Below are 131,632 nucleotides of genomic sequence, written 5' to 3'. Positions count from 1 at the left end.
AACCCGTGAATACTTAGAATCGAAAGATCTTCTGGAATTCCCTCCTGATCGCATCTTTAATCTAGACGAAACTGGTGTTATGCTTTCTCCCAAATGCGAAAATGATGGAGACAGATTGAAACCAAGAAATCTTGCAAGGGTATTATCAAATGCATTGCCACTCTTAAATCTCGAAAATATAGCAAAAAGTGGATTTAGAGGATGCGGCTTTTTACCATTTGATCGTAACGGTATTGACAATGCAAATTTTCTTAAACGGTTCAAAAGATGATCAAAAAGTAAAAGAGCAAAAAGGCGAGAATGAGGATACTAAAAATGTCATCCAAAAAAAATGATTAAATAAACTATTTTCTTAATCACTTAGTGTTTGTCTCCAATTGGAAAATTTCCCTTGTCTCCATTTGGATTAATTTGTTTCCAATAGAAGCATTTTGCACTTGTGTATTTTTCTTGTATTAAAGTAGTTTTCAAACTCAATTTAAAGAATTTGCACTAAACAGAAACGTTCTAGAAGAGTCAAGGAGCAAATTTATGTAATTCTCTTCAGAAAAAATATTAACTTAATGTGTTGAATCTTCTGTCAAAGTTAAAGCGTCTGGAAATGGTTTTGAATTAGCACAGTTACCCTATATTGATTGAAAATTATATGCGTTACATACCAGAAAAATAACTTATCTAAAAATTGTATAGAAAATATCAGTTATTTTCTATTAATATGAATAACACATTTTATTTGTTAAATTTCGGTTAATATATTGGTATTTTCCCTTAAAATTATGACTAAATTTTTTTTTAGATCCATAAACAAGTTATAATATAATCTATTTTTGAGTGAAAATGTATAAATCTGTGTCAAAAATATCGAAAGTATATTTATCTTACATATTCTTGCTGTTATGTTGACATAATGTCGTGAAACTGTATTAACATCACGTTTTAATATTTTATAGTTACATTTGTTCCGTAAAGGAGACAAGTTATATAGGGGGAACTGGGGCAGTAGTAAACTGGGGTAGTTGTAAACACTGTGATTTTTTTCATTAATTTTAAGACTCCAGAGGATAAAACCCATAAGCATTCATAGATACCATGGGGATGTATGTCCACAGATGAATTGGTCAATAAAATCCTAATACTTAAAAAATAAAAATCATTTTTCCCGAAAATGTTGATATTTCGATTATTTTGGTCATTTGGATTTCCACCTGGAAATTAAAAACTTTGTAAAATAATCGAAATGTAGCAATACCAGTTCTTTCCTACATCTTTTAGGATTATATTTATGGATTTACTAGAGAAATTGAGATTCACATTATTTCAAAAGAATTAATAATTGGTCAGAAAACAGCATTTGGGGTAGATGTAAACAGGCAATTTCAATTTCACAAAATGAGTAGGTAAAAGAGCGGGAAATTGACCTTCATGTGAAATATCTATAATTCATAGATTACGAAAAAATTGGTGGTGCTGTGTTCAATAAAAAGTCACATGATGTCAAAATATGGGGAAACTCCATTGAAAAATGTCTTTGATATGCATGCTTTTAGTTTTTTTGCTATTTTAATTATTCTTTGTAAAAAGTGTCATGATTTTTTGAAAAATATACAGTCTTTATATATCTCTTAAGTCATTAAAATAATTGAAAGTGGTGCAAAGTTAATTTGAAGGGTGGAAAAAAAGGTGTTTACATCCTCCCCAGAAAGTGGTTACTTCTACCCCAGGTATTTTGTGAAAAGAGAAAAATGCACGGTGACACAAATTTTATTTTTATGGAAAACTCAATTGTTTTCCAGCATCTGCATTACCTTCGACGTATTGCCTATACCCAAGGGTAAAACATTAGCTAAGAGAGATTTTCCAAAAAATTACCGTGTCCTTGGAAAATCACCTCAAATTCGCATGTATCGAAAATGATTACATGTGCCCCAGTTTCCCCTACAACTTGTGTTCTTTTTGTATGGCGCTACCAGATTGTCAAATTCCGCTTTGTTTACTAAGCAGAGATTCATATTCCAATGAAAATTCGTGAAAAAGGTGATGTTAAACATGAATTAAAGCCTCGAAGTGCACCAACGTTTGCATTGGATTCGAGCACATAGAAAAAAGGGATCAAATTTGAAAAAGTGAGTGTAATTGATGGAAATATTATGAATTAATACTTGGTTCGTGAGAGTTAACATTTTCTTTCTTTAATTGCAGTGTAGCCAAATTGTAAACATTAGGACAGCTTCCTGATCTTCTAACATGAAACTAAAATTGCAGAAACAGTGCTCAGGATGCAAAAAATTTTCATAAAAAGCATAAAATTGAAGTGTTTATTGTGCATTAACATTATTGTTATAAGGAATCTGTAATGTGAATATAATGTACGACATAATGTAAATATAATCACAAAAATATGTCAAGATGTGTTTTCTTCTATATTTTTTTAATTATTCAGGTTATTAGCATCTCAATTTTATTTTATCGGAACAAAAAGAAGATTATGGCGTGGAATATTACAGAAAATTGGTGGCGCTAACCAAATTTAATGTAAAATTATGCACAAAACATTGATGAGCCTCGATATTTGTCCAGAATGGTGCTTAAAATGATGTATTCCACCAATACATGCAGTAAAAATCTAATATCAATAAGTTTTTCAATGATATGATAGAAAGGGCAATAGGCTTATTCAATTTTATTTTCTTTAATTCCCCAGCTTTCCCTTGGGAATTTCAGGTCGGGAATAAAATACTATTCACTAATATTGTATCCTCTAACGGAAAACAGTCATTGCAATAAAGTTCCATACGCGATAAAAGTGCACGAGGCACAGAATATCTGACGGAATCGTTGGGGATAAATAATTATTAATTTAAGGAAAATATTTGAGCAAGTTTTAAATGAAAATGCAAAAGAAATGACAATTCTGCGATCAGTAGTTATAAAATTGATATTGTATAGTGATTATTTAGTCATAATGTATACATTTTACCGTACAAGATGACGAGCTTACGTCAAATATGAAAAATTGTTATATTTCGTATGTAAAAATTTCCCATTCACCCGAATATGAACCTCTTTTAAACGATTTTCTAGATGAAATTTGTAAAGTCTTCGCCATAATTTTCGTATAGATATCAGACATTTCTACTTATTTATGGCGATAAATGCCGCTTGGGTATGGCCTATAGCGGGACTCTACTGTATTCTTTAATTTTTTATTCTTATCTATATACTTATTATTATTTGATTAGCATTAGTAACGATATTGCAAATTATTTAAAAATATACCTATAAAATAAAAATTACTAATTTATTTATTTATTTAATTTACATTTTTTAATTTTCTTATTCATTATTTATTTATTATTTTGTTAAAATGTCTACGGGATTTTTCGTTTCCCTTAGATTTTTTTATATTACCCTTCGAAATTTTTTTAAATATCTTTTAAAGCTTATTAACAGAAAGAAGAATATATATATTTTTTTAATTTTTACTTGACAAAATGCAATTATTAATTTAAGGATAATAAGGAATAAATATGTAAGTAATTAAATTAATAATTAAAATATTTGTTTAATTATTGAATTTATCATTTGTTATCAAAATAATAACAATCAATGAGAGTGTTAATTTTAGAATTACAAAAATTGTAAATAATTTTCATATTACCAAGATTTAAATTTATAGCAAACTCACCATATTTTATCATTCCTGGAAGAATTTTCTATCAATGAACAATTTTCCGGTTAAAAAATAAAAATGTTCGGAGCAACAGGAGCTTTCGGAACGAAAAATGGTAATTCCTCAATAATGACCAAAAAAAAATGGTTATAGCCGAGACACAAAGTGTAAAAAAATGGTTATCGCTCAGTTGTCGCTATCTCGGCTAATTTACACCTAACCCAGCTTTGTGGCGCTCTGCTCTGTTTTCTGTGAGGCAATTTTCACCATTCCGTTAAAAGGTGCATTTCCTCACTAAAAATGAAGGGTGTACAAGGTTTTTGGAGCATTGTACCTGCTGAAATTTCGCGATGTAAAAAGTCCCTCCAAAATCTTTCATTATTTTATTTAAGTAAAAATACCGAGGCACAAAAATAGTTAAAAAAAACAATACTTATAACAATAATAACAAGTGAATCAATTTCAATATCAAGAATTTTTTGAGAAAATTTAGAAAATATAGATTAATTGCTATTTAGGATTTTGAAAAACCTTCATAAATTGGACTAATCCTCTAGTCTGAAGACCGACTAAGGAAAATATTCCTAGAACAAATACTGCAGAACTTCCTCTCTTTTGTGAAGAAATTTGTGGAAATTACTTTAGGTTTCTTCCTTGTGGAAAATTCCGGGAGAATATCATTAAAAATCCTCCTTTAGAGGTATGTTCACTAACCTGGAGCATTACTGAACTTCCGGTACTGCTACTCAATCTCCCAAACATCGATTTCCATGAATTTCATTAGAAGAAGTTACTGAAAAGCTCCTTTAAAGTTTCCTTTGTGAAAGTTCTTAGTTCTCCATCTGCAAACTTTCAGTTAAAATTCTACCAAAAATCAACTTTTGAAGCGATTTTGATGATCTCAACGGTTTTGGAAAGCCGAGAAAATTCTATATTAGGTGTTTTAAAAATAAAAGTGGGTTTCCTTCGGAGAAATTAGTGAAAAACTCATTTAAACTTTCCTTGTGAACATTCTTAGTTCTCGACCTGCAAGCTTTCGGTTAAAATTCCATCAAAAATCAAATTTCAAACCGATTTTGATGATTTCAACGGTTTTTGAAAGCTGAGAAAAATCTCTAATAGGAGACTTAAAAAGAAAAGTGGGTTTCCTTAGAAGAAGCTACTGAAAAGCACCTTTAAACTTTCTCTAATGAACATTCTTAGTTCTCCATCTGCAAACTTTCAGTTAAAATTCTAACAAAAATCCAATTTCCAACCGATTTTGATAATTTCGACGGTTTTCGAAAGCTGATGAAATTATCTATTTACAGTCTTAAAGATAAAAGTAGGTTTCCTCATAAGAAATTAATGAAAAGCTCCTTTAAAGTTTTCCTTGTGAACATTTTCTGTTCTCCATCTGCAAGCTTTCCGTTAAAATTCTACCAAAAATCCAATTTCCAACCGATTTTGATAATTTCTACAGTTTTGGAAAGCTGAGAAAATTCTCTTTTTACAGTCTTAAAAAAGAAAAGTAGGTTTCCTCATAAGAAATTAATGAAAAGCTCCTTTAAAGTTTTCCTTGTGAACATTTTCTGTTCTCCATCTGCAAGCTTTCGGTTAAAATTCTACCAAAAATCCAATTTCCAACCGATTTTGATGATCTCAACGATTATGCAAACCTCACAAAATTCTCCATCGATTCCTCTGCGGAAAAACAACTGCTTTTCTTCAAGAAAACGTGAGAAAAGTGGCTTGAAATATTCCCATATGGAACCTGCTTCAGGCGAAGGTTTTCCATTTATACTTCACAATTAATCCAATTTTAATCCGATTTTGATGATTTTGACAGATTTGGAAAGCCAAAGAGATTCCCTGGAAAATTTACCAAGAAGGAAAAATAGGTTTCCTTGGGGGAAATTACCTTGCGGCCACTTTAATCTTTCGCTTTGTGCAATGTGTCTCCAAAAAATCCAATTAAAATCCGATTTTGACAATTTTAAGGTTGTTGGAAAATTGAAAAAAATCCACATGAGACGGTTAAAGGGAAAGCTATGATCCATGGAGAGTTTTCCCCGTTTTTCTTGTCCCGAAGCGAGGGGGAAAAGGTTTAAAAAGAATAATTCAGATGACTTTTCACTGGGACATACCTTGAGAACATACCTTCATCCTTCATTTGAATTGAATGGCTCGAAAATGTACCTTTTTTAAAAATTGCAACGGGAAAATTGATTTTCAGACAAATTTAAATGGCACTTTTCCCCGGGAAATACCTTTAAAAATCATATAACGGGGCATGGACACATGGAACCTCGCTGTGATCGCTGTACTTTCGGTCCTGAAGCTGTAGTCCGCTGTAGTCCGGCTCTAGTCCGGTGTAGTCCGGCTCGATGTCTGACACAGGAAGAAAATCCAGTTGAAAACTCAGGAAAATTCACCGAAGGACCAATAATTCTTGCTCTGACCAAGTGAATTTTGAATTTTTCATGGAAAAAACTGGAAAAATGATGGGGAAAATCACAAAGGGGCATCTGGGGATCCTTGCTGGAGCTGATTCCGTTGCCCCTGCGTTCCCCAGATGCCAGAATCTCCTTCCCGGACAATTGTTTCGCCGACTGAGACATTTTTTCTCTTTCCGGAAGCACTTTTAGCAGTCACTTGGGGCGCTGTAAGTGCACTGAACGCCCCAAGAACACTTCACTTATCACCAGGTATTCTCTGGAGGCTCCTCCTGGCCCCCAGTCCCCTTTCCGGAAGGGTGAATCCTCAAATATTTGCTTCCGAGCGTCCGGAATGCACTTTTCCATTGAATTTGGGGCACCAGGAGGACATCGGATGCCCCAATAGCACTCAACACAGCCCTATCTGTCTACTTTGAGCATTTTCCCGGAAGAAAATGCTCAGTTTTCCCAGAAAAATCGCTGGAAAACCTCAATAACTTTGGGGTGGACTTTACTACCCTAAAATTGCACTATTTTCACCAATTTCCACTTTATTTTCTATCCTCGATGGCTTTGGGCTCCCCCAGGCGCCCGCTTCAAGTCAATTGACCCGGAAAAACCCGGGAAAATTGCCCTAAGTCCACTATTTTTCACAATAAAATTCAAATTCAACCGTTATGAAAATTTTGGGGGAAGATATTCATTTTCAGACAAACCGTCATCGTAGATTTATCACCAGAATTTCCTTCACTGAAGCTCAGTAATATTTTCCGTGGAAAAAGTTAATTTTCCAAGGGAAAATGCAACTTTCCTTGAATATTTTTGCCAACGAAAAACTGTTGCATTTGAAATTGTTATACAATTCCTGTATACAAAGTGTCAACTGTCATTATGACTGAGAGCAAAGATTTTTTTGACATTTCGTGACGCCACTTTGAAAGAGACGAGGCTTTTGTCTCTCTCTTTAGCGTTGTCAACGACATTTTTTTTTTGCTATCTTGAGGAAATTCACCGCAATTTACTGAAGAAAACCGCATGGAAACTGTGGAAAATGGTAGAAAATCGCAAGTGCGAACTTTCAGGAGTCCCACTGAAGCGGAGGAAAAGTGGAAAGTGCATGGGAAGGGCTGCAATTGGACATATTTGAACTAGCAAAGGAGTGAGAGAGAAAGACAGTGCTGTGAAAAATAGTTTCTACAGGCAATTTTCCCAGTTTCTCCGAGTCAATTGCCTTGTTTCCTGACTTTTCAACTGGATTTTCTTCTTGTGTCAGACATCGAGCCGGACTACACCGGACTACAGCTTCAGGACCGAAAGTACAGCGATCACAGCGAGGCTCCATATGTCCATGCCTCTTTATTTGATTTTTAAAGGTATTTTCCCGGGAAAAGTGCCATTTAAATTTGTCTGAAAATCAATTTTCCCGTTGCAATTTAAAAAAGAAAAGGTACATTTTCGAGCCGTTGAATTCAAATGAAGGATGAAGGTATGTTCTCAAGGTATGTCCCAGTGAAAAGTCATCTTAATTATTCCTTTTAAACCTTTTCCCCCTCGCTTCTGGACAAGGAAAACGGGGAAAACTCTCCAGGGATCATAGCTTTCCCTTTAACCGTCTCATGTGGAATTTTTTCAATTTTCCAACAACCTTAAAATTGTCAAAATCGGATTTTAATTGGATTTTTTGGAGACACATTGCACAAAGCGAAAGATTAAAGCGACCTTAGGGTAATTTCCCCCAAGAAAACCCATTTTTCCTTCTTGGTAAATTTTCCAGGGAATCTCTTTGGCTTTCCAAATCTGTCAAAATCATCAAAATCGGATTAAAATTGGATTAATTGTGAAGTATAAATGGAAAACCTTCGCCTGAAGCAGGTTCCATACGGGAATATTTCAAGCCACTTTTCTCACGTTTTCTTGAAGAAAAGCAGTTGTTTTTCCGCAGAGGAATCGATGGAGAATTTCGTGATGTTTGCATAATCGTTGAGATCATCAAAATCGGTTGGAAATTGGATTTCTGGTGGAATTTTAACCGAAAGCTTGCAGATGGAGAACAGAAAATGTTCACATGGAAAACTTTAAAGGAGCTTTTCATTAATTTCTTATGAGGAAACCTACTTTTCTTTTTTAAGACTGTAAAAAGAGAATTTTCTCAGCTTTCGAAAACCGTCGAAATTATCAAAATCGGTTGGAAATTGGATTTTTGGTAGAATTTTACCTGAAAGCTTGCAGATGGAGAACTAAGAATGTTCACAACGGAAATTTTGAAGCAACTTTTCTCAATTTTCTTCTAAGGAAACCTACTTTTCTTTTTAAGACTCCTGATAAAGAATTTCATTCGCTTTCCAAAACCGTCGAGACCATCAAAATCGGTTGGAAATTAGATTTTTGGTGGAATTTTAACGAAAAGCTTGCAGAACGAGAACTGAGAATATTCACAAAGAAACTTTAAATAAGCTTTTCAGTAATTTCTTTTAAGGAAACCTACTTTTGTCTTTTAGACATTAAATAGAGAATTTTCTCAGCTATCCAAAACCGTCGAAATCATCAAAATCGGTTGGAAATTAGATTTTTGGTGGAATTTTAACCAAAAGCTTTACAGAAGGTTCTTTTGATAAATATCCAAAGGGAAATTTTAAATAAGCTTTTCAGTAATTTCTTGTAATGAAACATACTTTTCTTTTTTAAGATTCCTGATAGAAAATCTCCTCGGCTTTCCATAGCCGTCTAAATTATCAAAATCGGTTGGAAATTGGATTTTTGGTAGAATTTTAACCGAGAGCTTGCACATTTAGAACTAAGAGTATTCACAAGGAAATTTTAAAGAAGCTTTTCACTAATTTCTTCTACGGAAACCCACTTTTCTTTTAAGGATTCCTGTTAGAGAATTTCCTCAGCTATCTAAAACCGCCGAAATCATCAAAATCGGTTGGAAATTGGATTTTTGGTAGATTTTTTACCAAAGCCTTGCAGAAGGTTCATTTGATAAATATCCAAAGGGAAACTCTAAAGGAGCTTTTCAGTAAGTTCTTCTAAGGAAACCCACTTTTCTTTTTACGTCTGTAAATAGAGAATTTTCTCAGCTTTCAAAAACCGTTGAAATCATCAAAATCGGTTTGAAATTTGATTTTTGGTAGAATTTTAACGTAAAGCTTGCAGATGGAGAACTAAGAATGTTCACAAGGGTAACTTTGAAGCAACTTTTCACTAATTTCTTCTAAGGAAACCTAATTTTCTTTTTACGACTCGTAGTATAGAATTTCCTCAGCTTTCCAAAACCATTGTGATCTTCAAAATCGGTTGGAAATTGGGTTTTTGGTAGATTTTTTACCAAAGCCTTGCAGAAGGTTCATTTGATAAATATCCAAAGGGAAACTTTAAAGGAGCTTTTCAGTAGCTTCTTCTAAAGAAACCTACTTTTCTTTTTAAAACTGTTAATAGGGAATCTCTTCGGCTTTCCATAGCCGTCTAAATCATCAAAATCGGTGGGAAATTGGATTTTTGGTAGAGTTTTAACCAAAAACCTTGCAGAAGATTCTCTTTGAAAATTTGCAAAGGGAAAATTTGAAATAATTTTTTTTACTAATTTCTTCTACGGAAACCTACTTTTATCTTTAAGACTGTAAATAGATAATTTCATCAGGTTTCGAAAACCGTCAAAATAATCAAAATCGGTTGGAAATTGGATTTTTGGTAGAATTTTACCTGAAAGCTTGCAGATGGAGAACTAAGAATGTTCATTAGAGAAAGTTTAAAGGAGCTTTTCAGTAGCTTCTTCTAAGGAAACCCCCTTTTCTTTTTAAGTCTCCTATTAGAGAATTTTCTCAGCTGTCCAAAAACCGTCGAGATCATCAAAATCGGTTGGAAATTTGATTTTTAGTAGAATTTTAACTGAAACCTTGCAGATATGGCGAACTCTTCAAAATGGCGACAAAAAAAAAAAAGAAAAAGACTCTCCCAGTTGTGCTATTACATTAACTTTTTCTTTTTAATAAGTAATTGTATGTATATAAATATTGCGTTCGAACTATTACAAGTTAGAAATGAGTGTTGAGAGAGTGGGAATATGAGGATACTGTTCCAGAAGATGTACCACATCTTGTGGAACTTCCTACTGCGATCCGTGTCCCATTGGCTCAGTTGCTGTGTGACTGAGGACGTTGGTACAGGGGTGCCTGGGGTGGACGCTGTGGTGCCCCATTGTTCCTTGGTGCCGGTGTCCGTTTTATCGTACGATCCTCATATCGTGTACCACTCTGTGACGCCATTGGCCGATTTAGGGTACTATTGGCGTTATTTGGGGAATTTGGTGTGGCATTTCGGGCTGCCACGGTCTTCGTCACGAAATCCTGCTCTCGCCATCCGTGCTTCTTGTACACATCACGCAATTCCTGATGTTGCCACATGGTAAACAGCACCTGACCAGTGAATTTTGTAACACGTGGCGTATACTTCTGACGTTGCCTCGTGATATTCATCAGACGTTCAACTCCACCTGCATCCAGCAGAGATCGACTAAATTCTGCATTTTTCTTTATCACCTGGCAAGATGGACACAAGAAAAAAGAACCATTTTAGTTTTTTTTTTTTGTTTTTCTGAGAGAACAGAAACTGAATTTTTGGCAAAGAGTTAAATATCTGTAATAGCATAGCTCCAAGGGGGTAAATCACGAGCCTGAGGCTAACGAATAAGGAATCTGGTCGATCTGGTTCTTCTAGAAACGGTTAGGAAGGATCATCGTAGAAGAAAAACTTTCTTGTCTCATCAAATACAGCACCGTGAGAATAGTGCCAAAAAAATTTTTTTTCTAGTTGAAACGCCCTACTATACAACCAAGAAAATACGCCTCAATAGGCTCTAGTGAGCTGATCATCTAGTTCGCAAGGATGAAGGAGTAGCGACGGGTTCTTAGTACAAGCAAGATTGTTACGAAAAAAAACCCCTTGGAACACCTTGAGATCGATCCCAAAGTGGATAAACAGTTGCAAAAAAGAAAAATGATAATGATGAAAGATTTAATACCTCATTGAGTGTTGCCAGAACAGCTGCAATGGTATCATCTGATGTACCCTGATCATGTTGTGGATTTCCCGATGGTAATTTCTGTACTAAATCTCGCATTGCATACTTCCCAATGAGTTCCTTATTGCGTTGATCAATGGCCAAATTTCTAAGTGCCGTTGCCACAGCACATACCACCCGATCAACTTCCATTCTCAACAATTCCACCAAAATCGGCAGACCCTTCTCCTTCCTAACGGCCGCCCTTATCTCAATACTTGGTTGCCAGTAGCATGCTGCTAGATTCTGAAGGGCACCAGCAGCTGCTTCGAGTGTTTCGGGATTTGAACAACTCTGCAGGAGGGTGAGGTAACTCTGTACAACATCCGGTTGCCACAGGAGTTCATAGCCCTTTGTTGATTCGGGTCTGGGTCTTGATGTCAATGTTGATGCTGATGCTGATGCCTTATCTCCTGCCCCACCACCACCAGAAACATCCTTCTTCTTGCGACTGGCACCAAAGCATCCCAGATTCTCTGATGCCGATGCCTTCGTGCCCGATGAATTGCGATTGCCACCAAAAGCTGCCGGAAGTGGATGATGATCGTAATTTGGATCTTCGACTTCCTGCAAACAGAATTAAAAAGAAAAAAGAGATCGATCATTGTGACTACACCCGATGCCTATATGTCACACGGTGAGCCAGTACCGTTTGAAGTTGAACAAAACCGTTAAATGAAAATGTTTGAGGTCAAAAAAGCTACATACAGTGCACGCTCTCTAATCCGGATCGGCGTAATCCGGACGAGTTATCGACAGTTACATTTTTAAATCATTTTGAGGTTATGTATGCATGTGTGTTCAGCAATGAGAATGAATTATCCTGTGAAGTTTTTGTTCAATAAATGAAGTACAGTAGACTCTTCGATATCCGGCTAACTGGGGGACAAAATGACATTTAGGTTTTTTGAATGATCAACGGTTTTTCTATTTTGTGCAGTGTGAATTTATTTTCTGTCTGACAATGAAAAAGAGAATTTTCTTCATGGTGTGCTTATGGTTCATTTTTTATCACAATTATGTATTAAAAACTTCGATACAATGTTAATTAATACTTTAATTCACTTTGGACAAACTTCATGTTTAGTGAAAATAATTTTGAATATATCAACCGCCAGTGTTTGGCAGCTGTCACCCGGATATCGAAGTGCTGGATATCGAAGAGTCTACTGTATAATAGCATAGAATTCTCTAATTATGTCTTTTTAAACTTCTTTAAAACTTTTATTCTAATTCTCGGAAAAAAACCTTGTATTATATTTTCAAGACGTTGAACAAATTCAAAAAATCCATCCGGATTACGAAGCGGACATCTGTCAAATTGTCTCCCAATCATCCGGATTACGAAGCGGGCACTGTAATTAATGAAATTTTTATTTACAGTAGACTCTCACTCAATCGGCTCTTTTTCAATCGGGCGTCAAATTTTGTTGACAGTTTTCACGCTTAATTATGAAGCTAATTTGCTCAAATTCGCTGTAGGGGAAAGTGACCATGCTTGATACTGTAAAATGATGTCCAAGGTTTATGATTTTTTTCTGATTAACACACAAACCGAAGCGATTCTTCCACTGTGACAAAAAAAATGCATCACTTATTAGGTTCATAATTCCACCTCAAATTGTGCCTGGAAATCCTTAGATTTTCCTCAAGAAGAAAATGAAAATTCAGAGACGACTTTTATACAGGTCGGGTAATGGGCCTTCCTGTATAATGATTGTTTCCACCATTCGGAGGCCCATTTTCACTGTAAAAATTTCACCGGATAAAAAAAATTGCACATCAATATTTAGACAGAACTCTAATCTATCTGCTAAAATTGATTGCACGACTAGTTATTAGTTTTGAAACCATTTTTATGTAATTTTTCTAAGCCGTGTTTTTATAACATCAGAGCACTAGCGAAAGCCATTTTTTCACTTCGAGTCCATGAAAATGTCACTCTGGCAATCCTAAAATTCTGACAACAGGAATTAAAGGTTATGTTAATTGACATAGGAAAATAAAAACATCTGGTGAATAACTTCGCGGAAATTCCTGATTTCTCCAAATTTTCCCGAGTTATAAAGTTTTTAAGTTAATATGTGACTGGAAACAAATGGAATAGGTAGACTACATCAGCTCCGCGTTCCGCCGTTCCTCAGCAAAACCGGTAATCCTCGAGGTCCTCGAGAAACTTCTTTAGAGACACACCACTGAAAATTCCCCATCTGGACAGATTAAGGTCTATCACATGAACAGGATCCCGAGTAAGGATGTTGTGAGATCATAAGGGGCAGTTAAGCGTCTTAATTGCTTTTCAATTGGTCTAAAAGAAATCGTGTCTGCTAAGACATCCGAACATTGTGGGCTTCAGGAGGGCATATAAAAGAGCCAAGATGAGCAAAATATCCTTGCCCTGGAGATCTGTGATTCTTCTATAGGTGACTTTCTGGAGAAAAGAGATTGTAGATTAGATGGAACACGTGCTATCTTGAAAGAAATCAACAGAACCCTGAAACCATTGAGCTCTCCGTGGAATATAATGACTTCGTTGGAATTTCCTGCATGCACTGTTGACCCTCTGTAAGATCACCCAACAACACAGTTTATCCAAAAAAAAAAAATGCATTATAGTACATTTTTTTAGTTTATTGCATTATTAAAACAATTCTAATTAATGCACTTATTCTCTTCCATGTGGTTATTTCCTCTCCATATCTTCCTTCCTGTGAAATTCTGGGGCCCTGTGCCTAGTGTCGATTCCAAACTTCTGCTCTGTTTTGAGGAACTTGGGGGGCTCGGTACCAGTTTGAGGATTCTTTGAGTCTGAATATGAATAAATTTGTCGAGAAACCGATAAGTCAAGAACTTCATCAGCATCTCTATTATCTTCATCCTTGTCTCCTGTGACACCTCATCTTCTTCATTGCTCTCTTGGACCACTACTTCATCTTGTCGACTAACCTCTTCGACTATCGCATCTTCCGTACTTGCCTCCTGCATCATTTCGGGATTGGTTTGCGAATTATCGCATCTTGCGGAACGATTTTTGCATAAGAATCTGTGGAAGAGACTAACAAGGAAGCGGTATTCCAAAGGCTGAAGCGTCCTTAATTCTCAGCCTGCCTTGGAGAATTTCCTAGAGCTGCCTGCATGGCTGCCTCATCGGTAGTGCTGCGTCTTCTGCCTTTTATTTGTTTTTCTCCATTTCTGCATAAATTAATGAAATAGAATGTTTTTTTTTTATCTCGTAAACTAATTACAATAAACTTACCTTACTTTGTAGCACTATATTTTACAACTTTTTACGGACAATCTTTTTTCTTTGACGCGAAAAACAATAACATAAAAGTGAGGTTATGTAGACAATACTCAAAAATCAGTTGTATGCTGTAGGAGTTTATGAACGATGTGATTCTTTCAGTGCATATGCGGTTTGTACACACAAAAGAATTGTTTTTATGCAAAAATTATGCGAATTTGCTTTCATAATTACTCAACTGATGTCTAATAGAATCAGATTACTTTTGTTAATCGACTTTAAGTGTTTTACTTAGTAATTTCTAGTTGTCGATAAAATTGAAGAATTGCAATAGATGTGATTATTAAAGAATCACATCTAATGATAGAGTTGCCACATATAAATTATCATTCATGGACCTTTCTTAAAATATAGGATGGACACAAGTAGAATTTATGAATTTGTTACCACCCACAAAAACAGTGTCCACCAAGTAAAAATATTTTTACATAAATATCAATACTGATGAACCCTCTATGTGTCTATGATAGTAGATTTCCTGAACAGCGACATTAATTAAGAAAAAACTTATGAAATATAATGTATCGAAATTACAGTTTTGGGCCTATTTTTGATTTTTGTTTCCTGAAGCTAGAAAAAAAGAGCTAGGATCCTAATTTTTTAAGGAAATGTGTGGCTTAGGACCAGCTACTCAAATATATTGCCATAAGTCACAATTATTGATTAACGTAGGAAAGAATTACAGTAGAGTTCCTCAAATTTGAACATTTGGGGGGTATAGATGACATTTCTCACTCCTCAAATTTGAACGATATTTTCAAAAACGTAACGGAATTCATGTGAAATGTACTTTCCGTCAATTAAGATAAACAACTTTATAGAATATATCGATGTAATTTATTGTGAAATAAATTAAATTTGTTGCGGAAGTTAATATAAAACGATAATATTGAGGAAATACCAGAGAAAAATGGCACTCACGCAAAACTTTCTTCACATAACCTCAAATTTTACATTTTGAACTCAACTGTCGTTCAAATTTGAGGAGTTCAAATTTGAGGAACTCGACTGTAGTTATTATCAAGCTTGGATCGTATCAAGCATGGTCACTTTCCCCCTAGTTCTTCCTATTTTATCGTGATTCTTTATAATTGAGCACTTTTTGTGGAATTTACAAAGGCTTTGACGCTAAATTCAATCGCTAAACCGGATGACATTTTGCCCCATATTCCCGATTGAGAGAGAGTCTACTGTAGAGGATTTTTTTTTTACTAACCTGACATCTATAGGAGAGATTTCGCAGGATACATACGCAATTTTCGACAATTTTATTACCAATATTGGACTTATCAATTGCCGTCCGGATGACATGAAGCAGAGAATCGACAAGTCCTTCACATTCACGCAATCGTGTACGTGCATATTCACCAGCTGAACTAACATTGCGCAATACACCACTGGCATTTCGGAAAACTGTACTCCAGCACGTTTCACCTGGATTAACGGCATCCCAGCCACTGTGTGGAATGATGACGAAGGTAACAATAACGCTAACACCATCATCAATGATGGCACGCTTGAGATCTTCGCACGATGACATATTCCATATGACACCTGTCACCAATTCCTTAACCTCACTCTCAGTTGTTCGACGCAGAAGTGCTATTAGTGCCCCAATACCACCAGCTGCCTTTATAGCTCGCTTATTTTCATCATTTTGTCGGCCATATGACAAATTTCGTAGGGCACCACATGCATTTCTACGAAAGAAAAAGCAACCAAAAGTCAGAAAAAGAACACACTGAGAGAGACGTGATAATGGTCCTTCTAACCTGTAAACATCGCCATTATCGTGCTCAAGGAGTGCAACAAGTGGTGGAATACCACCAAGTGTTCGGGTTCTCTGTTTATTTGGATCATCCATGTAGCAGAGATGTTGCAAATAGGCAGCTGCATTGGCTTTAACAATGGCCGATGAATTAGCAAGAAAACCTATAACTTCGGTTAAATTTGGATCTCTCCACCGTACACGTCGCTGTTCATCATCGAGTCCAGCAGCTGGTGATGCAACACCATCACCGGCCAAAAGGGCATGTCCATGGACCGATAGAGCCGACAGATGTTGCTGCAGTTCCTCTTCTGTACCATACAAACGACCACCACCAGGTGGACCATTGTGGGAATCCTAGGACGAAAACATTTTGTTAAATAAATTGCTAGCTAGTGGTCTAAATGGGAGCCAATAGCCTCCTGTGATAAAACACAAAAACAAAGAAAGAATTGGCAAAAGGCTTAAGTACCAAGGAGTTACTCTCAAATTTGAAATACCGACAAATTTTTTTCCGTTAGAATCCATAGAATCCACGGAATCACTCGTAAGATTCTGATAGAATCTCAAATGATTCTCATTCAAGTTATAACTGAAATTCAAAAGAATTGCTAGAATCAAGTGGAATTACAGAATAATTCTTTCTCATAATTTCGCAATAGATAATGATAAGCCAAATTACATTTTCAACTAAAACAACAATCGTAGAATATGTCTAGAATTGTAAAATCGTAGAAAAGAAATACTGGGGATACCAAGAACAAAACATTGTGAAGGGTGAGTCACTACACTGAACGGAATGAGAGCTAAAATTTGTTAAAAAATTGTTTATTTTTGGAGATAAAAAGAGAGACTTAAGGATATACTTCAGCCGAGATATCCTTCAAGCAGAGAATTTAGCAAGAAGTACAGGAAATATCTCTAGAAAAAAAATGATAATCAAATAAATTTATCATCATTTGGAATTAATAAGAAAATCTTGAGAAAATTCTACATGACGACACAGATGAAATTCAGAGGCCTTTCCTGGAGATTCAATTGAGAAAGATTCCCTATTTTTTTCCCTACATTTGGACAAAAATTTTCTCCGCGGAAATTTTTCCGCGGAAAAGCAGAAAGACTTCAACGACCCTCCCCGGTTATATCACTTGACAAAAGGATCTTACAGTTTTCCGGGAAATACAGCAGAAGATTTCTTGTGGAAATCTATGTGAAATATTCTTCCCAGATTGGGAACTGTACCTTGGGATAGTGCACTAGATATTCTTGCCGAGCATCCTCCGAAGTACGACAAGTGGAAATTCTTCCGGGAACATGGTAGCATTCTCTTTTTTTTTTTTTAATTTTCCTAAGTAATTTCATTAGCCGTACTCACTATGGCGTTGTTATCTCGTAATCTCCGTAATCTGTTATCTTGTTATAATTTTTCATTTATAAAATACATTAGCCGTACTCACTATGGCGCTGTTATCTTGTAATATCGTTATCTCGTTATCTCGTATGTTCTCGAAAAATTATAACAAGATAACAGATTACGCAGATTACGAGATAACAACGCCATAGTGAGTACGGCTATTACGAGAACATAACGAGATAACGAGATAACGATATTACAAGATAACAGCGCCATAGTGAGTACGGCTATTGAAGGGAACAGATGAAAAACAATTACCTTGATGTGTCCTTCAGTGTCGGGTGGTGCTTCGTAGACCAATGCTGCCCTCCCTGCAGCCACATACGGTGACGCTGAGATATATCCGTAGGCCATTTGAGCAGCCTCATCACCGTACCGATCCAGGCCCCGTGGTGACGGACTCAAATGGTAATCGGGCATATCATCGTAGCCAGACTGCAAATGGTAACCACCAGCAGCCTCATCGAGTGCCCCCTGTCCACTCTGTCCCAGCAACTGTGTCGGTGATGTTGACTGATCACTTGGTGATGGTGGTGTCCTCGATGAGGCATCTGTACCGTCACCAGGTGCACCACTGGCAAATGTTAGGACAGCTTCGGGTGCATTGGCATACTGCGGTGCATAGGCATCGTAGTCAGAATAGTGAGCATGGAATGGTACACCATCGCTATTTTGACCACTTGAGCAACCATGAACATAAATATGATGTGGCTGTTCCATATGATTGTACTGAACGTACTGCGATCTACCAAGAGACACAACTGGGCTATATAACCTCAAAAACAAAACAAAAAATGGTACAAAGACAAAGCAGATGATTTTCTAACCTAGGAAAGAGTCCTAGTGGCATGGTGACATAGTCAACTGATGGCTCATCTGTATCACCCAATGATTGCACATCCAACGGCATTGAGACATAGTCCAGTGATGAGGTATTGGGCAGATGTTTAACCTCTCTCACAACTTTTGTAACTGTTGTCACTTGCTGAGTTGTGGCACCTTTGTGGTGTTGATGGTGACCCCGGCTCCCTATCAACTGACCCTCCTCCTCGGCCAACAGCGACAGATGCGACGAATTCGGTGAATGATCCGAATGGCCATTGCTGTGATTGTGATGATACGATGGCTGACCAACTGCCTCCGATTGGCGCATTCTATAATCATTCACACCAAATAGATAGATACAGGATTCTTTCTTCTAATAAAGGATGAAGGAGAAAAGGATAGATGAATCGATGATTTGAATTCTAACATCTACCGTAGACCTTGTCTCTTAGAGGCACGTAAATGGCCACTTAAGTAAGTTAACCCTAGTATGGTTACTTACTATTCTGCATGATACAGTAATTTCAGATCTGGTAAACCGCGCTGTATCTCTAAAAAACCATGCATTTAAAGACACTTTTATGACTATTCTTACACTTTTTGAAAAAGAAAAACAAAAGAGATACTACGTTACTAGGTCACTAGGTCACTAGGTTACTAGGTTACTAGGAAAGGAGAAAAAAGAAGATCACTGATCAAAAAAATATAGATAAAAAGAATAAATTAAAGATAAATAGAAAAAAAAGTAGAAAAAAGTAGCCCCTTTATGTGATAATTGGGATAAGCAAAGACCTCACAAGGAGTAATCCGGTATCTCTCAGGTTAATGTGTGATATATAGTCAGAGCACGTAAGGGATGAATTATCCAGGAGCTCCTGATAAGGGTCTTCCTGGAGATAATAAGATAATCAACTCTGACTAAATGAGAGAGATAGCACAAAAGGAGAAATTGAACCGACTATAAAGCTTGAAGCCTCCTGACCTAACGAAACCTTGACGATTGAGTCTACTCAACTCTTGTGTCCTTGATCCCTAAAAGATAGTCAAGAAACTCTTCAATAGTAATGAAATTTGTGTATTGGAAAATTTGTGTGATAACTGTCAAAATTTCATTGTTTACTATTGCAATTTTTCTAAGATTTTAGTCATTTTTCGCATTTATAACTGTCTAATTGTCTTCTAGAATCATTCACTGGATTCTTAAAATATGCCTCAGTCGTGAAAAATGAGGAATAATTACACTATGCAACAAATTGACAACTTTTTTCTGTCTCAGAGGTTTGCTTTAGCGAGTTGCCAATCGTGTTATTTTGATTCAGTGAATTTGAGTTTTCTAGCAAAAATTGAATAAAATTTAAGGTAAGTGTTGAAATTATAACATAAAATTGTTTACAAATGAGTGATGTGAATGATCTTATTGATTTTTTCCATGAACTTGCATTTTGTTGTAAATAACCTAACTTTTTCTCCTTTTTCCCTCTCAGAAGAATGAAAAACACGAAAAAAACAAGAGAAAAGCCTCATTATTGAACTAAAAGGATGAAAAAGGGACATTGAGAAGCATTGAGAATAGAATGATCACGACCAAAGTATTCCAGTCATTCCAGCTATACCACATTCCCTCACAAACTCTGCGTTAAAGTTTTCGGAAAGTCTCCGGAAGAAACATCAGATCACGGAGGCTTTCACAGTGCCCTAAGAGACCCAGGCAGAGGAGGATATTATAAAGTGGGTTCTTCATGCAGCCAAATGTAGCTTTTCCATCACGAAAGTCTGATTGGAATACTAGCCTCTGCGGGGAGGATCAATATTAGTAGTATCCGACTATTATGAGAAAAATATTTGAGAAATTATGAAAATTTGTTAAACAAAATAATAAAAATCTGTGAAAGTACCTAAAATACTTTTATTTTCTTTTGTATTAAAATTATTTTATTACTAAGTTTGTTTTATATAATTTAAAATTGTGGCCACAAGTTCGTAAAAGAAGCCACAAGTTATGAATTTTACACGGTTAGAAAAATCACATATTTTCCGGTAATTTAGGGATTTTCCCGATAAATTCATTTGGATATATCGAATGAAACTAAATGAAAGAAATTGAAAATTGAAATGAAAGAAAAGGCTTTTGATACGGTTAACCACTCTAAGTTGCTAATGATACTTTCGTTGCTGGGAATTAATGGGATTGGGTTTGATATTTTTAAGTCCTATCTCTCTGGCAGAACACAGTCTGTGCGTGTAAATGGCACTATGAGTAATTTTGGAGCCTTGGAGCATGGTGTTCCCCAGGGTACAGTTCTGGGACCCCTACACTCAGAAAAGAGCTTATTTGAGGCAAGGTTTAAAATCGACTATAAACAGGGTTAGCCACGGTTTAATTTTAAAAAGGTTTTAAACTGTAAACATGAGTTAACCCTGTTTCAGCAATTTTAAATCCTTTTTTTAGTGAAGGATTTCACTATTAACCTTAACACATCGGTTTAAATCTTGCGCAAGGTTTGAATGGTTTTATATTTCTATCATGGCGAGATTCTTAATGCATTTAAGGGTTTCTCGTGTAAACTTGTCAAGTGGAATCAGTAAGAGAAAAAAGGTGTTTAGTGCCTCAAAGTGTCAGTGTGCCTCAAAGAATGGAGGCATTCGCGTTGACATTTCTGGGATTGGGGCTCAATATGAGCCCCCACAGTGACCACCCAGGGACATATCAGCGACAAGAAGAGTAAATTGTGAAAAGTTCTGTGGTAAGTGGTGCTTAATTTTCTTTTCAAGTTTGTAACCAAACGTGCGCGTCAAGAATCAAAGTGCGGAGTTTTCTCTCTTTTTCATGAGATTTTCAATGAATTTAGGGTCAATTTTACCGTAAATGTGTAAATAAATGGTGAGCAATATATTTTCTAAAAAAATCTCGGTGAAATTCTTGAAGATTTTAGTGGAAAAAGCGTGAAAATTCTGTTCACTGAGGATTATCCGCACGCCTAAATTTTAAACCCTGTCAAGATTAGGATTTTACCCCTGTTTTAACCTTGAGTTAACCGTGTTTTAATCTCTCAAGGGTTGATTTTCATCCTTGCCACGGTTAGTATTGGTGCAATGTGTGCGCGTCTAAAGCCATTGTGCGGCATTTTCACAAGTTTTCACAGAATTTATCCCAATTTTCCACCATCAATGCCTAAATAAACAGTGAGAAATTAAATTTCATAAAAAATATCGGTGAAATTCTTGAAGGTGTTAGTGGGAAAAGCGTGAAAATGCTGTTCACTGAGGATTTTCCGTACGCCTAAATTTTAAACCGTGTCAAGATTAAGATTTTACCCCTGTTTTAACCTTGAGTTATAACCGTGTTTTAATATCTTAAGGGTTGATTTTCATCCTTGCCACGGTTAGTATTGGTGCAAAGTGTGCGCATCCAAAGTTAAAGTGCGGCGTTTTCTGTATTTTTAACGGGATTTTCACGAACTTTTAAAAATTATTATTTTCTTATCTTTATCTTTATTTTCTAAAAAAAAAATCGATAAAATTTCTCGTGATTTTAGTGAAAAAACTGTGAAATGCTGTTCACCACAAAATATTCTAAAGACTTTTGAATTTTAAACTGTGTCAAGATTACGTTTTAACGGTTTTAACTTCTTTTTTTTAATCTCGAGTTAACCGTTTTATACGTTTTCTATTTTCCACGGGATTTAGCCTCATTTATTGCTAATGAATAAACATCTATCTATCTATCTACATGTCTAAACGGTTAAGATAAATTTGTAATTTTAGTTTATGTTACCATTTTTTCTTAGATGTCGGAACTCCAGATTTGCAGAAGTTCGAACGAGAGGATCATACTGAAACATGGAAATTCTACTTAAAATTTCAAGAGGAGAGAGCAGAATCACGCCAGGGAGCAGTGGAAAGTGCGAAATAAAATAATTGTCACCGTCCTAACTTACACATCCTTTGAAGTGGTGCAGGCTGAAGCAGGATTGATTAATTTAAGGAATTACGTAGGTTTCAGAAACCAAAAAATATGCCCTCTTTAATTTTTTTTAAATATTATAAAGAATATTTCTTCAAATCCAACTCTGAAACATAAAAGTACAACATTAGAACAATATTTTCTAAAATTTTCATTTACAAATTTTAAGAGGCTGATCTTTTAAAATGATTTTCGGAGACATAACTCACATAATTTTTCTCTGAAATCAGAAAACTAAATATTTGCTTTTAGCAGTTGAGTAAAAGTTATATTTCAACGAAAGTTTAAAAACATGAAATTTGTTTTCAATAGCATTATTTAAAAGAAAAAAATGACGTATTTTACACTACATTTCGCCGTACAAAATAAGGTATGATCAAGGAAAAAAACAAATCCTTGTTTAAGTTTTAAACAATCGACTCTAGAAGTATGCAAATTTTCGATGAAATTGATGCATTAGTTTTCGAAAAAATTTGCATATAGATCTCACAAATTGAGATTTTAAAAAGAGCTTTTAAAGTTGATGCTTTTCAATTGGCTTTAAATAAATTTGTAAAGGCTCTATTCTAAAGTTTCTCACTGGCTTGAAGCTTTGAGATGAGAAAATATTCTTCACATGTTGTACTTTGTTATCAAAGAATATGTATATTTTTTTTTAAAGTTGCAATACTACAAAAAATTTCTACTAGTGTGTTTTTTTCTACTAGTATTTCTACTATTAGAAATTTTTTTAAAAATGCCTTTTTAAAGCAAATTTCCCATATCCTTGTAGGTAGAAACGTCAGAATTTTTCAAAAAAAGGCATTTAAAAAAAAATCTACTAGTGTGTAGACGCCATAAAGCTGTTAAGGTAATCTAGATATATTTATTTATTTTTCATTGAGATAAGATTAAATATTGAAAAAGAATATAGGTAAACAAATACTGTCAATTTTTCTTGACAGTTGAAAGTTTTGCTTAATTATTTTGAAAAAAAAAACTTTTCTCATGCTGTTGTAAAATTTACTCCCTAGTTTTTGCCAATATTGTTTAAAAAAGCTTTAAATAACAGATATTTTTACGATACCTTAAAAAATAATAATATAATAAAATTTAAAGTATTGAAATAACTAGGAGTTATAAATTCTTATATTTGTGTTAAATTGTAATTATTTAATAGTAAAATAAGGAATTATAATGTTATATTGTTAGAGAAACAAGTACCATTTTATTGTAATAAATTCTAAATGATTACTTAACCTAATTATAATTTTTTATATACTACTTCTACACTGATGTATGTCTATGAGAAATTCAAATCTCACTTAAGTAAACTTCTTGGAGATCATTTTTCAATCATTGTTAAAATTTAAGTCAAATTTACATGTAAAACAATTAAATAAGGCTTAGAAATTCCTTTTATAATATTTTTCTTTACTGAGAAAATAAGAAAATAACGACTAAAGTATAAACTTTTTAATCTAGCCGTTACTTTTTATTTCCTTAGTGATGCAAAATATTACAATAAGCATTTCTAGTTTTATTTAATTATTTTCCAAGTAAATTTGATTTTAATCTTAACAAGGGTTAAAAATAGTCATCCAGGGGTTGAAAGAGGCGAGATTTGAATAAACTCATGACAAGGGTTGTTTTTCCGCTTGCCAGGGGTTGATGGAAACAAGGATTGAATGTAACCCGTGTTACGGGTTAAGCCATACTCCTTCCAGGGTTTGACGAAACAGGGTTTAAGGTATAAACATGGCGAGGATTGGTCTTCATTCTTGCCAAGGTTTACTGAGAAAAAGGTTTTAAAATATACCCCTGACAAGGATTATGGTTTACTCTTGCCAGGGTTTGACGAAAACAGGGTTTAAAATATAATCGTGACGAGGATTGGTCTTCATTCCTGCCAAGGTTTACTGACGGCAAGGTAAATCAATATCCATAACAGGATTTGACTTTCTACCTTTTCAGGGTTTGGTTGAAACAGGGTTTAAAAAATACTTGTACGTCAAACCTTGCCACGTTTAGGTTGAAACAGGGTTTGGCATCAGTTTGATAGACAAACCCTGTTTTACATACCCATTTAACCGTGGATTTTTTTGAGTGTACTATTCTTAATTTACCTAAATGGCTTGTTGCAACTTAACCTTAATTGTAGAATTCTAGCTTATGCAGACGATTTGGTATTAATATTCAGGGGTGATTCTTGGAACGAAGTCAATAATAAAGTGCACGATGACATCAAGTTGATTAGACTATGGTTGGACAATCATTCCCTTATTCTAAGCAATAAATCGAGAGCTATCCGTTTTTTTCTGCCCACATCGTGTGATAATGATGAAACTCTAATTTGTCACTCGCCATTGTGTAATTCGAATTGCGGTGATGCTTGTATCAATATCCCTTTCACCGATGAGGTTACTTACTTGGGTGTGGTCATAGATAGCAAGTTATCCTGGAAGCCGCACATTGCTAGGCTTAAGAATTCTTTCGCGCCAATTGTTGCTAATGCCTTCCAGATTGGCCGTTATTGTTCTGAAGACGTTGCTCGTGCTTTCTATTTTGCATGCATTGACTCCAGGTTGCAATACGGATTAACGGCTTGGGGTGCAGCATTCCCTACAAATTTTAAACCATTCGAAATGGTTCAGAGATCAGCCATTAGGGCTGCTTTTAGAAAGGGTAAATTCGATTCATTGTGGCAGTCCTTCCTTAACCTAAGAATACTGCCTATAGCCTACTCTTTCAAGTATAAAACTTTACGTACGTTTTTTATTCGGGGAGGCTTTTTAAATTCTAGAAGAGTCCGTGCGCTAAGAATGGGTCTGACTGTTCCTGTCCCATTTCCGAAAAAAGAATGGTTCAAACGCTCCTTTCCTTATCTGGGGCCCAGTTTATATAATTTACTTCCTGAACAGCTTAGAAGTCAAACCATTCCCCATAACACTTTTCTAAATAGAGTACGTATCCTGCTATGGTCTGAGTACGGAGATGCTGGGAACTGATAATGAGTCGATCTCGTGCTCTTCTGTACCCTACTTGGTTTTGTTAGCCCTGTTGGGGTTTGTTTTCGGCCTTGAGTGGACTTTGAGTTTGCCGCGTTATGATATTTTGGTGGTGGTGGCTTTTGCTGGAGTGTTTCGCAGGCGATATCTCACTTGTGGGATCTCTCTCGGGCCTTCTGCCTTCTCTCTGCCCACCCATGTACAGTGTTCGTTTGTGCATCTTTCTCGCGTAGCTATCACTGCTCGATCCATTTTTTTTTTTAATAATTATGTTTATAGTTTCTGTTGATCTACTCTATGGTCGATTTCTATTCACCTAGCGGTATTGATTTGCCAGTTTTGCGCGGAAACACGGCGACTTTTCCAGTTCTTAAGTTTCTGTACACTTTCTGTTGCTTTGTTTAATCTTCATTTTCTTATTTTCAACTTAAGCCGCCTCTCTTAATTTTATATTCATAATTTCTTGGTCCACCCTATGCACTTAAAATTTTATAATTTTTCAACATCTTTTATATTATATTTAAAATTTCGTTGCACCTCTTGTCTCTAATTTCTGACATTCACTGCATGCTTGGGTTTTCTTGAACTCTCTCAGTGGCAACAATACGTGCTTCCTTGAAGCCCGTTGCCACTTAATCCCATTCCTATGCCCTGCTGTGTTTCCTTTCCTTACCTTACCAAATGAGATCAATTCATTTTGTTGTTTTAAAGTCTCATACAAAACTACTATGTTTTTTGTGTAACAAATGATCTGCATTTGAAGCTCGATTGTATGAGCTGGCTTATACGGTCAATACACCATGGGTTTCTGCCGTTTACCTGGTGTGACCGGTTATGGTAAGACGGCGGCAGACGCAACCATGGCTTTGATTGGGAAAATAAATATAAATATAAATAAATAATTACTCTTAAAATTTCGCTTTAATTGGTCAAAAAGATCATCAGCTGTAAGGAGATATGTCCTTAATGTGGCCATAAGTAATGCCTGCACCCTATCCTGAATCATGTTGCCTCTGCAGGCTCCTAATTTACCTTACTTTTAGTATAGGGTCACTTTTGTACAGAGGACAGTTTGTCCTATTTTAAATTAAATAAATTGAATTGAATTGAATCATCGGTCCCTTATTCTTCAGATAGATTCCTGCATTAAACTTCCAACGACCCCCCCCCCATCAATTTTACTTAACTTTGACATTTCTACAAAATGACATTTAGATGAATATGAAGAAGAAGGAAGAAGATGAAGATGATGTCTCTGGTAGGGTAACTTACTTGTACTGCTGCATGTCTTCCTTGGATTTTCCCTGCAGCATCTGTTGGGCGCTGGATTCTGGGGCAGATCTTCACTTAAGATAGATTTCTTATCTGCTTCTTATCCTCTCTCTCTCTCTCTCTGTCTCTCTTTCTTTCTCACAATTTCAGACTTATCCTCACAATCTCACTTCCGTGGAAAGTTCCTGGAATCTTCAGCATTGGATCACTTTGCCACTTCTTCGACCTGCATTGTCTCCCTTTTCCTGGTTTTTCTTTTGTTTTTCTTTTGAAGGGGAGTATCCCCCTTCTGAATTGTCGCACAAAGTCTCAAGAGTCAAATAGATTATCCGAGAGACAGTAGACCTTTCCTAAATGGAATTTCCCTGAAGTGGAAATTGTCCGTGGAAATCCCTTTTCTCTGTGGCACTGTATGGAATGTGTTGTGAATGTATTTGGGCGAAGTGAATTGTTGGTTGTGTGTTTTTTTTTTCTTTTCTTCTATCTTCTCTCTCTCACTTCTTCTTCTTCTTGTGCGAAAAGAGGGATGGAATTTGTTCAGAGGAGTGCACCTTATTTTTTTGTTTTGTTTTTGGTGGAGATGTGATGGTTAAGTCCGTGGAATGTTCCCCGGGGCAGGTGTTTAATACACGCAAAAAGGGCACAATTTGACACAATTTTTCTAAAAAAAAAAATAAAACACAATATCCACCAAAGAGATACAACAGAGTTCACACCCAAACGCTAGAAAAGCAATCGAAACATTGTCGCTCGGGTGCTTTCGTTTGGACACGACGTCAGTAAATGTCATTGGGTGGACAGAGACATCTGGTGGCTGACACATTAATCACCCATGACGGATGACACTCAGCCAGAGAAATACGCCATTTATTCAAATGCAAAATTGAGTGGTCACCATCGGAAGCTCCATTTTTAGTTGGGATAGTGGCGCTGCAGTATTCACCACATTTTCCGTTATTTTGAATCCCCAAGGGGGAGATATTACACTCTTAGAAAAAATTAGTTAAGAGAAGCTCATACACTGAGAAGAAAAAGAGGGTGCGATTAACATTTTTTCCTCATAACATTAACACTTTTTAGGTGTAAAAATATATCAACATTTTATAATGTTAATTTTACACCTTTTTAAGGGTAAAATGGGTAAAATTAACATGAAAAAAGGATAACTTTAACCCCTAATACACCTAAAAAGGGTATTATTTACACCGATTTCGGATCAATACTGCAGGGTAAAATTAACATTTTTGGAATGTTATTTTAACTTTTTCGGATTTCTCTCAGTGTATGCAGTCATTATAACTATAAAATATAGTAAATAAAGACCCAACTTCATATGTAGTTCGGGTAACTAAATGAAATAGTTGACCAGAATTAGTTGAATAACCCTGCGTAACTCTTGCAAAAGTTGACACAACTATACAGTAGACTCTTCGATATCCGGCTGACTGGGGGACAAAATGACATTTAGGTTTTTTGAATTATTATTAATCGAGTCGAGGCATTAAAAATTAAACATGTCTTGCCCAGAAACAGGCTACGTCAATAGCGGCAGAATTTGCCGACATCAAATCTTCTACATTGCAAAATGCAGGAGACAAAGGACAAACACACAAGTGGGCAGTAGTCTGAACTACCCCACAGTCACACAAAACGTCTCCTTCTGTGAAACCCCATCGTCTCCTGTTGTCTTTTGATCGTGCGACCCCGCTTCTCAAACGATTGAGCGCTCTCCACGTTCTCCAGTCCTGATCACCACCAGGAGGAAGACTTTCCTTGGGCTCGACAAAATTCTGAGGGACGGCATCCCTCCATAAATTAAGTCTTGCATCCTCCGGTATTGTTTCGAGACACAAAACAGTTTGGCTGAAACTCTTGCGAGATTTCAGCCTCCGCTTCGCCCTCTCTCGACCATAAAGGAGATACCTTGACTCTGTACAAGCCTTAGACATTTCCTTGCTGGAGATGACTTGTCTCCTTATTTGTGGAGGAGCAATACCTGCTAACGGGTATAATTTGGTAACGGGTGTGCTTTTTAAACACTGTATCGTTGAGAGCAACGTCCACTTTCTTTGTATGCGCCGATCTCTCCCATACCTCAGCCGCGTACTCTGCTGCAGAAAAGGATAACGCAAGAGCAGATGTGCGTAACACTTTCGGCTGAGCACCCCACTGAGTGTTTACAAGTTTACGTAGTAAATTGTTACGTGTTTTAACCTTGTCTTTTACATTATTGCAGTGGGGTTTGTATGTCAGTGATCGGTCAAGAGTGACGCCAAGATATTTAGGTGTGAAATTGTGATTTAGAATTTTTCCTTCCCATTCTACATTTAAGCGTCTTTTAGCCCATCTGTTACGCAAGTGAAAATAGCACACTTCAGTTTTTGACGGATTTGGCTTTAGCTGGTTTTCCCTGTAGTACTTAGAAAAGTCAACAAGGCTTCTCTGAAGTTGAATCTCCACATCATCGAATGTGGAAGCTTTTACTGCTAGAGTCAGGTCATCTGCGTAAAGAAAGGCTTTCGATGGAGACGGCAATGGCTGATCATTTGTATAGATGTTAAATAGTGTGGGAGCCAAGACACTACCCTGGGGTAGGCCATTTTTTTGCAATCGCCATCGGCTTTTTCGACCACGAAACTCAACGAAGAAGCGGCGATTTTGTAAAAGAACGCCGATTATCTGTGTGAGTCCATAGTCAAATGTGAGATTGTAGATTTTGGTTAGGAGAATCCTGTGATTTACTGTATCAAAGGCGGCTGAGAGATCAACGAACGCGACACCCGTGATTTTACCTTCCTCAAAACCATCTTCGATGTATTGAGTTAGGTTTAACACTTGGTTGGAGCTGGATTTTCCTGGTCGATACCCAGCTTGTTCGCTGATTAGTTTATCCTCTACAGCACTTGTTAGCCTGTTCAACAGCATTCTCTCAAAGACTTTGAAGAGATGACAAAGAAGTGAGATAGGTCGGTAGCTCCTCGGATCGTTGACGTCTTTGCCAGGCTTAGGGATTGCTACTACGTGAGCCTTTCGCCATATTTTCGGTATCTTTCGATTTGTTAAGCAGTAATTGAAAAGTCGAAGAATCCAGACAATTGTCTGGGGTCCAAAACTCCTCACCTGTTCAGCGTACAGACCATCACATCCAGCCGCTTTCCTGCTTTTCATCGATCTGATAGCCGAATGAAGCTCATCTACACAAAAGGGTGCAGAGAGGTATTGAACCTCCGCAGCAGCATCCCTATTTAATTTCGGCTCCGCTAAGCGGGAGCTTACTTTTCCATTCATAAGTAGCGTATGAGCAATCTGGTCAGCAGTCACTTGAGGGAGAGTCTTGTCGGAAGTGGGGTCGTTGTTGAGGTGTCGGATTAGTCGCCAAGCTCGGTGGCTATTTTTCGACATATCCAAACTCTCAACGGTTGACACCTACCCCCTGGCAAAAGGTTTTTTTTATATGGAGCTGTTTGAAGCCAACTCATAAATTGCTTCCAAACTCGGCTTATACTTTGAGTTCCGAAAACTTTTAAGTTAACTTAACTTAACTTTTTTTTTATCCCTCTTTACAAGGCACAGAGTCCTGTGTACAAGGCACACCTCAATTGTGACATATATCGTGTAACGGTCACGAATGCAGAAAAATTTTCATACGAATCTGTATGTGAATGTGAGAAAGTGGCTTCAACTTTGAAGGCCATTTGCCAGGGAGTAGGTTGACACCCACCGTTCCCGTCTGCTCTCAGCAACAGCATTGGTCAAGACATTAGCAAGTTCTAATGTGGCTTCACTGAAGGGATCAGCCTCAAAAGACCACATGCTGTACTCCGCTGTACTCCGACATAATGCTGGATATTTCAGAAGACAATCCTGGGATATAGTGAATACGACATCCTCTAGGAATGTGTCTCCTGGACGCCTTCTTGACTGCTTCTACAAACCGATCATAGTTTTCAGATACCGGTTCGATGTCCCCCACGCCGAGATCAAGGTCCGCTGCGAATCCACTCCAGTTGGCCTTAGAGAAGTTAAACCTTCGGCGAAAAGGCACTTCTCTAGGCTTGATAGCAGCTGTCAACTTGATGACAGCAGCTTGATGACAGCTGGTTTTTTGAATGATCAACGGTTTTTCTATTTTGTGTAGTGTGAATTTATTTTCTGTCTGACAAAGAAAAAGAGAATTTTCTTCATGGTGTGCTTATGTTTCATTTTTTATCACAATTATGTATTAAAAACTTCGATACAATGTTAATAATACTTTAATTCACTCTGGACAAACTTCATGTTTAATGAAAATAATTTTGAATATATCAACCGCCAGTGTTTGGCAGCTGTCACCCGGATATCGAAGTGCTGATGGATATCGAAGAGTCTACTGTATCTTGAAAAAAAATATTTTAGTACATTTAGTACAGCTAGTGATGCGTATAGGGAAAGATGTCGAAAGAATTTTGACAGGTGATGCGTGGTCAGCCGGGACATTTTGACAGCATGGGAAAAACGCTGCTTTTGTTTGACGAGTGTACCAAGTGAGAAAATGTTGCAATAGTTCATAAAATATACATTATTTTGTGAAAATTTTTCTGGAAATAAGATAGCTATTGTCGAATCTATTCATTTGAGGTACAATAGAAAGAAAGTGAAGTGAAATTAATTGATTTACTGGCAAATACAAAATTATCTTCAAATGGTTCTCCTGTAGGGGAATTCTGTAACAGTATGACATTTGACAAATTTAATTTTCTTTTATGTGGTATATTCGAAAGAACTAATCCAATACCCAATTAGTATAAATTACTAATAGCTTCATGGAGCTCTTAGTCATGATCACTTGGCTTTAATATGTTGTCCTGGTCCTGAATTTTACCATGAAAATTTGTCATATGACATTGTCATACTGTTACAGAATTCCCCTTTCTGGTAAATTTTGACCATTTGCGAGTTGTTCCGTTGTTCCGCCATCTTGTACGCCATCACGATGATTGAAAGACACTTTAAAATTTACATTAGTATCTATTTCTTCTTCTTTTTTTTTTTACTTATCGGTGTAGTTCCTAATACAGATTTAAGAGTGTTTTGTTTCTTTTTTTTTCTTCTTTTTTTCTTCAGTCATTAATTAGCTAATTAATTATACTTCAAGGAGGGACATTGGTGGGGAAATGGAAAAGGATTGAGGAGATTTTTTTTTTGGGGAATCTTGGGAAATTTAGCTACTTCAGTTAATTGTATTGCATTTACGTTGTTTTCTTACTTTTTTACTTTTTTTATCATTTAAATTTGTGTTTAAATTGAGGAACTTAAGCGGACTCTGGGTCCTCCAGCATTCGATGCAGCTGATTTACATGAATATTGACCACTAGATTGTCCGGTGGTGCCATACCGGGTGTATCATCGTCTGGCAATGTGGCCGTTGATGCTGAATGGGCATCATGTTGATGTTCAGGTGTTTTATACAGCATTTGTGGTGTTGTACCATCTCCTGCCACAAAATTGTGCATTGTCGATGCCTTTTTGGCCTTATAGATAATCACTACCCATACAATTGATGTGACAACAGCACAAAGTACAACAGTTATCACAACAATTCCTACAATGTCATTTATCGTTGTAGCTGTTAGTGTTTTAATACCCAATGCACCAGCGACAACTGTCAATCTAGCTCCACCAATAGCTACACCCAAATCATTCTTCATTTCACACTCATACATTCCACTATCACCCAATTGTGTCCCAACAATTATCAATAGTTGATCTTCAGCAGCAAAAAAGTGCCTTTCAGTGGCATCAATGGCATCACCATCTTTTGTCCAACGCAATTGTGGTTTTGGTGATCCAGATGCCAAACACTCAAGGACACTTGCACTACCAACTGTCACTTCTTTATTCTCCATTGGCTTGGAGAATGATGGGGCTTCGTGCACGATCAATGTTGCATTGACTTTAACAACACCAACATCATTTTCAGCTGTACACGTATAGACACCTTGATCACTCGTTTTGGCATTGATGATGAAAAAGGCATCATCAGTTGGCATTACGTGCATACGACGTTCTCTAGCAGCCGGAAAATCATTTCCACCATCTTTCTGCCAGGCCATCTGGGGCCTAGGTTCACCACCAGCAGCACAGTCTAGTCGAGCCGTAGCACCAGCAACAACAGTCACATTTGACGGTGTCTTGCGAAAAATTGGAAGGACTGCAGAAGAAAAAGAGATGGTTTTCTTCTTAGTCATTACAGTAGACTGTCGCTTATCCGTGAGAGCGGTACCAAAATGTCATACGGATTTTGAGAGTGATACCCCCCAGCGAGCACCAAATACTAAGCTTTTTCAAATCAGCTGAAAACATATCGCACATTGAATATTACAATGGCGGATGTAAGATTTCAGCATTTTTCAGGAGACGGCCTCAAAAACTAAATTTCATAATATTTTCTTATTTTCATTTACAAATTTCAAAGATTGTTTGTATATGATTCCACTGGATAGAGCACATATGTGGAACTCGAAATATTGGACTTTTATTACCCAAAAATATAGTTATTTAAAAAATTAAAAAATGATCCGTCACTTTTACACTTATGCGGCAAAATTGCCAAAATTATACGTCACTGTAATACTAAAAATCCAGACAAGGATTTTAAGATACGCCTCTTGTTTAGTAATTTAAATTTTAATAGAATTATTTTTTATTGGATTTCAATAATATTCCTTTTGTTGTTCGACCATAAATTAATTTTAAAATATCATAGACCCATTGAAATTAAAGATAAATAATGAAAAGTTGTGTATTTTATTTATATTTCTTTTTATTTGTAGATGAATCCATTTCATTTCTTCAGATCTCTTTGTACTCTATATAAAATTGACATTTTTTATATAAAAAAAGTCAAGTTTCGAATATTTACTTTTACAATATAGTCAAGATTTTGATAAAATGTGTGGTGCTTTTTTGGAATAAGATTTCCCTTACACAAAGAAATAAGATCACGTTTCTTTGTGTCTTTTAGAGGCAGTGGTCCATTGTAAACCTTTTCCATTTTGCAATTTCTTTCTAAAAAACAATCCACTGCACTGCACGAGCGAACTAGGTTATGTTGTCACTGATTATTCCTCGAAATGTCAAAAAATGAATGCCGTTTAGTGATACAGTGGCGTAGGATTCATGCTCAGTGGAATAATGGTATATGATTCCTCAGATAACGTCATTGTAATACTAAAAATACTCAGGGAAATAATTATACGCCACTTTTATACTATTTTTGTTCTGCAAGCTTGACAAATACTCAAAATTATGAAAAATATTTCTAACAAAGTTGTTGAGATTATTGAATATAATGAATATTTAATAAATTTCCCATCGGAAAACAGCAATATCCCAAAATTGACAAAAACCAAGATCCGCCGTTGTAATATTCAATGTGCGATATAGAATTTAGAGCCTCTATCATTTTTATTTAATGGTATACACAGTCTACTTAAAATTATTTCAAATGATTTCCAACAAAATAGCATATTTTCCTGACTTTAAAGATATTTAAAAACTCTTTTCTAAAAAAATATAAATGCATATCATTTTAGTTTAAAAAATTAATCATCAAATTGAATAATTTTTTCATTTAAAAAAGAATACGTACAGTATTAAAAAAACGACAATTGTTGGTTTGTTATTTTACCACGATAATAAAAGTAGTTTTTTTGCGTAAAAATGCGCTTTAGAAAATTTATAATCGAAAATTTATAAATAGAAAAAAGCAGCATATACATTATGCATAGGGGAAAGTACTCTCCCTTCGAACGTTCATCCCTTCGAATAATGTGAATTTTCTTTTAGTTTTCCTAAGAGACTTACACATTTTTATCAAATATTAGTTGGCTTATCATCAATTGTTGATAATTCCGTGATAGTTTTGTGTAAATCTCTTACAAAAAACAAAAGAAATTCACATTATTCGAAGGCATGAACGTTCGAAGGGAGAGCACTTTTCCCTATGCATCGTGCACGGATCATACATTTATTTCACTTGTTTATTTTCCGCATTCGCCGCAGCAAACAAAAACGCTTATATATAAATTTTTCAACTTAAATTGTGATAAAACAATTATATTTTATTTTGTAGTATCCATAGAAATTTTTTTGTAGTATTTTTAAAAGGCATTATTGAACTCATTAACTCTTTCCGGACCGCAGCATTTATGCTGCAAGCCAATTTCACTTTTTTTTTTAATCACAAATATCTTAGCTCAGAAATTAATTGAGGTCCTACAAAAAAATATTTTACATTTAGACATCCTTATAGTTTGTAATCATTCAGAAGAATCGGATTTTTATCAGTTCTGAATAATTAAAAAAAAACATTGTTTTCCACAGAGTATTCATATGCTGCTTTGTGTACTCAGAGTCCCAAAAGAGGCGAAAGAGCTAAGTGGGGCAGTCACAACTTTGAAAAAGACTTTTTTAAGTGCATCTGCAACTTTATTTACCATAAAAAAGTTTAAAAAAAGTAGAAAAATCCTGTTTCAAGATCAATTACAATAGTTGTGACCGACTGTGAGCATAATACATCAATGGCTGTTCCAGGAAAGATGCCAATATTTAATTGCGAAAATTGAGGAAAATATGCATTTTGCAAGAGAAAAAACATATTTTTCATAAATAATGAATAATTTTATAACCCCCGACTGAATATTTCCTCAGAAAAAAGTTTGTTTTCTCAAGAAAATAATGACGCAATTCACTAAAAAATGCAGAATTTTTGGTCGGGAGTATGTTTAATACACCTATTAGACCATTTTCTATAGACAGCGTACCGCAGCATAATTCCTATAATAATATAAGTAATAAAAATCGCGATTATAATATCCCCCAAAAGTAGATAAATAATTTCAGGGGAAATTCCAAGTCCATTTTGACATTTTGAGGGAAAAAGAAAAAAAAATGAAAGAGAAAATTTGCTGCTAAATGCTTCTCGGCGCCATCTAGCGGCAGTGTTTAGTTCTGCCATCACCCGCCGCGAGCGCTAAACAGTGCCATTTTCATGTATTTGCTTAGCACTTTTTCTTCGAGAGCTGCTGATTGGCCAGCAGATCGATTCAGCAAAAAAATGCTGAATATCCTATTTTATTCTGCTAACTGTGCTCGCTGGGCCATTAAATTGTTTGAAATCCAACGATTTTTTTGTTTACATTGAAAATTTATGGAGTGAATCCTGACCTGACTGAATCCGACAGTCTCTCTAAACATGGGTACTGTCCAAAAAAGTTACAGTGACTAAGAATTACAGTAGATAGATCACATTTGCTTCAACAGAAAAAAAAACCCCAAAACGGGAACAATGTGTCAACAAAATTTTGAAAATTCAACTGCCTCACGGATTTTTTTATGTCACCCGGAAAAAGAGTCCACGGATAAGCGACAGTCTACTGTATTAAATAACAAAAATGCATGTGGGGATCTTTGGTCACTTCATTTTTCTGTGAAATCTTAGATGGAGCCAAGGGTGAAGCGTAGATCGTTTGACTGTCAAAGTAAGAGCGACAACGATATGCTTTTGCAAAATTACCTTTTCCAAGAAATTCCAAATTTTATGCTAGAAAAAACCGCGCCACGAATATCCTTATTCTTGATGTCCCTTTGTGCCCAAGATCGAGGATGTTATGGACAAAATTACACATTCCACATTCCCCTCTTCCAAGAAAGTTCATTTATTTTCTGAGCCCCATCGAATCCTTTTATTAAAATAAATACTTATGGGTATTCTACGGACAATAAAAATTCTAAAACAGTTTACTGGCCCCTTGGAATAATATTTCAAAGAGAAAACACGATAAAAATGGCCCAAACATCCCAGGTCTCCCTTACTTAATTTTATCTGTCCGCAAGATAAATGTTAGAATTCTCTTCTCTTTTTTTAATGATCGTTTTATTAAAGCAATCTGCACATACAAGAGTGTTTCGTACAATAAGCTTTAGGTGAGAGAAATGAGAATGACGTGGAGGTTAATCTCACGGATCAACCAAAAAAAAAAGTATTCCGCTAACTAAACAGCAGAAATAAATCAGAAGGTCTCGTTCTGAATAGCCTTCTTTTTATTCCCTCATCCACCGCCAACTGGCCTGCGAGTTCATTTGGTTGTCTAAGAAGTCTGTCCTTGTATCGCTTTCTGGCCGCTAACTCTCTTCTTAATCGAAATATTAATTCTTACTCATTCAGAAAGAAATAAATCAATAGCACTTGAGAAAAAAGACAATTATATGTAGACAATACCAGTGTTAAAGTGTAAGAGGTAAAATTTTAATCGATTGAATTTCACTAAATTTAAAAGTTGTGGAAGTAGTATTAGGACAAATTTTAGAAATTCTGTATGATCAATTCTAGAAACCCTCTGGGATGATTTTATTAATAGAATACATTGGGCTCTATTCTGCGAATAAAGATAAAGATAAAGTTTCAAAATAAAGATTTTAAAAATTTCAAGATTTGGCATTCTGCGATCTTGGATAAAAAAGTCTAAGAAACGCAAATAAAGATTTCAATATCCAAACTGTCACTTATGCCTTGTCATTTTGGCACTTTAGTCAACCAAGCCGATTTCTTGGTAGGAGATATTTTTTTCTAGTTAATTTTCACGACAAGGAGTGGAAATTTTCTTTTAAAATTGTGGTGAACGAGGATAATCTTTCGGGTGGTATGAAATAGCTTACAAAATTGACAACTTTAAGTGCAAAAGTCCTGGAAATAATATCACTTTTCATACACTTCTCAGGCGCTTAGAGAAAAAAATATCTCCGGAATAAAAAGAGCTTGAATTTGATTGAACAGCAAGAAATCAGAGTGAATGTTTTATAAATTTTAGACGATTGGATTAAGGTACAGAAACCCCGAATTTCATGTTCAATTGTTTTTAACGTAAATTCTTGAGTGCACTTTTCACAAAATTTCTTAGATGGATTTACCGGTTTAAGAATCAGGAAACATCTGGCAGCAAAACAGATGCAAGGGATCCCTTCAACTTCAAGTCAATCAGAGAACCCAGATAACTCTCAGCTAACGGTTCATCACTGTCATTGTCATTAGATCGAAAAATAATGATCACTGTTATGAAACGTATGAGATTCTATTCGAGGAAATTCCTCTAGATCCTAAACCTGAAGCTTCGGCACATAAAGTACCTGTAACAATAACGAGGGCTAGGATTGTGTAGGAAAAAGATAACCATAAAAAAGCAAACTGGAAGTTCTTAGGAAAAGTTTAGCCGGACTCATTCAAATAAAAACGGAACACCAATCATAGAGAAGAGAAAGTGAGATGATTGAATGAGAAAAGCTTGGGAACTCCTTGGAGAGCCATACCTTTAACAATTTCTCAAAATAAGAACTGGATACATAAGGGTACAAAGGATCATTTCTGGCTAATACCAACGATTTTAACTGCTCGAACTCCAAGAGAGAGCAGTTTCCACAATCTTTGTTGAACTATAAGGTTTAGAGAATAAATTCAGTTCAGATTTTTAATTCATCAAAATTTTACCGTCTTCTGAAATAGTACATCTTTTCGAAGTATGATTGAATATAAGTATTTTTTGTTGAAATAAAAAAAATAAATAAAGTTGTATTTATTGTGTTCCTAATGTATTAGCGTATAGGGGAAACTGGGGCACCACCAAACACGGGGTACCACCAAACACTTCGATTTTTTAATCGGATATTTGAATTCAGAGGATAAGACCTATAGGAATTTATAGGCACTATCGGGATGCTTGTCCACTGAAGGAATGGTCGAGATAGTCCAAGTAGTTTAGAATTAAAAATTACTGTTTGGTGGTACCCCGTGTTTGGTGGTGCCCCAGTTTCCCCTAATCCTCGTTATACTGCCTCTGCGTCCTTAAATTTTCTAATAAATTAAAAGATCTTCCATGGCTGTAATGCTTTTCAAACGAGTTTTAAAATGCAAATAAAGATTTCAAAGCACCTCGAGACCACCTTTAAAATCTTTATGAAAAATAAAAAATATTGAGGTTAGAATCACCTTGAAATCTTTGGGCGCAGAATACCAAATCTTGAAATATTTTTATCCAAGCTAAAAATAAAGATATTTGACAGCTTTATTTTGAAATCTTGATTGTAGAATACCAAATCTTTATATTTCTCTTTATTTCCTTATATTTATCTTTATCTTTATTCGCAGAATAGAGGAGGGGTGGGGGGAAGGAGTAGTTTCCATGGATAAATAGCTTAAGTCGTACATTGACTCCATACCGAATTTCATCAAGATCTCTTTTGTTGGTGCTGAGTAATTCGATGTCCAAATAGTAGCCGTACTCACTATGGCGTTGTTATCTCGTAATCTCCGTAATCTGTTATCTTGTTATAATTTTTCATTTATAAAATACATTACGAGAACATAACGAGATAACGAGATAACGATATTACAAGATAACAGCGCCATAGTGAGTACGGCTAGTATTTTTTCGAAAGGATAAAGGCGTTTTGAAAAGGATTCCCGGCGAATATCGTCCTTACATTTTTGCCCAATGTCCTTTGTCGGGATATTTCGTTAATTGCCCCTCGGATTAAAGAGACCGGCTCAAGCCGAATAACCTTGAGCCAGACTACCAAGAAGTCGCCCGGGGAACAACAATGACTAAGGGAAACACATAAACTATCTCCAGAGCTTCTGGATTCTCCTCTATTGTTGAGTGCAATTTCACATTTTGGTTTATTTCCACAATTCTAGACCCTTATTCGTCCTTAATATTCTAGTACAGAGTTCTAGTACAGAGAACAAGAACCGTTTAAAACCGAATAAACGTCAAATTAAAATTCCTACGTCAATTGGTTGTTAAAAAATGCTACTCTCTTGGACAAACTTACCCTGTTCTAGTACTACAAAAAAACAAAAAAAAAAAACAGAAAATCTTTGAGAAAAAAAGTATACTTACTTCCAACTGCAATTCGATTTTTTGTGCTGTACGTAACGCCATAGCTATTGCTGACGACACATTGATAGCGCCCCATGTGCTCGTGCGAGACATTCCGGAGGAAGAGCTGCGATGTTGCCACAGTGGCATTATCAATATCTGGCTGTGATTGTGTACTCTCTTGCCTCTCATATTCTGTCAATTGAACATTGTCACGCTTCCATTGGAACACCATTGGACTACCCGATGTACTAATTGCACTACATTCCAATGTTACATTTGATCCCTTCAGTGCCATCTGTGCGACGGGTTGAGCAAGTATTTGGGGCTTTGGACTGTCACTGCATGTCAAATTGACAACTTGAAGATCCTGAAGGTTTTTGTGACGCAACCAAACGGGAAAGTTGCAAATAGTATCGCCCAAAATTATTCCTGGATGTTCACCTTTTTTGTTGGAGGAAAGAAAAAAGATAAAGAGAGAGAGTTTTATTTTGTTTTTTTTTATTGGTTCTTTGAGCTGTATGTTGCATATTTACCCATCCAAATATTGAGCCATTGCAAATGACAATCACATAGGAGACTTGTTGTATTCAAATGGAGTTCCCTGAGAGATTGTAGTGGTTCCAGGGCATCCTCCTGGAAGCTTGTGATACCATTGTCCCTGAGATCGAGTACATGGAGTGAATTGAGACCAATAAATGCCTTACAATTGACACTTTTGATACAATTTGAGGCTAAATGGAGACTCTTCAAATGCCTCAATGCACCAAATGGTGCACTTTGATCCTCAATTGTCCATGATATTTCATTGGCACTGAGATCGAGAATTGTCAAACGTTGAGTGGTATGAAAAGCAGCCTCATCGATACTTGATAAACTATTACCACGCAAATTGAGCCTCTTGAGATCTGGAAGACCCATCAATGTCATACGTCCAATACTAACAAGACGATTACCACTTAAATCCAAATTTTCCAAATGCTGCACAAATTCCCATGCATCCATTTCAATGTCACCAATACGATTTTCTGATACGGACAATTGACTGAGATTTGTGAGATTGAATAGCCAACGTTTGGATATTGTTGAGATACCATTTAAATCTAAATCCAAACTAATAAGACTCACGCAACCATGAAAGGCACCATCCATTAATGTATGAATACGATTATTGCGCATTTTCAAGTGCTTCAAATGATGCAAATTCCGAAATGTTAAACCATTTATCACTTCAATGTGATTATCAGTTATTTGGAGACGTCTCAAACTTCTCAATCCACTAAATGTTTCCTGTTCGAGTGTCTTGAGGCGATTACCATTGATTTTGAGTTCGGTGAGATGACGCAATTGACTCAGGGCATTTGATGCAACAATTTCAATGGCATTGTAGTTTAGATTGAGACTACGGAGTCTCAGAGCAGAGCCAAAACAATCAGCTGAAAGAACAAAACCACAATAAGGGAATTACTCTAGATACTCTTTATACTACCAACTAAGTTTCGAAACTGTTTACAAACTAAATTTTTAAATATAGTTTGTATTCCATTTCGAAACAAGTATCGAAACTGTTTCGAAATGTGTACTTAAAAATGTTTATGAAACAAGTTTACGAAAACTAAGTTTCGAAACGGTTTCGAAATATATAGTTAATTATGTTTATGAAGCTATTTTTACATATTATTTATGTTACAGATATTTAAAGAGTTTAGAAACGTGATGAGTAAATTTATAATGAAACTGGTCCTGGTATTATATGCTAGAGATTTCAGGGACAAGTTTACAAAATAGTAAAGAATTTAGTTTCGAAACACCTCATGTAAAGTTTCGAAACTTTGAGTGAATCCATGTATAGGACATAACATATTTTACCTACGTTAACAAAACTAGTTTCTAAATGGTTTCGAAATTTGTATATATATGAATTAGGTATTTGAAATGGAACGCATAGAATTTTCAGATAAATTTATAAATTCTGTTTTTTTGAGAGTGCTGTATTGAAGTGCAAAATGCAAATTATTAAAGTCGTGCAGCAAGCCAAGCAGATCATGTGGTCTCTAGTTGTGGCCTCTAATAGCTCAGTTGATAGAGCACTCGTCTCGTTAACGAGGGGCCTCAAGTTCGATCCTAGGTGCAGGCAGGTTTTTTTTTTCGAAAAAACTGGTTACTCTGATTGTCCCTTGCTGTGATTGGCAATTATTCGTATCAAGCTTGATCAAAAACATTACGCCTTGTTAATTCTTCTCGATTTCTCAAAAGCCTTTGATAGTATAAACCACTCTTTATTTCTTTCTAAACTTTACTCTCTTTATTCATTTTCATCTACCAGCTTAAAACTGCTCCAATCCTACTTAGTCGGTCGGACCCAATCTGTTAAATTTAACAGTGAGATGTCCGCAACTTTGTCACTCTGTAGGGGTATTGGTCAAGGATCAGTACTAGGCCCTCTCTTTTTTTCTATTTATATAAACGATTTAGCTTCAACTTTGAGTAAAAACAATGTTAATTTTCATTTTTATGCAGATGATCTGCAGATCTATTGCTTCGGTGATCCACTAGCACCTGATGCATGCTTTAATCAAGCGAATGAGATACTTCATCTGGTTTCTCAGTGGGCCATGAATAATGATCTTCTTCTCAATCCGGGTAAATCTCAGGCTTTGCTAATAACAAGTGGGAGACACCGTCCTGATCCGCTTCGTCTTTATCTCAATGGTGAGATTATACCTTACGTCCATAAAGCCAAAAATCTTGGAATTATTTTCAATGATTCTTTGGCTTGGGACGATCACATATCTCCTACATAAGTAAAAGAGTTAACTTTTCCCTTTATACCCTTAGAAGGCATCAGTACTTCACTCCTCAGGATACTCGAATGTTATTAGTTCGTGCCCTGCTCCTTCCCCTTTTTTCCTATGGTGCTGAACTCTTTTTTTCTTGTGATGCAGCTTCTATGAGGCGGCTGACTATTACTTTTAATAATTGCATTCGCTATATTTTCAATCTCCATCCCTTTGATCACGTATCCCCTTACTACGTCCGAGTTTTGGGAAGTACCTTGCCAGCCTTCCTGCAGTCACGAGCTGTCGATTTCATATCTCGTGTTCTCAAATTTCGTCAGCCTAAATATTTAGCTGAATTTCTTCTTCCGGGTCCATCCGTTAGGTCTTCGTGTCTCGTTGTGCCCAGATCGGGGAGCCGCATTCTCCACAATTCTCTCTTTGTTGAGGGAATTACTCTCTGGAATGAACTTCCCAGAGAGGAGAAACGGCGGCTTATCCAAACCTTTTTGTCATCTTAATTTGCTTTTTTTTTAATTGCTTAAAACGTCAGAAAGATTTTTTATTAATCATGCAGATGGATTATACAACTTGAGAAAGAGCATTTCCACCGTTTGGCTCTGGAGGTTGGTCACCAACGCTAAGACGGCGGTGGACGCTTATTAGTATAGCTTTCTGACAAATCTTTATATCTTTATACATGTATTTTTTTTGCTTTCAAGAGCACCAGCTCAAAAGCAGTGTTATTATTAAATAAATAAATAAATAAATAAATTATCTGTACTTAAATGCAATTAATAATGATGAAACAGTTCGCAAATTTCCACAATATTTTTGTTTTACGAAACATTTTATTGAACAAATTTGTAAACAGTTTCGTCACAAGATTGCAAACCGTTTCGAAAGATGTTTAGTGAACTCAAATACCTACAAGTTTCGAAGCCATTTCGAAACTAGTTTTGTAAACGTAGGTACAAAATGTTTACTTTTCCATACATTTTTTCCCACAAAGTTTCGAAACTTTACATGAGGTGTTTCGAAAGTAGTTTCGATACAGTTTGTAAACTTGTCTTGGAGGCAGTGCCGGATTTAGGTGGGTTCCCCGAGGCTATGGCACCGGGCCCCCACATTTTAAGGGCCTCCACATTTAAGAAGTTTACTATAGTCACAATGTCCACAAAATAAAAATTATTACAAAAAAAACTACAGTTTACCCTGCTTTAAGTATTAACGATTAAAGCATTTAATATACAAAAATATAAAAAAAAACGTTGAAACGGCTTGCATTTTGGAAAAGGTTTTCCTTTTTTTCGTCCTGAGGGCCCCACTCAAAATCGTTATTTTATTTATAATATTGTTAAGAATCGCTAAATACAATAAGAAAAAATAAATAAAACAATGTGCTCAATCCCAAAAGTAGTTTCGTATAATTTACTCACAATAATAAAGTTTTTTTTAATGGACTAACTTATGGAGAAATGCATTGTGCTTTCGGATTTTAATTTTTTTTTTTTTTTGTATATTTTAAGTATTCTATATTTTTGTTAAATTGTTTTGAATCAGAGTTCAAATAATTCAAAATTTCAATGATATTATATTTCACTGAAGTTGTCTGATTCAAGTGGCGGATATAGGGCGTAGCAAAGAGACAATTTTGATGGGGCCTTTCCCTTGAACAGCTCTCTAAAATAAATTTGTAACATTTACATTTTTTTTTAAGTTTATAAGACACCTAAGACACTTAATTTTATCTATTGGATCCACTGAGCCTCTTTAAGATCAATATTTTACCCATACATTGGTTTAACTTATTCAATTTTTTTGCAATTCAACTCTAAGTAAAAGATATTACAAACCAGTCATTTTAATTGTAATTTGAAAATTTTTAACTTTACTGAACAAATTTTTATTTTGAGAAATAGTGATTTTAGAATTTCAATATGGGAAATAAATTAAATATTTACAGTTTTAAGCCATAGGATATATTAAGGCCTCTACACATTGGGAGTAATTTTTGTCAAAAAAAATTCCATTTTTTAACAGAATTCTGATGTTTCCATCTACAGCGCTGCAGGCAATGTCCTTCAAAAAAGCAATTTTTTGACAAAAATTGCTCCCAATGGTTCGAGTAGAGGCCATTAGACCTGATCGCAAAACTTTAAATCACATTATAGTATTATTTTTCATGTTTTGAAAACTTAATCTTTTTTGCCAAATTCTTGTGCAAAACCTAATTATCAAAATCTTCAAAATATGCTTTTAAAGGAATTTTGGGTAAAATTTTAATCAACTTTTCTCAAAGGAAGGTACGATGTCGCCTTCAAAGAAGTATTACGGAATATCTCGCTAAAGCTTTCCTCATTAGGCCCTAAACTAAAATAATCACAATAGGGCTAGGAATTTTTGAAAAAAAAATCAAAAAGCTTTTGGGATTCATAAAGAGCATTTTCCATTCCATTTTTGATAAATTTTCCATAATTTTCTAGAAGGAAAAGTTTTCTTGGTGGCTTAAGCAAGCTTTCAGCTTACGAAATCCTCCGAAAGATTGAATTTAATTTAAATTTTTTTTTACCACCCAAGAAAGTCATGAAACAAAATAGCTGGCCTTATAGAACCAAGGCTTCACAAATCTTTTAATACACCTTCACAAGGCTTATAATGAGAATTTTGTGTTGAAATTCCTGTAGAAGGCTATCATAAACCCATTAAGAGTTCACCACTTTACTTTTAGTAGTCACAGAGACGGCTCAAGAGCGTTATAAGCAGATTTTATGAATTCTAAGTTCTATAATTCGTATTACTTAGAGAATACGTTTTAATTTTAAACGTTCCAGATTTTTTTTTTTTAGAGAAATGTACTCGTTTGGGCTCTTCACTGTGTATCTGCAACTGTCATATCATAGGCAAAAAGAACCAAGGGATTGTACTGTTTGTTATTTTTTTTTTCGATAGAGTTATAGTCGTTTCGAGTAGTAAAAGTCGTAGGTCCCACATAAATTTAAAGTTGCTTAAATTTACCTGTAGCATTGAATAACGATATATATTATATAAAATTTTAAAGTTGCGATTCTTTGGGTCCCCACAATGGGCATTGGGCCTCCACATTTCTAAATCCGGCCCTGCTTGGAGGGCCCTTCCCGGACACTCACCTTGGAGGATCGTTATCAAATTCCGACTGATATCGAGATGCTGAAGATTGGGCAAAAGTTTCAGGGCACTGGAATCGATACTCTCGATACGATTGTGACTGACAGCCAGGGCACGAAGATGCTCAAGTCCCCGGAACTGTGGCAGAGCACTGAGACGATTCCGATTGAGTCTGAGTTCATGGAGTGATGATAAATTGCCAAGATGCTGCCCAATGGAATCTCCAAGGCGATTCATGGACAATTCAAGGGTTTCTGTCCACATTGGCACAACTGGGGGCTGTCCTAAGGCTTTCCGGGAACAATCGACATAGCCATCGAGGCAGGCACACTGGCTGGGACAGATGTCAGTGGCCAGCGCAGCAGCCACAGCAGATGCCGTAAGGACAAGCAGTAGCATAGCTCACGGAACATTTGCCATCATTTCCCAACCCTTTTCCATCCAATTTCACACAAATTTTCCTTTTCCTTTTTTTTCACGTAAACACACAACACCAAGAAATATTGTTGAAAGATTAAAAAAAAATAAAACAACAGCACAGACAGCAGAAGATGGCTTTGGTGCTGACAAATTGATTTGTCAAATTTGACATTTTGTGACAGCAAACCCTATAATAGCCACCCGTCAAATCATTATTCTACCTGCCGATTTTACTCTGAGGTTTTTTGAATTTTAACGGTATATTCCAGTGTATTGAGAGAAAATCTGTAGATTTTCTGCTGAATTTCTGCTAGAAAATCTGTAGATTTTCGGCAGAATTTCTGCAGAAAATCTACAGATTTTCGGTAGAATTTCTGCCGAGAAAATCGGCATAGTGTCCATTACTTCACAAAAATATTGTTGATTTATGTAAAAACTGTAGGAGTTATAAAGAAAATGGTATGCTCTGCTTAACAAGCATTACCGATTAAACATTTTAAATAAGTAAAAAGATGCGAGCAAAAATACTAATTTTTTAAAAATCGCCCATGGAATGATACAAAAACACGAAATTTAGGTCGATACTCTGTTTAAAGTTTTTCACTTCACTTTTCTCTACTTGTAACACGGCGTCGCAGAATTCTTTATTTTATATAAACACCGTGATATCACAAAAAATAACTCTATTGAATTTTGCAAACTTCAGTGAAAAATTTTTCCATCTCTTCTGACACATCTTGTCTGGAAAGTCTGGAATGTAGAAAAAAATCTACAGAAAATCGGCAGAATATCTACAGAAATTCGTCAGAGATTCGTCAGAAAATCTGACGAAATATTCTGACGAATTTTGTCCCAAGCCCAAATAAAATTCGTAAGAATATCTACAGAATTATCTGCAGATATTCTGTAGAGGTGTAGATTTTCTCTACAGAAATCTTAAAGATATCTGCAGATATTATTTGACGGGGTAGACTCTCTCAAATTCGGGCATATGGGACTGAAATATCATCCGAATTAGAGAGAAATTCGGGCGACAAATTTTTTGAAATGCAACGATTTTGTGTTCATGTGCATATAGATATTGAGTTTATATGCTCATTGGTATTATGAATTCCATGAAAATCCCTCAATAATGCAAAATCACATCAAAACTAAGGCAAACCATGCCAAATTTGAGCATATTTGATTCATTTGATAATCATAATCAAACTTGAAAAATAATGACAACAAACTTTGTTCAAATGTAACCGCTGCCCGATTTAAAAAGTAGCCCGATCTTAACACTTTAAAACCCGAGTCAAAAGATCACGTATAATACCAAAATGGCATAAAATGCCAGTGCAGGTATTTTCAACAAAAAAGTATTTTTACATTAGTTTTTCGTTCCTTAAGACTTCTACAGCCGTTCTAAGACTCATAAATTCATTTTCAAATAAATATTTCTCCATTTTCTTGTAATTTTTATATAAATTTTATGAGATTGACAAAAAAATGCCAAAGTGAATTTTTACAGATTCTTGTAGCAAAATGCCTTTTTCCAGTGAATTGCATTTTTCCTAGCGATTTTGCAAGCATTTTAGGACCAATTTTAATATATTTTCCTGTAAAATTTTCAATAGTTTGCGCTTTTTTTTTTAAAGAAAATTGTATGTGAAATTCCAACAGGAATTCGAAAAAGAAAAACAAGGCGTAAAGTGAATTTTAACTTTATTTTTCTCTACAGTAGCACTTTACAACAATTTTAGGTTTTTTTTATTATTTAATTTTTAATTATAATTTTAACATTTTCACGAATATTTGCGATTTTTTTGAATCGTGACGAATCTCAAAAATGTGCACATTTTTCAGGTTATGTAGAATAAGCCATTCAAATGACCATTTCGGATGCAAACTCCATATAAAAAAAAGGTTGCATTTTACTCCAATTTGGTATTCTATGCCCATTTTTAGATTTTTTTTCCCTATTTTTTAAATAATAAAAAAGTTATCAACTATTTTTTTCGACTAAACGGAAGCTAATTAAATTCTCTATATATTAGTGTTATCACTTTAGCATAATATTGAATAGAATTCATACTATAAAGCTCTAAACTTAAAATTGGAATAGGTTAAATGTCCTAATTCAAAACCATTTGCAGACGCTTTAACTTTGACAGAAGATTCAACACATTAAGTACATATTTTTTTGTAAAGAGAATTACACAAATTTGTTTCTTGACTCTTCTGGAATGTTACAGTTTAGTGAAAATTCTTTAAATATAATTTGAAAACTTCTTAAATACAAGAAAAATACGCGAGTGCAAAATGCTTCTATTGGATGCATATTAATCCAAATGGAGACAAGGGAAAGTTTCTAATTGGAGACAAACAGTGGAAGTGAAAAAGCGACGAAAGACTTCCAAAACCTTGTTGAGTTGCTCCTGAGCACCCCCCTGGAATGTTCGTTATTTTGGCCAAATTTCTATAGAGAATTCAAATTTGCACCATGAAGGCATGACGCGAGCGACACGCCGCGGACAGATCCGTAACCCCTTGACAATCCCCGCATTGTTGTGTTTTTTTGATTTGCATGGTCCAGAGTTTTGTGAGTAAAAGAAGTGAGAAAATCAGCAAGTTGTAGAAAAAATATAATTTCCAGTGATTAGTGAGTGTGAGTGAAGACATTCGTGCAGTAAAACGTGTGAAAAATGAAGTGTGCGGTCGTGAATTGCTTCAACTCTAAGCACCGAAATCCCAATGGGGTGACCTTCCACAGGTAAGTTACAATTTTCTTCTTTCTTTTGACGCAGCAATTTTAGTGAAAAATAGTGAGTGAAAGCTTATTTAATTGTGAATGCGTGGGGGTGTAATTTGTTCTAAGCGGCGATTAATATGAATAGAAAAAAATTCTGAAAAATGTGGATACAGTGAAAATCTTCCCGGCCAACATATTCGACAGGATAGTATTTAGGGGTAATTTTGTCTTGCGAAAAAACATCTTCAATTGCTTTTTTTAAATCAGTGAAAAAATTGTTTGAGCTTATAGAAAATGAGTTTTCGAATAAAAACCAACTCAATATTCGTGTAATTAGGTTTGGTGAATTGACGAAGAGGCTATATTGCACATTTCTTTTTTTTTTAATAAAACTAAAGAAAATAATTTAAACTAAAGATTAGAAACAAGTGGAAAGTGGGATAAAAGAAAATATGCTAAAAAATATCTCTGACTTGTATTTTTGCAATTTTGTTTTGGAATTATTTTTTTTTTTTAGATTTCCAAGTAACTTGCAAGTTCGGGAAATTTGGGCTACACGTCTAGAGCTCTCTATGTCCCTTGTAGGGAAGGATAAGTATGTGTGCAGCATGCACTTCAGGCCAGAAGATATCAAACAGAAAAATACTTCTAAAACGCAGCGCTTCAAATATGTGCATTTTTTTGGATCCAACTGCTCTTCCGATTGTAAGTAACATTTTTTCCTTATTGCGCAAAATGAGCTGAAATTTTATTGAATAAGATAAATGTAAAGATATATAAAGATTTATAACTAATTTAATATAGTAGTTTGGGTCCCGGTCAAAATCCCGAACGCCAAAATCCCGAAAGCCAAAATCCCGAACACCAAAATCCCGAAAGCCAAAATCCCGAATTCTTAAAAGTGTCATAGCTACTCCCACGATTGCACCCGCGCTTGCTGGAGGCAAAGGGAAATCTTCTGTGTCTTGGAAAATTATTCTAAACATTTTCCTCCATATAATTCCACCCCTTTCAGGATTTGAGAAATTCGGGATTTTGGCCTTTTCGGGATTTTGGCGTTCGGGATTTTGGCTTTCGTGATTTTGGCTTTCGGGATTATGGCTGCCACCGAGTAGTTTATATAATATTTGTTGCTGATCTTTTTGTTGAAAAACATGTCATTAAGAAAAACAGAAATCTTACTAATTACCACGTACCTATCAAATTTTGAGAATTTTCTCAGTAATTTTATTCTATGGTTAAATTTATGCATATTTCTCTTCATGATGGAAGAAAGTGGTCTCTTAGACGTGGATGTAGAACAGTATTGCAAATGTCCTATAGGATTGTTCTGATTAGAAATCTCTTAGTTCTTTTAGAAGATCATGGACAAAATAAATAAACATTTATTTCTCGTATTAAATATAGTAAAGAGAGGTAATCCGGATACTTTTCATTGAGTGCGACTTTAATGCTTGTTTTTGGACTGATGAAATATTTTTTTCGCCATTCCAAATCAATAGAATTATTCTTTGTTTAATTTAGAATCATAATAGAAATAGAATTTTAGCAATAATATTGATGAAAATTAATAAAATTACGATAATATTAATATATGCGCAAGAATGTTACTGCGATGCTTTTTTGTAACTCCGTTGAATTCGATGAAACTCGGATGCTCATTTTAAGGAAAAGTTTAATGCATAAAAATGAGAAGATATTATTTCAAAAACATTTTTTAGAGTTTTATTCCACCAATTCATTTCATTAATTTATTATTTAATTATATATATTTTTATTTATTTTAAGATTGCACTCAATTCTTTGATTTTTCCTCGGTTTTCTTGGCTGACTTCCTTCCACGTTTTTTCTTTTCAGCTTCAATTGGCATTTGAGCCTTTTCCTTTACCATGTGTTTCTCCTTTAGTTTTATCTCCTTTTCTTCTGCTCTTATATTTTTGTTCCTCTCTCTGGTCAACTTCCGTTCAGCAATTTCTTTCTTTTTTTGTAAATCCTGCCTCAATTTTTCCTCCTGTTCCGCGATAATTTCCTCGGAAGATACAATATACTGGTGTTTGACATTGCTGGCTTTGACCCTCTTCTTCTGACGCCGTTTTGGAATTTCTCCTGGCCAGAAATAGCATTGTTTTAGTGTGTCGAAGATCGGTTGAGTCTCAGAAGTTGCACAGAGTTGGTTTCCAGGGATGACTGGATCATTTGAAGGATTATTGTCGGTGGCCTGATCGTGCTGGTTATTGATAATGGACTCCTCTGAATGTTGGAAAACAATTTTCGGGAAATAAAGACCAGCATAGAAAAGTGGCCCATCCATACAGCCACTCTGTGGTGACGTTCCCATTTTCCATCCTTCTGCGTTGTGAATGGCAATTTTTGGAGTAATGTCAGTTTTATGAACAGCCATTGGAGGAGCAAGTTCGCCAGTAGCTGACACCCTGAGGAGTACTGTGATACATTGCTTCGGTCCTGAATTTTTAAGAGATGGAACTACACGTGAACCTCTCCTGGACATGACATTTCCATCTTCCGGTGTCAAAAAGAAGGCACTTTCGTCGCAATTAAAAACACGGTCTGGTGAAATGCTCAGAAGGTTGTGTTCTGTGAAATATTTAAGACAATTCTGAAACCATTCCGTGAGGTCTTCAGCAGTAACAGTAGCTCTTTCCAATGAGAAGGATTTTGGCTTGCGCATGCTGAGCTCTGGATGACGCTTAAGAAAATTCCTGAACTAAACGTCTCCGGGTCTTCCAGCTGTAAAATGGTTTGGAATTTTGTAGACCTCACAGATGAGTTTAACGCTGTCCAGAACTTGTTCCTTCCCGATGGGATGCCAGCCATCCGCACATCCCAGGATCCATTTGACAAGTTCTTTTTCCTGTTCTTTTGAAAGAATTGTTGGCCTGCCATTGCATTTGGGCACTCCTCTGGGTATTTGCCGGTCAATTTGTTATGCAGTGTTGTTCTTGGGACATTAAATGTTTTGGATGCATATGCTATGGTAGAACCATCTCGTACATACTGCAAGGCATTCCTAATACCTTCCTTAGAGTCGGGCTTGTCCTTATAGGTCTTTTCTTTTGTTCCCTTTGGCATCTGAAACAGAAAAAGAGTCCTGAACAATGCAAATTCTGAACCAAAACATTGACTTTCACCGCATCCGACATGCATCGAAATGTAAACATTCACAAAAATCACTTATTTCTGTATGAATTATTTATATTATCAATAAACTCTTACTCACCTTGTAGATCAATAACTACACTAACTTTTATTAATAATTTTGATTGCAAATAATGTTTTATTATATAGAAAAAACACTAAACTTTTTCCAGCGACGAGCTGTCAACAGCAAAATTTTCTCAGAAATTAAATTTTTAGTACACAACCCAGCTGACCCGAGCTTAAAAAATATTTCTTTTACCCACTTACTAAACCGATAAAAATATAATTTTTGGTTTTTCTTAAAGTAGAATAGTTATATTATGATACTTCAGTAATTAATTACAGAAATAAAAATATAAATTATATTTTAAGTGGATGTATCGGAGTTAAATCGGTCGCGGCATCCGAGTTTTGCAATCGTCGGAGTTACATGGCCTTACTATAAATATTATTTTATATTCAAAATAATAAGAAAATGTAGAGTAAATTGCTACTTTTCTTGAATTTCCTTGAAATCGAAATCAAAAATTGCTAGTTTAATGTCGCATGGTTTTGATTTTTTCTTTTGATCTAATAAGAGATGATTGCAAAGATTACACTAATATGAATCTTCATCCATAAATCTAACTTATTTATACGATATTTTGTTGTGTTCGAGATCTACGAGCGTACTTATATACAGTCCACTTTTTATAAATTGACAGCACTGTAGTTTTTAAACAGCAAGAGATATCAACTTTAGGTTATCGATGACCCCCCAGAAATCAATGTATTCTAGAAAATTCACTTACCCAATTCACACACCCCAACCCCTCCATCCCTTTCAAAAAAATACGTTTTTACTTTATATTTGGCCCTACGGATTCGGATCATTTTCGGTGTGTTTCAGAGCAAGTCCGGACGAATATTTCGACCAGACACCCAAGACCAGAAAAAATCGCAATCTTGCATTTATTAATTTCAATGATTCTGGAGGGCTTATTTCTCAAACAAATTGGTCGATTTTTGATTTAATTAAAAGGTATCGAAATCCTAAACCCGGCTGCATCGGTCTCAACCGCTAATGAATTGGTAATGTACCGGATTTTGATATATTTCAAAAATATAAATTATCGCAAATTTTTGGTTTTTTTTTAAATTTCAAATTAAACTTTGATAAATTCGCTTTAAAAATATCTATGTTTATTTTTCTATAGACTAGAATAAGTCTAGAAAAATAAAAGTTGCAATTAACAAACTTATCTTACCAGTAAATTATTTAATTAAAAGATTAATCTTAGGAAAATCAAAATATATTGCATTTTAGTTTGAAAACACTTTGTTTGTTCGTCGTAATATCCTATAGAATCTTAAAGGTTTATCTTCATAAGAGCAATTTTATCGCAAAAGTTTCATTCTGTTACCAAAAAAACATCTTATTTATCTTCTAAATTACGATATAGGCATAAAATAGAGCCTGTACAACCTCACATGACTTCATAGTAATATTGTTGGTTCAATGATAACCATTTATATATCGCTCATTGGATTTTAAAGGAGTTCATCTCAATCTGAGTCATTTTTCAGGAGACAGTATTAAATATTCAATTCGTTATAAATAAATATCTTACGCAAATTTTTGTACAATAACTGTTTGATTCTTTTCTATTTGTCTGAGCACAATTATAAACATTGAAATTTTCACGTTTTTAACTTATAAAATATGTTCTTTTCTTGTATGTAGTGAAGATGGTCCCTTGTTTTTCCAAAGCTCTATTAAATTTTTCTGAAATAAAAGAATAGGGGACCAACTAGTGACAGTTGGTTCCCTACCTCACAAAAATGGCGCAAGAAATTCATATTTGTTCCCCTTTACTTCTAATTAATTGTGCATGTAAGAGATTAAAATTGTGAAAAATATTTCTAACAAAGTAAGTTAGTTCTATATGTTATCTGAAAATTTATTAAATTCTCTATCTGAGTACATCAAAATCTCAAAATTACAAAAACTCGGGATGACCTCCCTGACCCACTTTAAAATTCAATGATATTAAGTCCAGATTTACACAATAGGAACCGTATAGTATTCATTTAAAAATAAACGCCATATATATTATTCTTTCTTCCCCTCTTAGAATTTTTGCCATTCTAAATTTGAAGATTAATTGTATGGAATAGAACAGTTGATAACTTATCATAAGGAAACAAATTTTGCGATTTTTTTATAATTAGAATTTTTCTCAATTACTTTACATTGTTTTGTTTTTGACTTGAAATGTTACCGACCTCGAAGTAAAAAGATTAGAGATATCAATAGAATGACTAGAATGTAGTGCAATTGCATCATAAATTGAGAAATATATCATTTCACTCATTGCCTACCAATTACACAAGATATTCTCCTGAGAAATTCCTGAAATAAATTTCCTGATCATAGGACTTAAGGCAGACACAAGCAGATTCTGGTGTTCATCTTGATGACAATGCACAGCTTGGGAGTCATAGTTCGAAAATCTACGCTACAATGGTAGAACTCCAAAAGTCATCCGTCAGCGACTACAGTGCCATGGACGATGATTGCGACGAAGTCGAGTGGATTGAATTCGAAGATGACATATCGGAGCCATGCAATACGGCCAGTGATTCGATAATTATACAACCTCAGAAGGAGCATTTCCACCGTTTAGCTCTGGAGGTTGGTCAGCAACGCTCAGATGGCGGTGGCCGCAAATATTGCTTTCTGATTAACTTTTCTTTATGTCTGCTTTCAAGAGCACTTGCTCAAAACATGTATTGATATTCAAAATTAAAAAAAAAACTTAAATCATACAACAAAATGCAGCAAGATTTCTGTAAAAAAGAATTGAATATGCAAGTCTTATTGAAAAATCTGATCTGTAACAAATGAACATGATCATAAATATAATCTTAGTTAAAAAAGCTATATATTTTGTTTTCTTTCTCATCCTAAACGAACTTAAGATAAAAATGTGAAATATTTTAAAATATCTTTCTAAAGCCTGTGTTACAAATAGGCCGAACAAAGCTTTGAAGCATTAAAATTATTTATTTTTAGCTAAATTGAAAAAAGTAAAACGGTGGCAAAACGAGTTGACCCTTTTATATATTTTATAACTAGGGTAAATGTCCTAATTCAAAACCATTTCCTGACGCTTTAACTATGACAGAAGATTCAACACATTAAGTTCATCTTTTTTCTGAAGAGAATTACATAAATTTGCTCCTTGACTCTTCTAGAATGTTATTGTTTAGTCAAAATTCTTTAGATATAATTTGAAAACTTCTTAAATACAAGAAAAATACGCAAACATAAAATGCTTCTATTGGAAACATATTAATAAAAATGGAGACAAGGAAAATTTCTTAATTGGAGACAAACAGTGTAAGTGAAACCCCGACGAAATGCTTCCAAAACCTTGTTGAGTTGCTCCTGTGTTCAAGATTTGTTATTATTCCTAGTCTTTTCTCTTTCCCCATCTAAAACAATATTAAAATTTCTCAAAACAAATCATATTTCCGGGGTTTCCTATTGAAATATTTGCAGACACTTCTGAAAAACCCTTTTTGTTCACGAAATAGGTAATTCTTTCATTTGAAAACTTTACGTACCGTTAACAATAAAGATTAGCACTTAATTTAACTAAAATGACCCAGAAATGTGAGATAAATGTTAAACAAAACGAATAAAGAACAGTCACCCCATTGTGTTTTTAATTGGAAAACATGGTCGATAAATAAAAAATTCGATGGTGAAAAGGTACACTTTTAATTTTTCTGAGAAATTAACAAATTAAAATTTGTGAATATGCATGGATTTTCGCTTTATTTAGAGCAAAATTAACTAAATAATGAAACTGTGGTATAGAAAATATATAAATATAATAATTTAGTACTGAATTTATCGTGAAAACAATGACGTTTCCATTTTGAGTAGCGAAAAATTTCCATTTGGAAGAGGTTTTGAATTAGCTTAATTTACCCTGTTATAATCTAAAAGAGAAATAAACAAGAGAAAAAATATATTTATAATAAAATTGAATTTGCAAAAATATGTTACCCCTAATTACAACCCTGAAATGTGACATCTCTTATTGAGAACAGGTACTTTATTGGTATTTGAAAACTAACGGAAATTTTTAAATAGAGAGTAAAAAATCTTTCATGGTGTAACTGTTAAATCCGACGGGGGTGCTCCTGAGTGCATGATTTGTTCTTATTCCTGGTCTTTTCTCTTTTCCCATCTAAAACAAGAAAATCTCTCCAAAAAAAATCAAATCCGACGGGGGTGCTCCTGAGTGCATGATTTGTTCTTATTCCTGGTCTTTTCTCTTTTCCCATCTAAAACAAGAAGAAAATCTCTCCAAAAAAAATCATATTTCCGGCGTTTCCTATTGAAGCATTTGCAGACACTTCAGAAAAACCCTTTTTGTTCACGAAGTTAGTAATTATTTCATTTGAAAACTTCACGTGCCATTAACAATAAAGATTAGCACTTAATTTAACTCAAATTATCCAGAAACAATGACATAAATGTTAAACAAAGCAAATCAACAACAGTCACCTCATTGTGTTTTTCATTGGAAAACATGGTCGATCGATGGAAAATTCGATGGTGAAAAGGTACACTTTTAATTTTTCTGAGAAATTAACAAATTAAAATTTGTGAATATGAACGGATTTTCGTTTTATTTAAAGCAAAATTGACTTTATGAGGGGTTTATGAAACAAATCTAAAAAATGAAGGGATAGGGACATGCGATGTTCAAGGAAGATTGTCCTTGAATCCTCCTCTATACATCCTTGAGATATCCTTTGATACCAACATCCTTGGATGTACCGTAATTGATTATAAACGATATTTTTCAAATATTTCGAAAAATTTCTTAAAGATCTTTTTCTTAAGATATCTCAGAAACTTGACGTGATGGACCACAAGTTTCTTCTGGAGAAATATTCAGGATACATCAAGGAACAAGAAACTACTCATCATTTTCCATCCCAAGAAAAAAAGTTTCATTTTGTTGTACTGTGTAATAATTTAGTATTGTATTCATAATGGAAAAAATGACGTTTCCATTTGGAGTAGCGAAAAGTTTCCATTTGGAGCAGGTTTTGAATAAGCTTAATTTACCCTAAAATGCCACTTTGGGTTTTAAAGTGTTAAAAGAGCCGAATTTGCGAGAGTTTATTACTGTAATATCTCCCCCTTGGTTTTTTCCATGGAAATTCATCAGATTTCTCCAATATTTATCCACGCGGCTTTATTTATTGGGTCTGGCAGTTGGCGTCATAACCTTTTTTTTGACATTTGTCATCGCGCAAGGCATCGCAAGGTGACACACGGTGCTCTGAGAAGGGTGTAATTTTTGTGCGTGACTGAAAAGGCGCATCTTTCTCTCAAGCCAAGTGACAGAAAGTCCAATACGGTCTCAAAAAATCCACCAAAATCTCCATCATCGGTGGATTAAAGTGTTTTGTGTGTTATCAGTGTGTATTCCCGGTTAACTGGCTACACCATGGAGAACACATATGGCATTAGTGTAGACAATCGCTATGAATTGTTCTACATTGACGATGAGACGACGGATCCCCTTGAGACAGTGATAACGGTTAAAAAGAAGGCACCAAAAGAGAAAACAGCACCAATTCAGGCAAAAGATGCTGCTGCACCACAGCCAACAGTCCGGAAGATACCATCGGCAGCGGCTGAGAAGGAAAATAAGTCAGCTATGATAAATAATCAGCAGAGGGCAGCACAGGCAAATCGTACAGCCCCCAAGGCCACTAACAATGACAAAAGGCAGATGCGTGATGATAAACCCACCGCCCCAAAGCGCGATGGTTAGTACCCCCTTTGTGCCCCCCTTTGCGTCCCTCCTACCTTTTGTCAGATAAACTTTTTTTTTAAATCTTTTTGCCGGTTTGCTTCTTCATTGCACCACGTGCTATTGGCCATTTTCGTTGTGTTTGGTGCCTTTTCGCGAATTTTTCTTTTTTTTTTAAATTTGTTTTTTTTTTTTTGAATTTTTGTGTGTTTAGAAACGGTCGAGAAGAAGAACAGGCGCAATCGTGAGGCAGATCGTGGTCCTCCGGTGTCCAATGGATTGTCCGATGATAAACCGAGAAGGCGTCGCTTCGATGGGGCACCGCAACGGGGTAAACGGGAATTCGATCGACAATCCGGAAGCGATAAAACTGGTGTTAAAGCTGTGGACAAACGCGATGGCGGTGGGGCTCACAATTGGGGCTCACCGAAGCAGGAAGTTATCGATGAATTGGTACCCAAGCAACATCCTGCCGAATGGAGCGAAGGTCAGTCTTATTTATTTATTTTTTTTGAGGCATTTGTTTTTTTCTTTTTAATAACATTTCAATGAGAAACAAACCCCAAATGAATTATTTTATATAAACAAATATTGAAAGAATAATAATTTGTCAGTTACAGCAAATAAATTCGAGAAAAAATTATTTATTATACTAAAATAAAAAAAAAATCTAAAAGAATGCACAATATGCAACATCGTTGATAAAAAAAAGTCTATCTGCAATGTATGGAATTTTTTTGCAAATAGCACAATTTGTTTATTATATTTATAACGCAAGACTTGGAGTTCTTGGTCAGTTTAACTGATTTATTTCCAAAAATCGATCACCTTTTATACACAAATTTTTATTATTATTATTATTATTATTATTTCATATCACAAACAAATAGGGTTCGCCCCTCTTACAATGTTTGGAAAGAAGAAAGTTTGAAAAAAAAAAAATACAAAATTTGAAAAAAACCAGATTAAATGTAATAACCCGGCCAATACAGTGTTAACAACTAGCTGCTAGTTGTTAACAGAAATAGTAACAGAGCTGTTAATTTGCCGAACAAACATCACCAACTTTAACATGAAAATGTCATAGGAGCAGAGCTCGTGGCGGATGATAGATGAACTATCTAACAGAATTCTAACAGCGTCGTTACCATTCTGTTAATTTTTATATATTTTTTATTGGTTGTTTTTTTTTAATTTTAAAATAAAAAAGCGTGAATTTATTATTAAAAAAAATTATTTATTAAGGTATATTAAATTTCTTTGAACATTTTAACATCAATAATAAGAAAAAATCGAAGAAAAAAAAATAACTTCGACAATTAACTTGAACATTTTTAAAAAAATAGTTTAACGTCAACAACTTTCCTATTCCTATCTTGACTATTCCTATCTTGAAGAGCATGAAGAAACGCGAGGCAGCTCGTAAAAAATGGAAGCGCAGTGGTCTCTCTTCCGATCGCGCTATCTTCATTAGTTTGCGCAATAGAGTTTCGTCCCAGATTCGCAGAGCTAAAAAAGCGTATTACTCACGGTGTCTCGATACTGATCTTCCACCTAATATTCTCTGGAGAAATATCAGACGGCTTGGCCTGAAACCATCTCTTCGCTCTTCAGTTGCATCTGGCCCTGATGCCGATCAACTAAATAGGTACTTCACTTCTAGTGTGGCGGCTGCACCTGTTACCTGCCCACCATTGCCTCATGAGCCTTGGGAGGGCTTCGGTTTTCAGTGTGTGTCGCCCCAGGAAGTAATTTTTGCCATCTCACGTGTTAGATCTGAGGCAAAGGGGGATGATGAGGTCTCCTTGGCTTTTGTTCGATTGATTCTCCCGGTTATTCTACCAATCCTATGTAGCACATTTAATTTCATTATCACTTCCTCTTCCTATCCAATTCTATGGAAGTCAGCTTTGGTAATACCCATTCCTAAAGTTGGTAACCCAGTGAATCTGTCGGACTATAGACCAATAAGTCTATTACCCGTTCTTTCTAAAGTTTTTGAGGCCTTACTTCTAGAGCAGATCACTGTTTATTTAGACTCTGCGCGTCTTCTTGCTGAATTTCAGTCAGGATTTCGCGCTGGGCACAGCACTACTTCTGCATTACTTCGTGTACAACATGATATTGCTCAGTCTCTGGATAATCGTAAATTTGTCGTGCTACTTCTTTTAGATTTTTCCAAAGCTTTCGATAGCATTCCTCATGACCTCCTTTGCTTTAAACTGTGCCAAAAATTTAATTTCTCTTCTCCCGCCGTGTCTCTGGTTAGGTCCTACCTCGGTGGACGCACTCAGAGAGTCAGGGCAGGTGGTCGCTTGTCTGGGCCTGCAAGTTTGCTTTGTGGCGTGGCTCAGGGGTCGCTATTGGGCCCACTTCTCTTCTCATTGTTTATAAATGACCTTCCGTCGTCCTTACTCGGTTGCTCTTACCATCTATATGCAGATGACCTGCAAGTGTTTTCTGATGGTGACCCAAGTAATCCAACAGAGACTTTTAACCACCTAAACATGGTTTTAGCTCGCATAGAGTCCTGGGCGATTCATAATGGCCTTCATTTAAACCCTAAAAAGTCACAGGCCCTTATAATATCTAAAAGGTCGTTGTGTGGTCCGATTCCACCTCTCACAATCTACGGAGAATCGATTCCGTTTGTTGAGAAAGCACGCAATCTCGGCGTCATCTTCAATTCGTCCTTCTCCTGGTCAGACCACATTTCTCATATCAACCAAAGAGTTTATTGTACTCTGCGGACGCTTCGTAGGTATCGTGAGCTCACGCCAAAAAATACTCGACTTCTCTTGGTGAAGGCGTTGCTTATACCCATAATAACATATGGGGCTGAACTGTTCTTCGCAGCGGATTGTGACACACTGCGGAGGCTATCTGTAACCTTCCACGGCTGTGTCAGGTACGTTTGTGGCCTCGGCCCCCGTGATCACATCTCCGAGCATCGCAATATCCTGGTGGGTTGTGATCTCCCATCACTTCTTCGTCTGAGAGCGGTGTCATTCCTTTTCCGTTTGATAATTTCTGGGAGACCGCAATACTTGGCCTCACTCCTGATTCCCGGGGCCTCTGCCAGGGTCCGCGGACTCTTGGTTCCTAGAGCTAGCTCGAATCAGCTCTCCCGCACGCTTTTTGTCAAGGGGATAGTTTTATATAATTCTATTCCCCCGAATGCCCGACTATCCGTTGACGGAATAACAGGGTACTTCCAGTCTCAGTCCTAATAAATTAATTTACTTTTTTTTTCAATATTGCCTTTGCCTTATATCCACTTACTTAAATTTTGTCAATAACCTTTTTTTTTTCTTTTTCTTCTTCTTTTGCCAAACATTGTAAGAGGGGCGAACCCTATTTGTTTGAGAAATTAATAAATAAAATAAAATAAAAATAAACTTCATAAATTTATGAATTTTATAAATTGTAAAAAAATATGAAAAAATTGACTTCGAAAACTAATTTGGACATTTTTTAAAAATTAGGTGAAGTCAAAAATTTCATAAATTTATGAAGTTTATAAATTGAAAAACTTATCAATAGAAAAATAGGAAAACTTAGAGAATTGACTTGAAAATTTAAAAAAATAGTTTAACGTGAACAATTACGTAAATTTATGGACTTTGTGAATTGAAAAGCTTATGAACAAAAAAAGGAAAACATTAATTATCCTCAAGAATTACAAATCTTATAAACAGGAAAATAAAAAAAAATTACTTTAGGTATTCTCGAAAACTTTTTTAGTCAAATTGATATTTCAATTTGACTGTTGAATCTGGCAGTTGGTTTTCACGGGAGAACCGGATCTTATTCTTTGACGCTTTGCGTATTGACTATTATGGGCAGCTGTAAACTCCAAAGACCTCCTCTTTTAAATCCTACTTTTTGAAGTCCGCTCGCAGCTAAAATACATATTTTTTAAGTTTTAAATTAGGAACCAAGATTAGTTTGAAATTACTCACCTTTCCATATATTGCACAAATTCGCGTTTGGATGAATCCTTTTTTCCATAATTCCCAGGTTATACTGCAGCATTAGGTTATCACAGACATAAGATCCTTGTAGGATTGCGTGAAATCTCCGCCTGCCGATTTAAAAGCAAATGTTTAAAAATTAAATGAAATTTACTCTCATTTACTCGATTTACTTTTTAAAAGTTATATTTGAAAGAAAATAAAGATGAGAAGTTTTAATATTAAGAGAAAATTTTCATATTTTACTGATGAAAATGAAAAAAAAATAAATAAATAAAAAGCATGCTTACAAATTCGCCTTTCCAAAATTGTTATTGTAAGTTGTTCTCGAATTCTTGAAGGTTCCGTGGATTCTGGATCTTTTTGAATGCCATATCTGTTACAAATAAAATAAAAAGAATATTGCAACAAAGCAAGATGTGAATAAAAGGGACTTGAGATCTTTCCTCAAGTGGTTTTCAGATTAGATGTTTAGCCCAGTAACCGAAGGCATAAAAAATACAAACAACAACCAATTTTATTGGTTTTTCAAAATTTTATAGACCTTATAGACCATTTACCAATAATAATTCAATCTTAATTCAAATTTTCCAAAAATATTGGACTGATAAAGAATTAGATAAGTTAAGCCATGTGACTAAACCTCAGGTCTGAAGCCCGTATAATACTCTTTAGATCATATTGATAAACAACAAACAAAAAGTTCTAATTCGTGAAACTCTAAAGATTCTTTCACCTCTGTAAAATTTGTAATACATAAATTTCCTGGACAAACGCTACTGAATGAGGAAGAATTATTGTAGACAAGGATAATTGAGACTAATATCCACTCCCGGTGGTATTGTGACCAAGAATTTATCAAAAGCAAGAGTAAAACTTTGAATGATGGAAGTTCAAAGATTTTCCTCCATTTTATGAGATTTCAGTCCAAATTTTCCAGACAATCGTTACTGAATGAGAAGGAGCTAGTACAGACACGGATAATTGAGACTAATGTCCACTCCCGGTGGTGTTCGGACCAAGAAATTGTCAAAAACAGGAAAGAAATTTTGTATCACAGGGATTCGACGGATTTTCTCAATTTTTTTGGGATTTCAGTCCAAATTTTCCTGACAAACGTTACTAGAAGAGTAGGAAGTTTTGAAGACAGGAATGATTCAGTTCAAAATCCATTCCCGGTGATCTTCTGACGTGGAATTTATCAAAAACACAAGGAAGACTTTGACGCGACCAAGTTCACAGATTTCCTCCAATTTTATGAGGTTTCAGTCCAAATTTCCCGGACGGACGTTACTGAATGATGAGGAGCTATTGTAGACAGGGATAATTAAGACAAATATCCACTCCCGGTGGTGTTCTGACCAAGAAATTGTCAAAAACAAGAAAGAAATTTTGCGTTTCCGGGATTCGATGGATTTTCTCAATTATTTTGAGATTTCAGTCCAAATTTTCCTGACAAATGTTAGTGGAAGAGTAGGAAGTATTGAAGACAGGGATGATTCAGTTCAAAATCCACTCCCGGTGATCTTTTGTCCAGGAATTTGTCAAAAACAAAAGGAAGACTTTGACCCGCGGAAGTTCACAGATTTTCCCCAATTTTCTGAGGTTTCAGTCCAAATTTCCCAGACAAACTGGTCCAGGTGTAATTCTGAGGTGTATAAATAAGACATAACACCTGTTCTCTAGACCCTCTGGCCAGGATTTTGGCAGTCAAATGACTCTTAGAAGTTTCCTCATTTTCAGCAAATAAAAGTGTACTTCAATGTAACCTTACACTTTTCTTAGTTTTCTAACACAATTACCTATTTCTTTGGTACTCACCTCATTATTTATTTTGCAGAAAATTAAGATCTGGACACAAGTTTTACACTTTTTCACAAGTTTCACAATCACCGCATATCAGTCAAATGTCAAAAGCAAAGTATTTGCGATCGACCGCTTGGAGCGCTAAAATACCTGAAAAACCTAACAGCACTGGCATGAATTTCATGCCAACCGTCACCTACTTTCCATTTGCATGAAATTGTTAACAGCGGCTGTTAACATTCTGTTACTTTTCGCTGTTGGTTGTTAGAAATTCCTAGCCGGGATTTACAAAGGCTTTGACGCTCAATTCTATCGCTAAACCGGATGACATTTTGCCCCATATTCACGATTGAGAGAGAGTCTACTGCAGAGGTGTGCAAGAAACCGTTGAAACCGAATTAACGTCAAATGAAACATGTACATCAATGGTCAAAACGCTACTATAACAAACTTATTTTGACGTTAATTCGGTTTCAACGGTTTCTTGCACACCTCTGGTCTACTGTAATGTGTAGACACCTTTACCCTAGCTCTGTGGGCACTCCAGGAGAGGTCGCCATAAAGGTTTCATTGAAATCCCCGGGGAAAACAAAGAATTTTCATCGGTAATGTCTGTCAAAGAAGCTCTTCAAATGTTTGTTTGTCTTTTGTTTTCTTTTTTTTTAGGCGAAACCCGAGCAGACGGACAAGATGGCGGTGCAACGGATGAACCAGTGAATCAGTCACCAAATCAAGATGAGGAAACCAAAGAGCTCACCCTGGATGAATACAAGGCACTGCGTGCGGGCAAATCTAAGCCACCACAGTACAATTTGCGCAAGGCGGGCGAAGGGGAAGACCTCAGTCAGTGGCAGAAGATGGTGGCGCTGGAGGCGAAGCGACAGAGTGGGGTGGATGATGGGGAAAATGATGCGACTGCTGTGCAACAGAGGGCGACACGTCAGAAGCACATTCTCGATATTGAATTTCACTTCAACGACGGACGCCGTGCAGGGCAAATGGGGCGCGGTGGGCGCGGTGGGAGGGCTCGTGCGAGTGGTGGAGGGGGTGGGGCAGGTGGAGCAGGAGGAGGCGGTGGCGGTGGTGGGGGAAATACCCCAGGCGGTGGACGTCAAATGGCTCGCAATCGACGCAATGATGGGGTGAGTTTTTCTTCAAGATGTTCTTTTTGGTGTTTCTTTTTCTTCTTTCATTTGTCAGTTATTTTGACATTTTCAAATTTAAAAATGTCAATTTTCTTTCTGTTTTTTTTTTTTTTGACAGGAGGACCGCGAGCGACCACGTGAGCCGCGCAACAGTGAATCAACTCGTTCGCATTTTCGCGATGATGCTCACTTCCATGCAGCCCCAAAAGTGGACGATGAGAAGGATTTCCCGTCCCTTGGGCTCCTAAATGCCTCGTCCATGGTGCGTCAGGCACCCAAATTAGTGCCCATGTACGCCAAGGAGGACGCCACCAAGTGAATTTCTTTCTTTTTTTTTATTAAATTTTTGGTAGAAGAACGTTTTGGGCACCATGAACGCGTCTTCTTGTCGAACTCCTTTCTTTTCATTAAAAAAAAAAAAAAAAAAACAACAAAAAAAACCTGCGCCCGTGCCGCTTTTCTTGGTTTTTTTTTTTAATTTTACTATATATTTTAGATCTACAATCCTGTTTGTGTTTTTTTTTTTTAAATTTTTCTTTACCACCTAACTAAACCGAAAGAGAGAGAAATGAAAAAGAAATATGGGTAAAAGAAAAAAAAAAAGAAGAAAAACACAATATAATTCTCTTTTATTCATTTAAGTTTTTATTTTGTCGAATTGAAAACAGAAATGTCAACGGAACATTTTTAAAATTTTTGAAGTAAATAAACAATTGTCATTCAATATGAATTAATAAAATGAGAGATGAATAAAAAAAAATGCAGTAAGAAATAATGAATTGTAGTGTAAGATTTGAGAAAGAAGTGAAAACAAAAAGAAATAAATTAATAAAAAAAAACCAACCTATAACAGACGAAAGCATGTGTTTTTTTTTTCAACGATTTTTTGTCAGAAAGGGAGATTTCGAGAGGAAAAGCTAGTGATAAGCCTAGATCCAGCTTATACGGGTTTCAGACCTAAGGCTTAGCCATATAGCTTAACTTCTCTAACTTCTTCTTAATCAAGATTTTTTCAATAATTATCACTTAAGATTGGTCAACATGGCGAAGTGATCCACTAAATTTTGAAAAACCAATAAAATTGGTTGCTATTTTGAATTTCGAGACCATTGGAAACTGGGCTAAGCCTTAGGTCTGAAGCCAGCCTTATTGTAGGTGAGATTCTTAACATGTGCTAACTCGGAGTGCATGCAAATTCGATTTAGAGCTGAAATTGTGAGTCGCCATTCAGTTATTTTGAATCAAATTCGTGAAATTATACAAGTTTTGTATTAAAACCAAAATATCAAAGATTTGGATGAACTGACAGAAAAGTGTTATATGGGTGAAATGTAGACCAGAATGTTCTCTATAATTTTGCCGTAGAACTTGAACTCATCGATTACTCAGAAGCCAAGATAATCGAGGTTTTTTGTTTCTTAACTCGTTTTTTCATCCAGAGTTCCCCAAGTAGTCATTTGTTGAACTTCAACTATATCAAAGAATTGTTGTATTTTGTGAGACTTTCCATTTAAACCCCTATTTTAAGTGTCTTGGTGGAGTAGAGGCAGTCAAATTGGCATCTGAGTGATTTCAAAGCGTTATTATGGGAAAAATCAATTTTTTCACACTTAAACGGCAAAATCGGACAGATCGCATTATCTGATCGAAAAATGGTGTATGGACGAAATATAGAGACAAATATCCTCTATAATTATGTCAAAGTAATCATCAAAATCGGTTAAGCACGTGTCGAGATAATTGAGGTTATGTGATATTGAAATTGGTTTTTCGACTGTGGCGCCCCTGGTGTTGGTCCCACGAAGTTCAAATATTCTAGAAAGTTGTAGCATTTTGTGAGATCTTTCGTTTAAGCACTCATTCATCAAAATCGGTCACATACAACCGGAGATATTGTAGCTTCTTAAGCTCAAAATCACAATGCTTCACAGACACTAGACTTTATTTGAGCACAATATTAGCCGAACTCCCCGATTCTGTCACTTGCGGTGCTATTTATGACTTAACATTATTGATAAATATCGCTGACTGAATCGGGACGTTGCAGTAAATACAAATATTTTAATTCTACATTTAAATTAGGGTATATCCGCGTTCCGCAACACTCCTCCTCCCTTAAGTGAATGGCAGGATACCTAGGCTTTATTGTTTGAGGAGAAAGTGGCGGATTACAATATACGTTATTTGGTTAAATTAAGACTAATAACAATACAATGATAATACAATAATAATAATAAAATAATGTAATATATTATTTCAATCTATAAAATTACTATAACTTAAAATTGATAAAGTTTTATTGGTTTTATCGTTGTCTAATTTATTTTAGTATTACTTTAGTGTCTTTTGTTTTGTTTTGTATAAATTTTTTGAATTTGTATTTATCCTTATAATTATTATTAGCATTATGCTTCCCTCCCCTCTTAAAATATGGCGCAGAGATAGGCATGTATCCGAATGTAAATATATTTAGGCAATTATTATTGATTGTCTGGCATTTGAAAATGTAGGCTCTTCCTCTGTTTCAGAGTCTGGGTAGGTCACAGTGGGGATGGGATTTGTTATTGTAGGTGTAATAATTTGTTCTCGAGATATAGGAGGTAGGGATGCTGGATACTGAGGTTGTTGGGTAATGTATTGAATGACAGGTCGCCCTTTATTTCCCGATTTTCGTTCCGCCTGTCTATTTCTGAAGTTCTTTATTCTAATATAGATGTATAACCCGAGAGTTGCTACGACTATTAGTGATATATAGCCTGGAATATGAGGTACTATATTCTCAATAATTTCGGAATTTTGGGAACTCTGGAGGTTTTGTAAATTTTGGGTCTCTTGTAGTAAGTCATTTATATGTTTTGTATGCGTGTTTGAATCAATTGTTAGGGGTGTTAATGCAGGTACCGTTTCTAATGTCATGTTCAAAGACCTTACTTCTCCGAACCTTGCGACTGTTTTGGTTTGAGTCAGTGAATTTAACATGATTTCGGACAAGACATGAATGCCATTATCGTTTATACGACAATTTTTACTAAGTTGTATTATACCGTGTGTAGGGAGGCCCAAATCTATGATTTTAGGGGTATTCAAACAGCTTATTTGAACTTTTCTTTCGTGAGTTAGTATGAAGAGAAATGCGTCATTTTTCAAATGTAACCAGATATTTAGATTGGCTTTACTTGGAACTAGCGTACAACTTTCTGCGTTATTACGAATAATTGAAAATTCGCAGGAAGATACTGAAGATGTTCGCAAAACTTTCACAGGGCAAATGGGAATCTCTCTAACTCGCCTACATTCATTAAACTCATGTGTGCTCAATAAGGCATAGAAATCTTGTTTTCTGTCTACTGCAATGTATGGGTGTTGTATATTTATCATCACATAAGAATTTTGATTGATCTTCGGCAAAGCAGTGATAAAATACATTTTGAAAGATGGTTTTCTACACAGAGGAATTTGGATAAAGGCAGTGATTCTATCTAAAGATCCTATAATAATTACTTTCGCGATATCATACATTTCGGATGTTGTTAATGGAGGAAAATCAGTTCCATCTGGGAGTGTGGGGCTAAGATTTTTGATCTCATCTTCAAGATCATCAGGGGTGCAAAAGAAGAGGATGACATTTTCCTACTGTAGCAGAATGTGTAATAACTAACAGTTGATCGAGATCATGTTGAATTTTAGTAATCTCTAGAATTATTATATCCTCCAAATGACGCAGTAATGCCATATGGTTTTCTTTTCCTTCCAAAATGTTTATTCGATTTATTATTTCGTTAATTCTAGTCTTACTATTATCTAGGTCATATTGGGTCTCGTTAATTTGTGAAAGTGTTGCGTTTATTAGAGAAGTATGTAGATGCATTAAGTCTTGTAAACGATGATTTTGACCTTGGATAATCTTCAGCTTTTGGTCTATTTCTTGGACATCTTCCTCAGTGGCGGTGCCAAAAAGAAATTTTGAGGCATATCCGATGATGTTGAACCATGCCCTTTTTTGACGTCTCCTTTTTGGTTTGGGATTCAGCAGATGGTCCACCACGTTGAAAGTGTTTTGGCATGCTTGAAAATTAGACTTCATTCGCGAAACAATTTCTAAACATCGGGTTCCTTCCAATGTGCTGTTGATTATCATTCGTTTACAGGTCGTGCTTACGCTTTCAATGTGTTTCTTCAAGATTACTATATTTTCGATGAAATTGGGTAGCTCGATGGAAGCAGCTATTGTCCAATGTGCACCTGTTAGACAGACATCTCCTAGGCCTTCGATATAGGTATTTTCACTTTCATTTAAGGGTAGTATCTCGTATGGTATATTGATGGCAGCACAGGTAGTAGTTATACACAATCCCCACAGTAGGATGATAATAATCGCAGTTTTAGCTGGAAATTGGAAGTATTTTCAAAATTCGCTCTTTTCTTACTATTCATTGAAAAGTTTTAGTAGATTATTGTGGTAGGTCTTTTCTTTTGACCCTATCTTTATCGTGGTATTGAGAGGGGAATCAATTCTCGTGACAGTGTAGGGTCCTTTCCGTTTTTCCATGAGCTTCGATGATTCTCCAATCTTAGGCAAGGATTTATTTATTAAGAGAACCTTGTCTCCCACTTTAAATGTAGTAGGATTTAAATTTTTGTCATAATAATTTTTGGTCTTTTCTTTTCGGGTTTTTAAAATTTCCATTGCAAGATGTTGTGTGGTTGCTAATTTCCGCCTAAGATCAGTCGCGTAATCGTCTAATGTATATATGGGATCATTATAATGTTGGGCAAGGGAAGTTATGTCAAGTTTTTCTCCAAATATTAGTTCATGGGGTGTGTAATTATGAGAATGGTGTACTGAGGAATTGTATGAGGCTATGGCTTTTGGGATCCATTCATCCCAATCGTGTTTACCATTTTGTGTGAATATTCTAAGGAATTCACCCAGAGTGCGATGGACTCTTTCAATACCACCTGATGTCTGCGGATGGAATGGGGATGCTTGAATTTTCGTGAGCGATTAAAATTTTGCATACTTGTTTAGTTGTAAAATGTAATGTAAGTTGTAATGTAAAGTTATATTTTTTTTAATGTCTGTACATAATTGTAAAGTAGAAGGTTGAAGGAATCTAGGATATTTTTTGCAAGTTTCTAGCTATTTGCTATGCTGTAAATATTTATGCTCAAAAATGGCGAATTTTTGAATTTTCAAATTCATAATTGATTTTATTTACTTTTTATACTTCAAATTTCTTTTAAGCAACCTTTTGGTAATAAAAACTAGAATACTAGAATATTACTTAAATTTTTGGGCTATTTTTGTCCCTATTGTTCATAGAAGCACACTTTCCAAGTTGGACTTTTCAAGGTTACAGTAGACTCTCACTCAATCGGCTCTTTCTCAATCGGGCGTCAAATTTTGTTGACAGTTTTCACGCTTAATTATGAAGCTAATTCGCTCAAATTCGCTGTAGTTCTTCCTATTTTATCGTGATTCTTTATAATTGAGCGCTTTTTGTGGAATTTACAAAGGCTTTGACGCTCAATTCTATCGCTAAACCGGATGACATTTTGCCCCATATTCACGATTGAGAGAGAGTCTACTGTATATGTAAGACTTATCATTGATTATGTTTCCCAGTTTAATTTTTATTGTTGATTTTAAGTCTGTAAAATGTGTCTCGTCGTTAAAGGGTTATTAATAGCGCCCCTAGCGGTGGTTTTATGAACTTGCGATGTTAGAAGGGGAAGTGGCATTTCACGAGAGCTTTCCAAAAAGCCATCACTTTTTAAATTCTGACAATTAGAACTGGAGTTATGAACATTTTAAGAATTTATTTTTGGACCGTAATAGCTCGGGTCAGGGGGATTGGGGGACCTTAAGTTTGGTAGTGATCGAAAGGCCTAAGGGCTAGATATAACATACTAAAATTTGAGCCGAATCGATGCCATAGGGGCGGAGCTATTGAGGAAACAATAAAAGGGGGTATTCAAAATTGTGTCAATGTACCAATTTGCAATTTTCACCCGATAGGGTGAAAGGAACGTCTATTGACACTTTAAGAAGTCGTGTCAGCACCTATTGACACCCTATTCTGTACCATTTGGGATATGAAATTTGAACATATCTGTTTATAGTAAAAGGTATATTACAGAAAAAACGTTATATTACTTATATTTTACTAGACACATTAAATAATTTTCAACATTTTCACAAAAGTGTCAATAGGGGTTCCCTGTCGAACAGACGTTCCTCTGACCCTACATAACCTTTGCCGAAAACAGCAAGTTGATATCTTTCTTAGTTCTGGAACTGTCTTGATACGATTAAAAATAATGATAATTACCAAGTCCGGATTGTGAATTATGAAATGACAGATGAGTATCAAAATCGGCGTCCACACAGCCACGACGTAAAGCAGAAGAAGAAGAAGAAAAGTCCGGAATTGCATCAGGAAGCGACGCTGAATAGGCCGTGAAACATAACCTAAGCCCAGAAGAAAAAGGCTTTTCATGGCGACAAATGGGCTTTTTATTGGTAAATCAGCTAAATTATTTGTTCTCTACAATTTCTTATTCTCTTTTTCTTTTTCTTTTATGCTGTTCTTCCATTTATTTCAATTACAGTGAAATATAATAATTTGATATCTATTTAATAGTTAAAGTTTCTTTGTACATTTAATGCTGCGGGATATTCCATTTATTTTCTGGCACTTGAATTATTTGTTTTTCTTTTTTTTTTTTTCTTTATTAAATTGTCAATTTTATGGCACTCAACTGTGATCAGTTTATCATTGTCTTTTATTTTTTTGCATTTTTAATCTTTCATTTTAACCATTTTCCTTGCTATTTGAAAAAAATTATCTCTGAGAATGTAGTGTTTGGTGTATTAATCTGGGCGAAAAAAAAATCATAAAAATTAAATCGAAAAAAAATAATCGAAAAAAAATTAACTAACTAATCTGCACAGTTTTTTTTTCTTCATCATCCTTCATTAATTAAATCTTTTGAAAATAATATTATCAATTAAAATAAATACCCAAATAAATCAATAATAATTATTTGTATCGTTTCTTATACTTTTCTTTTTTTTTCTCTTTTAAGATAAATAGGGTTATAAATGTAACTTCTTGGGCTGTTGTGGCTTGGGGGCGGGGGCGGGGGAGGGGGTAGGTTCCAATGTCCCTTGAAATGCTACTGAGCACTTGTGTCCAGAGGAAATGGTGCAGGATTGAGGGCTACCAGACAGCTCTTATTCCCTGTGACGATGTGACGTAAGCTGAGCTCGACTGAGGACACTACAGTTGCAGACTAAACAATGGTAGTGAGTCTGACGACCGCTGTAGCTACACGTGGCGCCATCTGCCTCCGGACTCAGACAATTCTCGCTGTTACTAACTTTCCGGAAACCGGCCAAACGAATATATTCAAGTTTTGTGTGTTGTCGGCGATGGGCAACAACTTTGTTGGTGTCCGAACAGATAAAATCGCATTTGAGACAGTGAAAGTGCGAACTCTTGTTGCTACTTCCTGCAATTAGAAACAGAAATTCATACTGATAAATCTAGTACAATTTACTATTTGTCTACATAATGACAATGTGTTTTCAGCTTTCATGGTTTTGATACTTCTTAAAATAATATAAGCCAGTGATAAGCCTAGATCAGCTTATAGAGGTGCGATTCCTTCATTGCAAATTTGGATTGTGGCAAATTCGAACGATATTTATACATAAATAATGCAGATTTCGTTTAAATTTTATGTAACTTATTATCGCTATTAATGAGGAAAATTGGATGAGAAATGTATAAAAGTACCTGAAAATCTTTAAAGTCGATTATTTCGGAAACTATGAGAGATAGAGGCATCAAATTTTACATCCGTTTAGAGCCTCCTTCAGGCTTGATATGTGCAAAATTTCACTTGAAAATTAAAAAAAAAAATGGATGAGAAATGAATAAAAGTGTCTGAAAATCTTCAAAGTCGATTATCTCGCAAACTATGAGAGATAGAGGCCTCAACTTTACATTCATTGAGAACCTCTGTCAGCGACACAAAACGTGATTTTTAACCGGTTTAGAATCGGTTTTTCAAAAAAAAAAAAACTAATGGCACAGAAATCGTCGTACGCGCGCGTAGATATATTTAAAAAAAATATATATGAAGATATCTCTATCCAATCCAGAGATATTGCGTACTACGGACGGCCGGCCGGACGGCAGCCGGACCCGAAATTACCGGCTTATGAATTTCGGCATAAGGGTCTTCAAAACATCTACCCTGTGAATTTCAGCTCGTTCGGAGTACTTTGAGAAAATCCGAGGATTACAATAGGTCTGATTAGAAGGAATCACACCTAAAAAAGAGCTTTTACCATTCCATTTTTGATCAATTCCCCGTAATTTTTAATAAGAAAAATTTTTTTTTTTGGCTTTAGCAAACTTTCAGATTACGAAATCCTCCGAAAGATTGGATTTCAGAACATGTTTTCTTTATCGGAATTATACCACCCAAGAAATCCATGAAGCAAAATAGCTGCATCATATAACTTTTTTGAAATAAATAAATAAATTTAAACTTTTTTGAAATAAAGAATAAAATAGTAGTAGATACATCAAAATTTTAGAATACTATCGGTTTTGTTCAGTACAATGTTATTTTGACTTGACTATGGTCTTAAGTCTGTCAGAAAATGCATTGGTAGTTTGTACGAATGCCAGCCTTCCGAATGCCCTGCCATTTAGGACGAAGGGCTGTCTTCAGATCATCGACATTTCGCTATTTTTTAGTCCTATGCTTGACCAAAAAAAATGACCGGGAATCGTTGAGGTGCCCCAAAATCGAAATACGTTTGTTTTTAGCCAAATCTTACTTGGAGCGTGATTTCTGCGACGGTTTCGAGTAGGATTTCGAGTCTTATTCGAACTTACAGAATAATTTATCGACATTTTTGTATGCTCACGACTTCAGAGGTACTTTCGAGACAATTTTCAAATACACATTGGCATCCATATCGATGGTATGCAGCCCAAAATCCCAGTGGAAATCGATAATTGGCCATCCCGGAAGTCCAGGCCTTCAAATACAGTGGTCTTTGATTTCCTGTGACCATTCGAATGTCCAAATTATCGTAAGATTCTCCCTTCATGTAGACACAATCATTTTGTTTACTGATCAATTGGTCAAATTGGAAAATTTTTCTCATTGAAAAATTCCAAATTCTGCAACTAGTCTTAAACCTGCAATCCAAGGTACTTCTTCGCTCTATCGAGTATAACTTTTTTTTTAAGGATTGATAAAATCTTGTTGTTTTCGGGATTTTTCAAGTCTTCACATGGAGGTCCTTTTCCACTTGGAGAATACGTTTTAATTTTAAACATTTCACAATTTTTTTTCCCACTCTGTAGCTACAACTGTGATTCATAGGCAAAATAATCGAGGGATTGCACTATTTTTTTTTTGTTTTTCGATAGAGTTCGAGTCGGTTCGAGTAGTAAAAGCAAGGTCTCAGGTTTCAGGTAAATTTAAAGTTGCTCAAATTTACCTTTAGCACGGAATACAGTAGACTCTCTCTCAATCGGGAATATGGGGCAAAATGTCATCCGGTTTAGCGATAGAATTGAGCGTCAAAGCCTTTGTAAATTCCACAAAAAGCGCTCAATTATAAAGAATCACGATAAAATAGGAAGAACTACAGCGAATTTGAGCAAATTACCTTCATAATTAAGCGTGAAAATTGTCAACAAATTTTGACGCCCGATTGAAAAAGAGCCGATTGAGTGAGAGTCTACTGTACCGTTATTTTAGGTCAAATGTTAAAAGCTGTGACACTGTAGGAAAACGTCAGATTTTTGAGGTCCCACAAATGTGTATTTGGGCCTCCACATTTCTAAATCCGGCCATGCATATATCCTGGAATTGGCAACGAGACTGGGATATTAATTATCGCCCAATTTCAGGTAAATACATTACACCTATCGTGTGAAAAGGAGGCATTTGACCTTGAATAATTCAAGATGGCGATTTTTCCGGTGAAAGGTGACTAAGGACAAAATATTCAACTGGACTACCTCCAAAACATATCCAAAAATAAACGAAATCGCCAGGGTCAATTTTTTGCAAAATTAGAAAAACCTCATTAACAAGTAAGTAAGTATTCAAGACCGGAAGTTGATATCTTTTATACGGGCTTCAGACCTAAGGCTTAGCCATATGGCTTAACTTCTCTAATTTCTTATCAGTCAAGACTTTTTGGAAAATTTTGACTTAAGATTGGATTATTAAAAGCAAATGATCTATTAAATTTTGAAAAATCAATAAAATCGGTTGCTGTTTAAGGTTTTGAGACCCTTCGGAACTGGGCTAAACCTCTAGTCTGAAGACGGTCTTACCGTTTAAGCTCTAGGACGTCTCTCTTTGAATTTGAGCGGTAAAAAGAGATAGTTCTTCCTGTTCGAATTTCCAAGTGCTCCAGTGCTCATTTTTATTAAAAAAAAAATCCTCAAAATCCTAATATTTCCGAACATTCCGACTGCTAATTTTCGTCACTGAGAATGCTTAAACTGTATCTGTAAAACCGAGGTTGCGCAAGAACCGTTTGAAACCGAATAAACGTCAAAATGAGTTCGTTTTGGGTTAGAATTTTGACGTTTGTTCGGTTTCAAACAGTTTTTGCTCCCCTGTGCGTGTCAAAAGAAGCAAAAAGAACTTACCAGTTGCCTTGCTGTAGGCACAACTATCATAACCACATCGCATATTGGCACGATACTGCTTAAAATCATCTCCCATCAGTTTATCTAGTCTCTCATGGCGGGCTGTATGTTGCACAAAACGTGTTTTATCACAGAAACTGTAGAAACAATCATGGCGACAGCAATGAAAGTGCGATTGATGATTGCGATAGCCACAATTGCTGAATTTGCAATCCTCATTGAAGCGAAATTTGAGGTAACCTTGAGGTATTGGTTCATCTTTGAACATTCTACAGCTCCTGGTGACATCATCCTCAATCCGGGCCTGCTTCGGTGGTGGCCCAATTGATAGTGGTCCCCTGAAATTTGATGTTGATGGAATATCTTCAGGTCGTGGAATATCTAAGAAGGGATAGAAGCCCTTGTACATCATTGTATGAGGATAAATGGGCATTTGACCAACTGGAATTTGACCAGTTGTTGCTGGTGTCTCATCTTCAGTCCTTCGGGACATTTGGTGCTTAATTGTGTGCAGGGTCAGTCGAGATTCCTCGGAAAAGGCCTGAAATATTTATGTTTTTTGCCGTTTTTTTTTTAACTGAAAGACAGATTAAAGTTGATGGATATCTCACCTGATTGCAGTAATCACAGTGATGATGAACCTTCTTTTTTAGTTTACAAAATGGACGACTACAGTATGTAGTCAATGATTCGCCACATTTAGCCTCACTGGGATCACTACTGTCTGAATTTTCTGGGAAAAATGTTCCAGCTGCTCGAACAACTGCCAAAAAAAATTCAAATTCAAAATGCCAACTGTCAAAAAAGTAAATTATAAAGCAAGGATGAGCTTAGAGAATCCGCCATGATTTTTGTGCTAAATGCGTGGGGAAATTTTTAAATTAACGAATAATTGGATATTGGAAAATCTCGATTTTCTATGCAAATATGAAGAAAAAACGTTTAAGGGAGTTGAATTTAATAGATATAAATATGATAAATGTACTAATATCCGATTGAAAGTAGTGCAACTCCGCAAGACGCAGAAACTTGAGTGGTCCGCAAAATTGGAAGTGATTCACAAAATGAGTCCTATACGAATGAAATTGTAATTTTTTATTCATTTTAAATCGGCAATTTGTTGATACGGACCACTTCGATTAAAAGAATTAACTTCTATTTATATCTCTAAATTTCCTTGAAATTAACCCAGTTGACCAATACTTTGACAGTTCTTCTTAATTGTAACAAATCCACTTTATTACTTTTTAATTTACACGCGCTCTTGGCAAGCTCCAAGCCAGAACAACCAACTTTTGCAGGGGCGATCCTATTTTTATTTCCACGATCGCCCCAATTATTCTTATTTTATAATATAAATATGTACTACATAATCACTTATCAGTAGTAGTACTCGTAGCATTCGATATTTTATTGAAAAATAAAATAAAATTTTATGGCGCTGGCCAGGTCCGGATTTGGAAATGTGGAGGCCCAATGCCTATTTGTGGTGACCCCAAAAATCGCAACTTTAAAATTTTATATAATATATATCGTTATTCAATGCTACAAGTAAATTTAAGCAACTTTAAGTTTACGTGAGACCTACGGCTTTTCTTTTAATACTCGAAACGACTCGAACTCTATCGAAAAAAAATAACAAACAATACAATCCCTCGGTTTTTTGCCTATGATATGACAGTTACAGATACAGGTGAAAAGCCCAAACGAGTATATTTCTCTAAAAAAAGGCATTGAATAAATGAGCAGTAAAAAGTTAAAATTGATCAGTAACAAAAAACTTTGAAACAGTGATATTTTCGTCCAAATCTTGGCAAAGGGAAAATAAAGGGCTTTACACTTTATATGGAACTATTTTAAATATTAAATATATAAATTAGGTCCATTTTTGTAAAGATTTAAGGTTTTTACTGATCATAATTAGATATTTTACTGCTCATTTTTTAATTTTTTACTGCCCATTTAGAACTTTTTACTGATCGTTTGTTTTTTGCCAAAAAAAAATTCTGGAACGTTGAAAATTAAAACGTATTCTCTAAGTAATACGAATTATAGAACATAGAATTCATAAAATCTGCTTATAATGCTCTTGATCCATCTCTGTGACTACTTAAAGTAAAGTGGCGAACTCTCAATGGGTTTATGATAGCCTTCTATAGGAATTTCAACACAAAATTCTCATTATAAGCCTTGTCAAGGTGTATTAAAAGATTTGTGAAGCCTTGGTTCTGTAAGGCAGCTATTTTTTATGTACCGTCGTTGCGGGTGACTTTGCACTCGGGGGGTGACTTTGCACTCTGCTGTCCGTAAGACTTTCATAAATTCTAGCACTTATTGATAGTGTTCGCCAATCCGGTCTACCATGTCAAAGTATATAGGGCTATATTATGTACCAAGTAAGGTGCAATGATCTCCAAAAGGATTCTTGTAGTTTCAGTAACAGTCAATGAAATGCAAATATAGGTATTTTGTCAAAAACCGACTCCGTGAAAAAGTTATCTGAAGGTGCAATTCCAAAATCGATTTCAGAGTAGCAAATTGCCCAAATCCAATCTAAATTTATCTGGCTAGAATAATCCACTTCGATTTTGTTGATTATTTTTATTAAAATATTTTTTTCCCTATTATCTTCATAAGACCGCATGATTTATGTTATAAAATTGCATATAATGGTCTTTCTAAAGCTTTATTATTGAAGTATTTGGCTAAAAATTATCCAATTTTGTGGGAACTTAAGATAAAATGACCGAGATCTACAAGATGGTATGGTCGCGATCTTGATTTGACTTTTCTGTCCGCCATTTTGGATAACTGTCAAAACAAAAGTCTCATCTGATTGAGCTGAAATTTTAGTATGTTGTAGCTGATGCCAAGGCCTTTTCAGAACATATATAAAATCCGACCTAGGTCAAGTGATTGTCTGGATATAGGGGCTCCAAGTTCAAAATTTTGACATTTTCATGAATACAGAACTACAGGGAGCTTCTTTTATCAAAACCATCACAAAAAAGACAGCGCTATCGTTAGGCGATGAGATCTAACAAACAAATAAAAAGAAAAGTAATGTTTTTGTTTATAACAGCGCATTATTTGAGAATCTCAAAAACTGTTTTCGCAAAGATGAAAAATAAAAAAATATATTAAATGCATTTTTCGTTTATTTTTTTTTAAATTATGTTAGAGTAAATAAATATATAAAATTAAAGACTCTACTATTTTTAATGGTTACTGATGCATTTCGTTTAGGTTTCAAATATTGAAGATTAAAAAATAAAGATTGCCAAAATATGAGTATTACAAAATTTTAAACTTTGAGCCTCTGTATCAAGGTAAATACCTGACGTAGACTGGAACATAGATACGTTTTAGAAAGGTCTTGACATCAGCTAGAACATACTAAAATTTCAACCAAATCGGACCAGTTTTAGGGTTTGACAGTTATTCAAAATGGCGGACAGAAACGTCAAATCAACATGGCGACCACGTCAACTTGTAGATCTCGTGCATCTTACCCTTAGATGTGAAGATCTTCATTGTCGTTTATTATCAGAAATTGTTGATTTTTTAAAATTTATTAAAAAGTGCAAAGTCACCCGCACCTTATCCCAAGCGCAAGCCTTTTTTCTTGATTTTTTTAACATAGTAAAATTTTATAAAATTAATGCTAGTGACACAAAATCCATTCATTAACAACTGAATACAAATAATTTTATCCATTCACCCCCCTCCCTTCACTTTAACTGTCCATTTTTAGAGGGTAAAGTTGAAAAATAGCGAAAAAACGTGCAAAGTCACCCGCAACGACGGTATCTAAAATTAAAAATTTAAATTAAATTCAATCTTTCGGAGGATTTCGTAAACTTAAAGCTTGCTAAAGCCACCAAGAAAATTTTTTCTTCAAGAAAATTACGGAAAATTGGTCAGAAATGGAATGGAAAATACTCTTTACGAATCTCAAAACTTTTTTGATTTTTTGATTTTTGTTTTTCAAAAATTCAATGCTAACCCTATTTTGATTATTTTAGTTTTGGGACCTAATGAGGAAAGCTTTAGCGAGATATTCCCTAATACTTCTTTGAAGGCGACATTGTAGCTTCCTTTGAGAAAAGTTAATCAAAATTTTACCCAAAATTCCTTTAGAGAAAATCCTTTGTTGACAGTCGCTCTTAAGGTTCAGCCGGGTCGTGGAGGGAAATTATACAAAATTGGCCATTAGGGTTACCAATAAGTTGTCCCGCGTTTTTCTCAATTTGGCGCGTTTTCTTTTCAGCTCATCCTCGTTATAAAACAAGAAAATTCACTTACCGCTAACTCTTTCGTCATCAAATTGCGACTGATGCCCCTCTTCGGGTTCCCGTTTAACAGGAACAGCTGACGAGGTACCGGAAGAATTAGTGGAGCCACAGGAAGCTGATGATGATGAAGAGCGCCTCCGACGGCGATTGTCACAAACATGAGTCTGAGCATGTGTTGGTGATACAAAAGAAAAAGAGCACTTTGTGCAGTGAAAATGATGAAGGAGCTGCAAATTGTCCAAAAAAAAAAAGATTTTTAAGGTTAAAACACTCAAATAAATCAGCAAACAATTTCTCCCACCTTTCGATTTGAACAACCGGTAAAATAGCAGTCAGTGGTTTGGTCAAAAAATTCAAAATGGGAATCAATGGCGGCCATATTGGAATCTGGAGTATGATCATTGGATCTTCTGGTACCCTTTTCTAATTTAAATGACGTAAAAATGGCCTGAGGTGACTGAGCTACCTGCGAAAGAAAAAAAGAACGATCAGATTTAGCGTTCAAGGTCAGTGGCACTGGAGTGTGTAAAGTAAACTAACATTGACACTATTGTAGACCTCAACAACGCGATTCTTGGGTGGTCTTCCGCGTTTTCGATTGAAAAAGCCGTCAATGGAGGTTATTTGTAGGAGATTTGCCGCCTGAGGTGTTTCCTCGTGACTCCGCATGTGTTGAGCTATTTCGGTGGGGCTGCTGTCGACGGTGGCGCCACATGCACAGTGAAAATGAGCCGTTAGATTGAGTGGTTCACTGGCTTCACGGCACGATGTCACAGTACACACACGCATCAATTGCTCAAAATCTTCTTGCGGACATTCCTAAAAAAAAAGAAGATACAGAAAAAATGAGCAAGAACCGTTTGAAATCAAATAAACGTCAAAATAAGTTTGTCCAGGACAAGTGGGAGCAATTCCTATCGTTTTGTATAGAAGACGAATAGTATGTCAAAAAAAGATAACTATCTCTTTCACGCAAAGCCATTTTCTGTGTGTGAGTAATCAAGTAAGTTTGACGTGTCCGTCATAACGCAGTCTTTCGAGCGATTTTAAAGCAAAGTTATCAGTCCTACAAAAACAAATCTTTGGGAAAAACCAAGTGGATTTAGGACATTTTTGGTCCTAGTCATTGAAAATCTTAAACCCATTCACTATCAGAATTTACAATTAAGCTCTTCTAACCTTATCAATTTGTCAATTTGTTAAAAAAAAATAATTGCACTAAAAGGGTCCCTTACCTGTGTGCCATCTTCATCTTTAATTCTCCTGTAGGCCACTTCATTTTCCTGACGTTCGTGTTTGCGTTTGTGACTGATCAATTGGCCACTAGAGTGCAGCACGTAGGAACAATTTTCACGCGTGCAGTGAATGTGATTTGCCACACGGGAAAATCGACAAGAAGGAAAGGTACAAGCCTCTGATTTGAGATATTTCTTAAAGCCATCCCGTGTCAATTGTTCATCTTTGATGTGGTACGTCTTGTGCTTCTCCATGTCAGCCTTATTCTTAAATGTAAACCGACAACCGCTTCGTCTGCAGTGAAAATGCGTCGTTCGTTGCCGTGCAAAGGCACAGTAATCGGTATTGCATTCCTCAGTAGCCCGAAAACGTTGAAAACTAAAGAGAGTGAAAAAAGGAACAAGATCAAAGGGAATGGTCCTTCTGTGCTGAATTTTGAAGACAAAAAAGGTGAAATAGGAGACTAACCCTTCCTGGAAAATGACTGAATCCTTGCGGTGGTAGTTTGAGTGCATCTGGACATCACTGGTACTGATGTAGACCTTGTCACAGTTGGTCCTGAGGCAGTGGTAATGTGTTTGTTTGCGATTGTGAGTGCAGGATGTGCCAAAATGGGCAGCACAGTCATCTGTGGCTGAGAACCTAAGGAAGCCATGTGTTAGGCTCTCTGATCGTTTTTTGTGCCATTTGATGTGCCTAATGATCTCTTCTTTTTTGCTAAGACACCGACCCTGGCAGTGAGTATCGAAGCAATGGTAGTGATCACGGATATTTTCAGCCTGGCACCTTTCACTGCCGCACTCCAAGAACGATGAGAACTTCTTCAGGTACTTGCCCAGAAGTGGTCCTGTTGTTGGAGTCACTGCAAAAGTTATCTTAGTTAGGAATTTAACCATCTAAATTCTCGTGTTTATCCCCTTATCAGACAATTTTCTTAAGAAGTCAATCAAAGGACCAGGGATCACATTCAAGGCTTAAACGAAAAATGCTATTTCACTTCCTTCCACAGAATTTTCGAAAGATTCGGAGTCGTTCTGCTATCAAAAATTGACAGAAGAAAGAAATTAATTGATGCACCAGAATAATCAGGGACAATGTTCACAAGAACGACAGGAAGAGACCATCGATACTTACATCGATGATAGCCACAAGGTCAAAAAATTTTTTGTCGAGATTTTGCAAATTCCGCAATGAAAATCAATTAGTAGAACCATTTCAAGTATTCTTTGTGAATTTCATCCAGAAATATTGAGAATTACGGTTTTTAGAGTGGATTTTCGATTTTTCGAAAAAACTGTAAGGGGTTAGCCTATCGATTTTTTTGGTCAAAAAATTTTTTGTCGAGATTTTGCAAATTCCGCAATGAAAATCAATTAGTAGAACCATTTCAAGTATTCTTTGTGAATTTCATCCAGAAATATTGAGAATTACGGTTTTTAGAGTGGATTTTCGATTTTTCGAAAAAACTGTAAGGGGTTAGCCTATCGATTTTTTTGGTCAAAAAATTTTTTGTCGAGATTTTGCAAATTCCGCAATGAAAATCAATTAGTAGAACCATTTCAAGTATTCTTTGTGAATTTCATCCAGAAATATTGAGAATTACGGTTTTTAGAGTGGATTTTCGATTTTTCGAAAAAACTGTAAGGGGTTAGCCTATCGATTTTTTTGGTCAAAAAATTTTTTGTCGAGATTTTGCAAATTCCGCAATGAAAATCAATTAGTAGAACCATTTCAAGTATTCTTTGTGAATTTCATCCAGAAATATTGAGAATTACGGTTTTTAGAGTGGATTTTCGATTTTTCGAAAAAACTGTAAGGGGTTAGCCTATCGATTTTTTTGGTCAAAAAATTTTTTGTCGAGATTTTGCAAATTCCGCAATGAAAATCAATTAGTAGAACCATTTCAAGTATTCTTTGTGAATTTCATCCAGAAATATTGAGAATTACGGTTTTTAGAGTGGATTTTCGATTTTTCGAAAAAACTGTAAGGGGTTAGCCTATCGATTTTTTTGGTCAAAAAATTTTTTGTCGAGATTTTGCAAATTCCGCAATGAAAATCAATTAGTAGAACCATTTCAAGTATTCTTTGTGAATTTCATCCAGAAATATTGAGAATTACGGTTTTTAGAGTGGATTTTCGATTTTTCGAAAAAACTGTAAGGGGTTAGCCTATCGATTTTTTTGGTCAAAAAATTTTTTGTCGAGATTTTGCAAATTCCGCAATGAAAATCAATTAGTAGAACCATTTCAAGTATTCTTTGTGAATTTCATCCAGAAATATTGAGAATTACGGTTTTTAGAGTGGATTTTCGATTTTTCGAAAAAACTGTAAGGGGTTAGCCTATCGATTTTTTTGGTCAAAAAATTTTTTGTCGAGATTTTGCAAATTCCGCAATGAAAATCAATTAGTAGAACCATTTCAAGTATTCTTTGTGAATTTCATCCAGAAATATTGAGAATTACGGTTTTTAGAGTGGATTTTCGATTTTTCGAAAAAACTGTAAGGGGTTAGCCTATCGATTTTTTTGGTCAAAAAATTTTTTGTCGAGATTTTGCAAATTCCGCAATGAAAATCAATTAGTAGAACCATTTCAAGTATTCTTTGTGAATTTCATCCAGAAATATTGAGAATTACGGTTTTTAGAGTGGATTTTCGATTTTTCGAAAAAACTGTAAGGGGTTAGCCTATCGATTTTTTTGGTCAAAAAATTTTTTGTCGAGATTTTGCAAATTCCGCAATGAAAATCAATTAGTAGAACCATTTCAAGTATTCTTTGTGAATTTCATCCAGAAATATTGAGAATTACGGTTTTTAGAGTGGATTTTCGATTTTTCGAAAAAACTGTAAGGGGTTAGCCTATCGATTTTTTTGGTCAAAAAATTTTTTGTCGAGATTTTGCAAATTCCGCAATGAAAATCAATTAGTAGAACCATTTCAAGTATTCTTTGTGAATTTCATCCAGAAATATTGAGAATTACGGTTTTTAGAGTGGATTTTCGATTTTTCGAAAAAACTGTAAGGGGTTAGCCTATCGATTTTTTTGGTCAAAAAATTTTTTGTCGAGATTTTGCAAATTCCGCAATGAAAATCAATTAGTAGAACCATTTCAAGTATTCTTTGTGAATTTCATCCAGAAATATTGAGAATTACGGTTTTTAGAGTGGATTTTCGATTTTTCGAAAAAACTGTAAGGGGTTAGCCTATCGATTTTTTTGGTCAAAAAATTTTTTGTCGAGATTTTGCAAATTCCGCAATGAAAATCAATTAGTAGAACCATTTCAAGTATTCTTTGTGAATTTCATCCAGAAATATTGAGAATTACGGTTTTTAGAGTGGATTTTCGATTTTTCGAAAAAACTGTAAGGGGTTAGCCTATCGATTTTTTTGGTCAAAAAATTTTTTGTCGAGATTTTGCAAATTCCGCAATGAAAATCAATTAGTAGAACCATTTCAAGTATTCTTTGTGAATTTCATCCAGAAATATTGAGAATTACGGTTTTTAGAGTGGATTTTCGATTTTTCGAAAAAACTGTAAGGGGTTAGCCTATCGATTTTTTTGGTCAAAAAATTTTTTGTCGAGATTTTGCAAATTCCGCAATGAAAATCAATTAGTAGAACCATTTCAAGTATTCTTTGTGAATTTCATCCAGAAATATTGAGAATTACGGTTTTTAGAGTGGATTTTCGATTTTTCGAAAAAACTGTAAGGGGTTAGCCTATCGATTTTTTTGGTCAAAAAATTTTTTGTCGAGATTTTGCAAATTCCGCAATGAAAATCAATTAGTAGAACCATTTCAAGTATTCTTTGTGAATTTCATCCAGAAATATTGAGAATTACGGTTTTTAGAGTGGATTTTCGATTTTTCGAAAAAACTGTAAGGGGTTAGCCTATCGATTTTTTTGGTCAAAAAATTTTTTGTCGAGATTTTGCAAATTCCGCAATGAAAATCAATTAGTAGAACCATTTCAAGTATTCTTTGTGAATTTCATCCAGAAATATTGAGAATTACGGTTTTTAGAGTGGATTTTCGATTTTTCGAAAAAACTGTAAGGGGTTAGCCTATCGATTTTTTTGGTCAAAAAATTTTTTGTCGAGATTTTGCAAATTCCGCAATGAAAATCAATTAGTAGAACCATTTCAAGTATTCTTTGTGAATTTCATCCAGAAATATTGAGAATTACGGTTTTTAGAGTGGATTTTCGATTTTTCGAAAAAACTGTAAGGGGTTAGCCTATCGATTTTTTTGGTCAAAAAATTTTTTGTCGAGATTTTGCAAATTCCGCAATGAAAATCAATTAGTAGAACCATTTCAAGTATTCTTTGTGAATTTCATCCAGAAATATTGAGAATTACGGTTTTTAGAGTGGATTTTCGATTTTTCGAAAAAACTGTAAGGGGTTAGCCTATCGATTTTTTTGGTCAAAAAATTTTTTGTCGAGATTTTGCAAATTCCGCAATGAAAATCAATTAGTAGAACCATTTCAAGTATTCTTTGTGAATTTCATCCAGAAATATTGAGAATTACGGTTTTTAGAGTGGATTTTCGATTTTTCGAAAAAACTGTAAGGGGTTAGCCTATCGATTTTTTTGGTCAAAAAATTTTTTGTCGAGATTTTGCAAATTCCGCAATGAAAATCAATTAGTAGAACCATTTCAAGTATTCTTTGTGAATTTCATCCAGAAATATTGAGAATTACGGTTTTTAGAGTGGATTTTCGATTTTTCGAAAAAACTGTAAGGGGTTAGCCTATCGATTTTTTTGGTCAAAAAATTTTTTGTCGAGATTTTGCAAATTCCGCAATGAAAATCAATTAGTAGAACCATTTCAAGTATTCTTTGTGAATTTCATCCAGAAATATTGAGAATTACGGTTTTTAGAGTGGATTTTCGATTTTTCGAAAAAACTGTAAGGGGTTAGCCTATCGATTTTTTTGGTCAAAAAATTTTTTGTCGAGATTTTGCAAATTCCGCAATGAAAATCAATTAGTAGAACCATTTCAAGTATTCTTTGTGAATTTCATCCAGAAATATTGAGAATTACGGTTTTTAGAGTGGATTTTCGATTTTTCGAAAAAACTGTAAGGGGTTAGCCTATCGATTTTTTTGGTCAAAAAATTTTTTGTCGAGATTTTGCAAATTCCGCAATGAAAATCAATTAGTAGAACCATTTCAAGTATTCTTTGTGAATTTCATCCAGAAATATTGAGAATTACGGTTTTTAGAGTGGATTTTCGATTTTTCGAAAAAACTGTAAGGGGTTAGCCTATCGATTTTTTTGGTCAAAAAATTTTTTGTCGAGATTTTGCAAATTCCGCAATGAAAATCAATTAGTAGAACCATTTCAAGTATTCTTTGTGAATTTCATCCAGAAATATTGAGAATTACGGTTTTTAGAGTGGATTTTCGATTTTTCGAAAAAACTGTAAGGGGTTAGCCTATCGATTTTTTTGGTCAAAAAATTTTTTGTCGAGATTTTGCAAATTCCGCAATGAAAATCAATTAGTAGAACCATTTCAAGTATTCTTTGTGAATTTCATCCAGAAATATTGAGAATTACGGTTTTTAGAGTGGATTTTCGATTTTTCGAAAAAACTGTAAGGGGTTAGCCTATCGATTTTTTTGGTCAAAAAATTTTTTGTCGAGATTTTGCAAATTCCGCAATGAAAATCAATTAGTAGAACCATTTCAAGTATTCTTGAAATGGTTCTACTCTTTCTACTTCTTGAAATTATTTGGCGGGAAAAATATGAAAAGACTCTTAGTGAGATTATTTGAGCGCGAAGGAAGACCAAAAGAAAAAGAAAAAAAAATAGAGTGTTAGTGTGTAAATTGGGTGAAAATACCAATTGACATTCAATCGATTGGGTTGGGCAGAGTGATAGAAGAGGGATTTCAAATGTGTAAAAATGTCGTTGAATATCTTTGCCAAGATGCTGAAAATTCCACGTAGAGTGTGACCCAGTGGACCATTTGATTGCCCAATTTACTCAAATACACAAATGTACAAATGTTATTTGTGAGATTTATCACCCTGTGTGTCAAAATTAACACACATTCGACACAATTGACAATTTTAGGGACTTCACTTACAACAAAAACCCAAGATAAATGCATCCTCTCTAATTGGATTCTCAAGAGAAAACAAATCAATTAATAGATTCATGACATTTTTAGCATTTAAATATTTATTCTTTCCCTCTTTCTTCCTCTCGCGCCTTCTGTTTTCCCGCCAAAATAACTGAAAAAATAAAATAGATAAAAAAAATGGTTTTTGGGCTGAGGTGACTCGTTATTTGGTGTCTCAGCGGAAAAAGTTTTAGATGGTATTGTCGGTGATTTAGAGCAATTGAGCCCAATAAAAGCCACCAATTGACGCTCGGTGGGAATTCTATCAACTCTGATTTGTCACAATTGACCACAATTGGAATGGATTTCGTTTTACAGACCAAAAAAAACGACATAAGGGACAATTTTCCAACAATTCCCACGAATTTTATTTGCATTTCAGGCGTCACATGATCAAAATTAACCTCAAAAAATGAAGTAAATGCTGAGGAATGATCATAAAATAGTCTGATTATTAGCTATTTTTATCTGCACTAACCTGTCTTTTTCTTCTCGATGGGCACATCAGGTGCCTCAGGTGGTGAGGTTGCTGTCTCGACTGGTTTGGGTGGTTCAGGGACTTCAGGAATTGGCGGCTGGAAGCCAATGGGAGTTGCATTTGGAGTTTCTGGTGGCGTTGGTGGTTGCTGAAGGTCAAATTGGGCAAAAGGGCCGGCTTTTGTTGTTGTCCAGAATAAATGGAAGAGAACAAAAGGTTAGGTGGGTGTCTTGGGTTATCCTCCCGGCCAATTGTTTAGATTTTTTGAGTATCGTTGACGGGGTTTTATATTTTATAATACTTTTAATCATGGGCGTACCCCAAGGGGTTACTCAAACTTAGAATACCGACACATTTTTTCGTTCGAATCTATGGAATCCATGGAATCACTCGTAAGATTCTAATTTCTAATAGGATCTAAAATACAATTCCTTCAAGAATCATTGGAATCAAATGGAATCTCAGAATCATTCTTAATTCAGCGATAGATAAGCCATACTACATTACAGATTTCTATGGATTCTTTTTCTTATTTTCCAAAGAAGATTGGATATTTTCAAAGAATATGTCTCATTCAAAAATAAATACGATTTCTCCCGTGGCGGATACAAACTAAAATACCCACACTGAGGGAAATGGATCTGGGAGCCGGGGTTAGAAAGAGGTGTTGAATATGCACCATGGCAATCGGGGTTTAGTTTCACACCAAAAAACGAAGGAAAAAGTTAAATTCACACAAACTTTGCTTTAAAAAAATTAACTCTGCCGAGTGTTACATCTACACTGTTCATATAATCCTTGATACAGCACATAAAAATGTCTTTTTTGTCATCCAAGAAATTCATGAACATATCTTGTATGAATTTAGTACACTCTTGTTTAATTATTATATGAAAAAAGTATTAAAAATATATTATTATAGAAAATAGTTCAGTATTACGGATTGAAACCTCATCGAGTGTTAAGTTTACACTCCTGGCAACAAAGATAAGCAAACGCGAGACGAGTGTGAAAAATACACTTAAACAGTGTTTTTGCAACACTTCCTCGGTGTTGTTGAACGAAAAGACACTATTAATTTTTCACATACCTCGTTTTGTTTCAGTCTATCGAAAGCGTCCATTTAAGAAAATGCTTCGTATCCGTTTGTGCGTGTTTTTTTCGGTAATTCTGTTATAAAATTGTGATTTAGAGGCCAAATTTATGCGTAAAAAGCACGGTAAGTGTATAAATTTATTTACAATATAGTGGAAAAGTGAAATTTTTACCAGAAAAAGAAAACTTTTCTAGTTTTCTATGGAAGTGTTGATAAAGTGCTGTTTGTAACTTTTTTGTTTGTGTGTTTAGTATACTTGCAATTATCGTGTATTATTTAATTTAGTTCTATAAATAAAGTGAATTGTTTGGATTACTAACGGATTATTTTAGTGGTTTTGGTAGAGGGAGCTTAAATTTTCACATAAAAGCATAGATTCAAAAAATCTAATTTAGAACTGAAATTCATTACAAGCAACATACTCGTAGCATCCTTATTTTACAGACATTTCTTAATTCTTTTGTTAATGGTTTCTTAATAATTAATAAAATTAATTTGTATTCTTTTATAAATCCTAGAACTTTTCCTTACAGTTTTGTGGAAAAATACCCCATTCTCCATGGCGTGACGATTAGTGTAGCAAATGGGATTGGAATTCTGGTAGTAGATGTTGACAGCAATATTCAAGCTGCTGCAATTGTGGGATACACTCGACTCATGAGAAAATTATTATAGGTATGTGATATATCTTTTTTCTTAATTTTGGTTCTTATTGATTATTTTTCGTATGCCTCTTTTTAGGCTTTAGTTAAACTACGACCGAATTAGAGATTGTAGGTACTATTTACACTCCACGAAATGTAAAGGCAGAACACTATCTTCTGGCACTGCTGTGCAGTTCGTAATCAAACCTTTACAGACCTCAAAAACACCCTAACGATGAGATGTCTGCTTCTACAGATATATTATGATAGAGGTAAAATTACTACTTGGTTTTAAGCACTTTTTTTTAATTAAAAAAATACAATTTTTCTTTATGTAATATTCATAGTAATCTTATATTCCTTTGTTTTCTAGATTTAAAGAATATTGTAAATCTTCATGGTCTACGCAAATTTTTGGCCCCTGAACTTTTCGAAACTACACAGGACACAAAAATAAAAAGGAATCGTCCACTTTCCGTTCACCATCTACTAAAAAGGGAACCATTCTACTATCTCCGGAATATCAAATTCTACTCGAGTCGATCTTGACTGACTTCGCAGGATAGTACAGTACTGGAAAAAATAACTCTGAAGATTAGTAATCTCTCTACCTAAGCTGGAAAAGAAGTAAGATATTAAACTGTTTCTATTTTTTTGTACAAGTAAGTTTAGCGCAGATAATCTTATTTTATATTCTAAATTAAAAAAAAAATGTACGTGCATACTGATAGCAAACATAACAGCGTCAAATTCTTAAATATGCACAAGAAAATTGTGTCCACAAGGCATTCTAATATTCAAAAGAATAGTCCAAATCCAAAATTTTTATTACCATTCTGAACAAATATTCTAAATAATTAATTAATATATTGATTTTAACGAGAGTAATATTCCTTAAACTGTGCCACTTTACACTCCCAAATGATTTCAGAGGCAAAATTTTTTTCTTTAGATTATGGCCTGAATAATTTTATAAAGATACAACTTTTTATATAAATTTAGTATTATATTTCGTTAAAAATACTTGAATAAACCAAAAAAAATTATTTTTATTAATTTCCAACATAATATAAAATCTTAAGATATTTTGAACGATATGTTTTATCTGGGAAGCTTAAAATTTTTGAAACAAACATGAAGATTAGTAAAGTAGCCTATTTTTATGAGAACAAGTTAGAAGAAAAAAGAATTTATGTAATATTGATAGAAATAAGTTTCCAAGAAGATTGATAGTGGAAAAATATTAAGGCAATGAAATTTTGAATATATTTATATAATACTATTATATTGATATGTACATATGTTAAAAAAAAAACAAGTAAAAAATAAAGAATTTATAAACCAATTATACTTTTTAATGGGATGTATGGAGAATATACCTCTCAAAGAAAGAGGGGTAATATGTGCACTTGATGAGGTTTGCATATTTTAAATACCATTGGTGTGAAAATAACCCTCGATAGGGGTTCCTAATTTATTTTATAGCGTCAGTGTAAATTCCACACTCGATGTGGTTTGATTTTTCTATTCAATATTTTTAACCCCCGCCTATTACCAAATTTACTACCGGAGGGGTTTGGTTGATTCGGGGTTAGAATTTGGTGTGAAAAATAACCCCCGATTTGTGCATATTTAACACCCGTATTTCTCTCAGTGCAGTCAGTAAATTCGGTTAAGGCGGACCCCCCGGGATACCAAGAACAAAATCGTTCTTCAATATTTTACACAGATTGAAGTGCCCATTATTTTCGATTAATAAGAGGCTCTATTTACAGACAAGGATTCAGATAGGATTTCAGAAAGACAGGAGCCAAATTGATGAACTATCCCCAAAAGAAATCGTTTTTTTTTCGAACGCAAAGAACAAAAGTTTCCTAAAAAAAATTGTAAAAAAAAACTTAATTATTAGACTTTGAGCTTAATTAAGAATCAATTAAAGGAAAACAATCTGGAAATTTACTATCTGTTTTTCGAGGAAATCACTGCCGATTTAAGCGATTTTGGAGGATTTTGACAAAAGGTACAAAAGCATATTCATGTATCTGAGTAGCCTTCCGTTCCAAGAAATTGAATATTAAGTTTGAGGATCCCAAAGGATGTTCTTATGCCTCCGGCACACCTTTTAGATCAGGAAAATTTCATGAAGTCGAAATTCGGATCCCTTTCTTTCTCAAATGTTTTGAATATGTCTATTTTATTCTTTCGCACTCTTCTTCTTCTTTTAAACATCACTGCAAATTTAATTTAGTTCAATCGAATTTGGTATGCGAAAGAATGAGATAGTCATATGCAAAACATGTGAGAAAGAAAGGGTTTCGAATTTCGATTTCATGAAATTTTTCTGATCTAAAAGGTGTGCCTGAGCCATTAGAGTCTAAAAAAGTTTTTAAACTTTATATGCTTGAAAATAAGAATCAATCCTATTTTGATGATTTTAAGTGGTTCAAATAGCACATAATCAGATTTAATTGAATTCCAAAAATAAATATATTAGCATTTATGTTTTAAGGAAAAGGGATTAAGAGCACCTTATCTTCCCTTTTCTAAATTCTTAAGAAGATTTCGACAAGCTTTTTGTTAAAAGTAAACAAAAAATTTAATTTTCAAATCGCTTTTTTAATGATGTCAACTTATTTACCAAAACGAAAACACTGCATAAAAAATTCGAGTGGAAATTATGAAAAAAAAAATTTTTTTACATGTTTAAAATCAATAATTAAGGCTTTTCCTTGAAAAAAAATGGCGGGAAATTTTGATCAAAAATGGACTGATAATGCTGGTGTTTTAGAGTTTTCAAAAACTCTTTCAAAAGTTGAATTCTAACCCTATTTTGATTATTTTGAGGCCGTGAAAAGCTTTCTAGCTAGGTATTTCCTCTAACCAGTTTCATAGTGACATTGTAGCTGTTGCTATTGTTCAAAAATTATCTTGATCATATTTAGCAACATCTGAAATGCGATAAATTCGAAAATATCGGGGATAAACAGAATCACAGAATGGAATAAATTGAGAATCACAGAATACCGAATTGAATTATTAAGAGAATCACACATTTGGAATCATTAGAATCACATTGGAATTCCATGGAATAAACGGAATATGGACACAAATTTTCGATCTTGAGTAACCCCTTGGCGTACCCAGCTAGGGACAGGGGGGGCAGCTGCCCCTAGAAATTTTTCTCAAAAAGACTTTTCCAAAAAATTAGGTGCCAAGTTCCATGGAGTAAAGGTTAAATAAAAATTTAAAAGTTGCAGTTCAAATGTTATATTTATACATACTTAAATTAAAGTACTTAATTATACATACTTAAAGTCGGGTAAAAGTATCTACACTGAACGGAAAAGGAGATTAAAAACTTGTTAAAAGTTGTTAATTTCCATACAGTGATTAAACAAAAGTTGCTATTTTTGGGTTAAACAACATAATTGTTGCGTTTTGTTTAATTTTAATCTCCAAAGTTGTTTAAATCTTAGATATCAAAAATTAATCAAATTTTTGTTAAATATTGTTACAAAGTGATTAAATTTATCAATTTTTTAACAACATTTATCAAAAAATAACAATTTAAAAAAAAACCCTCTTATACACCTCTTAAATGTCTCTTAATTTTAAATTAATTTTATTTTATAATAAAAGAATAATTTTCAATCTTACTGAATATATTTCCTTCCATTTACATTATAAATTTTACATTTTTCTGGAAAATTTGAAATCATTTGACAAATTTCATTATTAATCTTCCTACCAACATAATGGTTTCGGTGTCTGTCAAATTTTAATTCAGTTTTGAACAATCGATTTTGAAATATGAGGTAGCGATTTTTATAAGTTTTTCAAGAGAAAGTCTTGTCGTAGTACTTTATCTTTTCGTAAATTTCTAATGATTTATTTCCGTGCTTAATGTTCATACCAGGTTTTCTTTGCAAGATTATTGTAATTCAAAATAATGGAGTTTCCAATTAGTTCAGTTTTCTTTAAATCTTCGTTACAATTTGGATTAAAGAACATGTCAGAAATTTGCAAAGATGCTTACCAGAGAAAGTGATATATTTTTTCGAGGCTTTATACTTTTCGCATAATATATCCTTGTGTTTTTCTTCGAATCTTTGACATGCAATTGGTCTGAGTGGTCGGCTTTGCTTAATTATGTGAGCATAGTGTGTTAAGTAGTGATACTTCGGCTTTAATTTCTTTTTGAAAAGTTTTTTGATATAAGTTTATTGTGACGATAAGCGAGATTATTCACTTGGACAATTTCGTTTTAACTGACTGAAAATGTTGAAAGGATTATTACTATTTTCTGCAAAATTATTATAAATTTCCACACAGGATCATTAGATGAAACGAATAAAGCTATCAGCAGTGTAATAATTTGTACAAAAGTTGCCGATTCAGATGCGAACATTTTTAGTTTTTCTTTTTTCAAGTGCTTCCTTGTAATTACCAGTTGAATTAGAAGAATATTCGCTATCATATTTAAATTTCCTTTTAGCCGCATTAAGTTGGACGATTGTAAAATATTTCTTTTCGCAATTAAATATGACAGCGCACTACAAAGATTATAGTGAACAACTTACTTCATAAAGATCACGCATATTATCCTCGAAAAAATTTGTAGTTACGCACAGTACAGCTTTCCTCCATAAGATTTTCTAGTTGCAAATTTTGGAACACAATATTCTCCCTGAATCATATGACTTTTTTAAGGAGAAGTTCCGAAGCTTTATAATTTTATTTTACCTTATCTTCGCCAGGAAAAACCACGCAAATATCCTAAGAGAGAATTTCAATGGATCGACAAGACAGAAACAAACCCCGGCTCTGCGTAGAATTAGGTTAACGAGTCCTTTCTCCTGTTCTTATCCAGTTTACCATTTTTCTAATGGTATTCTTTAAGGGAAATTCCTTCTGGACATTTTAAAATATCATGGATCGAGATAACAGTCCAGGAGGACATTCGAGTGTTTCCCCGTTTCGGATCCTCGCGTACACAACTACACAACTTTAGTATAAAATGGTTAAGATTGTATATAATACTCGCACAGCTCAAGCATAAAATGGTAAAGATCTTGCTAAAATACGCACAGCTCAAGCAGAAACTGTTTAACAAGCCGTTTCATGCTACAGGAAAATGAACAATGAACCGTTTTATGCTTAAGTCCAGGAGGACACTCAAGTGTCTCCTCGTTTTGGTTTATACTGGCGTATTTGCTTTCCGGACTGCACGTTTTGACGCCATTCTCGACGGAATATCATTTTTACGGCCCCAGGAGGAAGGATTTCATTGATATCCGTTTCCTCAAGGTCGCAGGTATTGTCTGAGGTGATTCCACGATCTATAAATTAAAGAAAAAAGTCGAGAAATAAGACAAGAGGGAGAATGAGGTTATGGAAGATGAAAAATACCTTTCAGGGCTCCGTATTCCTCGGGTGCTCCAAACTTGTGGCACAGAGCCATCAAATTTGGATCGTCACAGACCTTTCCCATAAATAAAATTAGCAAATTTGCGTTTAACACTTGTTTTTTAATTTAATTTTATTGACACACGCGCAACTCACTTGGCATACTTCAACTTCATAATCCAATTGACTGAGAAGAAATGTCAAAATTAAAACTTATTTCAACAAAAAATGTTTAAAATTTGTTAAAATGTTGTTAAGAAAAGAAAACGAACAAATTATTGTTAAGAAATAGTTTATTGTTGTTTTTTAGTTGGTAAAAAAAAAAACAATTTTTGTTAATTTTATCTCCTTTTTAGACGTAATTAATGAAATTTTTGTTTATTTCGTAAATAATCTCTTTTTATCTCCAAAAATAAACAATTTTTAACAAATTTTAACTCTCATTCCGTTCAGTGTACGTCACTGGCAGTTCGATTTGGCCCACCTTATGCCGAAAATAGACACAGGCTGATCCTCGAGAATACTCAGCTCGAAAAATTTAGCGGTAAAGGATCAGCTCAAACTATCATATACTGAAGGTTTAGGATTAGGGATTAGTGCTTTTTGTATGAACTGTCAAACTAAAGTAAATAGTGAAATATGGAGTATTTGCTGTGGCAAAATTTTATTGTTCAACAACAAATTGACCGGCTCCGCAACGTGGCTCTATATTATAGACGAAAGAGCCGTAGAGAGAGGAGAAGATCTAGGATACTTTCCCAAATCATGCTAATGAATGGCGGACGGAACCGCAGAATTTGGTGCCTGGTAACTTATCCAAATTCTTTGAGGACAACTAATGAAAAGAAATATTTAATTATCGCTCAACTTTAAACTTGTAGGACCGATCGGGAACATTTTGGGAGACTGAAGTTCCTCTTTACAATGATGATGAATTCAAAAGGAACTTCCGTGTGTCTCGTTCAACTCTAGATTTTCTTGTAGAACACTTGCATGAGGACCTTGTTCGCCAATACACACATTTTCGAGATCCAATTTCCGTTCCGAAGAGAATTGCTGTAGCCCTATATTCATTGGGATCTTCTGCGGAATACCGAACGATAGCTAATCTCTTCGGTATTGGGGAGAGCACTGTCGGACAAATTCTCTTGGAGTTTTGTCATCTTATAAAAGAGGTTTTTGAACCACAATTTATCAATTTTTATCCTCCAACCGAGGATAAAATCATTGATATGAGATCTGGATTTGAAGTAGTTTGGGAATTTCCTCAATGCTATGGTGCGATAGATGGGTGCCATATAGAGATTAAAGTAAATGATGAGGACAAAGTAGATTACCATAATTATAAAGGATGGTATTCAATTATTCTCTTGGCGGCAGTTGACTATCGGTACAGATTCACTTATGTAAATATTGGTTCGCCAGGGAGAAATAATGATTCCCACATCTTCGAAAGGTCAATCATTCGACGACTGCATAATGAAGATGAGACATTTCAAAGGTTCTTCAAAGTTATTCAAGGAGTCCAGGTGCCAATTTTACTTTTGGGTGATTCTGCTTTCCGTTTGGACAGGTTTCTCATGAAACCCTATCCCCATGACAATCTCACTCCAAAAGAAAAGTACTTTAATTATATGCTGTCCAGAGCACGAAGAGTGACCGAGAATGCATTTGGCCAGCTCAAAAATCGTTTTCGAAGGATTGGTAATGGTCTCGAACTAATGCTGGAAAATGATTCAATAGTTCAGGCTTCGTGTATCCTCCATAATATTTTAAATGAAAAGAATGATTATTTGAATGAGGAATTTGATGTGGCTAGTTCTGAACAATTGGAGAACCGAGAACAGCCTGTCCATGTCACAATGCGAGCACCAACAGGTGATGGAATAACTGTCCGCAATACAATTGCTGATTACCTTTGGGCCCGGGATAGACGTCTGGATGAAAATAATGAATAAAATTTACTTACTATACTTCAATATATTTTATTATTGTCACCGATATCGCTAACAGGATGTTTTTTTTTTGTAATTACAAATCAATTTTTATTCAGGAAATAGTCTGGCAAGTAATTTCTCATTAAATGCGATCTGTTGCTGGGCAATCCTATTGGATTCCTTCATGTGTGCATTTGCTATCTCATCGTTTCTTTCTGCTGCTTCATTGGAACGTTTTATCTCTTGCAACATTTCCTCTTGAACGTTTATTAGCTTTCTTTTGCGAGATCGACGTGGATTTGGGTGTCCCTGGGCCTGGATTGATGAACTGGCTATTTCCTCTTCATTTCCAGCCAATGAATCACTCAAGGACATGATGATATTACCTTCGTCTACCAGATTTTCATCATTTACTGGAAGATTTCCAATAAGACTGTTCATTTCTTCGTAGAAAGCCCAAGTGGATGGAGATCCCCCGGAAGTGCCTACTTTCCTCTTCTCTTCTCTGAAAACAAGGCACGCAAATCTCAAATGTGTATTATGATAATATTTCATCAATTTTATGAACTAAAGTACTTGCCTATATCGAGCAGTCATATTTTTTATTTTAGTTTTCACTTCATTCTCGGTCTTATTGACACCATTTTTCTTGAGTTCTTCAGACATCGCTTGATGGACTTTTCGATGCCTTTTCTGTCTGCGGAGGTCGTAATGATGATCCCTCCATATGGAGATAAACATCCTGACCTCCCCGTCACTCCAATCTTTCCGTGATTTAGGATTTTGCGATAATTGACTTTCACCACCCTCCATATTTTTTGTAACAATTGACATTTCGAAAAGCACCCAAAAACACCCAAAGTGAAGCTTTTTATTTTCAACACTGGCGCTGATGTCGCCTAATCCTCGTAATTTTACTAGACCTCACGAATTTAGAAGATCAGCCTGATCCTCCAAATTTTGGGCTGATCCTTGAGTGTATCGATATCGATCCTCATTTTTTGGGCTAATCCCTAAGCCGATCCCTGTGTCTATTTTGGGCTTTATACAGTAGACTCTCACTCAATCGGCTCTTTCTCAATCGGGCGTCAAATTTTGTTGACAATTTTCACGCTTAATTATGAAGCTAATTTGTTCAAATTCGCTGCAGTTCTTCCTATTTTATCGTGATTCTTTATAATTGAGCACTTTTTGTGGAATTTACAAAGGCTTTGATGCTAAATTCTATCGCTAAACCGGATGACATTTCGCCCCATATTCCCGATTGAGAGAGAGTCTACTGTACAGTAGGGTGTTTCAACAAAGAAAAAAAATTTGGCACTATTCTGACGGTGCTGTATTTGATGAGACAAGAAAGTTTTTCTTCTACGACCATATGATCAGACGCTGTTTAGAGGTGGCTGAACGACCCTCTCTGTAGAACAAATTTCTGATTTTACCGGATTTTACACTACAGAGAGGGTCGTTCAGCCACCTCTAAACGGCGTCTGATCATATGGTCGTAGAAGAAAAACTTTCTTGTCTCATCAAATACAGCACCCTGACAATAGTGCCAAAATTTTTTTTCCTTGTTGAAACACCCTATTATACAGTAGAGTTCCTCATTTTGAACGATATTTTCAAAAATGTAACGGAATTCATGTGAAATGCACCTTCTCTAAATTAAGACAATAACTTTAGAGAATATATCGATGTAATTTATTGTTAAATAAATGGAATTTGTTGAGTAAGTTAATATAAAATGATAATATTGAGGAAATATCAGAGAAAAATGGCACTCCATGCAAAACTTTCTTCACATAACCTCAAATTTTACATTTTGAATTCAACTGTCGTTCAAGTTTGAGGAACTCGACACAAGGGAAACCTCAATTTTGACGTATATTTTGTAACCCCTAGTCACGAGTGTAGAAAAATATCTATACGAATCTCTACGTAAATGTAAAAAAATGGCTTCCTTTTCTAAGGCCGGGGGTTGGGGTATCTAATTTTAGTTTTGTTTCTTGCTTGATTTTTACCTGGTCTGAGGTGAGATTCTTTGCTCAATGCATCGACAATGTCCCTAGGTGATATGCTGAGGCCGTACATGCTGAGGAGTTCCTGCATCGTCTTCATGGCAAATTCTAACCTTGCTACTTCGGGCGGTGGCTGCGGGGGTGCATTGGTGGTGCCATCTTCTGACGAAATCAGGCAAAATTGCGATGGAAGTGGTGAGGGGGATTTTTCCTCATCTGTCAGTGCAATTGTCAGTTGTGGCGCCATCTGGGAACATCGTGGTGAGAAATTTTTACGTTTATTCTTTGTCTGACGACAGTCAACTGCGTCATCTTCGGCACCGTCTACAGATGGCGCCCCGCTATTCATCGTCCCAGCGCCTAGAATCAAAATGGTTTACATCCCGTCAAATCATTATTCTACCTGCCGATTTTACTCTCAGGTTTTTTGAATTTTAACGGTATATTCCAGTGTATTCAGAGAAAATCTGTAGATTTTCGGCAGAATTTCTGCAGAAAATCTACAGATTTTCGGCAGAATTTCTGCAGAAAATCTACAGATTTTCGGTAGAATTTCTGCCGAGAAAATCGGCATAGTGTCCATTACTTCACAAAAATATTGTTGATTTATGTAGAAACTGTAGAAGTTACAAAAAAAAATGGTATGCTCTGCTTAACAAAGCATTACCGATTAAACATTTTAAATAAGTAAAAAGATGCGAGCAAAAATACTAATTTTTTAAAAATCGCCCATGGAATGATACAAAAACACGAAATTTAGGTCGATACTCTGCTTAAAGTTTTCACTTCACTTTTCTCTACTTGTAACACGGCGTCGCAGAATTCTTTATTTTATATAAACACCGTGATATCACTCAGAATAACTCTATTGAATTTTGCAAAGTTCAGTGAAAAATTTTTCCATCTCTTCTGACACAGCTCTGTCTGGAAAGTCTGGAATGTAGAAAAAATCTACAGAAAATCGGCAGAATATCTACAGAAATTCGTCAGAGATTCGTCAGAAAATCTGACGAAATATTCTGACGAATTTTGTCCCAAGCCCAAATAAAATTCGTAAGAATATCTACAGATATTATCTGCAGATATTCTGTAGAGGTGTAGATTTTCTCTACAGAAATCTTAAAGATATCTGCAGATATTATTTGACGGGTTACTTCAATATCAGTAGGGTAGAGTCTGCTCTTTTGGCCATGTAAGCACTTTTGGCCACCTAAAGTAAAATGACATTGTAAGGCAATTATGAGTTTATTTAGAACAGGAAAATGGGTCTTATTTCGTGACCTCTAATCTAACGAATCAGAAAATCATATTTGATTTTGTATCGATTTGATTAATTCAAAGTTATTGAAATAAATTCTAGACAAGGTAAACAATCACTAAAAAACACATGGGTTTCTTAAGAAACTTGTTAATGTTAAGAGAAATTGTTTTGCACTATTTCCAAAGGGTTACTCAAGTTTGGAATACCGACACATTTTTCCGTTAGAATCCATAGAATCCACGGAATCACTCTAAAATCAAATAATGGAATTACTAGAATCAAATGAAATTACAGAATTCACCTTTCTTAAAATTCCGTGATAAACAATAAATAAACCAAAATTACGATATGGATTCTATGGATTTTTTATTTTCCAAAGAAGATTAATAAATGGACATTTTTCACATTTTCAACTGAACGTGGAATAATGTCTCATTCGAAAAGAAATACAATTTTTCCCGTAGCGGATTCAAGGTAAAAGACCCTGTCAACAAAAGTGGTTAAGGCGGACCCCTGGCATACCAAGAACAAAATCGTGAACGGTGAGGCACTAAAATTTGTCCTATATTCAGTATTTTATATAGATTGAGGTGCTCATTATTTAGGATTGATAAAAGGCTTTATTTAAAATCAAGGGTGCAACAAGGATTTTAGCATGAGAGCAGCGAAATCGGAGAACTACGCCCAACAGAAATTGCTTTTTGAACGCAAAGAACATGAGTTTTCTCGAAAACTTGATAAAATAAGCCAAATTATTATGATTTTGAGCTCATTTAGAAATCAAGAAAAGGAAAAAGGAATCCATCTGCGACCTGTTTTTCAAAAAAATCACTATGCCGATTTATACGATTTTATCGGATTTAGACAAAGGGTACAAAATCGTTTTCATTGATTTGGAATAGCTTTTTGTTTCAGGAAATTTCATTTTAAGCTTGAGGATCACAAAACGATGTTCTTAGAGACAAAAAAGAGCCTTTAGGCATAATATGCTTGAAAAAATCAGAATTCATTTTATTTTAATCCGATTTTGATGATTTTAAGTGGTTCAAGCAGCACATAATCCGATTTAACTTCTTTTGTTTTAAGGAAAAGAAATTAAAAGCACATTCCGATTTTTTTCAACTTTTTTATCCTATATTTATTCTTTCTTAATTCTATTTTGAAGATATTTAAAATTAGATTTCCAGCAAAGTTTTTCGAATATTCTGTCGATTTTTATCTTTTACCGATCTTTTATTTAAATTAAATGATTTTGAGTTTTTGGAAATCTCATAAAATCTAACAACAAACATTTCAAAACAGTAAAAGCGTATTTTGTAGAAATGACCTTGAATTAATTTTTGAATTATTTTAAATTTTATACTTTTATGTTTTATTTTTTCAACGTTTAATATTAGAATCGAATAGTAAATTATAACTTTAAAACATGCAGTATTAAAAATGGCCAAGTTGATAAAATTAAACTTACAAAAAATTTAAAACACTTAAAAGAACGGTTCAGTGGGGCACCGGGGCACCTTTGGGATAGGGGCCTCGTCAATATTGCCTGTTGGCTACCTCATATATCCGCCAGTAGATTTTTCCGCGATAATCTTCAAAAATAATTCAGAATCACGGAATACCGAATTAAATTATTAACAGAATCACACATTTGGTATCACTAGAATCACATTGAGATCACGGGGAATAAACGGAATATGGACACAAATTTTCGATCTTGAGTAACCCCTTGACTATTTCATATTTTTGATGAAAATATTTGATGTTATTCAATGAAAGTCTATTTCTTAATTAACTAAATTTTATTGTGATATCACCCTCAATAAGATTCTCTAACAAATTAAATGAAAATCGAATGTGGCCAAAAGGGTTTACTTCTTTCGGCTGTGTAACTACTTTTGGCCAATCATTTTTCCAAGCATTTTACACGTGGCGCACCTCGCGGATTTCAGTAAAAACGGTCGTGACTTTTGACTGATTTTTAAATCAAATAGAAAATGTGCAAAAAGTCGTTTAAAATACTCTAATAATCACATAAAATTGGTGTTAAATAGAAATGGGACTTGCGCTGTGAATTTGTAAAAGTTTTCGAGAGCTATTTCTTCTCTTATTTTATAAAAAATTCTATTGAAAACAAGTGGCCAAAAGTACTGATACATGGATAGTTGCATAAAATGCATTTTTCACTAAAATATCCAAAAAAAATTGGGAATTCTCTTAGATTATTAGGAAATAACGGCTTAAAGGTATCTTTGTACAAAATTTCATTTTATTTAGCACAGTATAACATAGTATGTAGTAGTATAGGCATAGTATTTCACAACTCCATTCCGGCTAATAGCCGTAACTCTGCGGATGCTATTCGGCGGCATTTTCAGGCTGAGCCTTGAGAAATTATCGCCTAAATTTTTCTTCTTTTTGTTTATTTTTCATTTTTTTCTCATTTTGATGTATTAATTTTTTTTTTGTAATTTTTTTTTCTTTTTTTTCACAATTGTAAGAGGGATGACCCTATTATTGTGAATTAAATAAACTATTATTATTATTATTTATTTAAATAAAGATTATAAAAATTACAAGAACATGAAACCTTAAAGTAGCCAAAAGTATTTACTCTACCCTACTGTCTTTTTAAAAAGTGTGCACCGATTCCGATTAATTATCTGCCCCTTGTGAATGATGCCCGTACTTAACCTCTCAATTCCCTATCAATATCACAATTTCTAAAGGTTTAACGCATTCAGTAGACTAATTCCTTCGATTTTCTTTAAGAAAGTAACCACAAAAAATACTCCATTTATCGCAGATAAAATTCTAATTGGCAAAATTCTATTCCAATTGCATTAAAAACGGAATATTTAATCAGAAATCTCTGCGACGGATTCAAAATTAAATTGATTAATCGGAAATAAATCAATTTAATCCAATTTTTCATAATTTTCCACCAAAAAAAAGTGATTTCCATCGAGAAAACTATCACAGTAGTTACTTTAAGAACTATTAATTGCATTCTGAAGAATTTTGCTAACCCCAAAAAAGGTTAAGGACCCCGGAAAGGTCCTTTTCGGGCATTTTCCGGAAAGGAAAACCATTGAGGAATATTCCGGAATTTTTATTTTTGCAGAAATCATGAAGATTCTGTTTAAATCATGAAGATTTTCAGAGATTTGTTCAGGAAATATTGAGTTTTGTCTATTTCTTAATTGATCCTGACACTGGAGTGGATTTAAAAAAAAAAAGGTGAATTATTGATGACCTCAGTGATGGTTCGAGTGTCATTTCTGTGAGCAAAAAATCATTAATAAATTGAAGAAAAAAGAATTAATGAAAGAAAAAGGGGTCAAAAGGAGGAAAAGGAAACCCAATAGAGATCCCTTCGTAATTCTCTTCTCGAATTACGTTTTTTTTTTGTTAAAAAAATAGAGGCGACATCCCTTCGAGATACTCCGCTGTTTTTTTCCTGTTTCTTTTCATTTTTCTTGATGGCTTTTGTTGCTGAAATTTCTTAGATTATTACCAAAACGAATTTTTACGGTTTGGTCCGGACGAAATAAAAGAGAATTGGAAGAGAAAGACGGCAAAAAAAGGGGTGAAAAAGCGAGAAAACATCAGAAAAATTTCCGCGAAAAAGAAAGAGATGGAAAGTGGATGAAGAAGAAAATAAAGAAAGAAGAAAAAAAGGGTTAAATAGGGGAAGACATTTGTTGGAAATCTCAAGAAACATCCCATTGAGATTCCCACGGAAAAACACATGAGAAATTGCCGCGATCCCTCTTTGCTTTTAATATTTTTTTCCTTTTTTTTTTAATAATTCATTTGACGAAAAAATTGAGTAAAATGTGTAGATTGAGAAATTTGATCTGCCACAAAATAAGTAATGTTTCAAGAGAATATTCTCAGCTTTTTCTTTTTGTTTTTTTGATCAAGAATCAGGATAGTCTTGTGAAAATTTAGATACTTTGATCGACGAACAGGGAAAATATCCATGAAATGATCTGGAAATAGAGAAAAAAAGGGGCTTAATTATTAAAATAATGAAAAATTAATTAAAATTCAGAAGTATTCTGTAGCAATCTTAGTGAATTCCTAGCGAATTCTTAGAAAAAAGGCGATTTGAAGTCCAAAATAGTTTTTTCGGAATTTCCGTGGCTTTTCAGATTGAGCCAGAAACGGAAAATCCGATGAAAATTTGAAGTTTTACCGGGAATTTTGACAGAAAAATCTTGCAAAAGAAATTACTTTGAAGGAATTCAAAGGATTGAACAACTGAAAATCGCTTTGGGCAAAATTTCCCAAAAGATAAATCAATTTGGCTTAGAATGTCATTCAAGGAACCTTGCTAAATATTTCCTTCTTACTTTTCCTGGAAGAAAAATTCTCTTTCTAATTGAATCAGTTTTCCAGGGAATTTTCTCGCCTCTTCAGGGCATCCAAAATCATCAAAATCGAAATTAAGTACTTTTATAGAAAGTTCCTGAATATTCCGAATATTCCTGAATAGTTTTTTCTCTTGAGAAAAGTGAATGAATAATCCTGAATGGTTTTGCTTTCCGGAAAATGCCCGAAAAGGACCTTTCTGGGGTCCTTAACCTTTTTTGGGGTTAATAAAATTCTTCAGAAAGCAATTAAAGTAATTTCTGTGATAGTTTTCTGGATGGAAATCCCAGATAAATTGTACAAAAGATGAAAATATCACTTTTTGTGGTGGAAATTTATGAAAAATTGGATTAAATTGATTTATTTTGGATTCATTTTCAATTCCTCGCAGAAGATTTCAATAATTCACCTTTTTTTAATCCACTCCAGTGTCAGGATCAATTAAGAAATAGACAAAACTCGATATTTCCTGAACAAATCTCTGAAAATCTTCATGATTTAAACAGAATCTTCATGATTTCTGCAAAAATAAAAAGTTCCGGAATAATCCTGAATGGTTTTCCTTTCCGGAAAATGCCCCAAAAGTACCTTTCCGGGGTCCTTAACCTTTTTTGGGGTTAGCAAAATTCTTCAGAATGCAATTAATAGTTCTTGAGGTAATTTTCGTGATAGTTTTCTCGATGGAAATCACTTTTTTTTGGTGGAAAATTATGAAAAATTGGATTAAATTGATTTATTTCCGATTAATCAGTTTAATTTTGAATCCGTCGCAGAAGATTTCTGACTAAATATTCCGTTTTTAATGCAATTGGAATAGAATTTTGCCAATTAGAATTTTATCTGCGATAAATGGAGTATTTTTTGTGGTTACTTTCTTAAAGAAAATCGAAGGAATTAGTCTACTGAATGCGTTAAACCTTTAGAAATTGTGATATTGATGGGAAATTGAGAGGTTAAGTACGGGCATCGCTCACCAGGGGCAAATAATTAGTCGGAATCGGTGTACACTTTTTAAAAAAAAACAACACCGGTATTGAAGTAGTGTTAATATACCGGATTCTGTTCTGAGAATAAGGATAAAAATAAATATAAAGAAATAAAGGGAATTTAAAAAAAAATCAGTGTAAGGGAAAGTACTCTTCGTTCAAAAGTTCATGCCTTTGAATAATGTGAATTTTCTTTTATTTTTTCCCAAAGTTGCCTACACATTATCAAAAAATTCTTTTAAAAAAAATGACCTTAAAGTTTTTTTTTTTAAATCGCCTCCACACTAGTGAAAATTTCTCTAAAAGAATGGATTTTTTACAGAAATTTGTCTAGTGTGTAGGCAATTTTGTAAAAAACCAACCAATTTTTCTTTTTTAAATCAAGGCTTTTTCTTTAAAGAATTTTTTTTTTAAAAAAAAATCACAGCACTTCGAGACATTTTTCATGAAAATTTCTCATTTGATTGGCGGAAAAAGTGTGAAAAGTGTTTGTTGGAATTCCCTGGGATAGCTGTTAGTGGATGTTCGTGGAAAATTCTTCAAAATTGCGAAAGTGGAGTGTTTTTCTGCAGAAGTTGTTCCCAGTGGAATCAAACCCAGCTTTTGGAGGAACATTTTCGCTGATTTTTCTTTTGAAATTGCCGAAAGTCGTGATGTCTGTGTAGGGGAGACCGGGGAGGTTTGGGACACTTTTTCATGTTTTGACTTTGAGACAGTATTCCAAAAAACCACGATAGTGTATTACAATTTTATGCGGTCTATAGGATACTTATGGGTATTGACTTTATAAAAAGTACTCGAAAGAACTTGGAAAACAACAGAGTTTTCTTGGAGAAGATAAAAGATTTTACTTGACGCTTTGTCCCAAACCTCCCCGATGTGGGGCAGTATGGGACGCAAAAGGGGATGTTTGGGACGTGTTTTTTCTCGCATAATTTGCATTATTGGAGCACGTTAATTAATTTTAAATACTAGATTAAAAATATTTCTAATAGAAACAAAAATGTTTCATTATTTTATTTACACTTAGAAATTAATATCAATTTTGTTTGTACAGTAGAGTCATTTAGGGTAACTGCTCATAATTTTGGACAGTTTCTAAATTTGGACACTTTGAGGGTAAAATTGGACACTAAAAATAAATTGATTAAAATGATGGATTTTTATTCCAATATTTGATGAATAATGAATTCTATCTAAATATTTGTTCTTTTTGGAAGATTTTGACACTAAATACGTTAAATTTTGAATATGATTTGAGTTGAAATTGCTTTGTTGAAAATTCAGTGTGAGCAATTGCTTACGAGAAATATGACAGAACTTTGTGCTTACTTCAGTCTTATTTAGTTTTGGTGAAGTACTAACAAAGTTTGTTCGCTGTTTTTGAGTGATATTATTGAATATTCATTGAATATTGTGTTGATTCACGTTACTGATGATTTGTACATTTGACCTGAAGTGATATTTGCCTTGTGAATTATATTTTTCGTGTGAAAAATGGGAAATTTTTTAAGACATTCACCAGTGAGGTGATGATTCTTATTTTGGACAGGTGTTTTTCTCACGAAATTTCGTGAAGTTTTAGCTTTTGTGATGACTAGGTTGGACAAATGCCTGGAGAAACAAAGGAGCATCATCTCTACGAAAGAGATGTAGCGAGAAATGCCTTGAAAGGCTCCCGGAAAGGTCAGGGAATGAGCTAATCCGCACGTACTTGGAGTACCGAAGCCAACTCACTTTAATGAATGATATGGAAAGTTTCCGGGCTTCTTGTGACATTCTACGTTTCCCTTACATGAACAGGAAGAGGAATTGGTAAGATTGGTTCATCAAATGAAGAACAATGGGCATCCTATTGAGGCGGATTAGCTGTCCAAATTTACAGACAAGTTGGCCAAATTAATAACCAAGTTGTCCAAAATAAGAGTCAAATTCACCTCTACATATCAATTCATTTTTAAACGTATTAAAACTAATTTTAGTAAAAATAAAACAATAAATAGCTTGTTAAGTTTCTAAACAACCCTTCTGAAAAGAGAGTAACAAGAAATGTCAATTAGTATAGAAAATATCGCACCTCAAACTTGGAACTTCGATGCTTATAAGCAGACTGTCCAAAATTATAAGTACTTCCCCTATTGTCAATCAATTATTTAAAGTATTTTCTTCTTATTTTCCATCTACCTTTTTTTTATTCTAAATATTTTACAATCATGATTATCAAATTCCTCAGACGAGTAGATTTTCTTTGAACTCTTAATTTTGAACTCATTGATGGATTCCTGTTTGATTTTACGACAAATGCATTGTACCTGTTTTCTCATTATTTCTCTGAATAAGCTCTCACCTTGCCTTTTCTGGAGAACTTGTTCGAGAAATTTTCTAAAAAAAATAGTTTCTAACTAGATTGGGCAAAGATCGAATATCCTCTGAGGAGGAATTATTGATTCCCAAGACAATGATTGTTTAATTGTCCCTGTAATCAACTGCTCAACTGGTAAAGTTTGGACAAGAGGGAGATTTCCAGTAGAAACTGGGCATTACTCTTCATTTTGACAATAAACAATTGCATATCACCTACAATCTTGTCGAAAATCAACGTCCCATTCATCCCCTTTCAGATGTCCCAAACATCCCCGCGTGTAGTTTTGGTATTTAAAACCTTTAAGTAAAAAACAAGCGTGTATGATCACGGAAACTTTTCTAAAAATATGTTACCAGATTACAGTGATACCTAATGAGATAAAAAAGTTTTGATTATATATCGCTGATATAAAATACAAAGACGAAAACTGAGACGTCAAAATATACGATTTTTATCAATTTTTAAAAAAAAATGTTCGTAGAATTAAAACAATAAAACTGAGGATATCCATTCTATTAGTCAAGATACATCTTAATATTGCCTACACAGTAAAAAAAATTTACAACCACTACGATTGGTAATTTTTGCACGAGCGCTATGGTTGTAAATTTTGTGTATTGGAAATGTTGTGTATTGGCAAAGTTGTGTATTTTCAATTTTATAAAATGGTTTCCTGTCTATAATTTTGATTGTGATATGTCTCGGTATTAAACTAAAAAAAAAAGAAAAAAACATGAAGAGAAGGTCTGAGACTTGAACCCAGAACCTTTGCGTTGATAGTCTCACGTTTTCCGGCTGCGCCACGAATTTGCTTACTTCTCTTAAGCAAATGGCCAAGAGTTGCATCGTCAATTTTTCTAATTTACATGATGCTTCCTCTGTTTTCTGTTATTACATAATTATTCCTAATTTTTCACGACTGAGGCACATTTTAAGAATCCAATGAATGATTCCAGAAGACAATTAGGCAGTTAAAAATGCAAAATCTATCTGAAATCTTAGAAAAATTGCAATAGTAAACAATGGAATTTTGACAGTTATCACACAAATTTTCCAATACACAAATTTCATTACACAATACATAATTTTACTAGCATTAGGGGAAAGTGACCATGCTTGATACTGTAAAATAAAGTCCAAGGTTTGTGATTATTTTCTGATTAACACACAAACCGAAACGATTCTTGCACTATGGCAAAAAAAAGTCTCACTTATTAGGTTCATAATCCAACCTCAAATAGTTCTTGGAAATCCTTAGATTTTACTCAAGAAGAAAATGTAAATTCAGTGGCGATTTTTATACAAGTTGGGTCCGGGGCCTTCCTGTATAATAATTGATTCGACAATTCGGAGGCCCATTTTCACTGTAAAAAATTCACCGGATACAAAAAATTGCACATCAATATTTAGACGAAACTCTAATCTATCTGCTTAAATCGTTTGTACGACTGGTTATTAGTTTTAAAATCACTTTTATGTAATTTTTCTAAACCCTGTTTTTATGACATTAGGGCGCTAGCGAAAACCATTTTTTCACTTTGAGTCTATAAAAATGACACTCTGCAACCTTGAAATTTAGGCAACAGGGTTGAAGATTATGTCAATTGTCGATAAAATTGGCGGATTGCAATATGTGTAATTATGAAAGAATCACATCTAATGATAGAGTTGCCACATTAAAATTATCATTCATGGACCTTTCTTAAAATACAGGATGGACACAGATAGAATTTATGAATTTGACATCATCCACAAAACAGTGTCCACTAATTAAAAATATTTTTACATAAATATTAGTCCTGATGACCCCTCTATGTGACTATTATAGTAGTTTTCGTGAACAGCGACATTAATTAAGAAATACTTATGAAATATCATGTATCGAAATTACAGTTTTGGACCCATTTTTGATTTTTGCTTCCTGAAACTAGGAAAAAAGAGCTAGGATCCTAATTTTTTTAGGAAATGTCAGGCTTAGCACCAGCTATTGAAATATATTGCGATGAGTCATAACTATTGATTAACATAGGAAAAAAATAGTTATTATCAAGCTTGGATCGTATCAAGCATGGTCATTTTCCCCTATGTTAGTATCGTACCACCACTATGATAGTAATTTTACAATTTACAACCATATTGCTTGTCAATTTACACAACTTTTCAAATACACAACTTTATTTCTCACACAATTTTTTACTGTGTACGATACAGTAATGATTAAATCCCATTTATTTCAAAAATTAATTGAAAAAATCGCCTTGTCCCACACTACCTCTGTCCCAAACCTCCCCGGCAACCCCCTGGCAAGTTGGCCTTTTTATATGGAGGTATTTGAAGCCAATTCCTAAATTGATCTCGGACTCAGCTCACAGTGCTCAAAGGAAAATATTTATTTAAACAAAAATTTAGTATATTTATCCCTCCATGCGGAAAGGTATCTTATAATACGGAAAAACTTCTCACTTTTTTGTTATTTAGTGTAACGGTCGCGAGTGCAAAAAAATTACCATATAAATTAAAATCGAAGTATGAGAAAGTGGCTTCAAATTTCAGGAAGCTTGCCAGGGGCGTGCTCCCCGGTCTCTCCTACATAGAGAGAAAAAATGTACTAAAATCAATGCATTTTTGCGATATTTATGGCATCAAAAAGGCTCCTATACCTTTTGTGATTGATTTTAGTGGATTCTTGACATCAAAATCAAGTAACTCTATGGCATTAAAACATTGCCATAAATGTCTTACTTTTTAGTATCTTTCCAGTACACTGTGGTATTAATTTTAGCACACTGACTGGTGCATTGATTTTTAGAGCACTGTGGCATCAATTTTAGAGTATTTGATTGATAATTGTTTAATAAAGCTGTCTACTAAAGGAAAACTAAAAGAAAATTCACATTATTCGAAGGCATGAACGTTCGAAGGAAGAGTATTTTCCTCTACAACAAACAAGATTTCAAAGGTGATCGGTCTCGAGCAGGGGGGTGACATTAGCTCTGAAAAATGCAACCAGTTTTAGTGTAAATTTTTTCCTGTTTTCGTACACATTTCACGAGATATCTTCAAAACTACGTAGGTTGCCAATTTGGGGTTTTCGGTTGCCTCTTCATTATTAAATTGGCTTTTATTTTGTATTAGTATTATTTCCTAATTCATTCTACAATGACAGAAAACAGCTAATAAACTCAAAAGTTTTTTCGGCACGCTAGAAACATATGGGAAACATAGGAAATGTCGTGTCCCTGGTCTCGAGATCCTTTGCAATCTTTTTGTATCTTGAGTGTTATCTAAAGGAATTAAATTTATGAAAGATCTAATTGAAAGTGTCTTTATACATAAGTTTCCTCTGACTTAAAAAAGCGTTTATGTAAGGATATTGGAATTTTTGTGATAATATTCGGAACTGAATCGTTTCAATTAATTCAAAAAAAAATCCTTTTGTCTATTTCATATAAATACCCAAGCGGCAATTGATATCCAAATAATGTACAGTCTCAAAAGTTGTGTAATGTCACAAGAATTTTGGTTGTAAATTGTGAAATTACTATCACATTTGTCGTATGATACCAGCAAAATTTTAGGATCTTTTAAACTTTATTTTTCCTATAGAATACCTTGCGATGAAATGCTACGTTGATTTTACCACATTGAACAATTTGAAAATCCTGAATTGTTGTTGTTTTCTCAATACAATTGGAACATTGAACCGATAGAAACCAAAATTTCGAGTATTATGTTCATATATATATTGTGTTAACATAATATTGTGTTAAGGATTATTGATTTTCATAATTTAATGTGGTCAACTATGATATTCACAATCATTCCATGCTTTCGTAGCCTCAAAAATCTAATAGAACCTCTAACGAGAAAGTTTCTACATTTTCTCCAATTTCACATAGTTTTCTTTATCAAAACTTGGAAAATTAATTGTTAAGACACTAAAATAATTACTGACATTACACCAAAATTTTGTTATTTTTCAAATAATCGAAATGAATTTCAGTTTATTATTATAAATGAAAGTGATATTCTATTTTTTTGTCCCAGCAGAACATCAAAATTAACTCAAAATGATCATTGAAAACGTTTTCTAGCTGTTTTTGATCATGAAGTTCGAAATTATGGGAAAAAGTATTTCCTAAAAGTTAATTTAAAAAAAAAAAATAATAAGAAAATAATCTTTCAGTGTTTTTTAAGTGTTTAAAAATTATGAATTTAATTGTTATAATATCTTTCTAGAATGTTTTCAGCAAGATATTGTAATTTTTTTTAGTATTATAAAAATTAAAGACTTAAAAATACTATTATGAAACTTTTATACTAAAAAAAGACATGTTCTAAGGCGATATAACCCAAAGGGGCATTTGATATCCAAATAATGTATGTCTCAAATGTGACCAACATATTTTCAACGTAATCGAGCTATTTCTTAAAAATATAATGTATGAACACAATGGATGTATATTATCTGAAAATTATGTACGTTGAATGCCAGTATAATAACTTGACTAAAAAATGTATAGAAAATATCGGTTATTTTCTATTAATACATGTAATACATTTTGTTTAATAAATTCCAGTTAAAATATTGTTATTTTTCCTTAAAATTGCGACCAAAGATTTTTAGATCTATAAACAAGTCATAATCTAATCTATTTTTGAGTGAATATGTATAAAACTATGTCAAAAATTTCTAAAGTATATTTATCTTACATATTCTTGTTTTTATGTTCATATAATATCGTGAAATTGTATGAACATTATGTTTTGATATATTTTAGTTACATTTGCTCCATAAAAGAGACAAATTATATACAACTTGTCTTCTTTTTGTATGACCCTGTCAGATTGTCAAAATCTGCTTTGTTTACTAAGCAGAGGTTCATTTCTGAGTAAAAAGTTGTGATAAAAAGTGATGTTTATTATAAATTAAAGTATTTAAGTGCACTAGCGTGTACAGTAAAGTCGAGCACACACATCGAAGAGATCAAATTTGACAAAGTAAAGATAACTGATAGAAAAATAGTTAATTAATACTGTATTTGTGAGAGCTAACATTTTGTTTCTTTAATTGCAGTGTAGCGGAAGTACAAGCATTAAAACAAGTTCCTGATCTTCTGTCGTGAAACTAAATTGCAGAAAGAGTGTCCAGAGTGCAGAAAAAGTCTATCAAATGCACAAAATTTCAGTGTTTTGACATTGTTTATTCTGAAGTGATAGGGGAAAGTGACCATGCTTGATACGATCCAAGCTTGATAATAACTATTTTTTTCTTGTGTTAATCAATAGTTGTGACTCTTAGCAATATATTTTAATAGCTGGTTCTAAGTCTCACACTTCCTGAAAAAATTAGGAACCTAGCTCTTTTTTCCTAGTTTCAGGAAGCAAAAATCAAAAATAGGTCCAAAACTGTAATTTCAATACATGATATTTCATAAGTATTTCTTAATTAATGTCGCTGTTCAGGAAAACTGCTATCATAGGTACATAGAGGGTTCATCAGTACTAATATTTATGTAAAAATATTTTTACTTGGGAACACTGTTTTTGATGGTGATGACAAATTCATAAATTCTACCTGTGTCCATCCTATATTTTAAAAAGGGTCCATGAATGATAATTTAAATGTGGCAACTATATCATTAGATGTGATTCTTTCATAATTACACATATTGCAATCCTCCAATTTTATCGACAATTGACATAATCTTCAACCCTGTTGCCTAAATTTTAAGGTTGCAGAATGACATTTTCATGGGCTCAAAGTGAAAAAATGGCTTTCGCTAGTGCTCTAATGTTATAAAAACACGGCTTAGAAAAATTACATAAAAATGGTTTCAAAACTAATAACTAGTCGTGCAATCAATTTTAGCAGATAGATTAGAGTTCTGTCTAAACATTGATGTGCAATTTTTTGTATCCGGTGAAATTTTTACAGTGAAAATGGGCCTCCGAATTGTCGCATCAATTATTATACAGGAAGGCCCGAGACCCAACTTGTATAAAAATCGCCACTGAATTTTCATTTTCTTCTTGAGGAAAATCTAAGGATTTCCAGGAACTATTTGAGGTGGTATTATGAACCTAATAAGTGAGACATTTTTTATCATAGTGGAAGAATCGCTTCGGTTTGTGTGGTAATCAGAAAATAATCACAAACCTTGGAAATCATTTTACAATATAAAGCATGGTCACTTTCCCCTATTATTGTTACAAGGAGTTTGTACGACATAATGTAAATATAATCACAAAAATATGTAAAAACGTATTTTCTTCTATATTTCTTATTTATTCAGGTTATAATATCTTGATTCTACTTTATCGGAATAAAATGAAAATTATGGCGTAGAAAATTATAGAAAATTGGCGACACTAAACCCAATTTAATTGAGAAATTGTGCAAAAAATATTTGTGTGTACCAATATTTGTCCAAAATTGTGTTTAAAGTGATATTCTATCAATACACGCAGTAAAAATCTGACATCCATAAGTTTTTTCAATAATACGATGGAAAGGGCAATAAAGGAGAATGGTCAAAACTATATGGGCGCTGGTCCCGGAATCGCCACAAACGAGAGTAGGCACATTTTGTAGGTACTGATATAAGATTGAAAAATTGCCGGGACCCAGGACCATAAACGCTGGGAGTCCTTGTAAAAAAGGCCTTTATCCTTTCGATAAATCGCTGTTTTGACAACGAATTACGCAAGAACGGCTAAAGTGATCTTGATTAAATTCGGTATAGGGTCACTGTATGACTTAAGCTATTTATCCATGCATACGACCGCCTCAACCGACCCTCCATTCTGATAGCCCCCATACAAAATGAGAACATTTTACTTTATAACTCCTTTCTGAGAAGAGGTACAATACTGAAATACGGCATGCGAACAAGGCTTAAAGAAAACTTTTTAACCATACATACCGAACCCTTCGTCCATCATCCGTTCTGGTAGCCTCCATACAAAATGAGAACATTTTACCTTATAATTCCTTTCTGAGAGGAGGTAAAAAACTGAAATTCGACATGGGAAGAAAGCTTAAGGAAGACTCTTTAACTAGCATACCACGCCAACATCCACCTGTCTGATAGACCCCAATATAGAAAGAATTGCTTCGCACAAATTGTTATTAATCCACTGAATTGCATATTAGTACAACTTCTGTAGACAATAAATCGAGAAGCAACTTCAAAACCTTGATTACGATATCATAAAAATCACCACTAATTATTGTATAGTCCTACATGTTACTTTCTGTATCCTGGGCATTAACCAATAAACTTATTATTATTATTATTATTTATTACATTGGATTATACAATAAGGATATGTTTCTTTCTTTCGCGTACCAAGAGATCTTAATAATGCGAAAAATGAGATATAAAAAATCTGGGAAATGATTGTTAACGTTATTAGAGTAAGTGTGCCAAATTTCGGCATAGTTGCATGCAAACGTCAAAGTTTCATGTTTGAAATGTCATATTTTAAATACAAATTGATTTTTTTATTCTTTCTTCTGAAAGAGTGTTGCTTGGAACCTTGTAAAGACTTTACTGTCTTGATATACTCTAAAATCATTCTTAATACATTTTAAAATGAATAAAAATATAGACATAGCTTTGGTGCCCTATTTCGGCCAAATTCATTCTCATAGTTCCTTACCCTTCGGGAATTCTTCCAATGCCTTTTTCACGTCATCTCGTTTGTCGAAGCTTCATTTTTTGTTATTCTTTTGCATTGTATAATCTCTAGAGTACGTAAAATCTAAAAGTTCATGGAAATTCGAGGAATAAAAAAGGTGGCCGAAATTGCAAGCTGGCCGGAATTTGGCACACTTACCCTACTTATTCATTTTTTTTTTCATTCAATCAAACTCGATCAAAAAGTTCTTCGTGAGGATTGTTGAAAATACCTCTTCACAGAAAGGAGTTATAAAGTAAAATGCTCTCATTTTGTATGGAGGCTACAAGAATGGAGGGTGGGGGGAGGGGGTGGTATGCATGGATAAAAAGTTTAAATAATACACTGACCCTATACCGAATCTCATCAAGATCGCTTTACCCAGGGGCATGACATTTCTTATGTTTCCTAATATGTTTCTAGCGAGCCGAAAAAACTTTTGAGTTTATTAGCTGTTTTCTGTCATTATAGAATAAATTAGTAAAAAATACAAATACAAAATAAAAGCCAATTTAATATAGAATAGGCAACCGAAAACCCTAAATTGGTAACCTACGTTGTTTTGGAGATATCTCGTGAAATGTGTACGAAAACAGGGAAAAAATTACACTAAAACTGATCGCATTTTTCAGAGCTAATGTCACCCCCTTGGCTTTACCAGTAATTTGTTGTCAAAATAGTGATTTATCGCAAGGATAGAGACTTTTTTACAAGGACTCCCAGCGTTTAATGTCCGGGGTCCTGAAAATTTTTTTGATCTTATACCAGTATCTGCAAAATGCGCCTATTCTCATCTCTGGATAAAAGTGAACCGGTGCCCATATATACTTTTGACTATTCTTTCTTCTAAAAAATAGTTTTTTTATGCTCTAGAACTTTTCCTCCATAGTTTAGAACATTGGTTCCAGAACAAAAGTTGTTACACCTATACTAATGTCTATCCAATGACATAGGTCCCGTTCGTGGCGATTCCGGGACCGGATTTGACCATTCTCCTTTCAGGTAATTATTTTCAGAGAAAATGAAAGTGTTGTATTTAAATTGTCCACACGAATTATAGCGAAACTCATAAAATGACAAAAACACATGGTTTTACTAGATACAAATATTAAATAATTATAATTCTTTTTTAAAATGGGCATTATATTTTCTAAAAAATAAAGAATAATCAGGTATAAAGATTTAAATTGTATCATAAAACATCAAAATAGGAAAATCGCTGAAGGTGTGCTATTTACACCTCAATTTATCGCTCAATTTATCGCTCATTTACCGCTCAATTTATTGAGTGGAATTATAAGGTAAAGTACCCTTTATTCGACCGGTTCCCCTATTCGACCGGTAGATTTATTTATTCAATTTAATTATATTTGCTATAATATTTTGTGTATGATCTAACATTAATAGGTCAATTATTCTTTAAATAATACGAATCAGTGACAAATTCATAGAAATTTATGAAATTCCACCATCAAATATTCAAAAATTGATCCACCGGTCGAATAGAGGAACCCGGTCGAGTAAGGGTACTTTACCTTACTTATGTCCACCCTAAAAAACAAAATTCTATTATATTTCTATAAATACTTAGCAGAAAAAATCAAAATGTCGAATTTTTATGTTGGCATGAAAGGACGTTATGGTCTACGTATGAATTTTTATTGATATTTCTTTTTTTTATTGAGTTTCTTTAAGGATTAATGGGTTCAATTATACTTATTTCCACCACTGCACAGTGGGGCCGTGGTGGCCAAAACCTATTTTTTCAACTTTTTTTTTAACTGAGCCAAAATTATTTTTATTTCATTTGGCATTAATTGAAGATCATTTTTCCAAATTTTCATAAAGATTGGTTGAAAATTGTAGCCTACAGAAATTTTTAAAGTCACCTCTTTTATGAATTTTTTCATCATTTTGGGCTTCTCAGAGACATATTCAAGCACCTAAATGGTATGGGCAAGTGTATTTTTCTGGATAAATTATAAAATATTTATACAGAAGACGAAACACTGAATTGAATATGATCATTTTAAGTTATCCTTGTAAGGATTTTCAAGGATTTCTATTACGATAAAGCACAGAAATTATCAATTCTTAAGAATTATCAAAGGTTCTACTTGCCGCACTTCTAAATAGTATAATTTTTCTCTATTTTTAATTTACTTTAAAGAGATACTAAGCTCATTTTGCGTATTTTTGCGCAAAGGACCTTCCCAAGCAATTTTCTGAGACTATGCGCACCAAAAGTGACGTTTTTCCTACTCAAACTCCACCGACAGAGCAATTTACAAATATAATACTATAATTTTGAATTAAATGTATGTATATAATATATATTTTAACTTTGTAACCTCCGAGGAATATATTTTAGTGAAAAAATCGGAAATTTTAGTGTATTTAAATTTTTTTGTTCATTTTTTAATGTGATCCTTTTGGTCTTCTACAGCTCTAGAGCCAAACGGTTAGAGATAGCGACTTTGTATTTTGGGGAGACCCCCCATGAATCGACTCAAGGATGAGTAAAAGTCCCCTCTTTTTCCTTCCACCCCTTTCCTTGCCCTCCAAAACGCGTTACGCGATTTTTTGGATATGTTTTAGAGATTACCTAGGCGTATATTCATCCATATACGAAAATAGGAGGAGGTGGGGCTACTTACAACAAAACACGTACAAGTAATCATAAAACTGTTAAGATCGAGCTGAAAACACGATCAGCTGAACCAGAAAACGCTGCAGATTTTAAGAAGAATCCTCGCCATTTATGATTGAGCTGTGCGTCTGAACGCAATTTTAAACATTTAGTCTTTTAATCGGGATTACTTTGACTGTTAAACTGTTCAATAATCCCCATTTTTATACTTTTTTATCGTTTAATACGTGTAAACTATGAACATCCAAAAATTTCATGAAACTTGGTCGTTTTTGTGTCTTCCAAAACCATCGTGAAAAGCTATTGACTTTTAGCCCCCAAAATTAGGGTACTACCTTAAGCATAAAAAAGGTGCAACACTTAGACTACATTTCCGAAATTTTCATTACTAATAAAGATCCAGGCGTTGAGGCCTAGTTTTCGAAGTTTTTTTTTTTTTTTGAAAAGTAACACTTACTTTACGGTCGAATATATTCATCTGAAGTACAAAAGAAACAAATATTTCCTGTTAGCAGTTGAATTGAACTTTTACATGAAAGAAGTTCTTTTTGTTCCCCTGATCACAACTTATTTCACAAGACAAAAGTTGATATTATGCGCCGAAAAGCGTAATTTTTGTAAACTCTCAGAATTTTGAATTTTGGTTTTTGAAAAACCTTTCGTTAAAGCACTATTTTAATTCATTACCTAATAGAAAATATTTGATTTTTTGATGTCATCTGAATTATGAGAAATTTTGCCCAACACACGCTTAGTTTTTTTTTCAAAGGAAAACTTTACGTGTATAATGAAAATTTCAAAAAATATAGTTTAAATTTTGTACTTTTACATAAAAAAAACTTGAACTAAATTAAGTTTTATTATCCTGCATAGTAATATCAGAGAATATGAGCTTTCTTAGTTTTTTTTGACCCACGTAATGGCATAAGAAATTTTAAGAAATAGTTTCTTTAATCAAGTAATGTAACTTTTAAAACTAAAAGTAAAAAAGTAAAATTCTTAGCGCGAACTTGGCTTTATTTTTTAGAATGAATTTTATTGATTATTGTCTGATTTATCTCGGTATAAAGGTTCCCAAAATGGCTTAAAAGTAAAACAATGAATTTTCGGATAAAAACTAGTTATCGGTTATGAATCGGTTTTTTACCGGTTCATAACCGATTGGAATCGGTTCAGTTTTGTTGGAAATTCCAAGACCTTTTCAACAAGCCCAAACATGACACTATTCGGTTGATAAATGCGCTCTTTAGAGCATTTTTAACATTTGACCTTGAAAAATATGTATTAGGAATAATTCAACGGTATTTTCGTGCATGGGCAAATGTCCGGCCAGGTAATATCTAGAACATATACAAAAATGAACAAAATCGCTCAAAGCGTTTTCGAGTAATCTCAAAAATATGTTTTTGGAGGGGAAGGGGAGCGGTGGGGGGGAAATTATGGGCATGTTAACGATCCTTGGGTCGACTTATGGGGGGGTCCTTCTTAGGTCCCAAGTCGCTATCTCTAACTGTTTATCCTATTAAATATGATTTATTGGTGTTCAAGCTCCCTATGTACGTGTTACCCCCCTTTCCCCTATAATTTTTTAATTTTCATGCCCAAAAATGAATTTAGAGACCCCAAATTACCTATATATGACCTTCTTGCCTTAGGAGAGTTAGGGTTTTGGCCACATTTTGTATGGAGTGGCCCCACGTGATTACACCTTATTGATATCTTATTTAGTTATAATCCATACATTTTATCGTACAAGATAACGTGATTACATCAAATATGATATATTGTTATATTTCTTATGTAAAAATTCCCGTTTCACCCGAATATGGGCCTCTTTTATGCGGTTATATGGAAGAAATTTGTAAAGTCTTCGCCATCATTTGCTCCTTGGGTACCGGAAACACTAATAAATTTATTTTTGAGGTTAAATTTAAACTTTTCAAGAATTCAAGTGTATTTTCTTCAAATTTTTATATCGGAAAATCACTCTTTTTGATGAAAATTCAAAAAGGTTACTAGTTACGACTAGAAAAAGGCACTTTAGAAGCAAAAAGTCTTAAGGAAGTCTTCTCAAACTCAGTTGAATTTTCTCCAGAGACCAAGTCCCAATAGAAGATCAGTACGAAAAAAAAGAAAGAAGTATCGATTGATAAATAGGATTTTGGGGTTGGAATTTGTGGCTTTTAACCCTCTTCTCTTGAGGATATGTCTCTTTAACCTTGGATACTTTGCCCTTGAAGGGGTCAATTGAGGGTTAAAAGGGGCGTTAGTTTTTCTTCAAAATAATTTACAAAAAAAAAAAAAAACATCCATACCGACATAAATCGACTAAAATGAAATTAAATATCGAAAGTCGGTGTGTTTTTCCATTTGAAAAGAAAAAAAAAGGGCAAGGATGAAAAATTGGGACTAACCTTTCTTTTTCTTCAGCTCAAACAAAAGTCAATCCATTCAAATCCAATTGATGGCACATTTCTAATCCTAATCCACAAATGGCCACGTGGTTTATCTGATATTTGGCACTTTAAATCCAATTGGCACTTCTTTGGCTTACTATACACATTTTTTTTTAAAAATTCCTTTTTGCCTAAAAAGAAACACTTTTTTCACTATTTTCTTGCTTTTTTATTTCTTGCTTTTTCACAATTTCTTCAACAATTTTCACACACTTTGCCGCTCTGACGTGAAAAAGGAAAAAAGGTATATACACGTGGAAAAGCAAAAAGGACTAATAAGTGGTTTTTCTTCTATTTTTTTTGGCGCCAAAAAGGATTGTCAAATCCGACGTTTTCAGCGCGAAGTCCATTGAGCGACTGAGCCAGATTTAATCCATCGACTGACTGCGCGCGCGCATTAACCCCCTCCAAAAGTACAAACACTCCAACTGTCTCACTCTAATGCACATCAATTGGATCGTGCGAGAGAGATGACCAGAGTAAAGGGGTTCAAGTGTTTGAGATTGCGCAGAAAAGGGGTATTTAAGTCACAATTTTACCGCGCAATTCGCAGCATTTCCGCCAAAAGGAAAATCCCTCCAGAAAAGCATTTTCCCACCTATTTTTTTCCCAACAAAATGGCAAATCATTTCAAATTTCACAAATTTCCCCAAAAAGAAGAAAAAAACAGTTTTCAGTCATAAATTGCACAATGATTGAGTTCAATTGATCGTCCGCGGGAATTCGCGCAGAAGGAGAACAATAGGGGAGACCGGGGTAGAATAAGGCATCAAATGATTTTTTTCATTGCGTATAATTTGTACAAAAAAATATTTTTACCAGGCTGATAAATATTTCAATGCAGAGTAAGGGAAGTAATATATTTAGAATAAAGAATGATTTTCTCAATATTCCATCGAAGGCAATCCCAAGGAGCATTTATCGCTACACTCTTAGAAAAAATTAGTTCGTACAAGCTCATATGCAGTTATTAGAACTATAAAATATAGTAAATATAGACCCAACTATATATTTAGTTTGGGTAACTAAATGAAATAGTTGATCACAGTTAGTTAAAGTATCCTTTTCATTTAGTTATCACAACTAAATCGAAATAGTAATGGGTACTATAACATATTAGTTCCAATTACTAAATAAATGGGGTTGATACCCATCTTATTGGCTGTAATAACTATATCATATTAGTTGTGGTTACTATATAGCATTCATTGTGATGCATATTTCTTATTAGTTGCTTAAAATTCGAAAGAGCTTCAACGCATTACTAAAATAAAAACCACTCTTTACTATTGGAAAAGTAGTCATAACTTTATGAAAATATAGGCCCATCTATTTACATTGGTTGTGAGAACTAAAAGGAATTAGTGACCAATATTAGTTGGGATAATGATTTCATTTAATTAACACAAGCAAATATAATTGTATGAAAGCATCATGAAATAATTGCCGCAACTTATCCACGTGAATATTGCCTTATATTCTCACTACTAATAAATTCATTACGAGTAAAATGCTTTAAGATTATAAGAACTATTTAAAATAGATTTGATAATAATCGCCCGAACAACTAATTTTCATTAGTAATCACGTCTAAACTTTTCTAAGAGTGTATAAATAAGGAGAAATGTCTGAAGAGCAATTGTGATCGCCGTCACGTTCTTTATCACAGTACACTCAGAAAAAAAAAACCGAGTAAAACTTACTCGAATCGATGTTAAATTAACTCTTTTTCGTTGTGATTTTCGATTAACTATTTTCTAGAGTTAATTTTACTTCTATTTCGGTGTAATATCTAGAAGAGTTGTTTCAACTCTTTTAGATTAAAATTTACTCTTTTTGTCTTAAAATTTACATGAAAATAAGAGTTCAAATTATTTTTCACTAAAACTTACTCTTTTCGGATAAATCGAAAAAGATTAAATTTTACTCTTTCGTATTAAATTTTCTATTTTTTAATGAAAAATACCTATTTTGCTAATTGAAAAACCAGTAATGCACTTTTATATTCAGTTTATTGACAGTAATATTTAAATAAGTCTAATATTAACATTATTTTTCCAACATTATTTTCTCTATTACCAACATATAAAAATCGTCATTTTCTTCTAATAAAATTTATTAGTACTGCACAAATGTAGCTTTTAGATAGCGGTAGATCAAAAAAAAAAAATTTTTTTTCAAAGGAACGAAATCATCAATATTATATCTGAAGTTTTTGTATGCAATTTTTTAAATCTGAAACCTTTTTCAAAGAATGACAAAATTTCAAAATATTTTTCATTTTTCAATTTTATATTTTTAAGGATTATATATTATTCAATATTTTCACCAAATAAAGAATCGTTCAAAAGCAAATTAGCATACACTAATCCAACTAAGAATTCAGGTCAATTTTATGGAACTGTTTCTTCCAATGCAATGTCAAATCTAAAATATTATTTAAAAAATTTAAGTTACAAAAATACTTTAAATAAAAATCTTGTCTATTTTACCAATTCGAATCTTCAGCATACATTCAATTCAGGCAGTTCATCCGAAAAGGTGTAAATGAAGCCGCAATTTCTTAGTTTCTTCATAACGTTGATCCTCCAGATAGATGTTGCTTACCATTCGCTTGTAACATCACTCCAAGGTTCATTATGCTCTTGAAACCAGTGAATTTTGTCTTTAAGTGCATCTTAAAAAATATACAACGTTATTAAGAATATTTAAATCTTTGGATTGGTCAATTCACTCTTTACCTGAAGTCACTGTTTCGTCGTTTATTCCAGTGACACATTCTGTCCTGCAAATAATTCGTTGTGAAGCGCTTATCTCTGCAAAGAGGTTTTGCACTTGTAGTCCTCGTTGGATTTGCAACTCGCAAATTATTAAAGTGGATAACTTGCAACACTTAGGGGAAAGTGACCATGCTTAATACTGTAAAATGATGTCCAAGGTTTGTGATTATTTTCTGATTAACACACAAACCGAAGCGATTCTTCCACTATGACAAAAAAATGTCTCACTTATTAGGTTCATAATCCAACCTCAAATAGTTCCTGGAAATCCTTAGATTTTCCTCAAGAAGAAAATGTAAATTCAGTGGCGATTTTTATACAAGTTGGGTCCGGGGCCTTCCTGTATAATAATTGATTCGACAATTCGGAGGCCCATTTTCACTGCAAAAAATTCACCGGATACAAAAAATTGCACATCAATATTTAGACGGAACTCTAATCTATCTGCTTAAGTCGTTTGTAAGACTGGTTATTAGTTTTAAAATCACTTTTATGTAATTTTTTCTAAGCCATGTTTTTATGACATTAGGTCACTAGCGAAAGCCATTTTTCCACTTTGAGTTCATGAAAATGTCACTCTGGCAATCCTAAAATTCTGGCAACAGGAATTGAAGGTTATATCAATTGACATAGGAAAACAAAAACTTCTGGTGAATAACTTCGTGGAAATTCCTGATTTCTCTAAATTTTCCCGATTTATTAAGTTTTTAAGTTAATACGTGACTGGAGACACATGCAATAGGAAGACCACATCAGTTCCACGTTCCGCCGTTTCTCAGCAAAACCGGTTATCCTCGAGAAACTTCTTTGGAGACACAGCACTGAAAATTCCCCATCCCGACAGATTAAGGTTTATCGGATGAACAGGACCCCGAGTAAGCATGTTGTGAGACCATGAGGGGCAGTTAAGCGTCTTAATTGCTTTTCTATTGGTCTAGATCCAGAAGGAATCGTGTCTGCTAAGACATCCGAACATTGTGGGCTTCAGGAGGGCATATAAACGAGCCAAGATGAGCGAAATATCCTTGCCCTGGAGATATGTGATTCTTCTATAGGTGATCTTCTGGAGAAAAGAGATTGTAGATTAGATAGAATACGTGCTATATTGAAAGAAATTAACAGATCCCTTTTGGATATTGCATCGGCATATAGGATGAGAATATTCACGAGGATAAAGTCAGATGGTAAAGAAGAGTGTTGAAATGTGTAAACTTAATGAGCATCCCGAGCAGAAGTAAGTGATCTCTCAGCTTTTGAAGTCATTGATGAGGAGTACTCTCTGATTGGTAGTGCAAGTGATATCTTCAGTTACGAACTGGTGATCTATCTACGAAACTGGTGCTTTGTTGATGCTTTTGCATATCTTCGCAATGGATCTCAAGATTAGTGAATTTGGTATGCGAGTGGGATATCGCCCTACTGCCGGAAACCATTGAGCTCTCCGTGGATTATAATGACTTCGTTGGAATTTCCTGCATGCACTGTTGATCCTCCGCAAGATCGCCCAACAACACAATTTATCCAAAAAATGCATTATATTTAGTACATTTTTAGTTTATTGAATTATTAACAAAATTCTCCTTAATGCACTTATTTTCCTCCATGCGGTTATTTCCTCTCCATCTCTTCCTTCCTGTGGAATTCTGTGGTCCTGTGACTAGTGTCGTGATTCCAAACTTCTGCTCTGTTTTGAGGAACTTGAGGGGCTCGGTAACAGTTTAAGGACTGTTTGGGTCTGGCATTTTGTATGAATAAATTTGTAGAGAAACCGATAAGTCAAGAGCTTCATCATCATCTCTATAATCTTCGCCCTTGTCTCCTCTGTGACACCTCATCTTCTTCATTGCTCTCTTGGACCACTACTTCATCTTGTCGACTAACCTCTTCAACTATCGCATCTTCCGTACTTGCCTCCTGCATCATTTCGGGATTGGTTTGCGAATTATCGCATCTTGCGGAACGATTTTTGCAAAAGAATCTGTGGAAGAGACTAACAAGGAAGCGGTATTCCAAAGGTTGAAGCGTCCTTAATTCTCAGCCTGCCTTGGAGAATTTCCTGAAGAGCTGTCAGCATGACTGCCTCATCGGTAGTGCTGCGTTTTCTGCCTTTTATTTGTTTTTCTCCATTTCTGCATAAATAAATGAAATAGAATGTTTTTTTTTTATTTCTAAACTAATTGCAATAAACTTACCTTACTTTGTATCACTATTTTTTACAACCTTTTTACGGACAATCTTTTTTCTTTGACGCGAAAAACAATAACACAAAATTGAGGTTATGTAGAAAATACTCAAAAATCAGTTGTAAGCTGTAAGAGTTTATGAACGGTGTGATTCTTTCAGTGCATATGCGGTTTGTACACACAAAAGAATTATTTTTATGCAAAAATTATGCGAATTTGCTTTCATAATTACTCAACTGATGTCTAAATAGAATCAGATTACTTTTGTTAATCGACTTTAAGTGTTTTACTTAGTAATTTCTAGTTGTCGATAAAATTGAAGGATTATAATAGATGTGATTATGAAAGAATCACATCTAATGGTAGAGTTGCCACATATAAATTATCATTCATGGACCTTTCTTAAAATACAGGATGGACACAAGTAGAATTTATGAATTTGTTACCACCCACAAAAACAGTGTCCACCAAGTAAAAATATTTTTACATAAATATCAATACTGATGACCCCTCTATGTGCCTATGATAGTAGTTTTCGTGAACAGCAACATTAATTAAGAAATACTTATGAAATATCATGATGTATCGAAATTACAGTTTTGGGCCTATTTTTGATTTTTGCTTCCTGAAACTAGGAAAAAAGAGCTAGGATCCTATTTTTTTTAGGAAATATGTGGCTCAGGACCAGCTACTGAAATATATTGCCACGAGTCACAATAATTGATTAACATAGGAAAAAATTAGTTATTATCAAGCTTGGATCGTATCAAGCATGGTCACTTTCCCCTAGGGGCGTTATAAGACACCCTTTTATGCAAAAGTGATTGAACAGAATTCTGTTCGCTTGGTACGTAATCCCAAGAATTGTGTTTATGCACAGAGAGCGACAATCAGAACAAGTGATTCCCAACCACAATTTTAACCCAAGTAGAGACCGGAAAAAATCCTGTCTCCACCCGGGATCGAACTGGGGTCTTTTCGCTGTCTAGGCGAATGCTCTACCAACTGAGCTATGGGGACACACTGGCTCTGACTGTCTTTTTGCCACTGTTGGCAATTAATCAAGATCAGTGGCAAAAAGACAGTCAGAGCCAGTGTGTCCCCATAGCTCAGTTGGTAGAGCATTCGCCTAGACAGCGAAAAGACCCCAGTTCGATCCCGGGTGGAGACAGGATTTTTTCCGGTCTCTACTTGGGTTAAAATTGTGGTTGGGAACCCTTTTATGCAGTTTAGCTGTTTAGCGATTTCATTCTATTTCCTTTCCTCAAGTTAGTAATAATTCCAACAATTTTCGTCACAAAAATTTTAATTTTAGCACAAAGTTGAATTTTTAACTATTATCGTTTAGTAATTTAACCTTTTAGTTGAATATACAACAATTATTCCATAATTTTTGGGAATTCAAATAGAAAATTTTAACTTTTTTTTTGAAATAATCGTTGTAAGAGTCTATTTTCGGTTGTAAAATAAATTTTCTGCAATGAAAAATCGCTTGCAATATTACTACCATAATCACTCCCATTACATAAGATTTCTTTCACGGTATACCTAAAATAATTAAAATAATTGACAATATTTCATTTTTTATTGAAATAGTTCTTTTTTCAATAGTAAAATCATTTATCTATCGTGACGCGGGCATATTCTAGTACAGATGTCCGCTTCGTAATCCGGATGAATTTTTTGAATTTATTCAACGTCTCGAAAATACAATACAAGGTTTTTTTTGTAGAATTAGAATAAAAGTTTTAAAGAAGATTAAAAAGACATAAATTAGAGAATACTATTCTATTATAGTTCATTTATTAAACAAAAACTTCACAGGATAATTCATTTTCATCGCTGAATACTCGTGCATACATAACCTCAAAATGATTTAAAAATGTAACCGTCGATAACTCGTCCGGATTACGGCGATCCAGATTAGAGAGCGGGCACTGTATATCATACTGATAAAATGACTGAGCGCCTCAAGGCTGCCAACTTCGTTTTTTGTCGCTTAGCGCCAAAACCGAAGATTGACATTTTCAATATGGCGGGAAGCTTTCTATGATAAAAAGTACTGCTAAATCGTACGACAAAGCGCGTGACGGCGATCACAATTGCTCTTCTGATATCTATGAGAAAATTATGGCGAACACTCAGAAAACGACGGGTGTAATTTTCTCTGGAATTTGCAAACATATAAGTATTGCTATCAAGAAAATTTTAAGACACGAATCAACCTATACCCGTTATGCTTTGAATATAGACTTGTTTTTTAAAACAAGTCTATATTCTTGGAAGTGGTGTAAACTTTGGTGGAAGTACACTGCGGAAATGGAAGTCTCAAAAAATGAAACAATTTTTGCGCTTTTCATTTAATTACAGTAGGAAAAGTGTCCTGGTAAGCATGTAGCGCAATTAGAGCTTGTCTTGAGGAACTAAATTTATGTCGTTTTAGGTCGCAATTTATCGTCAATTCCTCATTAAAGTTCTCGTGAAAAATTTGAAATATTGTTCAACTTACGTCCTCTATTGCAATAGAGAAAACTTAATTGAATGCCTTTTGAAAAATTTAAATTTCAAATTACGATAATTAAATTATTATTAAGATTCTGCCATTGTTCTTATAGTCAAACTGAATTCTTTTGCAGCCGTACCGAAAATTAACACTTTGAAGGACCCTAAGTGGCAGCCGCTGCCAATTTAGTTTTCAATTTAATTTTTTATATTGAATAATATATCATTTCGCCTGGAGGCCTGATTGAATGCGTACAGAATTTATCTGGCTATTTTTTCGTTAGAAAATTTTTAATAAAAATTAAATATTAATGTAAAAATATTGCAAAAAAAAGAACAAAAAACTGCACTCGGAAGGACCAAGTGGAAGTTGCTACCAAATGCATTTTTTGTGGCAGTTTGACGTTCTGCAGATGTAATTTTCTTAATTTATTAATGTTAAAAGCGTTAAAAGAACAAATTGAAAGTGTTTTTGCAAATTATTGAGAAGAATTATGGGGGAAAGTGGTCTGCCTTTGAATGCTTCAATTTTTCTCTTATTCTTCAAAGCTAAAAATCCATTTTGTTAAGTGAAGTTAATAGAAAATAGTTAATAGTATTAACAATTGTTCATAAAGTAGAATTTTTGCATTGAAAAATAAGAGAAAAATTGAAACATTCAAAGCGCTGCCGCATTCAAAGGCAGAGACCACTTTCCCTTACTCCATGATTCTGATAAAGATGAAAACATCGAATGGTTAAAAATCTTTAGATACAGTACCCAAGAAGGTGAAATTTCTGATTCAGACATCAGAAAAGAACTGACTAAAGCTCCGAATGTTTAAATAAAAGTAAAAATATCAAAATAATTATGTAAAATTCGATAAATGGCAGCAGCTGCCACTTGGTCCTTCCGTCACACTTTTAGTTAGGCTTCTATGAAGTGTTAAGGAACAAATTGAATAAAATTTGAAGAAGTAACTGATGTGAGCATTACCGAAAACCAAAATTATCTAAAAATACCCGGTTTAGAAAGGTGTTTCCAGACGTACAGAAGTTAATATCCAAACGAAATCGTACCTGTTGATTGATTTTAGTTAAAGAGCATATGCAGAAACACCTGTAATTCTGCATTAATATTCTTTGTACAGATATATTGATGTATAATATCACAGGATATGACATAATAAAATATTAAATGTTCCAAAAGTCAAAAATTTTGTCTTTGATACATAATTAAGAACGTAAAACTTAGCGGTTGTAATTTTATAGAATGGGGTTAGTTTTTGCGAAGTGACGTATGGTCTGTTAGATGGAATATCAGGTAATATAAACCAATTTGTTTACAAGAATATCTTTGAACAAGATACTTAATTCAACACCGAAAAGAATTTGCTTTTGGTTTTTTAAGTTTAAACCAAGTTTTGATCCAAAAACAAACTACAAAGAGTTTTTGAAAGTGGCTCAATCAGAACAAAAATTGATCTTCTGGAATAGTCAGGATGGTCTAAGGACCTTAATCCTGTTGAATTTAAAAGAAAAGCTTGACCACAAGATAAATCTCTCGAATGTGACTAATTTAAAATAGTTTTAAGTAGATATTCACACTAAATTAAATACAATCACATTAGAATAGTATCAAATCCTGATTTCCTTAATGAACCAGAGGAACCAACATATAAAGAAAAAGTCGTTTTTCTGCTTTTGTAGTGGTAGTCGTCAGCATTTGAAAAAAAAACGTCGCCAAGGTTGCTTTTTAAAGCCAATTTGTGAAGTTCAATTAATGAAATTTCACTAAAAATTGGTGTAAACATAAAGAAAATAGTTTTTAGAATTAGTTTTGTGACATAGAATTGGTTAAAAGGCATGATTTGATAGCAAAAATAGGCTAAATACAGCCAGCCTTAGCGACTTTTGCAACATTTAATAATTCGTGGAAAATTATTAAAATCACGTGGAAAATCGGTGATTTGTAAATTGGAACAGAAAATTGGGGAGTTTTGGAAGCTCTTCTGGCTATTTATTTTTTGAATTCTCCGTGGAAAATCTTCTAAAAATTGCCTTGAAAAAGCGCTTGCTTTGCTCGAAAAATGCACCATAAGACGGTTCAGTTGTCAAATAGAAGATGGCGAACAGTGCCCTTTGGGACATTTCTCTTGATGTTTTTCACGTAATTTTGCACGGAAGTAAGCAAATTCCCGTAGTTAATTCATCAAAAATTATTAAAGAAGTGGTCAGTGAAGTGATTTGTGGGAAAATTCTGTGAATTTTACTGTTTTTTCTTGTGTTTTTTTTTTAGTGTGAAAACTGTCCTCGAAAATTGCCCTGCAGACCGTATTTGTCATTTGTTTTGGGGCTCTTGGTGGCTTTTTTTCAGACATCCTGATACTCTATCTTCTCGGGAAGAAGCCCTAGAAGTTCTAGGTAGCCTCCCAGAGAATCCGTGTACTGTTAGGAAGCCTTCCGGATACAGAAACTAATTCCATTATATGACCAGAAGTGTCATTGACTAGAAAGAAATTCCTTTTTGTCCTTCAAGAATTGTAAAAATTTCATATCCTTTGCACTGTAAGGATTCTAGAATAGTTTCTTTTTCTTTGTAAAGGAAGAAGAGAATAAAAAAGTTACAAGAAAGATTAAAATTTTCCAATTTTCTATCAGTGTTCGTTAACCCATTGTCTTTTGGTCTCGAAAAAACCTGCAAATTTCACAAATTTATCACAATTATCATATTTTTTAACTTTATTAGCTCTCTCTCAACAAAGTTAGGCAAGAAGAATACCTAAAGAATAATTAAAATTCCTAAAAACATTAAAAAATAAATGCAACATCAGCCACTTTTTTTTAGGGTTGCCAGATTTGAATGCAAAAATGACTTTTTCCTTTAGTAGTGGTTCCTCTGGTTTACTCCTCTCTTCTCGATATTGTTGACGTTTGAAGTGTCAAGAATATCCGAAATACGAAATTGTACTTTAGGTTTCCGGTAGAATTTTCGAAATAGATTTGGCTTGGCCAGGGGCCTCTCGACACATCGTCTTTCCATACATTTTTTGCATAGAGGCACTGAAAACTCTTGGCAAGATTTTTCCTAAAGAGAATTCACTTATCTGTCTGATATATTTCGAAATTGTGCACTAAAAGCTATCTAAAAATACATATTTCATAATGTTCGCCGAAATTATACAGAAACTACGAGGAAATTTGCTTAAGTCGCGGTACAATAGCTGCAAAGTTTTTACAAGGAAAAGTGAAAAATAGCTTCACTTTTTATTAAGTTTGATGGGCCCTTGGCTTGGCTTTGAAGTGGTTTTATCTCTTCGAAAGGCTATTACTGAACAAAATCAAAGTGTCCAAATTTAAAAACTGTCCAAAATTATGAGCTCTTCCCTTATATAATAATTAATTTAAGAAGGAAATATTTAGCAAGTTTCTTCGAATGACATTCTAAGCCGAATTGATTTATCTTTTGAAAAATTTTGTCCGAAAGGATTTCCAGTTGTTCAATCCTTTGAATTCCTCTAAAGTAATTCCTTTTGCAAGGTTTTTCTGTCAAAAGTCCCGGTAAAAGTTCAAATTTTCATCGGATTTTCCGTTTCTGGCTCAATCTGAAAAGCCACGGAAATTCCGAGAAAACTATTTTGGACTTCAAATCGCCTTTTTTTCTAAGAATTCGCTAGGAATTCACTAAGATTGCTACAGAATACTTCTGAATTTTAATTAATTTTTCATTATTTTAATAATTAAGCCCTTTTTTGCTCTATTTCCAGATCATTTCATGGATATTTTCCTTGTTTTAATTCGTGTATTGAAATTCCAGAAAATTGAGAAATATTCCATCTTCCAGAGATATCTCTTGAAATCTAAAAAAAAAAATAAAAAAATTACAATAATCTCTTT

At 34.4% G+C, this 131,632-nt stretch overlaps 6 protein-coding genes and 1 long non-coding RNA gene across 7 annotated transcripts; 2 read left to right on the top strand and 5 right to left on the bottom strand.

Moving 5' to 3' along the window:
* Positions 1-10,045: 10,045 nt before the first annotated feature.
* On the bottom strand, positions 10,046-27,459 carry LOC129808703 (catenin delta-2). The gene is made up of 7 exons (XM_055858485.1): positions 26,681-27,459; positions 18,460-18,786; positions 17,891-18,377; positions 16,223-16,575; positions 15,667-16,150; positions 11,108-11,713; positions 10,046-10,625 (listed from the first exon to the last, which is right to left on the bottom strand). Exons 1-7 carry the CDS (start codon positions 26,719-26,721, stop codon positions 10,221-10,223), a joined length of 2,703 nt encoding a protein of 900 aa, XP_055714460.1. The 5' UTR covers positions 26,722-27,459; the 3' UTR covers positions 10,046-10,220.
* A 4,208-nt stretch (positions 27,460-31,667) lies between these two features.
* LOC129808702 (leucine-rich repeats and immunoglobulin-like domains protein 3) lies at positions 31,668-46,121 on the bottom strand. Its single transcript, XM_055858484.1, has 4 exons — positions 45,521-46,121; positions 40,131-41,030; positions 39,616-40,038; positions 31,668-32,870 (listed from the first exon to the last, which is right to left on the bottom strand). Exons 1-4 carry the CDS (start codon positions 45,915-45,917, stop codon positions 31,972-31,974), a joined length of 2,619 nt encoding a protein of 872 aa, XP_055714459.1. The 5' UTR covers positions 45,918-46,121; the 3' UTR covers positions 31,668-31,971.
* Positions 46,122-48,520: 2,399 nt separating this feature from the next.
* Positions 48,521-54,714, top strand: LOC129808701 (uncharacterized). The gene is made up of 3 exons (XR_008752448.1): positions 48,521-48,890; positions 49,190-49,377; positions 54,248-54,714. It is a non-coding gene; the product is annotated as an uncharacterized LOC129808701 (long non-coding RNA).
* On the bottom strand, positions 50,410-52,074 carry LOC129808700 (uncharacterized). Its single transcript, XM_055858481.1, has 2 exons — positions 51,911-52,074; positions 50,410-51,762 (listed from the first exon to the last, which is right to left on the bottom strand). Exon 2 carries the CDS (start codon positions 51,359-51,361, stop codon positions 50,468-50,470), a length of 894 nt encoding a protein of 297 aa, XP_055714456.1. The 5' UTR covers positions 51,362-51,762; positions 51,911-52,074; the 3' UTR covers positions 50,410-50,467.
* Positions 54,715-57,125: 2,411 nt separating the features above from the next.
* Positions 57,126-65,440, top strand: LOC129808699 (plasminogen activator inhibitor 1 RNA-binding protein-like). The gene is made up of 4 exons (XM_055858480.1): positions 57,126-57,672; positions 57,871-58,143; positions 64,103-64,578; positions 64,700-65,440. Exons 1-4 carry the CDS (start codon positions 57,348-57,350, stop codon positions 64,898-64,900), a joined length of 1,275 nt encoding a protein of 424 aa, XP_055714455.1. The 5' UTR covers positions 57,126-57,347; the 3' UTR covers positions 64,901-65,440.
* A 5,640-nt stretch (positions 65,441-71,080) lies between these two features.
* Positions 71,081-120,661, bottom strand: LOC129808696 (zinc finger protein castor homolog 1-like). Its single transcript, XM_055858478.1, has 11 exons — positions 120,250-120,661; positions 98,517-98,873; positions 87,416-87,592; positions 81,278-81,671; positions 80,809-81,187; positions 80,114-80,392; positions 79,875-80,039; positions 79,584-79,800; positions 75,890-76,041; positions 75,279-75,819; positions 71,081-72,096 (listed from the first exon to the last, which is right to left on the bottom strand). Exons 2-11 carry the CDS (start codon positions 98,860-98,862, stop codon positions 71,819-71,821), a joined length of 2,928 nt encoding a protein of 975 aa, XP_055714453.1. The 5' UTR covers positions 98,863-98,873; positions 120,250-120,661; the 3' UTR covers positions 71,081-71,818.
* On the bottom strand, positions 96,355-97,518 carry LOC129808697 (uncharacterized). Its single transcript, XM_055858479.1, has 2 exons — positions 97,079-97,518; positions 96,355-97,003 (listed from the first exon to the last, which is right to left on the bottom strand). Exons 1-2 carry the CDS (start codon positions 97,330-97,332, stop codon positions 96,607-96,609), a joined length of 651 nt encoding a protein of 216 aa, XP_055714454.1. The 5' UTR covers positions 97,333-97,518; the 3' UTR covers positions 96,355-96,606.
* Positions 120,662-131,632: the final 10,971 nt, after the last annotated feature.

Source organism: Phlebotomus papatasi, chromosome 5 (genome assembly GCF_024763615.1).
Source record: "Phlebotomus papatasi isolate M1 chromosome 5, Ppap_2.1, whole genome shotgun sequence".
Taxonomy (NCBI): Eukaryota; Metazoa; Arthropoda; class Insecta; order Diptera; family Psychodidae; genus Phlebotomus; species Phlebotomus papatasi.
The sequence above is the reverse complement of the archived record's forward strand: the minus strand, read 5'-3'. Positions and strand labels throughout refer to the sequence as shown.

Excerpts from the sequence above, each read along its gene's own strand:
- LOC129808702 (XM_055858484.1), bottom strand. The coding sequence starts at position 45,917 with ATGCTACTGCTTGTCCTTACGGCATCTGCTGTGGCTGCTGCGCTGGCC. Across the intron at positions 41,031-45,520 it reads TTTGATAACGATCCTCCAAG|CTGATTGTTTTGGCTCTGCT; the intron begins GTGAGTGTCCGG and ends TTGTTCTTTCAG. Across the intron at positions 32,871-39,615 it reads AAATCGAATTGCAGTTGGAA|TCCTTCCAATTTTTCGCAAG; the intron begins GTAAGTATACTT and ends TTTCTTCTGCAG.
- LOC129808699 (XM_055858480.1), top strand. The coding sequence starts at position 57,348 with ATGGAGAACACATATGGCATTAGTGTAGACAATCGCTATGAATTGTTC. Across the intron at positions 57,673-57,870 it reads CACCGCCCCAAAGCGCGATG|AAACGGTCGAGAAGAAGAAC; the intron begins GTTAGTACCCCC and ends TTGTGTGTTTAG. Across the intron at positions 58,144-64,102 it reads TCCTGCCGAATGGAGCGAAG|GCGAAACCCGAGCAGACGGA; the intron begins GTCAGTCTTATT and ends CTTTTTTTTTAG.
- LOC129808703 (XM_055858485.1), bottom strand. The coding sequence starts at position 26,721 with ATGCTGCAGGGAAAATCCAAGGAAGACATGCAGCAGTACAA. Across the intron at positions 18,787-26,680 it reads GAAGACATGCAGCAGTACAA|AATGCGCCAATCGGAGGCAG; the intron begins GTAAGTTACCCT and ends GAATGATTATAG. Across the intron at positions 11,714-15,666 it reads ATCTCTCCTATAGATGTCAG|GAAGTCGAAGATCCAAATTA; the intron begins GTTAGTAAAAAA and ends TTCTGTTTGCAG.
- LOC129808697 (XM_055858479.1), bottom strand. The coding sequence starts at position 97,332 with ATGTCAATTGTTACAAAAAATATGGAGGGTGGTGAAAGTCAATTATCG. Across the intron at positions 97,004-97,078 it reads AATATGACTGCTCGATATAG|AGAAGAGAAGAGGAAAGTAG; the intron begins GCAAGTACTTTA and ends CCTTGTTTTCAG.
- LOC129808696 (XM_055858478.1), bottom strand. The coding sequence starts at position 98,862 with ATGAATAGCGGGGCGCCATCTGTAGACGGTGCCGAAGATGACGCAGTT. Across the intron at positions 87,593-98,516 it reads AGAATCTCACCTCAGACCAG|CCGGCCCTTTTGCCCAATTT; the intron begins GTAAAAATCAAG and ends CAACAACAAAAG. Across the intron at positions 79,801-79,874 it reads CCGGTTGTTCAAATCGAAAG|CTCCTTCATCATTTTCACTG; the intron begins GTGGGAGAAATT and ends GACAATTTGCAG.
- LOC129808700 (XM_055858481.1), bottom strand. The coding sequence starts at position 51,361 with ATGCGCAAGCCAAAATCCTTCTCATTGGAAAGAGCTACTGTTACTGCT.